This window comes from Spea bombifrons, chromosome 3 (assembly GCF_027358695.1).
Source record: "Spea bombifrons isolate aSpeBom1 chromosome 3, aSpeBom1.2.pri, whole genome shotgun sequence".
Taxonomy (NCBI): domain Eukaryota; kingdom Metazoa; phylum Chordata; class Amphibia; order Anura; family Pelobatidae; genus Spea; species Spea bombifrons.
The window spans coordinates 9908599-10052777 of NC_071089.1; the positions used below are offsets into that span (position 1 = coordinate 9908599).

General features: G+C 40.0%; 3 protein-coding genes across 3 annotated transcripts; 2 read left to right on the top strand and 1 right to left on the bottom strand.

Moving 5' to 3' along the window:
* Nucleotides 1-44096: 44096 nt before the first annotated feature.
* Nucleotides 44097-62794, top strand: SMYD2 (SET and MYND domain containing 2). The gene is made up of 12 exons (XM_053460814.1): nt 44097-44415; nt 51253-51316; nt 53345-53455; nt 54690-54750; nt 55327-55451; nt 56665-56732; nt 57737-57839; nt 60667-60777; nt 61219-61339; nt 61770-61944; nt 62187-62295; nt 62529-62794. Exons 1-12 carry the CDS (start codon nt 44249-44251, stop codon nt 62604-62606), a joined length of 1293 nt encoding a protein of 430 aa, XP_053316789.1. The 5' UTR covers nt 44097-44248; the 3' UTR covers nt 62607-62794.
* A 5607-nt stretch (nt 62795-68401) lies between these two features.
* On the bottom strand, nt 68402-111460 carry PTPN14 (protein tyrosine phosphatase non-receptor type 14). Its single transcript, XM_053460813.1, has 19 exons — nt 111068-111460; nt 94697-95018; nt 91645-91814; nt 86414-86511; nt 85720-85784; nt 84075-84145; nt 83427-83514; nt 82986-83074; nt 81973-82060; nt 80397-80479; nt 79835-79892; nt 79374-79437; nt 77665-79154; nt 76673-76816; nt 73708-73926; nt 71052-71180; nt 69701-69935; nt 69446-69609; nt 68402-68893 (listed from the first exon to the last, which is right to left on the bottom strand). Exons 2-19 carry the CDS (start codon nt 94868-94870, stop codon nt 68765-68767), a joined length of 3558 nt encoding a protein of 1185 aa, XP_053316788.1. The 5' UTR covers nt 94871-95018; nt 111068-111460; the 3' UTR covers nt 68402-68764.
* A 17121-nt stretch (nt 111461-128581) lies between these two features.
* On the top strand, nt 128582-134974 carry NEK2 (NIMA related kinase 2). Its single transcript, XM_053459081.1, has 9 exons — nt 128582-128842; nt 129719-129936; nt 130522-130762; nt 130942-131024; nt 131135-131261; nt 132812-133031; nt 133542-133596; nt 133769-133845; nt 134563-134974. Exons 1-9 carry the CDS (start codon nt 128747-128749, stop codon nt 134775-134777), a joined length of 1332 nt encoding a protein of 443 aa, XP_053315056.1. The 5' UTR covers nt 128582-128746; the 3' UTR covers nt 134778-134974.
* The last annotated feature ends 9205 nt before the right edge of the window (nt 134975-144179 follow it).

Consider the following 144179-nt stretch of genomic DNA (forward strand, 5'->3'; position numbering starts at 1 on the left):
TGAAGTAACAACACATATCACTGGAAGAATTACTGTCAGAAAATGCTACCCCTCAACATGCCCCTTGGGCTTCCATACTGTCATCATTATCATATTAATTACAGCGACGTGTGATTTTCTTACAAGGCAGGTATTTCTTACCACCAGCTACGATTCTATGGGAGAGACGCCATTTACTATATAAAGATAAATTGCAACTTTATTTATTCCGCTGTGCTACGATGCAATACATCTCTCTGTCTACACCTAAGACTCAAGCTTTTCACGTCAATAGTGGCTACACAATGTTTGCCTAAATTAAAATGAGCTGTGAGACCTTTTTTGGAAGAAAGAATAAATACATTATGGTTAAGATGTTGATGCAGGATGTAGAACCATTCGCAGTCTCCTTTTAGGGACAGTTTAATGTCCCAGACACCCCTACTATAGAAGAATGCATATTAAAGTACTCTGTGAGTGACCCTAATCCTCCGTCAGCGGTTAATAGGCATTCTTCCAGAACTAAATAAGTGAAACACTTAATCGACAATATCTCCTTTCTCCATGATCTGAAACTTCTTGCCACTGATTGGCTGCTTAAGTTGTCAATCAGCGGCAGTAAAGTACTTTCAATGAAATCAATGGGGATATGTTCCTGTCACTGATTGGCAGCTTAGGCAGTCAGTCTGTGGCAGGAAAATGCTCCCGATGAGCTAGCACCCCAACTGACTGGGGTACATCATGAGCAAGGAGATGTATTTGGCCGCCAACAACTTACGCAGCACTTCTTGCAGCACATATATTCAAAAGGTACGACAAAATGTTGACATATTAAGGCGAGCCGATGCATTAGGTAAAGAGGTGCCTGCTCGGTAGCTTACAAATCCCCATCGTCCAAAATATCATTATCCCCGAAGACCTTTCAAATGGAATGCCTTTAACATAACTCTTCTTCAAGAGGCACGCAACATCTCAGCTAAAGCAAGGGATCTGGAGCTCTATGTGATGAAACCAAAACACCCCACAGGTGAAAAAGTAAGGTCTTCAGTATAGATCCTCCAGGGGAAAACCAAGGCTAGATATATATATATATATATATATATGATACATGAATATAAGGATATGGATATAAGAAGTTAATCGGTAGGAAAAAACATAAGCAAAAGGAAATTAATCCAGGAAAGGAAACCACAGATGGATCCTCGGCGCTTCATCAAAGTTTAGGAGCACCTAGGCTTTTTGTTGCATAAATCCTGCTAACAATGATTCTATATTTATTATTAGGTGTTTATTTGTTTCTCAATATAACCAGAAAAATATGGTTACGTTTGCACAAAACCATGTTTCGATCTAAGCAGCCATTTAGATCAGAACGAGATACATAAATGGAAGGGGGCCCTCGACGCTGCTTGTACCAACATTTTAGTTTGTGCCTATTAAAACTATAATCACAGCATACCACGGTGTATTTATTAACGCTCACAGATACATTTGAAAGAGGTCGATAACTACCCACAAAAAAAAAAAATGTTTATCACAAAATAAAATAAAAAATGTCTCACCCCGGTTCATGCCACGACTTACAAACCAAATAGGATTAAATAAAATGGAACACGTTAACCGTGTAAAATGATCAGCGTAAAATAGGATATTTAAAACAAATTAGGGAAGGATATGTAGTCATAAAAATATGGAATCAGTCCCTAATAAATATTAATCTGTATTGGTGTATAACGCCATGATAATGCACACCGTAGCGTGATTAAACAAAACGCCGACGCGGCCAAGACACTAGAAAATGCCTTTTACCACTAAAATCTCCCTGAAATTTAGGAACAGCTGGGGATTTTGTTTATGATTCATTAAATATCCATCATTCCAAAGAAATCTTCCTGCTGGTTTATCTCTGCTGGTACAGTGGTGTCTCTAGAAGTGCTGTTTCCTGATTACTGTGAGCCGAGACACACATGCTTTTGGCTTCGGATTCCCTTTCATTATACGGATATTCATAAGAATTAAACCAGAGATATTGTTTCTCATTTTTTATCAATAATACTGGGTTTTCCCAGCAAGGTTCCCTCAACATTCTAAGGATGTCTTCGAGAATTGCATCGAGAATACTCATTTATTCCGTACGTTTGGTACAGAAATGTAGTTTCTCTTGTGGCATTAATTAACAAAATGCAAAATGAAGGGGGGAAAAAAGCAAGGAAATTAAAAATGTGTCCGATCTCAGATCTTATTATTTATTAAAGAAAAAGGTGCGGAGACTTGAATTATGTGAAAACATATGAATAAGTGAGCCAAAACAATTTCTAATTTAGGAAAATTACCAAAATGTCTAAAAAAAAATAACAGTATCCACCTAATAGAGCTAGAAAATATAATTGGCTATTTATACTGTATTGGAATAAAACAAAGAACAGAATGCTAGTTAAAATACCTATTTCAGGCATAAATATTGGGGATTCCGTCACACTATGTGGCCGTATATAAATTAGCCCCCCACTATGTTAAAGTACCCTAATGTTTTGGCAAATTCTACCTAATGGTAACGTAATGGTATTACCCAGATCCTGCCAATCCCACGCATTCCCCAACCCTTCAAAGTCTAACTGGAGCAATCACTGCCTTCTCCCCACAGCTAGCCCCGCCCCCTTGTCATTGCCACACCCCTTTCCTGCCTCATATAAGAGGAGGTGAGGAAGAGCTCCGAGGGTGCATCCCTTGGCAGTTCCAAGGTATGGATGTAATGTTAGCAGTGGCGGAACTACCGGGGTCGCAGGGGTCGCGACTGCGACCGGGCCCTGGAGTTCTGCCAGTCAGGGGGGCCCAAGGGGTGCCGAGCGGTTGCTGAAAACGACCGCTCAGGAACTCTTGGGCCCCCCTGACTGACAGAAATCTAGGATGCCTCCGCTCCCCGCCGCTGCTGCTGCCGCCTCAGCACTGCCCAGAGTGCAGTGAGAAGGGGGGGTAGGGAGGGAGTGGGTAGATCGTGAGAAGGGGGGTAGGGAGGGAGTGGGTAGATCGTGAGAAGGGGGGGTAGGGAGGGAGTGGGTAGATCGTGAGAAGGGGGGGTAGGGAGGGAGAGGGTAGATCGTGAGAAGGGGGGGTGGGGAGGGAGAGGATAGATCATGAGAAGGGGGGTGGGGAGGGAGAGGGTAGATCGTGAGAAGGGGGGTAGGGAGGGAGTGGGTAGATCGTGAGAAGGGGGGTAGGGAGGGAGTGGGTAGATCGTGAGAAGGGGGGGTAGGGAGGGAGTGGGTAAATCGTGAGAAGGGGGGGTAGGGAGGGAGAGGGTAGATCGTGAGAAGGGGGGGTGGGGAGGGAGAGGATAGATCGTGAGAAGGGGGGTGGGGAGGGAGAGGGTAGATCGTGAGAAGGGGGGTAGGAAGGGAGAGGATAGATCGTGAGAAAGGGATAGATGGCACCGGGGCCCTGAGGTTTCTAGTTACGCCCCTGAATGTTAGCTTCACTTATAATCGTCGATACCCGCCTTTCCTCTTGCGCGTTGGCATTATGTTTCGGTTAGAGCTTAGTGAGATATTGGGCAATATTTCTACGAGAGTTAATGATAAAATTAAGGCTATTTTGTCTGCTTTACAAGCAGTTTCTGGGGAAAGCGTTAATGAGCACAAAAGCCACCCACTGATGGGACGCATTATGAGCAATCACATGACGTACACATCGGAAGAAGCTCGTCACTACTTTCTACTTAGTAACGTGAATCAGGTCCATGCTGAACGTCAGAGGCAAAATATTTAAAGTTGGTTAAAGAAATATGTGAGGAAAATCAGGATTTTAGCTTTGAGTCATGTGAAGAAGATACGCCTGCCAGGAGCATTCGGTATAAATATATACATTTTTATTTATTTCTCACACGGTTATTTGTTGTTTTGTTAACAACAAATATATGTTCTCTTTGGACAGTATTTGGTTTTGCTAGCCTTATTTATTTTATCAGGAGACTGCGGCATTCGAGGAAATATTGGTTAATAACTTTCTTCATCAACTAATGCAGTATTAATCGGAGTATTCAGAAGATAAATGCAGAATTACGTGTACGGGATAAGGAATGGTGCCAATTTTTCTGCGCGCTTTTTAGCCGTGGAATTACATGGCATTTATTTTGTTCCAGATGACCACTTTCTGTATTCTGATTACGGACACAATGGATATTAACGTAAAGTGGGTCCTCACCCAGGGGTGGGCAGCAACATTCTTTGTGAAGGACATTTGATGAAATGCCCAATAAGAAACAATGACTTCCACGAGCCTTATCACAGACACTGGTGCCCAGGTACAGAAACTTTGCCGGCTAGACCTATGCATTTGGATTTATATGAATTTTAATTTTAACAAAATTTGCCAATTTTGTTAATTTGTCCAAAAGTCTCATAATAAGGCGGGCCCACAATGAAACAAGCGTAACCGAAGCAGAGAGCTCAGAATTTTTGCATTTTGCTGTTTTTTCACTCTTAGTCTCTCTTACTCACGCTAACTCTCACTTTCTTAAGCTCTCTCGCACTCTCTCTCACTCTCTCTATCATGCTTTCTCTTAATGTCCTTTGGCATGGGTGGTTTTCTGCATGGTTGCATGAGCATGCGCAGTGCTGCCTGACAGAAGACTGTCAGCGACCAACACTAATGAGCAGCTTTTTGGGAGAAACACCAATGAATAGCAACAAACAAAATTAATCCAGATGCATGGAAGGAACAAACAATGTTTCGCTGAACCTGGGTGGGGGTGTGTGCACATTATTGCCCCTTTACCCCTTGGTTTCTATGGCAACAACTCTTTGGTGTTCCAGAATAAATCAAGCCAGTGATTTCACACCACCTCCTCTTTGATCTTTTTTATTTGCATCTTTATTGTCACAAACCATTTACTCATATGAAACATAGAATATTACGGCATATAAAACCCACTCGGCCCATCTAGTCTGCCCATTTTTTTCCTGATGTAAAGACTTAGTCCTTTGTCTTGTCTTGGATCCAGGAGCCATATGACTCGCGCATGTTAAAATTCCCTTACTGTATAACATATAAAAATAATAAACAGAAAGAAACCCATCTCAGCCAAGCCATTAAAGGTCAGGAAAACTAAAAGACCAGATTATAGTTCTCGAAAGTCATGGTTTTCTAATAAAACTAATTGAGCCCACTTTGCCGCAGTCCCTATTTGGACCCCCACCATTGTCACAACCTGGAGCATCTGTACCAACAGCATGTTCTAAATCACTAAGCCTTAAAAAACCTCTGTACGCCCACTGCCAAACCAGCCAAACACTTCTAGCAATAACTAGTATTTCCTACATACTGTATTTGATATGTAATCGAGTTTATACATTTAAAAAAAAAGATATAATTTATGTATTACTTTTCTCTTAAACACAGAATAAATAATAATAACAATAATAATAATAATAATAATATAATAATAAATAGTATAAATCCACATCATGATGACACCACAAAAAGTGAATTGAAACTAATTTTCTTTTCAACCCCCCCCCCAAAAAAAGTCCCCTTAGCCTCCCTGAAAATTGAAGAAAGTGTACATGATATTCCTTGGCCATGGTTTCAATCTATTTGATGGTTCTTCAAGTGGAGTTGGCCTTAAGGAGAACCCAATAGGTTGCTCTCCGAGGGTTGTAGAACTTCCTTGAGGTTCCGCTAGCCGTAGGCACACGCAATATTCCCGAGGATGCTGATGCAGCACTATGGAAGTTGTTGGCTATCCATAACTGTCACTGGTTAGCCAACTTATAGCTGCTGTCGGCCCTTTTCATGAGACCCTAATAAGCCATACTCATTAATTACACATGTTAAATATCTTTACATGACATCTCACCTTATGGAAAACCCCAGGTCTTTTTGTGGGGTGTTACCCACATCTGTATATGGAGGTAATTATCCCTATAACGAGGCTTCTCCCATACAATAGATGTTTTTAAGCTAGCGATACTTTCCCTTTAAATACATAAACCCTATTTAAACCTCTTTTATAAAGTGTTTTCCTCCTGCAGCATATCTATTTTTTTTCACGGTTGACTAAACTGATCCATTTACCATAACAAGCAGTTAGAAAATATAATACTGTGCGCTATGTGTATAAATTCACAAATTATATTTTCTTTCTTGCAGACCAAGTTAAGTCGTAAAGGTTTAACTGTAATTGTCAGTTGAAGAATGATTTGATTATTCCTAATATCCTCCTCAATTATCCCAATTCCAATTCCATTTGCGAAAGAAAATACCAAGGATTACATCTTAAGTACCTCCATAAAATTATAAGATCTATTTCTTCCCAAAATACAAATCCTTAACTTCATATAAAAAAAAAATAAAATAAACTGTATTCCTAAAAGAAATTTCAGCTTGTTCTAATCACAGGAGATGAATTCTGGATGGAACAGACCTTGGTCTACTGTTAAGTCTTTAAGTCATCCATCTACAGCATCTAAAAAATTAATTCTTTCTCAGAAATGTTCCTGCGTTCTATTAAAGGCAAAAAAAAAAAACCTTTCTGCTGTACATTGACAGGATTATAAAGTCACCGCTTAGGTTAGTAGAAGACTTTTCTTTTCTCATCAAGGAAATCAATTTTTTAAGTCCAAGTCTCTTAAAATAATATATTCTTGCAACATGTGAGCTATTGTTTTTTTTGTTTTTTTAATATATTTATTTTTTGTTCATATCATCTATGAGGAAAAGAATAAGAGGCAAAGAGGATCAGAGGTTGTGATGGGATATGATAATCTTGCACACTCACACATCAGCCTTTCACTAAGTAATTCCAGATAAATGGGGGATTTACATATTTAAGATTAAAAGAGGAAAAATACTGAGGTCTAAACAGTGCAATAAAATCATATTTTATAATGCAGTGCCGCTATCTACGTGCATCTTTCTTTATTTCCAGAATATGAACTTTATTCTTTCATTTTAGTTGTATTTTAAACAAATGCAATCCTTTTTAAAGCAAAACTTGTACAAATTCTTAACGATATTGTAATAGCAGTAAAGGATAATATTTTATCACCATTTATTACGAGTCGTGGCAAACAGTTTCTGTACATATACAAGGTACCTCTTGGTGTATTTACCCCAATTACAGGGTTTAGGGGAAATAGGTGGACTTTCAGGAAGGCACAGTCCAGAGCTGAGTCCTTCATAGAGTACAACGAGACACCTCGCCTTTCTGGAGGCCGTCGTTTTACCAGCATGTCGGAGCCGAAATCACTATCAAAGATATTTGAGGAATATTTAAACTAAATTATTGTTGTTATACAGCCAGGAACAGTCTTTCCACATGTTGCCACTGACCTGGTAGATGGCATCACCATTAGGTTGCTTCCTATAAGTAACTAAATGCATGGAGGCTGGGCAGAGATATAGAAGCCAGCTTGGTAGAAACCATAAGGTTGGTCATGAAGACAGTAATTAGAACCAGAGATCAGATTAGATCAGAGATATAAGGATATAATTCATGGAATCAGATAAAGTAATATAGTTTGAAAAAGACACAAGTCTATCAAGTTAATACAGAAGAAGGCAAAATGAAAGCAATATCCAATCGTGCCACAAAACTTCAAAATGGCCTCTGATTTCTCTGTAGATCAACAAGCTAATAACTGATTCTGTCCTTATAACAAGTTCTACACCTAAAAAAAAACCCTTATATTTAATGGCATCAATTGTTAGACAGTAAATTCCATATCTTTATTGCCCTTACTGTAAAGAACCCTTTTCTTTCTTTAGAGAGCAGTTTTAATCTTGTGGTCCACAAGATGCCAACACCAGGACAGCAGACCTTCCCCAGAAGTGTCAGCCATTGGGACAAGAATGTAGACCTGACCACAACAGAAAATGCTCAGTCTAACGTGACTGCAATATGTATAGAGAATGAAGTTATAACGGCAGCAAAGCAACATTTACAGGATGACAGATACAGAATGAAAGCAGATGGAAAACAGGAGGAAACCAGCTGGAAGTATGTTTTCCCTTCAAACTGTTTTAACAGCCTGCACACAAAAGCAGCTTCAGCATAGCAGAGATAAAAATAAAACATAAATATTTAAAAGGTTACTTGTGAAAGAGGGAAACACCAACTGAAGGAGCACCTTGAGGTTGCCCAGGTTAAGTGTAAATCCTAAAAGAACTCAACTGATTATTCTCAATTTATCTATACATACTGTGCTGGTCAAACGGCAAGTAATGTAAAATCTTTAGAGTTAGATTAAAACATATAATACCTCTTTTTTCCCCCACTTTTACCCTGGTGCAACGCTGGTGCTGCAAGGAGGGTCTCTTTGTGTCTGTGTGCATTAGTCTTATCTTTGCCTATGGATCTGGCAGTCTTACACTATTCCGATCCAGTCTCTACACTTGTGGTGCAGGTGTTGAGGTCCAATCATGGTGGGACTAGTGCTTTCTCTATAAATAATGGCCAAGAAGGATAAACTGGGTCTAGAAGACACACGTGAACAACATGTCCTCAGTCTTCATGGGGTCTCATTAACAGATTTCTTTTCAGGTGTTTGGTAATTATAGAACTGCTGTGGGAGTCAGCGCCATGAGGTTGCTCCACCTAATTCAATGGTCAACTAGTGGAGCTAGCCGGCACTTGGTTGGATGACGATATAGTGATTTACCTGCCCACATTGCTGAAATCAGGCTGCCAACAGAGCTTCTTGAGTGGAAAGTTGCTAACTCATTCTTCCTTGATCCTCCTTTGTCCCTGGTCTTCTGCCATTCTTCTTCCATTCTTCTGTGATGTCCATTAGAAGTCCAGCTATCTCCTATTTGATGCACACACTTGGACCTCCACAGCGCAGGTGGTTCTTGTACCATAAGAAAAAGAGACCGATTGGGTTCTCATTTTTAGAACAAGCAATACAAGATAATTTACCAAGCAGCACGTTATTTATCATTACATATTTGTTTTAAAGAAAAAAAATGTAAAGCCGTGCTAGAACTTTATGAGAAGCATACGTCACATTTAGAACATTTGCACCCAGTGTTTCGGGTTAATCAGAGTGGACTGATAAAGCAAACAGACCACAAGGCCACTCGTGACTGCCTACCCAGAGGAAAACCAAGGTTATGGCAGACAAATGAGGTCAGCTGTAAGTGCAGACACTTTCTAAACAGAGTGTGATTACAGATTATTTAAATCTATATGACCCCTTGCCATTTCCTGTATAAATCAGTTTGCCTATATCATTCATTTAGTTGAAGGCATACAATATCAGTTTCACACTTAAGTGGTTTGACATAAGAGCTAATCCAACTTCAAAGGGTTATCTAAAATCTGTAAGCCATTTTGTCCGTTTAGCAATGGAAAAGCTGATAGGAAACAAGGGTTAAGCCAGAGAACAATAAATATCTAAAGGCGCAAGAATAAAGGAAATTGTCTTTTTTTTCTGCATTGCAAACAGTCAAATTAATTCAGCAATTTTCTTTCCAAACTTAGTATCAGCTTACACTGTATGAAAACAAAAGACACCAAATTTGGGTTAATCACATTATATTAACATTATCACAGATATGGCTGAAAGGAAATTGACAATTGTGGTTCAGTGACTCATAAATATATATCACGGAGTATAGAATAAACTTATCTTCCCCATAGCCGGATAATAGTAGTTAATAATATTCTTGAAGGAGAAAATTGCATATTGTATATTGTGAGAAGTAATATCACTGAAGGAAATGCAATCATAATAATTATTACTTATAAAGTGGTCTCTGTGCCATGAATAGAGCTGGTAAACTAGGCCTCGTGGTCCTTACACATTCAAGCTATGGACTTGGATGTCTAAGTCAGGAAAAGAGGTAGCTATGCATTATACTTGTGCATTCAGATTCGTACCAGTTCCAAATGTAACAACATTTGCATATCTCATCAATTCGTACGACCCTCGAGACGAGGGCCCTGTGAAGCGAACGAAAACGAAGGAAAAAGCTTCGAATTTACTCTATCTGCTTTCTTAAAGTCTGAGCACCTTCTCCATTGATCGCGTCCACTTCCGTGTCTCACAGCTCTGCCTTTTCCCTAGCATATTCTTACTATTCATCTGCTTGTTCTTCTCCCATCTTCTGTCTTTTTTCTACATCGGCATCTCGCCAGAGGATATTTTCGGGTAAAATAGTGGAGCTTCCTTGAGTCTCCAATTGGAGGAGAAGATGTCACCAAAGGCTCCACCATTTTGCAGAAGATCACTGGAGGTTATCTTCACTCAAAATGGCGGAAAACACTGTCTCCCTCGATTCTCCAATTTGGGGGAGAGGACGTCACCGGAAGCTCCATCATTTTGCACAACTTCATGGGAGGGTATCTTTGAGCAAAATGGTGCCCCTCCAATCGGGGGGGAGGACGGCCCTGGGAGCTCCACCATTTTTGCGGAGATGCAGCGGGAGGTACAAGATGTGGAAAAGAAAGAAGAACAAGACGAAAGGCCAAAAGGAAGAAGGACAAGTAAAAGAAGATGCTAGAGAAGAAGTGGAGCTGCAAGACATGGAAGTGCTCAGAGAAGGTAGTGAGGCATTCAGAGAGGATGAGATAGAGAGTAAAGGAGAGTGTAAAAAGTGCATTATAGAGAGAGTGAATGATAGTGAATGTGGGCCCCAGAAACAAATTGTTCCCAAATTTAAAAAGACCCCCGTTCATCTGAAGCTAATGGGCAGGAAATAGAATTCGTGGCCTGAAAACTAATGGGCCAAAAATTAATTTGAAAGATGCTGTAGAAAATTTTATGAATAATGTTAAAAAATGAATCAAAATGATTTAATTGATCTTATATTGCATTTGTTTCAAGAAAAAAAAATTGCAACCAACTATTTTGTGTTTTTTAAAAGAAAATGTTCGGGTAGCTTTGTCCAAGATATTTATTTTACCATTAATTTTAGAAATAGTGTACCTTCAAAAACAAACATAACTCCTTGATTGATTTGTGCCCAATCACATGCTGCTTCAAAGAGTTAGTGCTGAAAAACAACAACAAAAAATTATAACCTAAAAATATGACTTTGAAATAATGTGCCAAATGTAGACATTTGGTTTGAAAAACTTACTGGGAATAAAACGCATGCATTAGAGTAAGTGCAGCCTTAAGTCTGATAATGGGACCGCATCTGGTCTGTATCCTTAACACAAACCCCCGGTATTAATTATACTGATGCATAAAGCTGCAAAGTGAGTTGAATATTATTTATAGTGATCTTTCCTAAGTAAATCATTTCAAAAATGGCTTTCTAAAATGTAACATTTCCCCCGTTTTTTTCAAGAAGCCGCCCCTGCAGAATTAAAGAGGCTTTACAATGGAACATGAAACATATTGCCGTGCAGGCCAGAAGCTCGCTTGATTAATACATGCGATTATCAGCGATGCAAATCACTTTCACTTATTAAGTCTTGTTTAATATCCTAATGAAGGCTTCCTGAGCAGATTTGGTAATTTCAGAGAAAGTGACTGTGAACTAATGCCCTTTTCTGCATGTTCACAATGAGCAGTAACTATAAAGAAAACCGCATTTCGTACAATAACAATTCCCATTAAACATTTCTTTTTGCTTTCTCGGATTCTGCCGCCCAGCAGGGAGACAATTAACCTTTTCAGATCCCCGAGTGATCCCTCATACATTCCAGCTGGGATAGCCAATGGGCCGTGCATAAATGACGATTACCTCCATCTTATTCTTCTAAACAAGCATTAGACGCACGTTAAATCTGTAATGAATACTATAGCTTACGCGGTGTACTATATAATTCTAGGGCATTATCGTTGCATTTTATAGCCTTTTTCTTTTTTTTTCTTCTGGAAGGATTTTTAATAATAAAAAAAAAAAAAAAAGTCACGCTTGTGTTTTAGTGACTAATTCTTTAATGGATTGGATGTAATTGCCAGGGTTGGCCTTAGAAATTCAAGTTGAACTAAATATGTAAAAAAAAATAAAAAATTCTCCCTCTCCTGTCAGCCCATTAATTTGCCTAATTTTCGCTTGTAGCTCTCAGGGGAGATTTAAAGGGACAATTAATGGCTGCCTCACTAAAGAAGAATGGATATTAAAGTACTTTGTGAGTGTACACTATGGGTGCATTATTAAAAAAAGAATAAAATAATAATAAAAAAAAATATTCAGTTTAGGCAGAAGATGCAGCGCTGGAGCTGCAGCTACTCGTCTCTTGTGTCTGGCAATTCTCACCATTGATTGGCTGCTTTGTAGCATCCTGGCGTCATTAATAAATAGCTTTAACTAGAACGGCCCTCCTCGCCACTTCATAACGGGTGAGTTTTTTGCTAAAAGTTAGGAAAAGCAAGGTATTTTAAGAGACATTGAGTTCACCATGTAAAACTATATTAACCCCTTAAGGACAATGGGCGGTCCCTAAACCCATTGAAAACAATGCATTTTGAGCCCATACATGTACAGGCTTTGTCATTAAGGGGTTAAGAAACGTCAATGCTTGTCTTAGAGGGAAAGCCCTTGTAATTTTGCCCGACAGGAGCTGTACTTAAAGACGACAATGATCTCTGATGAGAAATTGTGTTTCCTTATCTTACTTATCCGCAGATTGCTTACGTAAAACAAGATCTGCTTCGGGATTTGTTTTGAAGCAGGTAATCCTAAGGGGAAAGAATACCTGCGAAAGAAGAGACAGTAGTTAGGAACGAGATAAAAGAGTCCTCACCTCGTTTTTCTTCTGCAGAAGAAAAAAAACGTGTGCTTCTGTAGAGACCTCCTCACGCTATTTTAATTGGGACCATCTCTACATGACACGGGAATGCTATGAAAAGAGTACATAATGTTATTCTCTTGCATATACCGGGCAGAAAAGATGAAACAGATCACGTGCAGCAGACACAAGACAATCGAATGTATTGAAGTATTGATCTATGTTACATTTCAGAGTCGCTCTACAAAACTCTGCTGCGCGTCGGTGATCGCTAAATAATTGCGGTGAGGATTGTCATTTCTGAATTTGAATGTATCATCTAATTTCTTGCATGGTCAAGACGACAATGCCATGAGATTAACCCTTTGCATTTACAATGTCTATGCGACCCACTAAAATGCATCAGTTAACCCATTCGGTACCTAAAGGTTCATATCAATCCAAAGAGATAGCATTGATGGAAATTGAAATACAAGAACACAATCGTACAAATTTGGTGGTGTTAAATTATACCAGAAACATATCAAAATCAATGCACCCTTGATGCAAAGAATACCAAGGTTCCACCATAGCTCACTCTCTCGCGCTCTCTCTCACTCTCTATTTATTTCTTTTACTGCATTGCCCAAACTTTGGGCAAGATGAATACAATAGGGCGGAAGTGTTTTAGCCAGCTTGGCTCTGGCAAACACTCGTGACCTCTTCATGAGCCATCTAAACCAAGATGTTGGGCTCAACCCAACTCAAGCTTTCCCAGCTAAAGATGAAAAGCAGATAGGGATTCCTGGGAACTTCCCGGAGTAGACACTGGATGGACAGACCCTGGCTGGGGAGTGGGCTTAATGATTGAAAAAAATAATCTGGACCCAGGAGAAACCTGGCCTGGTCCCAGATATGCAAGTACACTGACAGAAATGTGTGACGTATAGTCACAAATCAGCTGACGCAATCTTTGAGCAACACACACTTGTCCGGTATGGGCTATCCGTTCCCTGAGCATCTCAAGGAACCTTAACCAAGTGCTACATATTGTAACATAAAGAGATATAGAAGCAATCCCATGATGGCAAAGGTGACTTAAAAATCATAAATTTGCATAAAGATTACAACAATTGAAGCTCAAACGGATTCAGTAAACGCACTTCCTAATACAATATGATCCTTCCCCTACTCAAATAATATATTATTATTATCCTTTGTTTATATGACCTGAGTTCTCTATGATTTCCCAGGCCAAGTTTCCCCTTTGTGAATGAAAGCCTAACCTTTAAACCAGTTTTATTTTAAATTAAATCTGCTCTACATCTGATGTTTAGTGCTACATTGCCTGGATGTTTAAAAACCTCCATTGTTTAACAAACTACACATGTAAAGATGTACAAGGTCAACTGATATACTATCAATAAATACTCAATGAGAGAACCAGATGATAGAACACAATTTAGCCACCAGCTGGGTGATTTATCACTAACAGAATGCACTAAAGTGATATGCACAAGAGCTTTGAATGTGCCCATGATTCCGGCACTAATTGTTAATAGGGTCATCCTGAGTGTTGAAGGACATCAGAGTCTATCCCTGCAGACTATTCATATATCGTCCTGTATTATGACCCGGGTACATACGTTGTGTGCTGTATAGCATGCATGTGTCTTTAATGCCCACGGGGATTCTGTTTAAGAGTGTGGAACCTAAGCCTACAGCAGTGCTGAAGGTCCAACAGAACCGGCACTTTTGGCTTTAGAAAAGCAGCCCTGCATGAGTCCAGACCGAACTCTTACTGGGTCTTATAAAAAGCTGTTCCTCTCATCTGGGCAGCATGGAAGCACCAAAACGTTCCGGTTAGTTGACAACGTGCCTGTGGTTTCCCCGTTGTAGCCACAGACAGAACTGTAGGTTAGCCAAGCCATATGACTTGGTTTTATACACGATGGGTCGGATTCCACTTAGCGAGCAATTTGTAACATATTATATATTATAAGGAAAGATAAAACTACATGGATTCCTGAAAATGTGATGGCAACATTTCCCCTTTAAGTAGAGTAGTAGTTTGGCCAAGGGTTAGCGCCAAGTGCGAAACTACAAAGAAGATAGATTGCCAGATACATAATGACGATATTGTTCAGTTTGCAAAAACATCACTGAATTAATTTGTAAGAAAAGTATAAAAAAGTTTTTTTAATAGCATTGTTGGCACCATTTGAAATATACTGCTTTAATATATTTGTATTCTGTTCAATAGGAATATGATCCTTAAAACATGTGCTTCTTTATATACTAAAGGACACTTGAAAAATAATTTACCATTCATAAATACTGGTTTAACATATTGAGTTGCTTTACTTTTTTTACTTCGCCCAAAGATTTTAAAAATACATATATTTTTTTTTCCTTTTCAAATTTTGTTCTGAATATATTTTCTATTTATGTAAACTGAATTAAATATATTTAAATAAAAAAAAGGTCGAGGGAACATTTAAGACGGATGCATGTTATAGAAGGAAAACATTGTGGTCAATGTGTAAAACAATAATTGTGTTATTTACACATTTTTTAAAAGATTAAATAGCTAAAAATGCCATTGACTCAGTTTTGATACAATTGGTTCATTCTTTCATTGGTTTTGCCCGGTCCATTAGGAAACCTTATACCAGCTACATAATAATTTATCTAAAAAAAAAAATAATGACCAAAAAGGACCAAAAAGCTATTAGAGTACAATAACATCATAAACAATTTCCCCAATCAAGTGATTCGGTAATTGAATTTCAGCTCAAAAATGCTTTCAGGATAAAAGGTGAAAGATAGATTAAAAAAAACAATATTATAAAAGGACAATGAACTCTGGGGAACACATTATTACCCTCAAATTGAACATTGATTCCTTGCTTCCCATCACATCTAAGAAATGGGATTGTGTGACTCCAATGCCCTGTTGTGCTTTAGTATTTTTATGGCATTACACAATAGGGACCATTATCAATTATAAGGACACGCAGTGCTTCACATATAGCGGTACGCCCCCATAAGGTCACTTTCTTCAAGCTACGCGGCGGTGTAAGATATAAGGGCATTCTTAAAGAGTGTTGCTGCAGAGTGCCTTATTGCTTTCATGTGACGGCTTTCTGAAACAAATGTTAACGTAAGATGAAGGGATCGCGTGTTTTTTTTTTTTTTTTTTTCCTATGTGTACTGAAAAAAAAAAAGGGACGTTTAAAGTTAAACAGTGGGTCAGTTCCACCGTTGGGTATGTTTGGAAAGGAGCAGTGACTTTGTGTTCTAGGCGGCTTTGAATTTTTACATGGGGCCGGGAGGTATGGGTTGCGTCGTTCGTTTTATTTAGGAGGCAATCAAAGCTTTTACTTTAATTGGTGCACCTGTTGGACAGTAAGTGCTTCCAAGGGTCTGAAAGAACAGGCGATGGTCAATCTTTTTCCAGAGATGTTATAATATCAGACGTCTCCACATGGCTCACGCTTTACATTATCTTTTGGAACCTGGCCTTTTAACCTAGTCAAACACACGCAAAAAAAACACACACACAAAGGACAAGGAACGTATTTTGAAGTATACCACATTTGATCTGCTCGGGGGTCTGTAAATTATACGTTGACAATTTATCCACATTAACAAATTAACCGAAACAAGGAAACCAAGCATATATTCATACTAAGTTTTGTCAGCTTGTCTGCCGTGAAATGTAAGAGTTTACAATCTGTGCTACGAGTAAATATAAGCTTTTTTTTGGTATACGCAGCACTCAGTAATTGCTGTCTCCAGAATCTAAGGCCTATCTGGCTCTCTGCACGCCATTACTTTGACCAAACACTCTATGGCTCCAGTAAAATGGAGCCACTGTCCTTGGCAGGACATAGTATGGTATCTGTCATCTGGATATCTGGGGCTCTGATCCCAATTACTGAGACAGCAAGGAATAATATATATTTTTTTGTACAGCATATTCAAAAGAAAAACATAATAGAGGAATATGTGTGCTTAACGGGCCATAACTTCTGCGGGCAAGAGGGGCAGCTACCCTTGGTACCACCAGGTGCAATTAAGCTGTCCAGCAGTACTTCCCATGTGCTTCCTTCCAAAACTAGATGTCCACCCAGGGCCCACGACCCTGACCCAAGCCCTGGGAGTTCTAGCGTCTACATCAAACCACATTTTCCTGGTGGAAACATTGAAGTTTTGGTTTAATTATATATCCACAGCTTGGTTAGCCCACCATCATGTCTAAGCCTAAAGCATAACATTTTTGGTTCCTAAAACAGGACACCTTCTTTGGGAGATGGCGTTAGAAGCGGGGCTGTTCGCACGGTTAGAGGAAGTACTAGGGGCAGGAGGATCAACCTACTTTCCATCTGCGATTGGATGTCATATCCCGGTGTTCCATTTTAGTAGGTTTCAAGATGGCTAATGTGGGATTCTACAGCTCAACGGGACAGTCTAGGAGTTGCTCTGATCTCCCTAACTGACACATGATCACCGTTGCCCACAAAATCAGGGAGCGGAGCAGTTTGGTGGGACAATGAGCTAGATCCCAAAACGCAGGGCCACCCTCCTTAAAACTGAACATTTGGGAGGTACGTAAAGGTACTCCAATTCAGGTTGGACCTTCATAATGTAAAGTCAAGGAGTTGAAACCACAACTATCCTATGAACTGCCCCGTCAACTTTCCCTTTAGTGAGTAGACCCCCAATAAGTGTAATGTTCTAGAAGTGGTCTTGTGACCATCATGGCAACTAATGCGACAATTTTTAGAGTCAGTTTTTATACATAACCTCGTATGTTTGCTGAGAAAAAATATTGGGCATGAGTGCCTTTTGTAAAAATAGAAAATCATAACAGTGTTTATTTAATTCAGTTTACATAATGTGATCCATCAGTTATAATGTACTCTTTGAATGCGCTCAGGCGTGCTTTGTGTGGTGCCTTTCAGGATCTCAAAGATTCTTATAAATGGTTACTGCAGGATTCTGACAGCGCTACATTTAAAATTCAGACAGGTTGTTATGCAGTAATTCACATCTGTTTCTCACTCACATTTCAAGCCGTTCTTTTAAAGCTTGGCAGAAAAGACTTATGAAAATGAATAAGTGTGACAAATTTCACCTGACATGGGAATATGTGTAACCACCCATAATAAAAAAAATCACATATTTCTTGTGAACCTTTAAGATTTTGCATCTGATGAAGTCAGGATTTTACCCCCCCCCAAAAAAAATATATAGAATATTCACATTTAAATTTTAAAAACAACATTATAGGAAATCTACAACCATTTTTTTATTGTATTATGATTATTATTTTTTTTAATAAAAAACACAGTTGATTCCATAGTTTAGTAAAAAATTAACTACTTACATTACATTTCATTTACTGGGGGCCAGCAGATTCCGTAAGCGCTTTTACAATGGAGGAAAATTAAAAATTGAAATTCAATGTAGGAGAGCAAAAGGTCAGAAGAGAAAAGGTAAATTAGTGTTATTAGTTTTTCAAGAGAGGAGGGGTAGATAAAGGAGAAAAGAAACCCCCGGAAACTGAGCCCCGAGACACAACAACAGAGAATGGTAGGGGAGAGGAGCAACTGCCGGAGAAGAAGACATTAAGGGTATGGTCGGCGAGGTAGGATGTGAGACAAGAGTGAGCTGGGTCGTGGATACCATAAAATGGGTCAATAGTAGTGACCTTTTAGTTTTAGGGAAGAGAATGTCTGTAACTTTGGTGACAGCTGTCTCAGTAGAGTGTTGTGGACGGAAACCGTATGGGAAAGAGCCATGCAGAGAGTGGGTTAGGAGCTTAAATGTTCCAGTAGTTGGGAGGCCAGAATGAGAAGGGAGACAGGGTGGTAGTTAGATGGGGATGTAGGATTTCTTTTAATTTGGAGAGATGAGAATATGTTGGAAGGAAGGTGGGAACATGCCAGTGGGAGGTAGAAAGGGGGCAAAATGTAACCCCTTCATGACAAAGCCTGTACATGTACGGGCTCACAATACATTGTCCTTAATGGGTTTAAGGACAACTCATTGTAATTAAGGGGATAATAATTGTACAATACATTCATATATATGGGATATTTAAATAGCCTTGCACAGAGAGTGGATACTGATCCCCCTAAGCTGCTTTGATTTAAAGATTTTGGGTCACCACATGAAGATTTCGGTCTTTTTTTAGGGATCAAGCTTATCATAAGCCCTAGCAAGCAGCCATTTTTCCCCAATTATTGAAGAAAATACATTAAAAATGTGTTACAACCGATATTCAATTCCGAATTGATCTCCAATTAATGAATTGGCTCCATTACACGAAAATAATAAATTAATGAACATTAAAATAAGAATATATTAACTGGATACAATATTAAGCGGAAAAAATACTGAATTAGAAAACAATAACAAAAACAAACACCTTATTGTTTCTACCTTATTGTGAACCAATGATTAATATTACTTGTTAAGTACATGAAAATTGAAAGGGAAATAATAAAGCTATAATACATTCACGCCTTTTTATTTTAACCGATTAAGTAAAAATGTTTTTTTCTAGGGCTATATTGGATATAGGAGCCCAGACCTGAATCCATTTTTAACATCATGTTGTTAGAATTTGCATTATTCCTTCCCGTTATGTTGTGACTTCCCTATTGTTAATCTTGAGTTTCTGTGAGGCATAACAATACCTTTCCTTTTAAACCGAATATATCTAAATGATTACACGGATTGATAAACAAAGGACTCCAGCTAGCTGTGATCATTCCACTTAAAGTAGCAATTCATTAAGAAGGACCTATTATGATTATGGGGTTTTTTTGTTGCCTCAATAGCTTTGTTTATAGCAATAAAGTAGGACAAAATATGGTTTAAAAGACATTTCATTGACAATGATTCAGGGAAGGAATGGGTTAAGGTTGCTTTGAAAGGGTTGCATGAATTGTTCCATAAGTTACAAGAACAAATCCTGGAACTATTGGCAAATGTCTCAGAAGCAGAAAATAGATGATATGTGGTTTGTACAATAAGGCTGAGTATCCCACTCGGATAATTGGATATCTTGTCCGGAAAGTATTTGGTAATTAGGCAAGGAAAGATATAACCTCCATCTGGACTCCAGAGACAGCCAAACTAGCAAAAGGAGAGAAAATGCATATTTTATAGTAAAGGAGATGAAATAAGCTAGAATTTGGAGTATTATCCCATGCACCTCATCCCAGAATCATTGTAATGAGATGGGTCAGCCAGGCTTGAAACACAGAACTGTCACCATGCTGATCCTCCAGCATTTCCAACACCAAGCTATTATTTTGCACACTTGTTTATTTTTGATCAATGATTTTAGATAGTAAAGTTATAATTTAATGATTCCCTGTGCATTAGGAGTTTGGGAGTTTTTTATTTTAGGGATGTGTTGATGAGACCACCCAATTGTCCTCTTTAGGAGGAACAGTCCAGTCCTTGGGACCCAAATCCCTCTACTCATCGACCTCTCCTTTTATACCCTCTAGGGCTCAGAATATTTGGTGATTTTGAGTGTATCATCATGTTCCACAACTATAAAAATAGAAAATATTCTTAGAAATGTAATAATGTAAATGAAATACATTATCCTGTTTATAAATACCTTGGTCAGTTAAACATCTATCAATAGGTTATGAAGCCACACTAAAAACTTTCGCTATAGCCCTGTTCCTAGCCTTGCCTCGAACCCCCTAAGAGCAATAATGTCCCAATTTGGCCATTTGAACTGTTGGGAGGTGTAGATAAAAATAAAATTATTTAGCAGAAGTTATTTAAAACTTTAATATCTTTTTAATTCTAGTTTCTGACAGGAGTATATACAAATATCTGAATATTACACTGGCATTTTTTGTGCATCAGATAATAATAATAATAATAATAATAATATGGTGATAATAATAATAATAGCTATATTTTGGTGTAGCCCAATCTCAGAAATGTTTTGTAAGCTCATAAGTTCATAGGTCTATAAAGAGATAATGACCCCTTAAACCTTATTTTAAGGCACTTCTATGAGCTTTCTTTACGCATAAGACTTGGAAACGCCTCTGCAGTGGGAAGGCTAAATGGAAGACGCTCCACAGGCGCTCGCTACAATCGGCTCAGATTTCCGGAAAACTCCAGGCAAAATCCAGAGATTCCCAGATCTAAAAATTCTGGTGTTATTTTCAAGGAACTTTTCTTTTTTTTTTAGATGCAGCAATCAGAACACAGAACATACATTAATGCTGTTAATACTGGCAAAAATTAGGGTTGGTGCTAGAAATGAGCAACCATATTTGTGTACATTTGTGTCAGGTTTCTGTGTCTATTTTTTTAATGTGGATTTCACGCGGGGCACCTGATGTCGTAAGGCTGGACCTGACACTGACTACTAACCGGCGTCCTGCTTATAGCGCATCCGACCAGCGCAGAAAACACCTTAACAAAACTAATTGACCCATTTCACCAAATGCTATATTGTTAGCATAATCATCATCCATAAAGAGGACATCATTTTTTTTCTATATTTTGCTTTTAATTTAAAAAAGGCGTTAGTATCAATTTTGCTATAACTTAATAAATTAAAAACAATATATATATATATATAATAAATTAGAAAATAATAATTTTTGCATTTATACTGGAAAATCAAGAATACATTCAGAGTCCAGAAATGCTTAGTTTTCAAAAGAAGATAACAAGATTCCCTAGATGTAAAGCACCATGTATTATTAATTACAGTAATCATGTGTAATGCAAGATACTTTGTAGCAGATAACTATCTGGTTGGGTTAGCAATATTCCTTACCATTTTCTTTTTTTTTTTTCTTTTTTTTTTCTTTTTTTTTTTTTTGCTAAATAAAGTTTTCTGACCTTTGGAGAAAGCACTTGCTTCTAGCTATGTATAAAAAAAAAAATTCCTTCTTTCTCCGCTGCGTTAAGAATCTTTTCTTCTTATAAAGGAGACACCACAGTGGTTTATAACTATCATAAAAGCTTACAAATTCTTTTGAGGTTGAGCCACTCAGCTATTCAACTCTTTCGACAGAAACTTTGAAATTCAAAAAGAAAAAAAAAAATAATGTAAGTTTTTGAAGGACATGTGTTGCTGTAGGTGATCCTGTTAATTAAAAATGATTACCCGCTAGGAAATGATACTTTAAAAAAAAAAAGTTTCATGAATTCATTGGAACCCTGAAGCTAGCTTTATATGCACAAGCATTTTACATGCTACTTATGCATTTTTTTCTTTGTTTCAGATCTGCGTTAACCCGCAATCCCAGAACAGTGGACGGCACTGTTAGTGCTTGTGTGTTTTTAGCTAATTGAGTTATGCGAGTACACATACTAATGAAGTGAACATAACAACTGGCCAGTCATCTGGCAATTCCATGATTGCATTTTCATGAAACATATTGCTGCAAATGACCAAGCTAGTTCTGGTACAGATCTGAAGAACATATACTGTATGTATATATAGATAAAAAATTAGATATATATACAGTGAAAGTCATTTGGCTTCCAGGAATTACCTTTCCTATAATTATAATTTCCTATAATATAAAAACGATATAAATAAATTAATAATAAATAAATAAATAATATAAATATAAAAACTATAATAAAAAATTAGATATATGCAGCGAAAGTAATTTGGCTTCCAGGAATTACCTTTCCTATAATTACTAAGACTAAGATCTGCACATTAACCCGCTAAGCAAGCTAAGTAGGAACTTTTCCCTTCTACCACCCCTTACTACAAAGGAGCCACATAAAGTGTTCATCCAAATACAGAATATACCCGAAGGTCTGGCGTTTCATGAACAGGTGGCATCTCCAGCCAATATGGGAAAAGAACGGAAGCACCTGATGCTTTCTTTGTAGTTAATAGAGGGACTCGGGGACCTCATTTTTACAATCGTATTTACTGTTATTCATTATGTTACCAGGAGAGAGTTGTGTGGTTCTTCTAAGTCACAAAAATGCCTTTAGAGAAACTTAGGCTTGCCCGTTAAATCAGCCAAGCGGTAATGATATAATTAGGTCTTTCTTCTAGTTGACGGTGAGCTGGCTCAGAATGTTCCTTTCCAAAGTTGCCTGTCAACTAGAATAAAAACTGCCTTTTTGAATAAACCCTATCCATGAGTTATCAAACATTCCAATGCAAACGTGTTCCTTACTCCCTAGAAAATATATACGCTACAGTATTGAAAAGTCCTTACGGCCCTATAAGCCCAGGAGGCTACTGGATGCTCTCTCGATTTAAAAATACTGTCAACTGGACGCTCCCTGCTGTTTAGACAGATTGTATCTGTGTGTCACTGTCCACAAAGCTGTTCCATGCTGTTATGCCAAACCCAAGTAAAATGCTCGAAGAGCAGAAATACCGCTTCCTCCAAAATTCAGCTTTTAGAAGAGCCCCAGATAAGGGCTGCCTATCCCTTACCCTAGGAACCTGACATAATAAAGCCCCCTCTGGGTAAGTTACACCAAAGTATAATAGAAATCAATCTGTTTTTTTATGATGACATATCTAAAGGCTATTTCATGTACTCTTGTCTTTGAAGGATATTGGGCATGTTAGTCTTCCTCCTACTCCTCTGTCATTCCTCACGTAACATTGAAACCCTCACGAGAACGATCTCCACCAAATAAACATTGCCCAACTTTGGTCTGTTTGTAATGGATGATGCCCTGTGCTGGTAGCCATTTCTGGTAGCCATTCCTCCGACTCAACTGTATCTACTGTGAGATTTCCAAAAAGCAGGAGTTATGTTTCTCGCATGACATTTATCATCTGCTGCTGCTCTTCTTGAAGCTCTCCACTTGCTTCCAATTTGATTCAATCCTATTGAAAATCTTGATCTTAACAAACATAAGTCCTGCTAAATTCTGCTCCTCCATACATTGCACAACAAATGATTTATATTTTAGGTAAGGAATTGGATACTGGTATTACCTCCCTAATGACAGCCTTGTTGGAACTCACTTCTTCTTGACCTCCAGTTCTTTACCTTTTAGCATTTAATAAAACATCAAAAGCACCCTTTCAAAGAAGCCTACAGTCTACTCAACTGAAATTCATGCTACCATGCAGTGATGCCATCTGCCTAGCTGGCACCATGTTTCCCATCGTCACTTAACCCCACAGCTCTTCTATACTTGTATACTTCTGCCCCCCACTCTTGTAGAGTAATCAGAATCATCTTTACCATATTTATCAATTTCTCTGTTCCTCTATCAATCAATGGAACACTTGTTACTCTCAAAATGGTAATATTATCATCAATACATATATAAGGCTGTGTCTTGGCTGCATATTCTGCAATATGTTTCGAATAGTCACCTCTGGGGGGGGGACGCTGCTTTAATTAAAGTCCAGAAATAAAATGATAATAATAAACTACAACGATCTTTTATACACATCTCTGTCATATTATATTGTCATTTTCCATGCCACAAGAGCTGTAATTAACCCAAATGCAGTTTGTTCCGTCTTCATCATTCTCTTCTACGATAATGATGGGTATGATATTATATTTCACCTGGTTGGTAATTAATTACAGATGGGGTAATTTAATGTGATGTGTAAGGGTACGTCTTGTTGCAGTGAATTAACAATCAAAAAGCTACTCTACCCTGTATTCAATTTTGGTGAAAAGGATTTTTTTAATAATATATGGCATGCTGGTTCCTGTATAATTGAGCTCCTCTTACATCATTCTTAGTAAGGTCAAGAATGATAAGCTATGGCAGTCACATCCTAAAATATTAAAGAGGTTGAAAAAAATGATGTTTAAAAAAACAGTTGAAATTGAGAAATTACAAACAAAATAATGCTGAGAATAAAAAAAGTGAGAAAACGCGATGATTTTAGTAGCTAATCAAGATAATGAGCCTGAAGAAGGGGCTACTACCTTCTGGACGTCTGCTCAATGCTAGTAGATAATAGAATAACTCTGTACATGTACATCTCCGGCTGCCCTTCTTCACAAAAATGTTTTATTGTTTCAAATGTTGTTCTTTACGGTACAAGGCACTGTAAAGCAAAGTCTTGCAGGTGCGGAGTGGCCAAAAAATGTAACATGCACCTGCGCATATCCAGCTGTCGGCAGCCATCGACCTTAAAGTGCCAGGGCCTCCTCATCGTTGCAAGTCTGGCCCTGGAGTTTTGTGTCACAACTTTAGGACGAACTGTCTGAGTTTTAATTATCCATGAATGTTCCTTAGCCCCTTAGGATCAATTAGTGCTGGACTGGGCAATGCCAAATAATGTGCATTTTGAGCTGTCGGAAGCATGTTACCTTTTTTATATTTTTGCAAAGTGTGCATATCGAGCCAGTGGCTGCGTTCGTGTCATTTGGTGGCCACTTGCCTTAAAGTGCCACTGGAGCAGCAGTATCTGTAAGTAAACGGTGCTATCGGCCACCAGCCAACCAACCATCTGTGCCAGAGAACAAGTCCAGGCCTGGGATCCATGCTCACAATGGAACTTGTGGCAAGTGCAGACATCTCAAACATAGAAGACCACTAAGGAGAATGCAATAAAGTGTGAAGTGACTACGTTTTGGTGCGTCTTCTGTTTTCTTTGCTGATTCACTCTAAGATTTGATGTGTGCACTAGTCTTGTGAGAGCAGTGGGCGTCAATTTGTATGGGAACTGCCTCTATTACCCCATGAGAAAACTGCCTTAAATCATATACAGAGCTGACCGGAAAACCTTTGCTCCTAAACATGACAGTATAGAGAAAAAGATCTCACGCAAGGAACCAGTTCTTCAAAATCTTGGATGTTCCCGCACACATTTCTCATTATTAGCCATGGAATGGAATTTTGCAACTTCCTCTGTACAACAATGTTCTTGAACCCATTCTCATACAGGTATCATCCTAGCATTAGCAAAACAGCCAAGCGCTTGAATATTATTCCTTTCCAGATGAAAATACCGCCCCCCCCCAAATCTGATATACTTTATACTTGACACAAACTTGGCAGAAACCTCAAGCAGCACAGCAGGTGTTGTAGAAAACCAGAGCGATAAAATACATTTCCATTTTTTTTTTAACACAAAACTAAAAGTAACAGTGCCATAATTTGAGAATTTGAAGTAATAATATGATATGAGTAATACTTGCTGACTTAACACAGTTTATTGGTTTTCATTTTCTGAAAATCTTTTTTTTTCCTTTTAGGGCTAAAAACCTTTACAAAATGAAATTATTTTTAAAATGTTGGTTCTAAAACTTATAGCCAGCGATCTTGAATTGTTTGAATTAATTAATTTAGGTATACCTGAAGTCTTAACGATAATACAATTTTTATTATGATTATGTTAGGAGAGTGCACATCATTAAGTAATCACCCATTCTTCACTTTTTTTCTTCAAACTCTGAATAACACATGAATAATACACAAATAGGGTGTTATACTAGAGATTGTATCATACATATGTATCTATTACGCATTTTTTATGTAAAATACTTGTGCATCATTTACATTAACATTTCAGCATATTCTGCAACAAAAAAAGCTTCTAATGTTTTATCATGCGTCATCTTCTTTAACTTAAACCTAATCAATAACTCTGGCAGAAAGCTTAGATTATTTGGGTTAAGGACAGCAAGGGGAGCATGAGGTTAATCGTCCTCTGGGCTGATATGATTAAAGATCTTATCCCACTCTAGAGCTTGTTGGTGGGTTTCCACTTCCACAAAAAACCTTTCTGTGACAATTTAAAGGGTTTTCTGGTAAAGACTGGATTTTATAGATCGCGTTGTCTACTATATGCGCCTTCTGAGACTCTTTGCTGAATGTTAACAATTCTCTCCTGGTTTAGGTTATGGAGAAAAACAAAAGTGGACAGAAGTAATTTTGTAATTCTTGTGTTGTCACTCAGTGTAGTGTAGGCTTAGGTTGTGTTACGAGGAAAGGCCCCGATGTTCCTCATCTGTGAAAACATAAACCAGGAAGAAGGTTCAGTAGTTTGGAACTTTTAAATGTAAAACAATGAAATGGTCAGTTGCTTAGAACTACGGTATCAATGAAAGAGTTCTGATTCCAGATGCAAATTATGCTCTCTCATGGTGGGCAGGTGAATCTCTATAATTCTGTCCAGTAATGGGTACGCTGTGCTGGCTGACTTTAAATGTGCAAGGTCTATGTGTAAAAGCATCTTCACGACGCCTTGAGTTCCACAACAGCTCTTTAAAGATCTCATCGCCATCTTCAAGGACTCTTTAAATCCTGAGGTAGATCCTTTATTAAGCATTGTTGTGTGTATTCTATATTTGTGCTGTCTAACATAGCTAGCTAATCTTTTATTAGACAATTGTCTACTTATTGATACCACAGCTGGTACCCAAAGCTCCTGCTCCTTTCTGGAGATTGCATCGGTTAGGTGGCGTTAGTCTTGCATGAGTCAAGGCACAGGCCCTGTGGACTTGGAGCGGGTAGACCCTGGGAGAGGAGTGAGTGGATCCACCAGGTAAAACCTGGGGAGACCCCATGTATATATACAAATAGCTCTAGTTACCATAATGCCCTTTCCAGTAGACTAGTCTTAGGACGGCTGTTGATTCCATTGGGCAGATTGTGTTGGCTTCATCAGTCAGGCTCAATACAAGAGGCTGTTTTACCTTGTGCTGCTAACGCTTGAATGGTATTCATCTGCATATCCTGAGCTCCGCAGGATGACAAGAGTACCTTTATTCTAACCATCAACGCTGTCTTCCTCTATAACAAACATTTAAGAAGAAACTTCTCCTTATTCTGCTTTTTTTTTGGCCAGCATGTGCCGGCTTTTGTTAAGTATCTCAACAGTCTACACAGATTTCTTCTCTACATGGCATTTGTCACAACACGATTCACGTAGCCCTCCCTGTACAGTGATCTGCGATACGCGCTATCTTCATAACAACATTTGCTGTGTAGGACTCCTTTTTTTTTTTCTCTCTTTACCCTTCTTCCAAGCTGGCATGAGCTATTTGGACGCAGACTTATTCTCCAGGCATGTCTTCAAGCTTCTCAGATGAGTACAGAATTACTCAGTTTTGGCAGCAACGCGCATTGCAATTTGAAACTCATGAAGACTAAATTGGTTTTAAAACCTTCCAATAACAATTCTCAAAAGAGTATTTATCGAATTAACTTTGGAGGTCTTAAATGCTCTAGTTCCCCCATTATCGAGTTATTAATTAATCGCTGCAAAGGGCCTTCAATGAATCCTTTCATTGGCTAGATGTAGATAACCTCTACAAAAAAATCACATTACGTAGATAAGTACCCTTTAATATTTCCCAATTTCACAGAAGCGTGTGCTTCCAAAACTCCTATCCGTTTTTTCTTCAGATCTGCTTAAAAATAAACTTGCCAGTGATTTGATAAGCTAATAAAATTCACATAAACTAAGAAAATTAGTTCCTACGCCGATATAATGAGGTCAAAGGAAAATCTTCCGTTGCCAAAATGTAATGGAATCGTCGTTATCGGTAAGCGTGTACACATTTAATAATAAATAATCAGAAGCAATAATCACCAAAACAGCAGTTAAGAAAATTAAGATAACACGATGATTTTTGTCCAGTTTAAAAAATAGGAATTATAACTTTTGCATTCACCATTATTAATATTAAAAGTTAAATTGATCCGGGTTTCATATAGAAAGGACATTAAATAAATGTTTTTATTTTTATGAGTACAAATTATTTACAAGAAGACGATCAATAAGGTGCATTCAATTAATAACAATTAAAATGGTGGGTTGATCAAGTACAATATTTTGGTATATTGTAGAAAAAACTATGAAAAATATGAGCAAATCAGACAGGAGATACGGTTAAATGGGATCTCCATTTTTTTATTACTAGTATCAGATTAAAAAGTGGGGGGTTTTTACGAAAAATACATAATATAATGTTTTCAGGCAACTGTAAATTAGCCATCTGTATGTGTTCTAGTTGTGTTATCTTAGTGTTGCCATAAATAATCAACCGAGCAGACTTGCTGCTAACCTTCTCTTTTACACCCTTATTTACCAAATTCGGTATCTCTGAAAACAGACTCAAGCAGGCACCCCTCACTCGCACTCTCATTGCCATGAGTCTCAAAGCAATCTTACACCAATGGATGGAGCCTTCAGACCCTTCAATGTTTCTCTTCAAGTGAAAGCTGTTTTTTTCGGTTTCGTATGACGTGGCTCTCTGTTATAGGGTCCAAACCAGAAGGTACAGAAACATTTTTCAAAACCTGGCAACTATGTATAAATACTTTGCCTCTTACCACCAGGCTTCAAGTGACATTCCAGAATTCCTCCTGGTACAACTTTTACATGGACAGGACCCAACTAACTCATCTGCACCTTGATCTTTTGGATCTATTGCCCTCTCCTTCATTTGGCCATTGACTATTTCACCTGACAGGGGTATGGTGGACAGATATTCTCATAGATAGGCTGATCGACCGAGTATCAGTCTCTGACATACTCGACCGACGTTGGACTATTAGCATAAAGATGGGCATTGTTTTTACGGGTTTTTCTTTCGATTTCTTTCGTTATGTTTTTTTCCTAAAATGACAGCATTTTGATCATAAATAAGAAAGAATTAATCTTAAAAAAAAAGTAACAGCAGGTGATTGAGCAGGAAAATCACCCAAAATATCACATGATTGGCAGGAATGGCGGCCAATGGCTCTGCAGATAATGGGATAAAAACAGGTTTGTGTCAATGCCAATTCATATAACAATATACAGCGCTGGGGTTTACACTCAGGAGATATTTTTCCATGAAGCTTCCCCTTTAATATTATGAAAACATGGTGCCATCATTGTTCAAGTCTTAAATCTTAAAAGCATTAATGATGTGCCATTATCACTATAGTTATAATAACTGTATAACTATAAATGTGTGTTATTATTTTAGAAAAGAAAACGTTTCTTTATTTCGTTCCGATGTATTATAATAATCTTCCTGGATGCATATGCTCAGCTGTGTTGCTATTTCCTTTCTATAATAGAACTGAACACCAGAGTCGAGGAAATAACCTTTATTGGGTTTTTTTTGGAGAGCTACTTCCCGGTCAGGAGGTCTCTGCCAATCATTATATTTTTAATTAGCGGTACGAGCTGAGCAGTGAGAGACACTTCCTTTGGACAGTAAATACCTAGTTATTCATGAATGCCTTTTGTTCTTTTAACTTTGGAGAAGACATCTCTGTTATCACCTTTACGTGGGATTGAATGGGTCATAAATTTCTCCTTTCTCATGACACCACCAGGTTCTCTCCTTTCTCTGTCCTGTTTGTTGTTTTTACGATGATGGCGGGGGTTAGAAGATGTGCGTCAGACCCAAAGTGCTCGCTAATCTGTCAGTGCTGATTGTGAAGATCTTCCTACCGATGCGTGTGTATTTCAGTAAAGGGAAGGAGGATTAGTAATAGGTCAATCTGAGAGCAGAAAACACACTGCAAGAAAAGTTAGGCACACTTGGCTATGAAAACAGAATTGCGAAAGTTTGCGATGGGTGGTTTAAAGTTATATTTTTTTACAAATAAAATGCCAAGAAATAATCAGAATAATCCATTTTCTTAGTTTTCCATACAATAGTACTTAAACATAGTATGCTGAAAAGGTGAAAAACATGATGGCGCTTGTATTGTTCAAAGGCAAAGGAAGCAAACAGCAGAGGAGTCCTAGCTAAAAGGGGCAGGGGCAATTTCCCTTCTGGGCTACTTTGAATTAGAAATGTTGGGTCCGTAGGAGCCTTTTTCATGTTTTCATTGACCGCTGAGCATTTGCCAGGTGTGCCAGATGGCCATTTTGTGCCTGCCTTTTGGTGAATGTATTCTACATAGAGTGGAGTCAATTGGCGGGGAATGTCTCCGAATGTGCCTAGGGCTGCTTTACTAATGGACCCCTTGGCTGAGTTTTTCACCCCATGAGCTCAATGTTAACAGCCTTCCCCTGAGAAACTTTATCGTGTTTCTTGTTCCATATACACTCCCTGACAATATAATGTAACTTTTGTTACTTTTGTTACTATCCAATACTTCAATAATTTGACATCTTCCCAAGAAAATGTCAATGAATCTCCATAGAGTTAAAACACAAGGCGAAGGCTCTGATTTTCCCTGTTTTTTTGATTGTTTTTTTTTGTCTCTGATGCGAGAAGATCTGAGAAGATAGGATTAAGGAAATTATTTCATCGACAGGAAGTTCATGATTCTTTGACAAGTGTGACAGTTGAGTTCGAGGAGAATGTATGCAGCATGTGACTAATTCAGATTATTATTGTCTAATTTAGAGGATTTATATATATATATTCCTGAACATGTGAATCATACGGAGTTCATGCGTGGGAAGCCAGAAGAAAAATGTCCAGTTTGGAAGAACCACACCTACAGAGACAGCTGATTCACAAACGAGTCCAATGACTTCAGCTCATCCTACCGAACCACATGATATGCAAAAATGTCATGTTTATTTTTTCTTGATATAAGACAATCTCGTTATTTTCTAATGCATGTTCATATTTTATTCCATTAATAGCTATAAATGAGTCACCGTTTGTTATAATTAAAATAAAGCAATACAAAAAAAAAAAAATCATAATTCCAATGTGTGTAGAATGCTACTATTGGCACAATGGAAATTGTAAAATGTTTGGTTACTGTGAAGAGCGAATTCTTGCGAAGGGACAAATTTCCAGGTCTTTAACCCTTTAAGTATTTAAGACATACTGACTCAGATCTCCAGTACTCAAAGAGTTAAATAATAATAATAATAATAATAATTTTAAAAAAAATAATATATATATATATATAATATTTATATATATATATATATATATAATATTTATATATATATAAAATCACTGACCGAATACGCCATCCTGTTTTGTTTTTTTTTGTTAACATTATGGATGTGCGAAATATGTTCCATAATCCATTCTGTGCTATTCATTCTGTCATCTTTCTCTGGTGGGGTTATATGCAGTTGAGGTTTTCAGAAATGCAATTTGAAAGCAGAAAGCATCTACTGGCAATGATATGTGGGCTAGAGATGGGCAAGTAATACAACTTAGAGGTACTGCCAAGCCATAGCCAAGCCAAGGAGCTTACTTGTCTTTTTTGAGCCAAGAAGTAGATGAGCCAGATCAAACATTCAGCGATTGCAGATCAGTTTAGTAAAAATACTGCATTGCACCAGCACCCACTGCAGTTTTCAAAGAGAATGGACTTTTAATTCTCCATAATAGATTGTCCATGTGTATCGTCATAACCAAAATTATTAGCCAATCATGTATAAAGTGAGCGACAATAAATATTTGGTGCAGGCTAATCACAGCATTTAAGCAGGTAGATATATATATATATATATATATATATATATATATATATAGATAATTTGATCACTAAACGTAACATTCTAATTGTTTTTCTGCAGCCATGATGATTTTGTCTGTAATTCCAATTTAGTTGAACAACTGGAGAATTTGATTTATACTCCGTACTTTTTGTTTTGCTTTCTGCACAACATGAAAAATATACCATATTTTCCCCAATATAGGACATACCTCCAAGACACCACATATTTTAAAAAGTTAAGTTTACTCCATTTGAAACAGAAGAACCAGTTTTTTGGGAAGCGTTTCTCACTAAAAAGGAGTCTTTTTTATTTTACAGAAAACAGTTTGTAGAATTTTTGAAAGAAAAACCCAATTCTAGGTACCAAGAAGGACTATATTCACAGCGGTCGCTGATACTCGCACATCAGCGACCACTGTCACTTACACTAACACAGACACACACAAACATACAGACAGTGCGCTCCGCAAATATTGGCACACCTTGTTAAATATCAGAAAAGAAGGCTGTCAAAAAATTGTCTTTATTGTTTAACCTTTTGATCTTTTCTTTGAACAAAACACGAAAACACTCTGTTCTCATGGATATCAAACAATTGCAAATACAGTACAGGTTTATCGAAACAAAAATAAAAATTGTTAAATTCATGTGTTGCCACAATTATTGCCAATGTTTTAGTCAATACTTTGTGCTACCTTCCTTTGCCAAGATAACAGGTCTGAGTCTTCTCTCATAATGCTTGATGGGGTTAGAGAATACAGGGCAAGGGATCTGACATCATACAGAATCTCTGAACATCCTTTGGATTTTGAGGTTGATGCTGGTGGACTCTCCTCTTCAGTTGACCCCACAGGTTTTCTATGGGGTTCAAGTCAAGGGACTGGGCTGGCCATGGTAGGACCTTGATTTAGTGGTCAGTAAACGGTTTTTGTGCTGATTTTGATGAATGTTTTGGATCACTGTCCTGCTGGAAGATCCACCCACAGCCCTTTTGAAGCTTTCTGGAAGAGTCAGTCAGGTATTCATTTAACATCTGTTGAAATTTGATAGAGCCCATGATGCCTTAGACTCATTTCCATATGGCAACCTTCATTTGTGTGCCAAACCCACCTTTGGTGTTTATTTCCAAAAAAGCTCTATTTTGGTTTCACACCAACACAAAGGTTTATGTTGACTGGGTTTTTGTTCATTAATCTTTAGATCCTATATGTGTAGAATTTAATTTAGCCATTCTAAAGCCACCCTACTGGGGCAGATTCTCTCAAATTAGCGCATCTCAATGTAATGAACTGAGTGGCACTGATTGTTCAACATAGAGCATGCATCAATTTAAGCAGCTTATATTATGATTTCCTTTAGTGAGGCACTTGGGTAGTGACCTTCAACACAACTAGGTCATTTCAGTGGTGGGCAAAAAAGAGATATCACGTTAAACCTATCCAGTGCCATTCTTTTTCCACCTCTCTGAACTTACTCACCCTACATCATCCTTTTTCGTGCAAAGCACTACTCTGGCAGGTGATCTAGATTTCCAATGTCTCCACTCTACCCATTCAGAGTCCTAGATATCATTTTCAATAATTAGTTGAACATTAAAAAAAATAAATCTTATCAACCTCTACATACCAACAGAGTAATATTAGATAATGGAAATGAACACAGGCAGGAAACCCAAATGTTTCAGTAGCCCGCTGCTACAGCTACATGTTCATTTAGTTTATGGTTGGTAACTCATGATGTGGTTCCATTGGGGCATTCATAGGAGAGCAATCACATGGAATGGGACCTCACATTTGGAAAAGTTTGGCCCACCTGTGGCTGATGCCTCCTTAGTATTCTCAAACGGGTCTGTCCACATGAAATCTCCTGGTGGTCTATTTGTTCTCTCAATCTATGATTGACTTAATTTCTTTATACACTGGTTATAGCTCAACACTGTGCAACCTTACTCCCGAATATCTGGGGTTTGCTACTGTAGCATGATTTATTGCAGATGTAAGATTTCTGCCTGCATACACCCTTTTGCTTAATGACATGATTCCTTTAGTCTTCCACTGTAATCTTTCTCTGGGTAGTAAGTGAAAGATTACAATTACAACAGTTACAATAAGAAGTTAGTAACAATTGATTATGTTATGCTCGTGGCAACAGTAAGACACTTCTTAATCTGTGAAGTTATTGATGTTTTTTTCTTGCTTTGTTGCCCTGCCTATCGTACCTTTCAGACAGTATAAGATTTGTCTGTTTCCACACCAGAAAGATCTACTTTTGGCGCTTGCTTTGGCACCCACTTACAGAAATATTTAACGTTTAACACTGTCACTTATCATGAAAACACGTCGCATATTTTTGGTGTAAACAAGCATATTTGCTTGAAATCACAGTTATAACTTTTATTATTTATTATTGAATTTTATTTAAACAGTGCCAGCAGATTGTAATAACCTTTAAAGTGCCTTTTAAGGATCCCTAGCCGGCATAAAGTATTCTACAGAGAGAAATGTCATATATCGTACATGGAACTTTGTTTATTGATAGAAGCTGAGGAAACATTCTAAAGGTTCTACCAACAAGTCCACTGGGAAGACAGGACAGCGGTTTACCTTCATTGGCCTCTGCTGAGCAATTCATGCTGCAATCTTTATCACCACCAACCGTGACCTTTGCCTGATGGAAAGTACTGAAAACTTCTCTGACATTGATTTACAAAGTCACTTGGGCCCTTGATAACTCCATCAGAACCCAGAGCCCTGTTTTCCAGGTCCATCAACAACATCTAGAAATCCTGCTGGTTTACAATCATCTTTTGATAAAGATGATCAAACTCATGGCGGGATTTTTTTTGTAGGTTTTCCAGGCAGAATTCAGAATTACCGAATGGGTAGCATTTTTTGGAACTGACTGTTGGGTTATCGATGGTTGTTGAGACCGAAATCCCAGCATTTTCTATGGTTGGGATATCTTCGGTGCGGTTTGTAATACAGAATTCATCGTGAAGCCAGTAGGTGTCAGTAAGGGATAAGTAAACAGCCCCGTACCATTTCAGACGCTCGCTTTATGACAGATGTTCTGTGCTAAATAACTTGATATGAAATATTTTATTCTCGGGGATTTTCACCGCATTAAGCATATTACATCTCTAGGGGCAGGGTTGGTGTAGTATACCAATCCAGACTGGAGCGATGATGTTAAAAGGATTTTTTTTCCTTGCTCAGCCACCAGACATTAAATTATTCCGTGGAGCATTTTTTTTCAAGACTACTTATAAGAATCCCTGGCAGGGACATCAATTTCTGAGTACCTAGAGTATCCCTGGGTGACCTAGGATTAACTATATAAATATATAGCCTCAGACATATAAGGCGCATACAACGATCCTAACATATGTATTTACAAAAGCTTTTGCCACCATTCACTTTTATTTATATGGTGCTCGGAGATTTTACGGTGCTGTACAGTAGATAAAGGGCCCAGATGAATTTAAAACCAATTGTTTTGCGTACATATACATATGTGTAGGTAGTAATAACCTGGTTTTTATGCTGGACGCTTAACTTAAGGATATGCTGCTTTTTTCACTATTTCGATATGAATTTATACACGTTTTTCCCCAAGGGGTTCGTATAATTAATTTTTCAGTTTTCACGGTGGTGTTTGTCACTTTGCAGCGCTGTACACTTTTTCTTTATTGTTCTTTTTTTCACCGTGGTCTGGACAGCCGCTGCAAACAGCATTCACTCAACAAATAAATGAACACAGCAAAAATTGATTTTAAATTAACCCTTGATGTTAATGCTATTTAATATTTTGTTCTTTATTACTCCCCTTTTGTTTCTGATCCAATGCCCTTTAATTACATCTTATCCCAGCACTCAGACTTAGCTTGCTGGGACTGAGGGAACACCGAAGGGCTTTGCTGGCGGCCGTGCTCACCGCTGTGCTCTGTCCGTAGAGTGTTAGTTTTAAATTTAACAATATGTTAATTGGGTATAGCTAACGGATTTCTAGAAAATCTGGTCAACATGTATCAACTTCACATGTTCTATTTTTCCCCTCATTAAATGGCTTAAGTAAATAGTTTTCCCACTGTGGCATTGTTAGAGTTAATTGTCTAGATTCTACACCTTAGAATTTGATTTTAGACACTTCTGTAGAGTGGGTGTTAACATTTTTTAATTCTCAGCAAGAATGACAATAGTGAGGGTGATAGGAGTCATAGCCCGCAAAAGCAGGTGCGCCGGAGATTACACTTGTCGATGTGTGTATTTTCTACCTATATTTAGTTTTTTTAGGATAATTGGAATTTAACCTTTTGTTAAACTGTCATATTGATTGGCTCCGTGTGCAAACTACACCTACATGATACATTTACTAAGGGGTGTAAAGGAAATTATTTAGTAATTGTCCCTTTTATCATTTGTTCTGGGATTTATTGGGAAATATTGGAGGAAAAATGTTTTTTTTTAACCATTATACTGTGGAGGATTGTGTGGTTCACCCTAAACTTGGTATCCATGAATATATTAACTCACAATAAAAATGCATAGGTTTCCCTAGGTAAAGTATAAAGGGTTAATAAGATTGCCACCTAACAATAACTATATTAAAACCATACAAATTGGCCCCGCCTCCAAAGGGGAATGACCCCCAGTACCCCAATGGGTTAAATTTATGGTTTTATTACATTTTAGGCTTTTAGTTTTGCAATGGAAAACATAATAATAATAATAATAATAAAATAATAATAATAAACTCCTTCACTTTGCATAACCTATTGTACTATAACTGCAAAAGGCTACAACTAAAAATGAAATAATGATTCATACAGAAAACTGCTGTATCAAGATATTATTAAAAGAATAATCATATCATTTTTTGATAAGAGAGTTTTAGCAGATTAAAGCACTTTTTTCCAAATAATATATTTTACAGTTCACTACAATAAGTAAGAGTATAAACCTATGTAATGGTGCAGTATTTCTTCAATGCCCTCGCCCCCATTACTGAAACACGTGCACATATTAACATGCACACTCACTCTAGCACCCACTCACTCTAAAGCCATACACCAACACTATATAGGTGAAATAATGTGGACACCAGACCATCACACCTATTTGAGCTTGTTGGACATCCCATTCCAAAACCATGGACATTAATATGAAGTTGGCCCTCATTTTTTATCCATGGTCTCCCCTCTTTCCACAAGAATGTGGAGAGTTTCTGTGGGAATTTTTGCACATTTTGCCAAAAGAGCATTTGTCAGGGCAGAACCGATGTTGGACGAGTAGGCATGACTCGCAACCCCTGTTCCAGTTTATCTCAAATGTGTTTGATGGGGTTGAGGCTCTGTGCGCCCGGTCAAGTTCTCCTACACGAAACTCATCCAACCGTGTCTTTATGGAACTTGCTTTGTGCGCCAAGGCACAGACATGCTGGAATAGAAAAGGGTCTTCCACAAACTGTTCCCAAAAAGTTGGAAGCGTAGCATTAACATTACACTTCACTTGGCCTAAAGTGTCCAAACAGCCCAATACCATTATCATTCCTCCACCAAACTTTACAGTAGGCACTATGCAGGTAGCGTTCTCCTGGACAGGGAACAGATCTTGCAGGGAAGAAATTTCATGAACAGATTTTTGCCAAAGGTGGCCTATGACAGTGTCACGTTTAAAGTCAATTGTATGGTACTACCCATTCTACCACCAATGTTTGTCTATGGAGACGCCTGCCTATGTGCTTGGTTTTGGTGGTTGAAACACCTTAACTCATTAATTAGGAGGGATGTCCACAAAATGTGGTCATATAGCATGAATACACACACTACCTCCCTCGTACCACTAACCCTAGGCCCACCCCTGACACTCTAATGCCATAGACTAACACCCCCCACACACTTATGTTGACACTATACACTAACAGACACACTATACACTAACATACACATTCTAATACCATACAGTAAACCACATGATCACATAAACACACTTTACCATCATGTAGTAACACACACTCCCTACACCATACATGTATACATATACACCAACTCACAATAACACCATACACTTACAGACACTCTCTATAACTATACACATTAAACGGTAGCGTAGGTACACACACATTCTCCCATTATGCTTGCTCCCTCTTACCTTGACCAGAGCCCTGCCTTCACAACAGCTCGCACTGCTGCCGACTTACTAATGCATAGTCATGTAACACATTACTAACGCATACCAATTTTAGGCAGCCTTTGTAAGAGTGGGTGAGGAGAAAGGAAAACTTAAGGACAGGTAATTGATCAGATAATGGTTGGCAAAAAAAGGAGATGCTAAAGGTAGTTTAATCAAATTTACATACTGTAATGGTGACAGTTGCCCTTTAAAGATTAAAACTGTCTAGTCCTCCGTGAAGCAGTCTAATGTGCCAATGGCATGGAGATATCCCAGCAAGGCTCAATCCTGTACTGCATTGAATCATTAAACATTGAACATTTCAACTCCCTGACTTGACTATGAAGGGCAAACCCCATTAGGCCGTTGACCTGTCCTAAGAACTGCGTTACATTAGTGGCATGACTCAAAAATGTTCCCCCAACATTGGGATTGCCCGTGATAATTTATCATGAAATTGGTGAGATTAAATATTTAACTTTCTTGCAAACTATTGGTTTACTGCAGGGCGCAAGGGCTGCAAACAGGTCACAATACCCCAGCCTGAGCAAAAGCATCTCAATTAAAAAAAAAAATCATTAAACTACTTGTTTTCAGGCAAGGATACACAGAAGTTCCCTTTGGTTTGGGAAACACACCTCCCTCTGTCAGGACTATCGTAAACAAGCTAGGACACTTGGCATCTATTCAAGTAGAATTTATTTTGTATGGAAATATATGAAGCATGATTCTGGCTCGGGGAACCCTAAACGTGGAGATTCATAAAAATATCATTGAAGGACTTCAAAAATAGCCTAATTAAGAAAAAAGCTGCTGTTTACTAAAGATTGATAACTTTTTGCCAACGCCAGCCCTGCAGGAATCCTGGATTGTGCCTGTAACTTGCGCTCATCTCTGCTGAGATGTAACAGTTGTTCTCCTGGAAGTCATGGACAATTAAGTGTTCAGTTCTTGTAGAAATAATTCTCAGCAGCTGAAGACAACAGTCACAATCTGGTGTGGTGCTGTCCCTATTAAAACCCCACACATGCTATTAAATGTGACATTCCTATTTAACCCCCTTTCCGTATGAGTGATTCACATTTGGTCAGAGCAATAAGCAAATATTTAAAGTGACAAAGCTGCCAAATGTGACAACTCGCTGTTTAGTGAATGAATCCCACTCTAATTCCACTATAATCTGAATCCCGATTTATACGTTTAACATATTGCGTACATATTGCATTCTAAAAGAGGTCTGTTCGCTAAAAGGACAGTTGTCAGGAGAGTTGCTCTGAACTCTCACTTCTAGTCATTATGAAGGCCATCACTTGCAGATTTCAAGACTTTGAAGACTTATTAACTATACATTATCCAGGGCCAGCCAAGCTCCTGCCACAGCAGAAGCTCACCAGCAGTGGAATACTATATTTAAGAATATTTGTAAGCATAGGGGGGAGGTATATATGTTGTTCAACAAAAATATAAATATAACTGGACACAACCTGAAAAGATATGTATTAGTCCAATGGGTCCCCTCCTTTTGTTTTAATTACCCACTATTCCTTTAGATTGTAAGCTCACGAGCAGGGCCCTCATAAGCCCACCATTCCTGCCAGGAACTTTGTTTAAAAGTACCATAGGGCTAGGGCAGCTCAAGGGCAGGGTTCTCAACTCCTCATGTATCTGTATGTAATAATGTATATGTGTTATATGTGTTAACTGCCCAAATTAAATTTACAGCGCTGAGTAATTTGTTGGCGCTTAATAAATAAAAGGCAATAATAATAATGATGATAACTGGGCAATATATCACTCAATCCTGCTCTAAATTGTAAACTGAAATTAGGCAGACCCTCTTCTCCTTCTGTCCCGCTGCAATCTAATTTTAAATTTTGCCTTGTCTTGGATTAGGTTCCGCCATCAATATATCAAATGACCTTTACGTCAACCTCCAGCCTCGCTACAGGCCTGCATACCTACAGAAAATGTTTTCTGTCACGGCACCTTCCTGTTTCTGAGAGTGGGAAGTGATGACCGTAGCCAAGTCACTCAACAAGATGGCCGAATGTCAAATGTGCCAGGCTACACTTTTTATAGGTTACCACGAAAAAACATCTCCCCTCCTTCCTTCCCATGATTCAGTCATCTTGCTGGAACAAGATTATTTATCCCTTTGTCTCAGCTTTCAGCTGCTTTCATATTATTACATTTGACAAAAAAAACGATTGTCTTTGTCTTCTTCATCCGCTTCGCTGTCTCATTTTCCTTAAATACCTGGCATCAAGTTTTCCATAACATTGTTCCTTTTGTTTCAGGAAAACATCATTTCAGGAGACAGGAGAAATATATTTCCAGAGGCCACGGGGTGGTTTCCTCGCTCACCTGAACTTTATCCAAGGCTGCAGTTTATGGCTTTCTTTTTTCCCTTTTTTTCTCAAGCACCCTGTACCTCCCTTCCGCTCTTACAGGAAGGAGGATTTTTATTTCTCTTACGAAATACTTCCAAATAGTCCTCTGTTCTTCAGATATCATGAGACCTTTCGGTTGACCTGCTGTTTTTCTAATAGCCATTGTCTTTTTAACCCTAATATATGGTGACCTGTTAATTAAAAAAACACTCCGGCGTCCCATGCTGCCCCACCAACAAAAAATGTATGTTTAAGTACTCTGTAAAGTACTTTAAAGGGACCCACCGCCATCATACGCACTCACTATATTTGTTATACTCACTATCATCCAACTCCAGTGCTGCCTCACACAACAGTTCCATTCAGTCTAATGAACTCCTATGCCCATTATATTATGTATTATTTATATAGCACCATTATAATCCACAGCTCTGTACAATGGGTAAACAGGACACAACAAGTAGTGCATAACATAACAATTTAACTTAAAGAAACAAGAGGTAACGAGCTTACAATTCCATTGCGCAGCAAACATTCTTATTGACTTCAATAAGAATAATTGAGTCGGCACCTGACTTGCCAACAGCAGGCAAGCCGGACACACAACAGCGATGTGTATCCATTTTATGGAATAGGTATAAGAGCACCAACACATATGTGGGGATGTTGGGGATTCTTGGTAGGCGCAGACCTCTAGCAAAGGTTTAGAAAGTCATTGGGGAGGAGAGAAAGGTATAGACATTAAATCGAACTGGGAAGAGGTGGTCAAATATTTGCCACAGAAGGGCACTGCTACAGAAGTCCAGCAATAAGTTGTGAAAGATAAGTCACAGGGGCAAAATTCCAGTTTATGTCTGTATTCCTTTGCTCATAGAAATAAATTTAAATGGTGGCGTTTTAGAAGCCCCCCCTAAAAGCAATGTACAATAAGACAAATAAGGTATTATGGTGCTAAAAATGGTTAAACGTAGAAATGTAGCTAAACTGCGTGCAGGAGGGAACGTCAATATAATTTGTTGCCTTTGTGTTTTGTTGTGACATTACAGCTGTGTATGAGATTTGCAAATGTCAGTTCTTTACAGTTCGAGTAAAATTTCCGATGGCATCAAGCTGCAGCTACATGGGAAGGGTACGGCAGTTGTCTGGCTGCTTAACAAATACATTGTTTCCCTAAATAGCAGATTTTAATGCCTGCATCGTCTACTGACTTCCATAAGCGTTGTTACAGCCGAACAGTGCATTCTACAAATACACAAAGGTTATTAGCCATTTGGAACCCATAATTAAACATAAGACTAGGCCGTATACCCAACACATCTACAGTACTTAGCTTGCATGTTGGCATCCAGTATTCTATCACACTATTCATAGTTGTTTAGTCACTACAATATGATCTGCCGCTAACTCAAGATGATGTATTTCTTCACTTCTACTCAACTATTTGTCATGAAAGGGAACCCCAGAGACTTGTTACTAAGGCTATGTTGGTCCTTTCAATGCACAGTAACATCTGGGAAATCTGACCAATATAACTGCATCCTTGATTGACCTGCTTAAGTGAGATAGGATAGCCGGCCGTGGTTAATTCAGTACCAAGCCTGGCTCCCCAAGCCAGAGTATCCTTGTAAAAATGTCCGCCATGAACCATGCCTGTGCCTATCCCTGGATAAAATGAGTGTGTGTGTCAGTATATATGTGTGTAGGTTCCAGTGTTCCGAAAATGCGTCATGATTCGTCACCACGCCATTACAAGCTGTATTGGCGCTCGTTGATGAGGTAACTTGGAAGGGACTGTGTGTGGGAGGGTACATATCAATGACTGATAGGTAGAAATAGACATTAAAACAGTGGGTGGTCTCATTGATGGTAATGTCTGTGATTGGTGGGTCCAAAAGCCTGTGGGAGTTTACCTTTCTTTTTTCACTCTGGCCAATCAGAATTTACAAGGGGAGGGACAAGCATTAGATATATAAGTGTGCCAACGCCATTTTATCTTGTCGGTAGCAGCAGTTACAGACTGATGGGAGTTGTAGTGTGACACAGTGACAGCTTAGCAGAGGCTGAGATTGATGCTCGTTGCTCACCTACCATACAAAGCCTGTACGTGTACGGGCTCACAGTGCATTGTTTTTAACCCATTGTCCTTAAGGGGTTAATTAATAGTTTATTTTAGTGCAGAAAATGTACTGTTATGGGGTGGGTTGGAGAAGCTGTAGCGACTGCTGTAGTGTATTTGATTAAGACTGCTGGCCATTAATGCAGCCAGTCAAACCTGTTCTTTTAGAACAAGATTTTTTTTTTATTATCGATCATATTATTCCTAATTAATAAATATATATTGGTGACAAAACCTGTCACTATAATATGTATAATATATAATATTGGGGAAATCCAGTCCTGCTCCACGGGGCTGCCAGTGTCTGCCTGCCCAGTGTTCTACTACTACTGCTGCTGCTGTGCCTCTTTGACCGTCCTTACTCTGGGGGAATTTTTTTTTACATACCTGTAATGAAAGGTTACATACCACAAGGCGTCAGGGGTCTCCTCTCCCCTGATTGTCGTTCCGAATCAAAAAAGGGCCCCTTGAATTTTGTTTGAGCTGAACGGTCGGGAAACGAAATTTGTTGTCCGAAAACTAAGCCAGCAGAAACAAAAAGTGTACAGTGTTAGTGTCAATGTATGGTGTTAGATTGAGTGAGTGTGTGAGTATGGACAGGAATGTGTTGTGCAGTGTGACATGCAGTGTACTGAAGAAGCTGTACAGAGTAGGGGGCAGGGCAATTATTTCCTGTGTCTGTGTGTGATGTACCCTGTCCACCCGACTCAACTGCCCCTGCATAAGAATCAATTGCTCTGCGGCCTACTCTGAACAGATTCTTCACCACTCTGTCCTGCTAGGCCTTAAGAAATATTGCCATCTATGTAAAAGAATGGGGGGGGGTTAAGAAAATATTCTTGCCCATGGTGCGACATGGTCCAGGACCGGCCCTCGCATGCTAACGGTATGATGTTACAACCCATGTATATCCTTCATTCCTACACCCCCCATAGGTGTGGAATTGAGTATTCTATACCAACACTCAGTTGGGTTTATTCGCCAATAGGAGAGCTGTGTTTCAGCTCTTCAACTTCACTATACATTCTGAGGGGCCAACCCCAGTGAGCTTCTGTTGCAGGAAGAGCTTGGCTGGCCCCCTATAATGCATACAATGCTTCAGTTATTTACTTACACATTATACAGGGCCATCTCAGCCCTTCTTGCTGGAGAAATTTGCTAGTGCATTCATAACGTATAGCGAAGTGAGGGAGATGACACCACAACTCTCCCTTCACTGAAGAAGCCACAGGTGCAGCCATTAGCTTGTTCTATGCAGTTCTATGAAAAGATAGTGAGTGTACACTCAAACGGCAGCGCCAGCGGTGTGCGTGCTGCAGCCGGTGCGGCTGATACACCCAGACAGCCCTGCAGTGCGTGCACTCTTCACACTGCGCACTGCCTTGTACCCAAACACTGTCTGTCGTGGGAGGGAGGCGGTAGGACCGTGCGGCTGCCGCGACCGGCGCAGCTGTCTCACCCTGTCTGTGTCCCGGGGTGACATTAATAGACGCTCGCAGGCGCTGCGGCCTCTCTCTGCCCTCACACACACTCTCACACCCGCAGCATGGGCCTCTCCGAAGACATCGAAAGGTTCGTCAGCCCCGGGAAGGGCAGAGGCCTGAGGGCTCTGCGGCCCTTCAGACTGGGGGAGCTCATATTCTCCTGCCCGGCCCACACCTACGTGCTGACCGTGAACGAGAGGGGCAATCACTGCGACTACTGCTTTACCAGGTAAAGGACCGCCTGACCCGCACCCACGGACCGTATCCACGCGGCTGGGGTCATTGATTAACCAGGCCCTACGAGACCCGTGTCTAATTGCCCGTATATTACACGAATTACGGCCTTTCTGTCTGCACGTGGGACTACGGGCTCCCACAAGGTCCTAAAGCCTTCAGAGGCTGTATGCGGAACGCAGCTGCCTTTGGAAGGGCTTTAATGTGTGTATCCTGGGCACTGCAAAAGCAGTCTCTGGATTGTAATGGCGTCTAATGAACCAGATTGCATGTGCGATCAGCTGTCAGATCTTCAGAGGACTGTCCCCGATGGAGGTCTCTGCCGCTAGTTCATTTGTAGCCCCTGAATTCTTTATTAACCACACAAATACTGTATGGGCCTTTATTTCCTATAATCCGCATCTCGTTAAAAATGCTCGCCAGCCATTTTATGTTTAATTGAATATCACCCTCATATGATTTATCAGTGATACAGACTGAAGGCGGAGAGTGAGGTAACCGTACCCAACCCCTGTCCCATCCCAGGGTTCAGACAGAGAGACAGTCCCATCCCAGGGTGCCGACAGCGAGACAGTCCCATCCCAGGGTGCCGACAGAGAGACGGTCCCATCCCAGGGTGCCGACAGAGAGACAGTCCCTTCCCAGGGTGCCGACAGAGAGACAGTCCCTTCCCAGGGTGCCGACAGAGAGACGGTCCCATCCCAGGGTGCCGACAGAGAGACAGTCCCTTCCCAGGGTGCCGACAGAGAGACGGTCCCATCCCAGGGTGCAGACAGCGAGACAGTCCCATCCCAGGGTGCCGACAGAGAGACGGTCCCATCCCAGGGTGCCGACAGAGAGACGGTCCCATCCCAGGGTGCCGACAGAGAGACAGTCCCTTCCCAGGGTGCCGACAGAGAGACGGTCCCATCCCAGGGTGCCGACAGAGAGACAGTCCCTTCCCAGGGTGCCGACAGAGAGACGGTCCCATCCCAGGGTGCAGACAGAGAGACGGTCCCATCCCAGGGTGCAGACAGAGAGACGGTCCCATCCCAGGGTGCAGACAGAGAGACGGTCCCATCCCAGGGTGCCGACAGAGAGACAGTCCCTTCCCAGGGTGCCGACAGAGAGACGGTCCCATCCCAGGGTGCCGACAGAGAGACAGTCCCTTCCCAGGGTGCCGACAGAGAGACGGTCCCATCCCAGGGTGCAGACAGAGAGACGGTCCCATCCCAGGGTGCAGACAGAGAGACGGTCCCATCCCAGAGTGCAGACAGAGAGACGGTCCCATCCCAGGGTGCCGACAGAGAGACAGTCCCATCCCAGGGTGCCGACAGAGAGACGGCCCCTTCCCAGGGTGCAGACAGAGAGACGGTCCCATCCCAGGGTGCCGACAGAGAGACGGTCCCATCCCAGGGTGCAGACAGAGAGACGGTCCCATCCCAGGGTGCAGACAGAGAGACGGTCCCATCCCAGGGTGCAGACAGAGAGACGGTCCCGTCTCGGTGTCCAGGATAGCTAACTGTGTTAAGTATATAAATTGCCTAAAAATATTTGTTAAATAAAACCGCTTAGTTTATGTGTAAAGCATTAACATGCCTTTCCCAGAGATAAATATATAAACTCCATTCCCGCCCATTGCAGGTATTTCTGTAGCGTTACGAACCATCGGGAAGAGGAAAAATGAATAGAGAATTTTATAACAAGCCATGTGACGTAACCTTTATTCATTTATTTATAATTCAAGCTTTTTTTGTTTACTTATTTATTTTTACTCGGTGACAGCACTGCCCCACCACCATGGCTTTAATTACGCGGGAACCCCAATCATGCTGTTTGTCTGCTAATTTGCTTCTTCCTGCGCAGAGCTGCCCATGGTCATGAACAATACCGTTTAACATGCTGGATTCATGAACTTTTGGTTTGAATGAATATAAAGCTCTGCCAGCTGGACACTCATTCATGCATTTTAACAGAATTATGGGAAGGTATCAATGAAATATCGCATGTAGGTAGGGTTTCTTCTAGCGAATAACACAGCTCTACGTGCATTCAAAGTTAAAATAGCTGTGTAGGGCCATGTTTTGGCCCTCCACGGCTGTTTTATCTGTTCTCGCTCTAATTCATTGATCTTAATGGCATAGTTATGAAATTCCCAGTATTTTCTTGTCTGGGGGACTACTTCTAAGGACTTGGGAGTATGGTCAGCTTCTCAAAGTAGTGAGTGGGTAAAGCCTAATTACCCCCCAGACCCAGCTTTTCACTATCATACCTTAACTGTGGGGCAGACCCAGAGAGTCACCAGTTATGGCGAATGAATGAGGTCTATGGCGTAGGTCGTGAAAAAAATTTCGTTCTGTCTTCGAAAAAAAAAAAAATTAAACATATTTAATAATCTGGGTGGTCTTTTAGAGTCAAGAAAGATCCCCCCCCCGCCAAATGACAAGATTATAATTGGCGGGTTTTTTTGCCTTCTTTTGGATCGAATGGTCCTTTAGTTTCCTAGAAGACCACGCGTGGAGCTTAGGAAGGAATCGGTGATCAGGTCCATTTAAAAGGTTTCACAGCAGTGAAAACTATTTTTAGGTTTTTCATCCCAGAAACACATGTCCTATTCATGGCTGTCACCTGTTGTCCCTTTGGTGGGGTAGTTTAATGATGTGGATTTTCACAAAGGTTACAAATCAATCCCTGGTTATCCCATTCATTGCACGTTGACTGCCGCGTTCTGTTGTTATCAGTCCCCTCTTTATACTGTCATCATGGCGTTTGTATCACGTGTACCCAGGTGAGGAATTCCACAGATTTTATTTGATGGCAAACCCTGGCTAGATAATTAAATCCGCACCCAATAGATGTCTTAATTCACTTAAAATAGATGATATAGAAAATGGACCACAAATCCCAAATGGTTAAAAAATAAAATAAAATAGAGGATTCTCTAGATTTAATAAATTCGGTAATTAAGCTCATGTTCTCTGGGCTGTGGTGATATCGCACTGAAAGGAATCAAATATACAAAACAATGGAGCTAACGTTACTCAATGTCACAATATATTTATATAAAAATACATTTTATTTAATAGATTTATAATAAATCAAGATCAATAAACATAACGGAAATATATACCAGAAATAAATACAATGCATCAACGCTAGTAGGATATTGTTGCTGCATAAGCGCCAATATACATATATGACGGAGCTTCGTATATAAAATCATATAAAAATAGAAAAATCACCACAATATTCTATATGATATAAAATACAGTATATACAAACACAAATCGGAGAAAAAAATAATAAATATAAAAAAAATCGATAAGAATAATAATTCTTTGATGTTGTCCGCCTGTCAGGATAAGCGTGGCAAACTATGGCTGGATACTTAATCCGACCCAATACCCGCCGTATCTCGTAAAGTATTTTATTTCCATTAAATTCTAGCCTTTTTATTTTGCAGAGAATGAAAGTGTCTATTAACATGAAACCATATGAAAGTAAATGTCACTCGTTATCTGGGAACTTTGTAAATAAGTTGACCCTGAGACTCGTGAAATGTTAACCCTTTAATAGCACGTTGTGAAGATTCTCCGCCTACTGACTCAAATACCGGTCCTCCTGGACACCTTGTCTTGTTGTTATTTTAAGATACACTTAAATGACCCACCTGCATTTAAGCATCGACTGGGAGTCTTTTATATATGATCACCACAGTGTAGAAAAGGAAAGAACTGACGTATGCATACCCACCATATGCTCGATTATAAGACGAGGTTTTTTCCAGAGCAAATGCTCTGAAAAATACCCCTCGTCTTATAATCGGGGTCGTCTTCTCAGACCCCCCAAAAAATGTCTGCTGGGTTCATGCTGCTTACCGATCGCGAGCAGCGTCTCTTCTGTTAGAAGCAGGGCAGGAAGCTTGCAGCGTCCTCACAGAGCTCTATCTCCCCCTCCCTCCTCTGGGGGCGGGGCCAGAGAAGTTGCTCTACAGCCGGTCCCCTGCAGAAGTCTTCGAGTGAGAGATCTGCAGTTCAGGTAAGGGGGTGGGGGAGGGTTTTTGGGTAAGTATGTGTGTTTAATGTGTGAAGTATGTGTGATTAATGGAATGAATGAGTATTTAAATGTGTTTGTGTGTGATAGCATGGATGTGTAAGGGGGGTGGGGGTTGTAGCATGGCATAGGGAGGCTGTAATCCCACTACTATCATCCCCAGGTTCCAGCATGTACTGGCTGCCTTGGCTTGATAGGAGTGTGATTGCTGTTAGCAGTTTGATATATATATATATATATATATATATATATATATATATCAAACTGCTAACAGCAATCACACTCCTATCAAGCCAAGGCAGCCAGTACATGCTGGGTTAAAAGGCATATCATGGGGCTGAGTGGCATATAGGGGGTTAAAATGCATTTCTGGACCTCCAGAAATGCATTTTAACCCCCTATATGCCACTCAGCCCCATGATATGCCTATATACCTCCAGAAATGCATTTTAACCCCCTATATGCCACTCAGCCCCATGATATGCCTTTTAACCCCCTATATGCCAGAGTGGCATATAGGGGTATAAGGCATATCATGGGGCAGAGTGGCAAATAGGGGGGTATAAAGCATTTCTGGGGGCAGAGTGGCATAACTGGGGGGGGGCAGGTTGGCAAATAAAAGGAAATTTAAAAAATATATTTTTCTCAATCATAGCTTTTATTAAACATGAAAAAATAATTTACATGAATTAATATTTACTGGTAAAACTTTTTTCCTATAGGGTCGTCTTATATTCAGGCTTTTTGTTTTTTTCCTAAATTAATATTTTGATTTTGGGGGGTCGTCTTATAATCGGGGTCGTCTTATAATCGAGCAAATACGGTAATTCCAGCACCTAGCAAAGAGGGACATCAGGAGAAGAACGAGGGATTTGGGTCCAACGTTGTGATTACTTTCTAAGGAGGGGTATTTGGGAGGTGTGTAAGTCACGCAGTCACGCTAATTCCCTGCATGGGTGTAGTAATGCTGCTACTATGTGAGTTGCAGAAGGTTGCATGTCGATGGATGCTATTTAAAGCCATCGCAGCTAAAAATGAAACACAGAAGATGGCAACTAATGACTGCTGAACCACACTTGTTGACCAAAGTGTTGCCTGTTGTGGTCACTGGTAGACGGCAGTATAAATAACTTTTAAATACCCACAGCGAATCTGCTATCCTGTTCACTTGACAATGTCGTTCAGTTAGATGTTTTCATGGAAATTAAGGAATTTTTAGCTGTAACATAATTGCAAAAGGCTTTTCTGACGATCAATTAGCCTTTTAAACTTAAACTTGGATCAGCGAACACAACGTGCCATTGGAACGCAGGAGTGATGGGAGTGATAAAGGGCCATTGGAACACAGGAGTGATGGGAGTGATAAAGGGCCATTGGAACACAGGAGTGATGGGAGTGATAAAGGGCCATTGGAACACAGGAGTGATGGGAGTGGTAAAGGGCCATTGGAACATGGGAGTGATAAAGGGCCTCTGTGCGTCTATGAAGATAGTCATTTAAATTATTAACGTTTCTGATCTATTTCATATTATTTTAATGTACAAAATTAGCTTTTCTTTCCAAAACAAGGACATTTCTAAGTGACCCCAAACGTTAGAACGTGTGTGTATGAGTATATATACATATATATTTCAGGTTTTGTGTTTTAACAGATATGCTGGGTTAGGTTGATTTTTCAAGGGCCTGCATTAGAAAGCCCATTTTCCTAAAACCTGCCTTTAATATTAAACTTTATTATACAATCCCTTACTCTTCCTGATCTAAAATCTATACAATATTGAGTTTCCGAAAATACAGAAAATGCTGGTAAGGAAATATCAGAATTTGTAAATGTCTTTTTTTTTTTTTATGGTCGATGTTATAGAAAGGGTTAACCGTGGGGGGGGGGGTTAAGATATCCTGGTATGTTTGATGTAAGAATAGACTTTCCTTTTATTCCCTTATGTGGTCCTTCAGAAGAACTCAGGAGATAGCAAGTGTTTTCCTGCGAGACGCTGGAATTCTCTCTTCCCTCCTGACATGTTCCAGAGCGCTTTATCGATATGTCAGTGCTGAGCCTTGGACGTCGTACAATTGTTTACTGATAACTACGTTCAGATACGGCAGATTCGCTGCTTTTATGGTTTGCCTCCGTCACCATGAGATAAAAAAAAAATCAGATTAAAAAAAACCCCATTATTTTCCATTTATTCTAGGTCCATAAGAGTCCTGCTTATCGGCCGTGTTTGTTTTTGTGTGTATAATGTCAGCTCTCTGATGGCTTTGAAAATAAGAGCCAAAACTGGAGGCGCTGGTCCTCCATCATTCCTCGCTCGGTCTTTGCTTCCTGTGGCCGTAACCGTCTGGTGCTTTACTTGGCCGGAGGCATAATGCGTAGTTAAATTAATAATACGTCTTGAATTTCACCGGATTGATTCAGCTGCGAGTTATACGGGGTCGACTCTGCTGTTCCTAATACACAGTGAAGTTGGTGGGATGAACGGCTTAGTCTTACACCAACTCACCGCTTAGTGAATACGTTCATGCGTTCTCCATGTTTACTCTAGTGACTTGTCGTTAAGCATCACAGCTGTGACCATGGAATTTTAAATAATCTCTGATAAAGTTTCTTCCGTCCAGGTATTCCAAACGCTGTATAGGAGAATTTGCGGATCGTATACTAATGGCCTGGGGAACACTTTTTCGGGTATTTAGGGCCATGCATTTTATTAATCCGCTATTATAAATCTGTTATTTCAGGGTAAACTGATGGCCAAATACATTCCTATACCTTTTGTCTTTCTTGTCTTCCCGTCTATAGGAAAGAAGGATTATCAAAGTGTGGCAAATGCAAACAAGCCTTCTACTGCAACGTAGAATGCCAGGTATGACTTTCCGCTGCAACCAACTTCAGTGATCTGTGTACATATGGTAAACGTATGATAAATAGTTTTTCTATTTTTTGAATGTTTCCGCGTTCTGTCCATTTCAGATTCCGTTTCTCCTCATTCTTTTTGGTGTCATTTTTATGCTACTAAAACACAGCTGAATTTTTTTGTATGGTTTTCTCCCAATATTATTCCCAACAGACCGAATATTTGAGTCTTCCTTTACATATTGTGTTTCGGGTCTGTACGTCACTCATTCTTTCCCCTGGATTGTGTTAGCACTAATTGTGCCCATTAACTGGCATCATTTATTTAATTGATTATATCATGTTGAAGAAGCCATAATGTCTGCATTTCTTCCCATTAATATTTTTATTGAAATGAAACAAATTCTGAATGGCAAAACTGCTCGAATTCGGCAACTGCCCGGTGTATCTAGGGGCATGGCTGATTAACTGCACAGCAAAATATGCCAAGATTAACCCTGGCCTACCCCCCCAGACTCGTTTTAGTGATTTATAAGTGCATGCGGGCCATATGTGCTATTTACACCAAGAACCACATAAAGTCTACAAAAAATCCAATCCACAGCCAATGGAAATTTTTGTTTTATCAGCAGGTTTGACATTTTTCACACCTGTAAAGACAGTGAGTGACCTGTGTTTCTATTGGTTGTGAAGTCAATATGATGTCATGCAGGGCTGCCCCGCATCAGGATGTACAGAAGCTCCACAGATTTAACCCCTTAACCTATATGCTGATTCCTGTTGAGTTGGGGAACAATCAATTTGAAGAACACATTAATAATGGCCAGGCTCAAATATCTTTCTCTTTCCCAATAGAATATATAATTCATCTACACATTTTTGGTTTCTCATAACCTTCTCGGCTAATATAAGCTCTTAATCATATCGAATTTGAAATGCTGGTCACTTTTCTTCAACTCTATGCGATCCTGCCTGAGGATACGTTTTAATTAGCAATACCTACAGGGGGAAATCTCATTCAATTTAGGTTTTTAACAAAAACTTTCTCCAGAATATTTTTGTTTTTCTCAACATTGACCTCATTTCGACATTAACATTTAGTGGAATAATGATAAAAATGCAAATTATGTGTCAAATATTTGACCGACTTTCCTTATGGAGGGCTTCCTGTAGATTTGTGTAGAATTTTTAGCTAGTCCATTAAGGTTCCCTTGCTTTCTTAACAGTCTAGAGACTAGAGAGTAGAGCCCTGCGCGGGACTACTTTTTTAATCCCGCTCCCGCGGTTTTTAATCCCGCTCCCGCAATGTGGGTGTTCCGCTCCCGCCACTTTTGTGGCCAATCCCGCCCACTCCCGCCACATTTGTGGCCAATCATGCCCGCCTCCTTACCTGATTTCCCGCGCAGTCCCGCGCGGCTGCCCTCGAGTTGTTCCCTCACGGCGTCTCTTCTCTTGCTCCGCCCAGGAACAAGGCGGAGTCACAGGAAGTGACGTCACATCACATGACTCCGTTTTGTTCCTGGGCGGAGCAAGCTAGGAGACACTGTAAGGGAGCAGCAAGAAGGCAGCCTTGCGGGACTGCGCGGGATTACCGGGACCCGCAGGTACAGTGCCTGACCGCCCGCTCCCGTCCGCAGCCCCAGCAAGACCGCCCGCGCCCGCAGTCCTCTACTAGAGAGCCCCAGTTGGTCTACGTCTAGGGACTGATCATTTCAAAATGTCTTCTAACCTATGAATATCCATTTGTTTCAATGGTACAGCTACATATACTTAGTTGAACCTCTGTTACTACTTGCTTATCTAGGGACCGGTTTTGGCAAAAAGTGCCTTCAGGATGTATTTTTTGCCCCTTTTGACTCTGACTCTTCTTTTGAAAGAAGTGAAGATTCCATCATCTCATTTGCAGGTTTTGTTCAGTGTCTTTGTGTCATCCAATATTTGTAAAGGAAACATGTTTCGCTTGACCTTTGTCCGTAGAGAAGACAACTGCATCCTTTTTTTCGTAAATTGTTGTACTTTGTTTTTGTAACCAACGTAGAAAGGAGACTGGCCGATGCACAAGTTGGAATGCTCCGCGATGTGCACTTACGGGGACAACTGGAGTCCCTCGGAAACTGTAAGGCTTACCGCAAGAATTCTGGCCAAGCAGGTGAGACCAGATAGTCGCGCTTCGTCCTCTTCTAAAGAAACAAAGATTTATGTTTTACACGGTGTTTATCTGTGTCTTTGCATTGAAGTTCCGAGTTATTATTACATTTTATAAAAAAAATCTAAATGGACAGGTGTTGGTGGTACCTTGATAGACAAAACAATCCAGATGGCTCGTGCCTGGGTTAAATCATGAACACTCGTACTCCATTAAGAAGCTGCTTTCTATAAGCTATAACTTTATGATTACTTTTATTTTAAAGTTCGTATATCCCTCTCGGTGTTTAAATAAAAATGCAGATCTGTCATTTCCCTGAAACATGCCTGATTCAGTACCGCTTGAAGTGTGTCTTAGAAGCGTCAGCCCATCCCAAGCCTCCTCTGAATTTGGTCGCGTTCTTCTTCTGCTTTACGAAGTTACTCTGAATGATTTCATGTTCTAAAATTACGTTTTAAATGGAAGCTTAATGCTTGAATAAAAACAAGCGCCGCTCTGCCATTACGTTCAAGGTCACAATTAAAGTGAAAGTTAAGAACTTTGTATGCTATCGAGTAGCTGTATTAACCTCCGAAGACGGGTAATTTGATTTCCGAAGCACTGTTGGAGCCTTGAGATCTTATATTTATTATTATTTATTTAATTTTATATCTTTCAACAACAACAAAAAAAACCCCGATATGGCAAGAGTTTAGTTCAGCAGCCTACAGCTCCTCCGTGATATCGCTGAAGTTAAAAAGTGGTCTACTGATCCACAAATGAATCCTGTCGTTTCGTACGCTAGACGATACTGGCAAGAGTGTATAATAGCTAGCTGTTAGAATAAATCAATATTCTGTACGAAAGCTAAGCATGCTAAGTACGACCTCCCGCAAACACGCGTTTAATGGCCAAACCTACAAAGAAGGGGCCCGAGGCCAACAGCTGAACCCTACATCTAAACTCTATCAACAGTAGATGGCTTCACCTGCCTCAAAGTACAACTCGCAAAGTCTGACTTATTTAGATGCATCGGAAACAAAGGGAAATATAATTACAGATTTAAATAAATCCTGCCTTTTTTATCCCGCCGCATACAGATGGAGAACGGCCTGAACATTGCTTGTGGCGGTGCAATTTGTTTCTTTTTCTCTCCAGATGCTTTGAAAGTCCATATGAATAACAAATTTAGTTAGAAATGAATGTTTCTTCCAAACTATACATTTAGCAATTAAAATTTGGCTTCTTTGCATCATAGAGAACCCAGACAGAAAGAACGCAGTCGGAACGTTTCCTGTCCGTTAAGGAATTTGAATCTCGTAAGCATGATCTATTTATCCCAAATGTGGTGTTTATTAAACGCATGTGGCTTGGGGTGTTTTGCCTAATTCTTGGGTTTATTGAATGTTTTCCTGAGCCATCTTTAGGGATTTGGAAGTCAATCATGCAGTTAAACTACCAGAGTTGAGTTTATAGTAAAAGAAAAGCAAGAGTCTATTAGTTTATTATTTCCAATTTATCGATAGACGTGGAGTTCTGAATGAGAACTTGAGCGTTAACGGAAAAGGTTTACATGAAGTTAATGAATGATGGGGCAATGGATCAATGAGATCTCAAACGCAGGTAGCCCATAGGTCCTGAAATGCTACTGTTGGCACCCAACGATTTGTGGAATTCCATTATGAATTAGTTGGGGTTTATTTACTAAACGTGAAATTGGCAGGAGAGTAATGCTATGAGCTATCTTCTGCAAGAATATCTTGGGTGGCCCTGTATAGAGATGCTGTGTTCCAGTTCTCTGACACGGGGCAGCAGCTTGCATTTTCAGCAAATTGTGTGACGTTTCAGCAAAACGTATATATTTTTATTCTTTTCCATGTATTTTTCCTTTGCAGATCTTGATAAGCTTGACAATGAAAAGAAAGAGCTGATCCAGAATGATATAGCAGCCTTGCACCATTTTTACTCCAAGAGTTTGCACTATTCAGATAATGCTGCTCTCGAAGTTCTGTTTGCACAGGTAAGATGCACCTGTTTTTTTTAACTAAAGTGCCAATAAATCTATCTCAGTGTATATATATATATACATAATGGGAGGGCTTTTTCTGCCACTGATTGGCTGCCATTCAGTGGTGAGAATATCAGACAGTGGAGGATGAGAGGAGCTGTAGCTTTTTATTTTTTTGATTCTTGGGATGTTTTATGTCGTTATATTTCTCCATTTTGTGGCGGTGCGCGTTGCATTTCCTCCTCCCCAAGACGAGATGAGGCGGTTTGGTGAACTCATCTCATTCTGCCCCAATATAAAATGGGCGTTTAAACGAACTCCGTTTCTAAAAATCCTTGTATTGAGAATCCCAATTGTAGCAACATAACATGAAATGCTGTATCTGCGTGGTATCATTTATTACCCTGACAACACCTTTTCCGCAGCTGTTGTCAGCTGAACCTGTCACAGCCAGTGAATCACAATAAACCTCATCTCGGTTATATTTAAACTGTCAGCTATTGCCTCCGAAAAAAAGGAAATCTTTGTGAATACCCCCTCTTGCAGGCACTTGGGTGGACATTAGAGCCCTGCGCGGGACTACTTTTTTAATCCCGCTCCCGCAATGTGGGTGTTCCGCTCCCGCCACATTTGTGGGCAATCCCGTCCGCTCCCGCGACATTTGTGGCCAATCATGCCCGCCTCCTTACCTGAGTTCCCGCGCAGTCCCGCGCGGCTGCCCTCGAGTTGTTCCCTCACGGCGTCTCTTCTCTTGCTCCGCCCAGGAACAAGGCGGAGTCACAGGAAGTGACGTCACATCACGTGACTCCGTTTTGTTCCTGGGCGGAGCAAGCTAGGAGACACTGTAAGGGAGCAGCAAGAAGGCAGCCTTGCGGGACTGCGTGGGATTACCGGGACCCGCAGGTACAGTGCCTGACCGCCCGCGCCCGCAAGTTTTTTGGTGGGACCCGCCTCCCAGTGCAGTCCTCTAGTGGACATGACATCTTGTTGGCTCTTATGTCTCTACATCCGATTAAAAGGCATTTTCAGTCTAGTTTATTTATTTATGGAGCGATGCAGACCTTATTTCTGAAATATGGAGTATGGCAACCCCCATGCTCCAAAACCACGTGTGTTTTAATAATAATAAGATCAAGAGTTATTAAAAAGTAAGTAATATGTAGTATTGAAATAGCGGAAGGGATTATGACATTCCGTGATCTCTCTTAATCTTTTATTCCCCTAGGTTAACTGTAATGGCTTTACTATTGAAGACGAGGAGCTCTCTCACGTTGGATCAGCGATATTTCCAGAGTATGTTTATTTACTATTATTATGATGCATTTTGTGTTATTTATGTGCTGTCGTGGGGTGTTTTTCCCCCCCGTACGTGACAGATGGACACGACAAGTTAAAGTCAGATGCACCCTGATTTCTAACACTTTTTAAAACCTTTTGCTAGCTTCTCAGCTTAAAGTGGTTGTAATGAGATTTATTTTTAGATGCGAAGATTTTGTCTGTGTAACTGCCTTTCACTTTGTCTGATAATCCCTAAAGCATGATACGGCTCCAAAAGTTGAATGCCTGGATTCATCAATCTATAATCCATCTGTAGCTTCCATTAACCTTAATGGGAGTTACTGTGCGGTCTGATCGTGTATAATGAAGAATGTGTTCGGAGCGAGGACGTGTGACACGCGGTCTTGGAAATGCAGCCGTATTTATAGCAGAGATCCTCCTGGAAGTAGAAATTGCTGAATTGGCAGACTATGCCCGTTGTACAGCGCTGGGCAATATGATGGCGCTATATAAATCAATAATAATAATCTGACGTTACATAGGGTAATAGCGTCTGGGTGACATCCTCAGCTTTAAGTTAGGGTGATTGCATCATGGATGTGCAGCCGACAAATCTGCAGCAACTCTGTGATGCCATCGTGTCCATATGGACCAAAATCTCAGAGGAATGTTTCCAGCACCTTGTAGAACGTATGTCACGAAGAATGAAGGCAAAAGGGGGTCCAACCCGGTACTAGCAAGGTGTACCTAATAAAGAGACCAGTGAGTGTATACTATTCTCGGAGAGGTTCTTTTTCATATATTATGATTATCTGTTTTTTTGGAAGGACCCAACGTCACACTCATTGTCCGTACATAAATCTCATCGGTTGACCGTAGTCTGAATCTGTCTGCTGTGATGAAGCTGAGATGTGTGACATACAAATGAGAGAATTCGTGGTTTTTTCGTTGGTTACAGATAATGTGCACGATGCGGAATTTCAAAATAATCCATGAAACCTTTTTTCTCCCCCCGATAGTGTTGCTCTGATGAATCACAGCTGCTGCCCAAACGTGATTGTCACGTATAAGGGTACAGTCGCGGAGGTTCGAGCCGTGCAAGAGATCAATGCCGGAGACGAGGTAAAATGCCGGATCGCCGTATTAAATGTCTATTGATAATGCGTTAACCAGAGTGCACCCGGTTTTCTTCCAGTGGCAACTCGCCTACAAATTGTTTAATGCGGGTCATTAAAAATATACTTAAGACATCCTTTAAAATCTGTGCCGATTGTCTTACCTGGGAAGACAGAGAGAGATATTATCTGATTTTTTAATGCTTATATTTAAACACCTCCTGAGTTGTAGTTCAGACATTTTTAAGTCAATATAGATATACATTTTCCTAATCAGCAAGTTCTAAAGATATTAAGTGAAGTTTAGGTATATTAACTGAAAAATGCCATTTCATTCCATCCGAGTAAACAATCAAGAATCCGAACCCACATAAACCTATGAAAGTCTGTACCCTAAAGCAAGGGGTAACATTAAACTTGACAAGGGAACTGCATGAAAGCCATATAGGATATAAACGAATTGAACACCTCCAGAGCTAAAATCCTTCCTTACGCTTCAATATATATAAGTAAACTTGAAGATTTTCATCGAAATTATTTGAATCCATTGCCCTTACAGAAAACAGAATCCTTAACTTCTACACCCAACACGTTTCACTTCAACAGAGGCTTCGCCAGGGTTACCCCTATCTATTATCCATGCCGCGGGGGCAGTTTTGGTTGACATTTTATTTTATGCAGAACCATAAAAAAGGGATTTATCTGTTCATTTTAGCAAATACATTTTGGTTGCTTAGATAGCAGGCAATGAAATAAATATCCCAGTACACAGTATGGGTGGCTAACTATACAATTAGTTAGCAGCTTATGCGAGCAGACAGCAGCAGTGGGAATTGGCTGCAAGGAACACATTTTTTGGCACTCGCTTTTCCCCTTAATCCTGTCTTGAGTGAGTCTGGTCACTGTTTGGAATCTTGACGAGAGCCTCAGGGGGACTTCAAACACTAAACAGATATCCCTCTTAAATAAACGCGGATATGCCACGGGATCCGGAAAGCCATTCGGTAATGAATGCTCTCGAGCTGCCGCGCCGTTCTCTTACCCTGTCCTGCGTTTCCACCTTTTGGCTCTGAGTGGTTATTACAACCAGCAATGAAATCTCGGTTTTTCCCCCCCAGATCAGATACCACTCACTCCTGTGAACAGATATTCAGCAATTCAATTAGATGCACTGACCCGAGTTTTAGAATATCCGAGATAATAACTGATAGAAGAATAAAGCTTAATAATGTGCATCGTAGATAAGATCAGAACAGAGTTGGTTGTGAAACATGATCTGATATGGGTTGGAAGAAGGATGCCGTGAAGCACATGTTTGACAAGAGTCAAGACTTTAAGATATAAAAGACAGCTTTCGTTTTACCTCCCGTGGCTTCGGATATGGCCATAGTAGTGTTTAATTAGATCTATAGAGGGCTTTGTGTGATTTCCGCATATCTATGGAATCCGTTTAACTCTAAATGACAAATGTGACTTATTTTACTAAGTGGAAGTAAACACAGGGCTAGGTGTGAAAAAAAGCCGATAATTCCAGCCACATCAGTTTTGCAATTCGACATGAAAAAAATCCATCAGTCAGTCGTTTCTAGCGCACTTGTTTAGTATGCATACAGTTTAAAGGACAAAGCTAAGCGGTGTACTAGCAAAACCATTAACGGAGGTATTTAGCCAGTCACAGGAGTAGTTCCAGGAGATTAGCGAATGTTGTGCCCGTTCACATGAAAGGCAGTAGAGAAGAGTCCGACAACTACAGGCCCGTGAGTCTTACATCAGTAGAGGGAAAATTAATGGGAACCAAGGTGGTGCAGTAGACGTTGCGTATCTAGATTTCATTGACGCTTCTTACTGTGTCTCACAAAGACGTATCAATAAACTGCAATCTGTGAGTTTAGATCCCACTGTTGTTGAAAGGATTAGGCAGCGGCTGAGTGACAGACAACAGAGGGTTGTACTCAACAGAGTATATACGGAGTGAGGCCTTGATACCAGTGGGATACCTCAGGGATCTGTACTTGGACCCATTCTCTTTAATATTTTTATTAGTGATATTGCAGAAGGTCTTGATGGAAGGTTATGTCTATTTGCTGACGACACAAACATTTGCAACAGGGTTGATGTTCCTGGAGGAAAAAGCCAAATGGCAAATGATTTAGGTAAACTGGAAAAAAGGTCAGAGCTGTGGCAACTGACATTTAATGTAGATAAATGCAAAGTAATGCACCTGGGCAGAGTATAGAATATTTGATAGTGTCCTAACCTCAACGTGCGAGGAAAGGGATTTAGGGGTAATTATTTCTGAGGATTTAAAGATAGATAGACAATGCAGTAGAGCAGCAGGTAATGCCAGCAGAATGCTTGATTGTATAGCGAGAGGTATTAGCAGTAGAGAGAAGGAAGTGCTCATGCCGTTGTACAGATCACTGGTGAGACCTCACTTGGAGTATTGCCAGTGAAGGTTAAAGGATCTTTTAGCTTGAATAAAGACGATACGGGGGAGGGATATAATAGAAACATTTAAATGCATAAAATAAATCAACATCGCAAAGGAGGAGAAAGAAGAAAAGACGATAAACTACCACAACAAGAGGAAATAGTCTTAAATTAGAGGGGCAACGGTTCAAAAGTAATATCAGACAGGAGGAGACATCAGAGGTGATGGGATTTCAGGAGCATTGGCATGTGAGCTGGCACTTCATGCATGTGAAAAGACGTGTATCACGCACACAGCCCACAGGGTCCACTGATTTGGGCTCGATATTTTGATGTTTTTAATTCACAGATTCCTTTTTAACAAGCGATACAGTATTTTACATAAATCTCCATTCTGCTTTCAGATTTTCACCAGTTACATTGATCTGCTATACCCCACAGAAGACCGGAACGACCGCCTCAAAGATGCTTATTTCTTCAGCTGTGAATGCAAAGAGTGCGCGACAAAGCAGAAGGTAATATATATAAATATTAATATATATAAATATATATATCCCTGGGTGTATCAGTGTTTCTGAACACATGATATGAAATGTATATTAGAGGGACAGTTTAATGTCTCTGACAGCCTCACTATAGTAGAATGCATATTAAAGCACTCTGTGAGAACTTTATAGGAAACTTTTTAATTTTTTTAACTAATCTTCTAAAATATATCATTCATTTCTTAATAGTTCACAGCAGCGCAATGCAACACGTAAAAAGGAGAGTAAAACTATCACTTGGTGTTGAAGTAATTGCGGGGATCGTTGTAGCTTTTTAGTAACGTGTCTCGGGGGGGTTGTGGAGATATTAAAGGGTGTGTATCTGGCAATCGTTATACATACACGAAGAAACACGCACATATGATCAATAAAACATCATTTTGTATTAAAACCCATGCCGTATTTCCACAGGATGGAGCAAAATTGGAAATCCGAAAGCTAAGTGATCCCCCCAGCTCAAAGACCATAAAAGACATGATTAAGTACGCGAGGAACGTGGTTGAAGAGTTCCGAAGAGCCAAGCACTACAAAAATATCCTTTTTATTAACATTTTAATTATAATTTACAAAATCGGGTATTTTGGGATGCAGCAGATACAATTTACTTATTTATTTACTATAAAATACTGTATTGTCCCGATCATAGGCCGCACTTTTTTCCAATCATTTAAATGAGGGGTGCAGCCTATAATCGGGGGTTTAGCTATTTAGGACCGAGCACAGTGCGATGAAAGGGAGCACTTCCGGTAGCGCGGTCCGTCTGTAATGCGATTTCCCCCGGCAACGCGAGCTGCTAAAATTAGTTCCACCCCGTTCTGCTCATTCTTAGTTAGAGGGTGCATCATAAATTAAGGGGGGACTCTAAAAAGGCTATTGTATTGCAGTATCCTACTTTATAGCCTTTTAAGGTCCCTTTCCCAGATCCCGCAGACCCGTATGTAATGTTTCCTTCACTGTCATACCGCCCAGCGAGCTGCTGGAAATGTGTGAGCTCAGCATGGAGAAGATGGGATCCGTGTTTGAGGATACCAATGTCTACATGTTACATATGATGTACCAAGCCATGGGTGTTTGCCTCTACATGCAAGACTGGGAAGGTGCCCTGAAGTATGGGCAAAAAATTATCAAACCATACAGGTAAATATAAGGGTTCCGGTGTTTGTCTTGTTCGTTTATTTAATTTAGTTCCTGTTTTTAGAATTGGAAAAGTTCAAAATGATCTGCAGGAAATCATTTTAGCATTAAAGGAAATGACCGTAATTCAGGTTAGATTTAGCCAATCTGTGCACTGTACAATAATGCATTATAAAGCAAAATTGCATCCAGTCTCACTTATGTTTTGGGGTTAATTCTCTAATAAAAGCTATTTTGTTTTTCAGTAAGCACTATCCTGCCTATTCTTTGAATGTTGCCTCCATGTGGCTAAAACTCGGCAGACTTTACATGGGGCTAGAGAACACAGCGGCAGGGACAAAAGCCCTGAAGAAGGTATGTGTCCGCTCACAGGGCCGTTATTTGAACGCACAGTTATACTTTTCCTACGTTTTTAAAAGCTATTTTATTTGAATACTTTGCAAAACAGCCATTTCGATGCCCGGGACAGGGGCAGAGTAGAGTATCTTTCTCAATTTGTGTTAAATACTAATAAACTAATGCAAATTACATAACATGTTTGATCAATAGAACTTTTTTTTTTTAATATTTTGCTCTTTTCATCTTAGGCCATTGCGATAATGGAAATCGCTCACGGTCCCGATCATCATTATATAACCGAAATAAAGAAGGAGCTGGAACATTAAAGTACGAACCCTGTGCGCTTCTATGTAAACACGTGTTCGGAATGCTGAATGTATGTTATGGAACCGCTAGTAAATCTGCCTTATCGTATGGAGCCTAACGAGTAGTATGTTAACCGGCAGCTGTCCTGCAAAGACGGCAACGTGTGCGGTAACAATCCTCCAATAAAAAAATAAAACATATCTGTAAATTATAGCTAGCAAAATATATGTATTATTTATGTCCTATAGAGCATTTGCTGTTATCTGTAGGCTATTGGCTAACTTAACAGCAACAAATAAAAACGTGGAACTTTTTATCTAACGATTTGCTAGGAATTTTACCCGTCCGCGTCGGTAGACCCTCCCTGACGCGGAAGTCTTCATCTACAGGTTTACTTAAGAAGCCTGTCTTTAAATTATTACAACGTGACACTTTATGTCAGTTTCACCCATATATTGTCACATTTCTAGCTAATGTATCGTTAAAAAGCTATTCTGTGCTTTTAGATGTTAACCCTTTCCCAGGGGGTTCTGAAGGCATAGATGATAAAAATGACTGCCAAGTGGGCATTGTGTTTGTTTTTTTTTTATTTATTATTATTATAATTATTATAAAGATCAGAGAGCAGCATGGTTGTGAGCGGAAATAGACAACAAATAATAACTATACCGATACCGATAAGCTTTCATAGTTTACCTGTGGCGAACCCCGGCGTCCTTCTGGTTTGTTAGCGGCTCCACCGTAACACTTCTGCTCCTAGAAGACCGTCGATTTATTATAAGGAAGGCGCTTGATGAACATTTTTGCTTTGCCTGAAGCTTATTCTGTATAACTTGTCAAATCAGACAAGCAGAATGAGAATATTGCTCTAGTGTGATCAACCGTTTCAAAAACGTCTAAATTCTGATTTTTTTTTTGATTTTTTTTTTTAATTTTCATTCAGTGTTCATACCCAAGGTTGAGTCAGATCGTAATATCGCATCATATTCATTTCACTTGTTAGTTAACTTTTTTTTTTTTTATTAACAAATATCTACAAATAAAAATGTAACATATCTGAACATGCTATAACTGTAATCAAACTAAATTATTTACATTTTTTCTGGGTCATCATTGCAGTTTATAGAATTAATTTTTTTTAAAGCAAAATGCAGTGTTTATACACCTGTAGAAAAATAAAAAGAGCTACTGCTACAAAGACAGATTTTTAAATATGCTAGCTGGGAAAGTAAATGATAAAATGCTTATTTCTTTCTTTTATTGAATGTGGCTTCTAATTTTTTTTTATATTGAGAAATTCACAAGCACGGTGAATAGAATGTGCAGTTTTTTGGGGGGATGACACTTGCATCCTCCGTATGGATCGCCGCCTTTACTTGATCCGTCTGAATTTCACACAGATTTGCAGACTGTCACTCGCACGACTTATTTTGACGTTTGTTTTCAGTTTGAATGATTTTTTTTGCGATTGCCGCTTTGTTTTTTTTCTCTTTAAATATGGTAATGTGTGTTTTGCAAGACACCAATGTTTGCCTGCCCTTTTTATTACCAAAACTCTGTAACATTGCGATGTAATAAAAAAAGAGAAAACTAAATGTTTTGACTTTGATTTTTTTTTTTTTAATCAGTGATTTTCTTTTTTTTAGTAAAACGTTTTTTTTTCCACTAAAGGAAGAGAGTTTAAGCTCCTTGACGTTACTAAATTGTAAAGGTCCAACCCCAGTGAGCTTCTGCTGGAGGAGGAGCTTGCCTGGCCCTGTAGAATGTATAATTAAATCAGTGAGGATTTCATCAACTTACACATTAAGTTATACATTATGCAAGACAGCTCAGTTCTTTACCCTGGAAAAATCTTGGTAGTCACAATGGATGGTGAAGGGAGAGAGTTAAAACTGCAACTCTCCTGCTTACTATCCCTTTGATGAAGGACACGTTACTGAAATGTCAGTCCCAAAAGTCTGTTGCCCCCCCCGGTGATTTCTATATGTGTTAATAAGTATGTATATTAGCTATATATATATATATATATATATATATATATATATATATATCTATATATATATCTAATAAGGCCTAAAAGGAAGCTCTTTTCAAGCACAAAATATGTTTATAACAATCTGTTGGCATAATGTAGGAGATTAAATTCCTTCGTCCCGCTAGGCATACAATAAAGCTAAGTACAAGAGCTGCAAAAATTTTATTCTTTAAAAAAAAATAAAAAAAACAAACATGATGCACAGCTGAACCTTCTATAACATGTGAGTTAATAAAATATTTTTTAAAAAACACGATTTAAGGAAATACAATGCATACATAAAAAGCAGCTTTTGTGTTATACATGTCTATTTTCTCACACATACATTTTATGCGAGGCCTTGGTGCAAAAATAAGAATTCAAAAACTATAAAAGCAAAACTTGGCCAATTCCATACTCAAAGACAAAACATTGCAGAAGTTTCTTCAAAAGAAACTCCCACAGCTGGTCATACATCACACTCTGGGGTTTATTCACTAAATGGAGTGTTGGCGGGAGAGTTGTGGTTTCAACCCCTTAACCTCACGATTCATTATTGAGACAACCTAAGTGGCCCACAATAATGTAGACAAACCAGCGTCATCTCTCCACTTACACTTTGCATTACGAAGGGCCAATCTCAGCGAGTTCCTGCTGTAAGAAGCACTGGGCTGGCCCTGCACAATGTATAGTTGAATCAGTGAGATTTCTTCAGTCGCCTCACCTATTGAATTATGCGTTATACAGGACCTGCTCATCCATTCGTACTGGAGAAACCCACCAGAGTTGCCCCTTCATAATGAACATGAAGTGAATAAACCCCAGCGTTGCCTCATTCACTGAACTATGCATTATGCAGGGTTGACTCAGCTGTTTTTGCTGGAGAAACGTGCTTGTGTTGGTCCTTCATAATAAATACAGAGGGAGTTGAAATCCCAACCCAACTTTTAGTGAATTAACTCCTCCCGATGGGTCATACGATCTAATGGGGTCCGTACGTTGATGCCTTACTACAAGTGAGCAGAGGCAGCGTCTGAAGACACCACGGGTTCATGTATGAGGTTATTCTGGGGCACACTTTAAAATATGGTTTTATCACTGCAAGGAACATTTCACTGGTTGCTATAGTGATAAGACCACTTTTTAAACTCAGCACCACTTTTTATTCCTCACCGGCACAAAGTGTATTGACCAATCACGAGTTCGCAGCCCCCCTAGCTTCTCGCAAGAATAGCTGTGCTACCCCCCTGAATAACGCATAATGTTATGCACGTTACACTATGTTAATTTAACCCAGCTTAGTGAATAAGCCTTTTAAAAAAACATGTTGGGGCTGGCTGATGCAGAGACCGGCCCTGCATCGCTTCCCTCCAGACTGGCAGTTAGAAAATATATAAGTCTAATTAAAATATATGCACAATTAATATATGCAAAAGGCTTCCACAAACAGAAACAAAGACGCGCAAGTCCAAAAATACTGTTCGTATCCTCACATTCTTATAAACCTGAAGCATGACAATATTTATATTAACAATATTATATTACAGTATAAAAATAATGCATAGTATCAAACAAGTACAGAAAGCTATAAAAAAGGAGGTACGTTTACAGGGAAATCTGCATTTCCCTTTTTTACCGTTTTTTTTATCGTTCGCATCCCGCCACTCAATGTTATCTTACGTCTAGCTCATTAAGCTCTGATAGAAGCCAAAAGGGTTAATGTACTTGGGCCTGGGATCTTGATAAAGCCAACAAATGATGCTGCAAGAACGATCAATCTTACGTCCCTCGCTTCTCCTAATCTAATTGTTTTAAAAAAACAGTCGCTTGCAACGCAAGCGGTGAGACAGTCTGCTTGCAGACATGGTTCTGATCACGGACATTGTTACTTATTGTGTAAAAGCAGCCTGTAACTTCTAAAGTACAAGCTGCTTTCTCAAGTCCATTGAAAAATAACATTAGCTTCGTCACAAGAAGCCAAAAGTTATCTTAAAAGTGTTTTTTTTTTTGCAATTTAACCTGTGAAAGGCTGGACTTTATGCCCCTTTTATCTCCTGGCAAATGTTTATTTACACTTTTTTCACCCCAAATACACTACCGTGACCTTTTTTGTTTAAATAGGATTACTTTGTTTACATTATATACTTTTCTAGTACCATATATGAATATGTTTACATAAGGAATACCATATGAAGTCCCTTCAGACTAAGGTTTGTTAATTTAATTTATGCTTTTGCATCATAAGCTGGCGTGTATTAATAGCACGTGGGAAAGTCGGAGCTTCAGGAATGAACGCTTTTCATCATTTTTATACAGATACAAATATTAAAACAAAAGGAAATAATAAAAAAAAAACTAAAGTAAGTAAAACTGCTTCCAACACACCAGAACATAAATACAAATATTATAGCATACAAAGCGACTTTCATCGCGCGATCTTCTTATATATATGTACATGTATACACGCGAATATATACAAATAAAGTCATCACAAAATATTAAAAAAAATACATCTTACAATTATAAACTTAGCAAATTCAGGGTGAACTCACAAAAGGCCAGATGGAGATCATTAAGAAACATTATCTGGCTCATTTTCGATCTCACTCGGTATAACCGAGTATATAAATGGATAAGGCACTTGATTTGATCGGCGACATGAGCTTACTGGTACTGCATGGGGTACTGGTTATTTTTAATCAGATTTTTTATTTTTTTTCCGTAGAAGCCAAAGCTTCCCATCTCAGATCTCGCTCCTAGCCAAAGGAAATTAATACAGAACGTGATATTAAAGGGGCTTTTTCCCACATACGTGGCTGGGTTATTCGGCAAACTGGCTGGTAGAGCGGCACAAGCCGATCCCAGATTGCATCTGTACAGATACCCACAAGGACCAAAACTGCTGGGGAGGAGTTTACATATACATTTTGATCTATGCACAGTGCTAGTAAATTCATCAGCACATGTATAGATCAAAAGACTTTACCTTAAAGGAACAGCCTGATCCCCAAAATTGCATTTTTTTTTTGTATTTACCGTGTAAGTTACAGTGCATTTTTCTACACGTAAATCAGCGTATATATTCTTTGGTTACTAGAGTTATAATATGAGACTTCTATCTCATTTAACTCCTCCATGGCCACCTCTACTGAAAGCAGGAGAGTCCCGCTGAGTCAATAGCAGCTCGGCCGGAATAGCAGCAGCCAATCGTATGCAAACAAGTAAGATGGCGTTCAGGTAGCATACATGTGATTGGCTGCTGATATGATTTGCATTCTGCATTCTTTCTTTTTTTCATCTCTTAATATAAGAAGGTGATTTGAGTTTAGGGGGTCACACAGAAGGTGGTCCATAGGGAAACAGGTTTGTTTTTGGTGGGCTTATCGGATGGACGAGTAATATTCATTACAATTGCAAGAAAAAAAAAAAAAGTTTAAGAGGAAATAATTAATGCCAGAAACCATAAAAAATAAAATGAACAAAAACCTTGAAGCAAAAGCACTAATAAGATATATATTGCCTGTATAAACTGTAACAATCCTTTACAGAAAGAGGTACAACATACATTGTGATTGTGTCATCTCACTAATTAATCTGCTTTATGCAGGGACGATCTATGGTGTACAGTGAAGTTAGAAGAAATGCATGGCTTAGTGAATATGCCCCGCCATATCTTACAACCTTGCAGTTACGGCACGGAGATAAAAGGCTCATGACGAGAAGAAATTACTAAATTGGCTGTAATTCAGGTCAATTCGTAACCTACTAGCAAACGTTAACAAGAGCATGTACGGTATAAGGTGCACATCGGAAGCAGACACGTCAACAGAAAAGAAAAGAAGAGGGTTAACATTTCAATGATTAATCCTATAAAAAGCAGCAAAATACACAGCACGTTTATTTTTTAGGGTGTTTTTGTTTGCTTTAAGCTAAAAAAAAAGTAAAATAGAAAAAAAATATCTGATAAACATACATCAAATAACAATGCAATATACATATTTTACATAAAAATGCGGTTCACTGTAAGACGCTTGATTTGTTAGATAAATAACTTCAGGGGGGAAAAAAATAAATTAAGGTCTCTGGAAAGATTTTGGGGCCAGGCGTGACATCATCAGGCTTAATTTCCCGGGTACCTCGCGACACTTCAGGGTATAGAACGCCTCAGACAAGTCGGGTGCTTTCGATGAATTGGATAAGCACCTGATAGACAAATTTGTACTGTGCAATAGTCTGAACCATGAACATCCTTTGGTCTCTGAGATGCTTTAACATGGCGGGAATTTCTACATTCTGCAACAAAAAAAATATATATTATAGAAATTGAAGTGCAATTTTGTGTTGTTTTTTTTTTTAATAAAGATTTCTATTATCTTTTGTTTTGGGGGGCTTTTTACACATTGTATTTAGGTATTGGACTATATTTTTAATGACTATTTTATATATATCAAGTATACCATGTATAAAGTGCATGTAGAGGCAAAGGTGATCGTTGTTGATCTTATTTGGATGCGCCTACCCAGAATCCCTTGTGGTTGTGGTAACACCATGAGATTTCTGAGGTAAAAACAATCCTTCTGGCTGGTCTGGTGTCTGTAGATGAGTGTTTAATAATGCTTCTACTACACATATTTATACACATATACATATACATATACACACACACACACACACACACACACACACATATATATATACACACACACCCTTACGAAAAAATTACTTAGATCTTACTTAGATCTAAGTACTTATCTTGTTCTAACTTTCTCCCCCTTTGAAATATTGAAATAAAAGGCTTTAACAACATACAGGAGGGAAGTTTAAGTATTTAAACGTTTCACATACTTCATTGATTTCCCAACAGCGACTCATGAGATCTGTCAATATAAGGACACCAGTTCTCCCAACCCCCGCACTGCAATGGACTACGACGGGTGGATTACGTGGGCCGCTTGTATCCTGCGTATTCTTGGCGTGAGAATACACCACGTTTATCTCCTCCAAATAAGCTGCGTAGAGAAAGCAAAGAACCCAATTACAACGAAAATCTACGTAATGCTGAAAAGAGGAGAAATGTTCAGATATCGATAAAAGCCGTACATAGAAATCCTTGGGCCTCTTCTGGACATCCATGATCCGGCCAGTCTGTAAACTGTAGGTGCCATACTGTCCTCTCTTGCCCGGATAAGAGGTGATTCAGCTTCAGCCCTGTGATTGCATGGGGACCGGCGTCCGTACGAAAGTTGGTGGTCACTTTAAACTTTCCGTAGGTGGCCGAGTTTTGCCTCGATGCCAGCTTAGGCCAGTAGCGATGACTCTGGTCTCTTCCTTCTTCCTGTAAAACACACAAATCTAGAAAATGAAAACAATCTAGAAAGGCTTTGTAGTGAGAACCCCCCCAAAAAAACATGGAAATATCACACCGCAGAGCTTTTTTATCTTCCAACACCTTCCTATTATATTATTTTAAATATGGCGCAGTTCAAATACTTGTTTGCTTCACAAAGAATCATAGCTTAAAATTCCGTAAGTTTGTAGAAAGCGTCCACCATCATTTCCATCCCTAAACCCATTTTTCCATCCCTTTCAGCATGGGAATAAATCGCGTGAACAACACCAGACACAAAATATACATTCAAAAGATCTAGGTCATATGGTTAGACTGCGAGTGACTTATACCGTACTCCGCTATTACATGCATAGAGATCCCAGGACACTGTGGAAACAATTCACTGTTTCATGTGGCAAAAGATAAAGGGTATTATCGGGAAAGGACAGCTCTGAAAGGATAGTGCTTTCTGCTGCCATTACAACTGATAACATTGATGGAATGCGAAGCTGGCAGCGAGCGGCCGGACAATAAGAGACGTTCAACCGTGAGAACAAAGCAGAAAGCCTTACGGCTCGAACGGAAACGCCGTCACTGTATTCGGAGAACACACTGATCGACTGACTGAAGCCTCCTATATCTGCGAGGTGAAAGGATTCATCTATTACCCAGAAGGCAAGAAGTTCAAGACATAGAGGGAAATAAAATGGAAATGTGTGTGTGGGAACCTGGCAAACATTAGTGGCTGGTCACAGTGACTGTGAGAACAAAGCATAACTGAAACCAGCACTAAAAACCATTATTGTTTGTTTTTATATACGGGTAGCTGCTTGAATGCTTTCACACCCTCTTTTCCAGATAGCCGTCTTGGGTTTCATTCCGCTACCTGAAGGTCAACATTTCGAAGACTGCCCTTTGGGTTATTCCTCTCTCTTCATTATCCGTAATTTCTGATAACTCTACCCAACAGAGCAGCTTTGCAGGCTTAGGATCGCACTTGACCCTGACCTTGTATCCAGTCGCTCACCAAATCCTACCTCCACCTGACAAATATCACTTGAATTCATTCTTCCCTCCATTGAAACACCAATCCATTCCCTTGTTAACAATCCAGGAACATACCTCTTCTGTGGACATCATGGCTATCACATTCACTCCCTGCTCCCACACCATCTGCCAGAACTCATGAAACGTGTGAGGCAAAGGGCTCTGGGTGGCGATATAATGCAGATCTTCTTTACCTACAGTAACCTGCGTGACAAACAGACATAGCAAGAATTAGAAATCCACAAAAATCCTAATGTTAAAGTAGCTTTGAATAAAGAGTTGTGTTGTTTCAGTAAGCGCAGTAAAGATATGGAATCCACAACGCCAAATGAAAGTGTGCCGACAGATTCCATCAGTCCTAGTCCTATGCAAAAGTCTAATGTGTATTATTAGGTGAAACATGAGTGGCATTAGGAAAGGACACTGTTTTGGTTTTGTTTGCTAGATTAAGGTAACTGGAGGGGCTTTTTCACATCCTTAGGTTTTTGTGAGTGGGGAGATGTCCTCATTGCTTCATGGCAGATCAGGTTAATTATAGCCTAGACTCTTCCTGTTCAGAAGAAGCTCGTAGTGCTGGCTTTGGGATGACAGTTTTTTGTGTAATAGCGCAGTTGCCTGTACATCATATGATCAGACACTCCTTTTTGGTGGGGTCAATACTGAGGAGAGAAGTGGAGACCCAGTGGCGTCCATTGTCCCTGATGGGAGCTCTGGTGGCCCCTGCTGGCTGATCACAGTACAGTCAGCTACAGGGGAGCTTACAGTCAAAACGTAAAAAAATAGCATAACAACATATTACACCATGACATCATCAGGGATTTGTCTGATTACAGGAGGGATCCCTGAGGTCTCTAAGAACCCTAACGAGGATTCCTGGATGAACAGCTTAAAAAATAAATTATAAAAGTGAAAAAAGAAAATGTAAAAAACTAAAAAAAAAAATGCTCAAAACATCCTGGTGACTCCCCACTAGGGGAAAATAAAAAAAATATTTAATGCACCCCAAAGCAAATAAATGTATAGAATGTAAGCAGAACGTCTGCCCCCCCCCCAAAACATAAAATGCCTATGTATGTGGGGTATTATTGTACTCTGGGGATCTTATACGTATTTTATGCACTTTTTACATTTAATATGCAAATATCTTAAAATGGTTTTCAAAGACTTAGATTTTCATTATTTTCTCAGGACGAGTTGATTCGAAACACGGCAAAGATCTGTGAAACCACTGACATTTCTAATTTACATTTCATTATGCAACAAAGACCGAGATATGTCTGTTGTGGTGAAGGGCATGTTCCAACGGGGTCCAGAACACGCGGGCCATGCAGGTTTTCTTCATGTTCTTCTTAAACCGAAGACAAAGTGCTGCATTGTTTGATTTTATTTTGTACATTTAAGGCAAACTTTATCCCTCTCCTGAACGCCATGCACTGTAAGAGGTTTTATCATTTAAATAATGCATCTTTAAACTCATAGTAATTCTCTGATTTTATAATATTTATCCAAAACAACTATCAGGTCTTCAGTATATGATTATGATTGGTTATACCAAATCTCTCTTTTATAAACGACCAGAGGCCATCTTTACTGCGGGACACTGCGGTCATCACCTGCACTTTAATGTATATGATTGAGTGCCGCTCTAAAATGACTTTCTTCCCCCATCCGCCACCTCCCTGTCATACATTTGCCTCTTTCCCAGCCAAAGACATCCTCTATGTGCCCACCTGTCCTACCCATCACCTGCCAGCTTCAGCCTTAGCTTGCGTGACCGTCCCAGGCGGTGTACTGAAACCCTCCGAGCACTCCCATTGATTTCCACGCCAATGTGTGGCTGCTTCAAGAAGCTAGAAGAAGTGGTGTGAAGCCTGAACCATGGAGTGTGGCTCCCCATTGCTTTAACAGAAGCAATGGGGTGTCAAAGTAAATGCCAATATTCCGGAGCTCCCATGCGCTCGCTTGTTCTATACGGATGAGAGGGACAGGATATATATACAGGTGCCCCTTTGTTCATGTTGGCTTTCACCTAAAGGAGCTACCGTGGGAGTTACCAAAAAATCCACCTAGTGGAGCTTTTGTAATAAAATAGTTTGTTAACAGGATACCTTCATAAACACGCTGTTTCATACTTTACTGGCATTTTTACTCATAAAACAAATAAGATCAGGTATATTATCGCATTAAGCGTTTCATTTTCGTAGAGGAATTCAAGGAAATGCTATAACCAATAAAAAAAAAATTCAAAGCTTCATAATGCTTCCATGTCAGACGAGGTAATTTCAAAATTCCATCAGGTTCATCCAGAAATGAATAAGCATGGGAAGTTTGCACAAAAAAATATATATATTTATATATTTTTTCATCTGCTCAATTTGAATTTTGTTAAATGATAAAAAGAAACTGTTAACTGTCTTTATTTTTCAAAGCGTTCTTACTTTACAGCATTTTTTTCTCGCCTGCCTAAATCTTGTCCAAAATGTTGAATTTTTCTCTACAGGTCTATGACTGAAACCATGAGGATACCCAAGAAACATACGTGATCAAGCAGCATATGTAAAGGTTAGCTTTAATGTAAAGCATTTCCTATTTAAAAGCTGGTTTAATGAATGGGTCGGTTACCTGGATTGTATATCCAATGGGTAATTAGTCTTATATTACTAGTTCATTAATAGCATTTAAAATGTTCCGTTTCGCCTAAGGCAAGAAAAGGAAACAATCGCGATATTACCTTTATATGGGAAGCGTTGATGTAACCAGTAAGATTTTCTTTGGTTGGAACAAGCTCTACCCGGTTCTCTTCATAAGGAATAACTTCGCGGATCCGATTCCGCTCTTGGTTTTCTGGCAGCAGCGCGGTGGTGAAAACCCCATCTGGCTTCCTTTTAGGAAGATTCTCGTATTCTGTAAATACCATTCCCTCCTCCAGTTTTCTTCTCAACGCCCTGTACTGAAAATATATATAAAAAAAATTAAAATTCAGATATTAATATACATTTAAAATTATCTTCTAAAACAAAGGTTAAAGAATTGGGTCTGTACTGTAATATCACGACAAGTAGGTTACCAAAAAAAGAGCGCAAGCTTACATGGCCAAGCAAGGATCAAGAAAATGAGGTCTATGGTAAATGTAACCTATGGAGCAAAGTTCCACTTTATCTTATTGGGCATCAGGATATGGAATCTTCACGAACCGACGACAACTTTCATCAAACAAATACATAGTCAAAGGATTTGCAAGTAATAAGTTATTTTATTAACTGGAAATCCAAGGGAAAGTTTAAAGAAACTAGATTTCATCATTAATCTGGAACACTTACAAAAAGATGTCAATACATTTTCCTTAAGCGCCCCAAATATGAGCTCCCGATTCAGGTCTCCATTTATGTATCGATGGAGAATTCTACATAAAGGTAGAATTCTAAAAAGGTAAAGAAAATTTCACTTCCGCTTCTGGGTCAACAAATAGAAAGCCCCCAAAGCAGTCACGAAAACCAAAACAGAACCAGAACCAGAAGTATTTGAATTAAAAGTATTTACTGAAAGTTAGACATCCGTGATACACAAATGGAATACATCGGACACTGACCACACGATAAAGCAAAGAGATTTTTAGATTAATTGTAAAATATAGCAATATACATGAAAATAGGATTCTTGAAGGTTCTTTGGACACAAGTCTCTTGAATAGAACTATAAAAAGTGCATCCAGAAACACATTTTGGTATACATTTAATGTGTAAGCATTTCTAAAACAAAATGTCTGTGAAATCATGGCGACGTATCCTCGGAGTAATGAAGTGGCGGCTGGTGATTTTATTAAGCACAGTCTGGATGGTCCTTTCTCCGTAGACCCAGCTTGAACCTCCATGTATTGCGAAGAGGTCATCAGGATAAGAATTACTTTAAATTGTGCATCCCCAATGTTCTCAACATGTAAGGAACCGACTCCTTGTTCGTCTCCTTATGTAATTCATCAGCATTTGGTGCCACAGAATATAAAAGTTGTCCCGTCACAGCTTTCAGTATCATTGAATGTTTTTATCTTACTCCCTAGAACTTTTTTTGTTGTTTTGTTGTTTAGTGTATTGTTTTAGAGATATTCTGTAACACCTGGGAGGTTAGTGTACAAAAAAAGGAGGTCCAGACCAGACCTTTGTCCATGTGTTGGTCCTTTATACTACTCGACAAGAGCAGAAGCGTCTTTCGTTCTAAGCCAGCATTCCTTAACGTGTGTTAATGTTATTGCTTAACTAATCTCGTTACGGAATCTGCTGGCACCATTAACAACATTATTGTCCAATGAGGTGTGGCATTCAAGGGTTAATGTAGAGCCCCATCCTGCTTGGTCAGCCAATTGGTGGATGTTGTATTATTGCCTTATCCAGCTTAAGCTCCTGAATGGTACGTAGATCTACACAGAAACAAAAGTTCAACAAAACTGACCTAAAGGTTGCTTCTTTATTAAGATATTTATAGCCATAAATATGAAACAACAGCAGTCCCACCTGACAAGGTAGAGCTCGCCCCACTACATCCTACCCACCACGATCCCATCCCTAATCACACTTAATTAGCACACTTAATTCCGCAGCGGAAATACACAATTTGTTAAAACTTGATAAACAAGAAATCTCAGTCTCGGTACCGTATTTGCTCAATTGTAAGACATTTTTTTAATCATCTAAAAAAAAATGACCTCATATTATAATTGAGGTTGCCTTTTATTCTGACCTTAGATCTGTGACACCACCGCCTAGGGGCTTGTCAGTCACCTACTCTCATTCCCCGCTCACACTCTCTATTTGTTTCCCTACCGGCTCTGCCGACTGACTCTTGTTCTTCTGTCTTCTTTCTTTGTCCGCTTCTGCCAAATATCAGCTCCTTTATTTAGGTACCTCGTAAAAGGACAAATGGAGGAACGGCAGAGAGGCTGACGCCGTGGTGTGCTCCAAGAGTCCGGAATATTGCAGACATACTTGCGGAGAAACTTTTTCTCAGCGAATCCATTTGCAATATTCTGGTCGGAGACACGGAGCAAACCACTGTTCCTCCCTTTTGCGGAAGTACCTGGATAGCGGAGCCAATACCTGAGAGAAGCGGACAAAGAAGAAGGAAGAATAAGTGAAAAAGCGGAGCTGCGGAAAAGGAGATAGGGACACTGCTGAGTGAGACTGCTAGAGGGAGTGAGTGAGACTGCAAGAGAGAGTGAGTGAGACTGCAAGAGGGAGTGAGTGAGACTGCAAGAGAGTGTGAAAGCAGCATAAGCGGTTTTGACCCCCCCCCCTCCAGTAGGGTCATCTTATATTTTGGTCTTTTAGTTTCTCCTTTTACCAACATCCAAAGTTTGGGGGGTATATAGCTTGGAGAGTGCTATGTCACTTGTTGTCCCATTATGCTATTATAGGCTTCACAGCAATAAAACACGGCTGCTGTAATCCGCTGTAAATAAAAAAAATAAATACAACCCCCCCAAAAAAAATCCATCAGCAAAACAGAGTAATAATCGTGGATGTTAATGCATCGTGTAATAATTAACACATTTTTCCCTGCCACGCACTTACTGCCAAACCATTACTGAGGCTCGCAGCAGCCACTTAACCCTTTGTAGCTGCAGACGAGTGGATTGTTTGATAATAGACCGCAAACAGTTAACTAAAACGATATAAAACGTGCCGAGAGCACACTAATCTTACCCGCTCATCCATTGGCATCTTCGTGGTTTCAGCCTGCTTGTCCTCCGGCACTGGAAATCTGGAAGCAGAGAGTCCATTCAAAGCTGCCAACATCAGGGGTCTCTTCTGGGCCTCCAGACTTGCCACCTTACTCCTCTCTAAATTCTTTTGGCAAGAAAGCACATGTTTTCATCTCAGTTAGCTATGCCAGCGAATACTGGAACGGTTTCAATCTTAAGATCAACAATAACGAAGCCAAGGAATGCAGATGATGGCGGTTAATAATAATAAAAAGCTCAGACTTGTACACAGAGCATTCCACTGTTGAATCTGAACAAGCTTTTCACAGACAGTATCTATTTTTGGTTAAAAGGGACTGTCGTTCCCCTGTTCCTTTGTTAAACAAACAGATTTTCACGTAGGAACACTGCTCGCTTATTTCCCAGATGAGCCAGCGGTGCGGATGGCTGCTTGTCGACTACCAAGAGCAATGCCACTAGGCCTCCCGCGCATGTACAGACATGTATTAAGGCGCAGGATAGCATGCCCCCAATGCATTGTACCCAAAGCGCAGGACTAAACCCTACAGTGACCCGTCCATGCCTTTGGTTAAGGTGCCATCAAAGTGCTTAGGTGACCTGGAGGGTGCTTCATTCTGAAGTCTCCGAGACTTTACAAATTTCCTTCAAAAAAGTAAATTGCACTGAAATACATGAAAAAATGTTGATCACATTTGTCTGCAAACAGCGCTGGCATGAAACAGGACCTAAGCGTGGAAATGTGAACTGATTTAACGTGATGAGTAGAAGTCTGGAACTTTTGGAGGCAACATGGCACCATACATTGAGGGCAAAAAAATATTTAGAAGATAAGAAGCACACATATTGAAACATTTCTTTCATAAGAAGTTTATACAGCGAGATTATTATTGTTATATGCTGATAATGAACATAATCATCTTAATAATGCTAAAATTTTACGATATATATATTTTTCATTTCCTACATACTTACTCTCAACATTATTTCTTTTTCAACAATGGTGTCCTCAATTGAAAACATTTCAGAGACGGGCCTTTCCTTGACTGGCTCTTTCTTGACTCTCTCCTTCACACTGGTAAGATCTGGTTCTGATAAGGAAGGTCCGAGAGAAGTCCCATTCAGGGTTGCCTGCTCATTTCTAGAAATATGGACTGCCTGTTGTACCCTCGGGCTCATGGCCTTGGTCCTTGCAATGGCTGCAGATATACACGAAGGATCATGTCTCAAAGCTCCGTTGCTAATGCTTTTCCTTGGACCCGGATATTCTGGAGGGGGTTTGTTTGGCATCCGCGCCAACGCAGCTTGTAACTGATAGCTGTAAGTAATTCTGTTTGCCGAACAAGCATGGGGTACAGATGTGTGGGCTTCTTCCTCGTCCTCCTCGCTATCACTGCTATGTATTAACATCGTAGCATCGGAAATGTTCTTTTTGTGATGGTACATCGGAAGATGATGAACTTCGTGATCCTTCTGGGTGGCTTCTTCTGTGTGCACCAACTCGCGCAACGTATTTCTACGGGGCAGCGGGGCGTTCAAAGAATGAATAGCCATGGCTTCCATTCCACACACCATGTTGTTAACGACTTCCAAACTGTGGCGTTTCTTTACAGTCGGACGATGTGTAGGCCTCATTAGAAGTTCACTGGTCTCTTGAAAGGACTGTCGAGCTACAGGCGCGCTGTCTTCCTGAAATGTTTTCACCGACTGTTGTACTTTTCTGGTCACCAAGTCGGGGCTGCTGCTGCTAACGTACTTGTGTCTATGGCTCGCCAGGTCTGGAGTGCTGCTTGCTGGACGCGGTTGCGGGTACTGAGGCGGTGGCAGAGATGACCGGTTCCTCAACTTACGAGCGGAATTAAAGCATTGGGTAGGGTGCCGCAGTACATTAGCCAGCTCGGGTGTGCTGACTGTGTGTGAAATAGATTCAATATGTTCGTGAGATGGAGCGACACCGATGTGCGCCATGTGTTCCGATGGATTCATGGGTTTATTATTGTAGGAACCATGGGATCCATACTGTACCACATACTGAAGTCTTTCTGGAACCTCAGCCTGACCGTATACCAGACTGTCACGATGCCTGTACGCATGCGCGTTTCCCATATTGAGATTTCTTAAAGGCTGACTTTGGTTATCATGAGGGAGAATGCCCCTGTTTTTCTGCCTCATCACAGTGTCGTATTCAGGCGTGGGCCGATAGGACGGCACGATAGTTGCGCTGTGCCGGCACTTGGCCCGGAAGTCTAAAGCCATGATGTCACTCGCTGTGATGCTAAGGTTGGATGACCTCGGTGAAGCCTGCGTGAGGTTTTGTAAGTGGTTGAGGGAATTGATGCTGTGCGAGCTGGACACGCTCCCGTTCGGCACCGTCCCATTTATGAAATTCATTTCTGGGTATCCATCTAAACTTGTCTGAGAAATCGGTCTGTAACTAACAGGCTCCTCATTCATATGAAAAATGTCTGAAAAACATAATCAGAATTACCTAGAACGCGCTGTCAGGTAAAGAATGCACATTATACGTTTTAAAGTACTTTCACGTGTATTTGTTGACAAAGAAAGTGTTTCTTACAGGGCCTACCAGACTATAAAACAAAACCATAATAGGCATCCTACAATAATATATCATATATAAATATATAAATTGTATATTTTCCGAAAAATAACCATCTATGCGTTACCTTCAGAGATGTATATCTCATTATTCTGGATGTGCCTTTGGGGATGTATGGATTGCTGCCTTGACTATAAAAAAATAAAGAAATGGTGTTAATTCCTACATTTAAAACACATCTGTAATTTTCCCAAATCCCAGATTAAGTTTAAAAGGCGAATTGATCGTTCGAAGTCCCTTTTGCAATTATGTTACAGCCAGAAATGTTCTTATTTTCCATGAAAACAGCCTAGTGACCCCAAACTTTTGAAAGGAAGTAAATATATATATATATCTTAACCCCTTGTGCTAACTTACTTGGAGGTGGCAGGTTGGGGTGTGGAGATGAGAGGGGGTTTATTATCCTACTTTTGCCGCAGATCTAACATTTGCTAACTGAAAATAGTTTAAAAGCTGCGAATGTTCCCATTCATGAACCTTATTTTTTTTCACCATGCGCACGGATATCCCATATCCCTCTCTACATACCATAGAGGTCCTCTTCCAGGTGGGCCGACGTCTTACAACCGGAGGAGTGGTTGTTTGTCTGTTAAATAAAAGTGAAGACTGTTAAGGTATCTGAAAAAGGATAAAATCCCAATTACCTAAAAACTAAGGCTATTTAATAGAGTAACGACGAACCCCGCGCTCGTTAATAAAGACACAACTCGCAGGCTTACTATTGGTTATAAAATCACATTTCTATTAATATAGCCTTGCGTTGTTTCTTGAACACTTTTTTCACATTGCGGGGAGAATAAAATTGGTAGTAGAGTACTTGTTAAAGGTGCTGTTCCACCTACTCTGCTAAACATAACACTTTTATACCTAAATTTAGTTATTCTTAGTCCTAGTTAAATGCCAAACGCTTACCCAGAAAAAATCCCTATTCATTTTTTAGGGAACGCTTAATTGCCAGCCGGCTCCAGGGCTATTTCAAATATTAACTCATTAAAACCCCAAAAGCTGCCTTAGATATACATTTTAAAGGGACAAATGACAAATACAATCAGCTGCCATAAATAATGAAACGAATGAGAATCCCACTTACTCCGTGTATATTTTGTTGTCTTTGTAAAACTTAAGTCTTGTAGCAAACAACCGTGACATATATTTACTGTTTTCTATGTCATCCTATAGAAATGTAAAAAAAAAAGTCAAGGAAACAGAAAGAGTTATAAATTTATAGTTAAAAAAAATACTGGTAAGAAAATAGTATGATTAAATAATGAAATAACATGTATCCTATTCACCAAAATTACATGAAATACCCTCAAACCATGTTTAATTAAAAAGACTTTAAAGAAACTTTAAATCAGGGGTGCCCTACTCAATTTTTGGATATCCCAGCTTTCATTGCGTATCTCAACTGAAAAAAAAAAATCAAACTAATAGTTTTCGGGGAAGGGGACACAGAATTCCTGGTCTGTTTTCATCCATGGTTTACATTTGCGTTGCTAAAATAGTGAAGCGATTTAGCCAGACATAAGGTTTTATAAGCTTGCGATGGCACCCCAATAATAGTGCCCGTGAGCTGTGGGCACATGAATGCCTCCTCTCAGTACCGGCAAGCATTACAGTCAAGAGGCAGCTGCTGGTGACGCCGCAGGGCAAACGTATTCACTAAAAACGCGGCTTGGATTACAAAAAATTATATTTGGATATTTAAAACCCCACAGCCTCCATCCTGCATGTTTTCTTACAATTTAAAAGAGTAACTTTTAATAACTCTAAGCCAATTAATAAAATCTCAAAGCGTCTGTAATAAATAATCAACATTTTGCAAGTGTGCACGAGACACCCAAAGCACTAGGTGGTGGACTAAGACCAGCAAGTTCACATGGCGTTGACATGAAGACACCGTAGCCAACATACTGGTAGTGACCGATATACTCGTGCATCTCCTGGCATCACACAACCGGCACCCTTCCTAATACAAAAGTGCGCTTTGGTCACTAATAAAGTATAATTCATACACTGGTACTTGAACGTATGGGTGGCCATCTTTAAATGGCTCATCTGGTAACCATTTTTCCTTTTATCCCTCTCATTTTAGGTCACTTCCAGTGTCCCCTCTAAGCTGTGCGCTTGTGCGCGTGCACATAGCTTTTTTAGAGAGCGCACATGTCCAAAAATTGTGCGCACAACAGTTTTTCCCAAAAAAAAGAAAAAAAATTATAATTTTTTTTGAAACTTTATGCGGCGCGGATATTGTGCGCACAAAATGTTTGCTCTGTAAAACTTTTTGCACAACAGAAATTTTCTGCGCACGCCAACTAAGAAAAATTAGATGGAACATTGGTCACTTCCATATTTTTCCCAAACCCAGAGCTAATGGCAAATCTCTGTAGCCAACAAGAATTCTAAAACCATTAATCTTGTCCTTATCTTCCTGACACCAGCTTCCATCTTTTATTGGACGCTTGTGAGCAGCATATTCATCACTTTGTGTAGAACCATCTCAAGCACTGATTTCATGCATCTAAAACTGTATTTTATTTGATAATGCTGCACAAATTAGACATAAAAAAAAAATTCTGGGCCAAAATATTGTAAGTTAATGAAACATTTTTGAAACGTGGTGGGCTTGCCGCGCAGGAGACGGAAAATGCAGATTATGGGCCTACCGTGTGAAAGGGGACAGTTTCTTCTTTTCTGTTCAGCTCCAGTACAATCGTAGACTTGTTGTGCGTGATATTCCCGATGTCATTCCACCTGCAGATAACATCCTACGTTAGGTCTGCCAAGAATCACATTCTAACATTCCGCAAGCAAGCCCGGGATGTCTCTGCAAGCGTTTTCACCCCGATTTGGCAAATCTCTAAATCATTGTTAAATACCCCATCGGACCAACGTCAAAAGATACCATAAATTACCCTGATCATAGACTAAACTAAATGAATCCGTAAGCATGCAGGTGTTGGTAATGTTGCCCGCTATGACGCACTATTTTACTTGGCGACTGCACGGAATGAACAATTAAACGGCAACTGTAACGTAACCTACACTTTCATTACAAACAGAACTAAAAACGGGTCAAGGTTTATGTTAACACATGGCTGATTTTAGCGGCAGGCAAACAAAATCACCTAGGGGGCTTTACTAGGGGCAGAATGCCTTACTGGGGGCTGAAATCCATGTGCACCTCTTTCCTCAACTGATGTTTTGAGTAAGCATACAATAATTGTTAAAAAAAATAAATTATTATTATTAATGATAATAATACTGTTTAAAACAACAACACAAAATTGGGGAAGAGATTAAAAGGACTTTATATATAGAAAATGTTCACTTTGTATGTAAAGCTTTAAGGTCATCTACAGACACCAGACAAGCCAGAAGGTTTGTTTTTCCCTCAGAAATCTCATGGTGCTGCCACAACCACAAGGGATTCTGGGTAGGCGCATGCAAATAAGGTCAACACCAAGGCTCAGTTAAGTTATGTATTGTAGTTTTATCTAAAGTTGCCATTTAATAGTTGTTACAGTCACGTTCCTCCAAAACCTTCTCCCATCTCTCTCTTATCCCCTGAAATATCAGTTGCATTTTGTCCGGCATTAATATTGTACCCCCCAGCCAGCTGGTATCATATGGGGGTACCAAGACAGGTCTTACACATGTAGTGTAAAGGAAACTTCACCTGTAGATGGCTGTCGGCTGTCCACTGCTGTCTTCTACAAATATTCCCAAGAAAAATGTACAAAGGTTCACGTTGTTCCCATGACTATCCTATAAATTGAGAATCAAGAATAAAACACAGTGAGAAAAGGTTGGCACGGGATGTAATTATTTTAAAACATTTACTATGGATATAAGAAGTGTGCGGAAACTCCTGTTTTATCCTTTACGCACTCTAACTAAGGAAAATGTATAGAGTGGAAGGAATCTTTAGTGAAAGGGCCAACATAAATTGAGACACATTGGGTCCCTTTCTCTTAAATTCCTTGGCTCAGCCTGCCCCACTTTCCTCTACTTATTCTGTACCAGAATGCCTCGAGTGTTCTCCGTTTTACGGTTACTCGCAGGTGAGTTGTTAAGAGTGCAGTAGGGTTGTACATTTTGGATGAGACTATACTCATACCTTTACGTGGAAACATTCCTGACTATAGCCATCCATATATTCAACTTCTTTTATGTAGAGCATTTCGGCCTCTTCTGCTGAAATCCCACTACAATAGGGGAGAAAAAAAACATATTCCGGTAAACCCTACAAGGCAATGTCATACGCAGAAGCATCGACTTGGGACACAGTAGGATGATCTGCCAGTTATTCAATGGATTCCATATTCAAACAGCTGGCTCTAGAGTCAAATTAAGGCTAGACCCCTTGGATTTGGGGTGAAAATACAGATATTCAACGTTCCTGTGAGATCCAAACATGTACAGATTTCTCTCCATGTACAGTTGATATTGTGGACTGTCATTTTATAGACAGAGGATCAGGAAAGGAACATACGGTTCCTTTAAATGCTAAACATCTATTCTTTAACAACGGCACTGGGGCAGGAGACACAATTAGGACTGACATCTATTGAGCAACGGGTCTAGGTATTGGTTTCACCCTGAAAGACATTTTTTTTTAGTGTAGAAGGCAGGACTCAATAGACTTCTTCATCAAATTCGACCCTGCAACATCTGCATTCTTAAACTTGTGATTTGGGGTATTTGCTTTGATGAAACCGGTAACAACGTAACTTATACAGAAAGCCTACAAATCCTGCCCGCTCACCTAAGAGCTTTATGTTTCATTTCTAGCTTGTTATAGAGTTCCTCCTGGATGTCCTTGTCTTTGGTCCATGCCTAGTAAGAGAGAAGATAAAAAATAATCACTTATTCTTCGCAAATTGGTTTCCACCGGTAGCATCACAGATTCCAGCATCTTGATGTTATAACAATTATTGTGATATAGTAACAACCCACATTGTTACATCAATTTGTCTCGTTTTTTTCACTGATACACTGATACACCACTACACCACCAGCTGGACCAGGTCTTCAGGGAGCTTGGTAACTTCTGGCCTTCTGAGATTCTGAGGGTCATATTCTAACAGTTCAGGTGTTACGATTGGGACTACCCCACAAAAACTGGGACACTTGGGAGGTTTGCATTTAGGAGATAACACATTTGAGGAGCGATATGACATTCATGCCAATTAAACACCAAAATAATATCTGTGTCCTCCACTCAATGCCTGTGAGAAGGGACTTTGCTTTGTTAGGAGCTGTGAAGCAGTCTAACCTGGCTTATCTTGTTTCTAATTACACAGTGCGTCTTAGACACCGTGTCAGCTTAACCCCATCTTCAATCATACTTCAAGGAGGAATTTTAGAAAAGGTGCAGATAGCGCCTGCTTCCTCGGGGGCATTTTGTTGCCTTCGGGTTCAACGGGTTTCGAATAAATCTCCAAAGAGTAGCCGAGTGTTGCTGACAGAATGAGAAATGAAACCTACAGAAAACTGTTAACATGACAAATCCATTATGTGACAGAAGCTGAAGGTTTAAGAAAAACAAGCCCCCGAGCTGTGTTTACTGTGTGCCGCGTATCGTTACCAGCCCTTCCCTGGGGCTCTCCGTACTCCATTTATTTCTGTCAAACAGGTATGTGCTATCTCAGATAAGCAAGGCTGATACGTGTCTGTACAACTAATCGGCAGTAACGCGATAAACGCTGCTGTAACCCACGCGGACCGATCAAAATACAGCTCATTCATTCACGCAAAGGAAATCAGCTTTAACGTCGCTGAGGACACCTGTGCGCAGGCAGGAAAGCCCTTTAAACACGACCTGCTATGGCTTAGAACGTCTTCTTTGCCTGTGATAATATTAGCTATGAGAACATGTACAAACAGCTACACGTACCTGCAGCGTGCTAGGAGTAAATCACGGGATAGATTTGAATACAGTGATGTATGTGTAGATGACATGAAGTCAGTAGGTCACATGATCCCCCCCACATTACTGTAAGGAAGGATCAGTAGGTCACATGATCCCCCCATCTTTACTGTAAGAATTTTTTTTTTCATTTTTTTTTATTTTTTTTTTAACATGGATGACCCCTCTTACTGATTATACTTATCCAATGACTCCAATGTTGCGCTCTGTAGATATGATGGCGTTACACAAATCAATCATATCGTGGGACTAGAATACGGTTTGTTATGTGAGGTTTTCACAACCCATTATATGGGCCAGACGGTTGACCTGCCATCCAATGTAAAGCTTCAATTGTTATCCGCAATCGTGAGACGTTCTCTCTATATGTTGTTGATTGTCCTGATTATAGGTACTCGGGGCAATGTTTCGGGGTCACAGCACTTCAAGGGCACTCGATGTGGGAGCATATCGGAATATTTCAAAAAAATTCACTACTTACCACGGGAAAAACTTTCTCTAAGAAAGAATCTTGGGCTTCAGCTCTATTGTCATGTTTAGAATCCACTACAAAAGAAAAAGAATACAATAAATACAAACATGATAATCAATCATTCTAATTATTTAAAATATCTCAAATACTTTAACAAGCACTGTGGTTTGTTTTTTTTTATTTTTTTTAAAGTTGCCTATGGTGAAAAACCTTGAAGGATTTGCACAGAACGTTCTCTAGTTTATTTTCAAACCAGCGAGAGACATTTAATCTCCGAGCTGCTCAACGTAGAACAAGACTAAAGACTATATCAAGCACAGTAACCCGATGGCGGCACGAGTTATTTTTTATATAATATGTTTCACACATTCTTTGATGAATAAGGAGAGTTTTCTGTTAATGCAGTTAAAGAAATACAATTGTCCAATTTGCTGACCCTGGCCATTGAGTAATACCTTTCCAAGTATATAATTCCCCCTGGAGTAGGGGGTATTTTGGCACAAAGAGGGACTTATCCCAAAGCGTTGTAAGAAAAATAGGGGGTGGCTGGCAGAGGATTTAAAGATGTGTGTGTGTGTTGACCGCGTGAATATTTCTCACATATGCCTTGGACCTCTGTATAACTGGGTCAATCGGCCAACCTTGCCATAATGCCTGAAAGTTGCCCCTCTACCCGTGGAGATGTTGGAGGTTAGGGCATTACCCAGAATAGCTAGCGCAGCTAGGAAGATATACTGTTCAACAGTACATTGGAAACGTTCCTCCAGCACATCCTTCTTCAACTGAAGATAATACTGGTACCTGAAAAACAACAATGTCACGAGGGGTTAAAGTTTTAATGGCAGCAAAACACATGATGCATTATATAGGTCAACGGAAGTGTTCCGGTTCATAGATCTCAATTAATATGGCTTGTGAAGCTGTAATCGCATAGCGAAGCTAGGTGTCAGTACTTGTATATCGCACGGTACAGCTTGGTAAGAACTTCTACTCTGTGTAGCAGCTGGAGAGGAGATTATTTGCTTCACTGAGAAGATACATTTACCTACTTTATTAACCCTCCGCATATCACAGAGCAGAGCGTCATATCAATTCCTACTTGAAACACATCTTTCTTTTTTTTTTTGCTTATATGTAATCAAACTCGATCCCTTTAAATAGATTCATGAAATTATGAGACATTAAGCTTTTAATTTTAACCCTGCGGTTGAACCATACAAGCAGTAAGCCTCTGTTGGCTGGACTGGGCATCTGGCACCGGTGGTGCCCCATACTCACCCGATCTGCTTCTACAGCTCAGCGAGGTCTTAATAACTCGGACCCCGACACGCTGTCTAATGAAAGTCTATCTAGGGACAGATTTAACAGGATAAAGAAGACTCCATTAGCATTGCCATAAAGCATCAGCTCAGTGTGGTGTTTGAGCAGGGAAAGTCAACCAAAATAACACATGACCGACAACAATGGCGGCCTCCACGTCTGCAGATAAAGTTAGCTAACTGCTGCAAAATGGGATAAAATCAAGTTTTATTTAATGCTTACCTACATTGCACTATATCACACTTGATTTAATGCTCAAGAAGGATTTTTTTCCCCTTTTTTTAATGGATGTGTGCAGATAGCTGTTTAGGCAATTTACAAGATTAATAGCAAATTAATTAGTCATAGTTAAGATGCCTGCTGTACCTGTGGGAGACAACACTACTAGTGCTGGAAGCATGTGAGGAATCCACTGTAGATTAGAACATATTCGTGGGAGCGACCAGGAATGCCGGTATCAATGGAACCAAACAAGCCAATCTACAACATTCCTTTTTACAGCTCAAAACCCCTCTATTGCAGAAAATGGCTTCTGAAAAGATACGTACACAGTTAAGTAACCGTCCTGGTCATTTGTTGGTCTGTTTTAGCCTCTCTAATCTCTGTTACTCGGCTGCTTCTTCTTGTCTAGAAGTCTGATGGACGGATATGGATAAAACTCTACCCACTGGAACGCATAGTGCCTACTGTAAGGTTTGGTGGAGGAGGGATAATGGTCTGGGGCAGTTTTTCAGGGTTTGACCCCTTAGTTCCAGTAAAGGGAAATGTTAATGCTACAGAACACAAAGACATTTTGGACAATGGTACACTTTCAAATTTGCGGCCCCCGTTTGGGGAAGAAACTTTTCTATTCCACCATGACTGTGCACCAGAGCACAAAACAAGCTCCATAAAGACATGGTTGGATGAGTTTGGTGCGGAAGAACTCGAGTAGCCAAACAGAGCCCAGACCTCAACCCCATCGAACACCTTTGGGATGAATAGGAATGATGATCGTGAGCCAGACCTTCTCGCCCCACATCAGTGCCGGACCTCAATGATGCTCTTTTGAATGAATGGGCACAAATTCCCACAAAAAACACTAGGGGAAATCCTTCCCAGAAGAGAGGGCCAACACCATATTAAATGTCCATAGTTTTGGAATGAGATGTCCAACAAGCTCATATAGGTGTGGTGGTCAGATGTCCACATACTTTTGGTCATACAGTGTATGTACATATAAAAAACCAGCGGTTGGAATAAGTTGAGAGTTCCATGCACAGATCCACGCTTACAGGCAGAGGCCAAATCTTTCATTTTTGTTGTAAATGAAGCTGCCTTCTCCTCTGGATTGTCAAAGCCACATTTGAAATAAAGTTCAAGGCTTCCAAAAATCAGAGGGGTCAAGATTACCACCAAATACGAGGTGCAAGTTTAGCCTTTTAGGACCAATTTGCCATCCACGTGGACGAACACTTATCCCTCAATTTAATTAAAACGCATGTTGAAATCTATTTTGCATGGGTTTCAGTGGAATTTAAGGCATGCAAATAATGGTATACATTCCTATGGTATAGCCATTTGAACTAATAAATGGAGACATCATTCTCAGTCTTCTTCTCCGTAGCTGACAACACATTTAATGTATGCTGCCCGTGCATATGATGTCGTCTATGTCATAACAGCTCGCACATAACTTTCAAGCTGATCAACAGTAATCCATATAGTAAACCACGGATACACTCCCCATCAAAGAAATATTCTTCCAGATAAATGACTGACCTGGACAGGTGGAATCTTTCCTAAGCAACAAAGTTGTTGACGTACCTTCTGGTACATTTGAAATTAATCTTATTGTTGAATAATTATTACTTTATCTCTAGGTATACAGCTCCTTATCCAAAGTAGTCCCGTAAAAATTGGACACGGTTTGTAGCTAACAAATCTTGATACAAATGTATTTTTTGTTGTGTAGACTTTAAGGTCTTCTGCCTCCTCCAAACCATCTTTAAGGCATAATAGCCATGACCATGCTTATACATAGGTGGCAACACTCTGTCCTGGCCAGTCCCGATGTGTGTCATCATGACATCACGCAATTCCTACCTGTCCCCTTACACATTCACTTTAAACTCGCTAGGGACATTTACTGATTTTGTTACTTCATGCCACTCACAGACATAACTTGATAAGCTTGATTTAAGATTTCACCCTTCAAGCAAAGTAAGAAATCTTAAGTCAAGTTTATCACTAGGCTCTTTAGCTGTGCAATGGTCACCTGTAGTCATTTATCTCCCCCACAAATATATATATATATATATATATATAGTTGGTCACAAATACCAATTTAATAAAACAATATTTTTTTACATAAAAATTATAATTGTTTCAATTTGCCTTTAAGTAATAAATATAAAGCGCCAGAATTTAGGTATTTTTTTTAAAGAAATTCTAAATTTTTAGATTTAAAATGGACCCTTTATACACTGTTTAAATTAACCAACTGTACATCATCAGCTGACATCGGAAGCTCTTTACGAAAATAGAACATTTTTCTAGGCGCGACGGATCTTCATTGTGAATGAGAGGGCTTCATGAGTTTTCATGAGAATAAACAACTGTTCTTCACAGTGTGATGTCATAGGACGGGTGGGATAGAGGCTTAAACTCAGAATATCTCGTATTTATGTTTGATGGTTAGCGAAACTCTAGTATAGGGGTGAGTATTTAGGAAAGTGGCCTTTTTCCAAAATGCCATTTATTCTGCCAATGACATATATCCACAAACAGAGCAGGTTGCAAAACAGCCCGATCAGCTCATCCTAGGGAGGCAGGCAGGCAGGCAGGGAGGCATTCACTCGTACCTGGGTCCTGCCAAGACATGCAGGGAATTTTCTTTGTAAAACACTTGTTCTAAAAGCCACAGCATTTTACGAAGCTGTTGTACTCCAGAATAAACAACATATTTCTTCAACCTTCAACTTGGAATCTTAGTGTTTGCCTTTGCAGGGAAGGAACACGGTGTTTTTTTGTCCCTAAAAGGCTATTATGCCTTAAAAATAAACTTTGCATGTGAAGTACGCAACAAAGAGGCCAGAGGAAACACGCCGAAGACGGCAAGCGGAGACCTGCACCTTACTTTATGCCCTTGAACTTTACATGCATTATCACAAATTACAGGGAAAATAAATACAGTTTACCCGTAAAATGCATTCCTTAATAATGACCTATAATTTAATCAGAGCTAATCCAAAATACCAGAAGTATCAGCCCATGCAAAGCACCGAGCCCTATAAAAAAAGGGTTTGGGAAGAAGTTACGTTTTGGAGTCTATTAGACACAAATGGATGCGGATAAGTTCGGTTTGCATTTATAAGGAAACGCAGCTAATAGCCAATTTATACATCCCAAGAGTCCCTTTTTAGGAAGGACAGTCCCTCTTTGGCACTCAAAGCCCGGTGTCTTTCTGTCTTTGCTGATGTCCCTGCTTTCTATTAGCTCAGAGTGTTTACTGGGAATGAGTGGCAGTCCCATTAACGGCTATAAAACAGCAGAAAAATGTGTTTTTAGATCAAATTGTGGAACTAAAACTATGCATGTGACCACATAAAAAACAGTCTATTTTTGGCCAACTGCATTGCTTGAAGGCACGCTAATTTGCTTCTGAGCTTCTGATTTGAAGAATGAAAGTGCCTTAATTAAAATTCCCATACTTTATATATACAGATAGACACACATTCAAACATTCAGATGCCTGCAGCATTAGAAAAAAACACTTGCAGAAACACACGCAGAAACACACACAGAACCTGCATGATTCAATATTAAGGAACACATGCAGAACCTGCAAGGTTCCATAAAAAGAAACACAACCTACAAGATTTCATAATAAGAAGATCACCCAGAACTGGCAAGCATGGAGAGAGAAACAGACACAACCTGCATACCGCCAGATGAATTCTGTAAAGCGAGATACACTCACAGCCGGCAAGACTCCATAATGAGAAACACACGTACAACCAGCTGGAATGGATAATGAGAAACACACGCACAACCTGCAAGATTCTAGAATGAGAAGCACAAAGAACCTGCAAAGACTCTGTAACAAGAAACATATGCACCAAATGCAAGCACCCAGGCCTCCAAAAGGAGTCAGGAAACATGTACAGCATTCTATCCCCAATATCCCCCACAATCAGCAGCATTCTATCCTCAAAATTAGCAGCATTCTATTCCCAGAATGCCACAATCAGCAGCATTCTATCCCCAGAATGCCACAATCAGCAACATTCTATCCCCAGAATGCCACAATCAGCAGCATTCTATCACCAGAATCCCACAATCAGCAGCATTCTATCCTAAGAATCCCACAATCAGCAGCATTCTATCCCAGGAATAACCAAGAAGTACTCTTTCTTATATCAGGAAGATGTTCCAAATTTTCTGATGCACATTTAACAATTCTAGACAGAGGCACGAGAAGTTTTTTGACCATCCATGACCAATCAGTATTATTACAAATTATGTAGCTAGTACCAAAGTATTCTTTAGCACTTAACAATGGGAAAGCATGCTGCGCAAAAACATGGGTTTTCATGAATATAATAGCTGTATACAATATAAAAGTGTACATACCTGACGTTACCTTCCTTTGGGTGGTACACGCTTGGGACATAAAACATTACCCCAAAATAAAGTACGTGCTCACTGGCATATTTCTCCAATTGCTTCTTCAGCGATTTTTCAAGGTCCACCCATCTGCTATGATGATCCTTTGCGAAGTACCAGAGTCCAAAATAACTCGACTAGGTGAAATAAAAATGATTGTTAGCAAAGAATAATGAGCTATAATCGTACAATACTAATGATATATATATATATATATATACACACACACAAAAAAAACATACATATACATACACACACCCTATATGGACAAAAGTACTGGGACTGTATAGAGTAGAGTGTGTGTATACAGTATATACATACATGTATGTATGTGTGATGTGGCATATTCACCTGTATGAAACCACCGAATGACTGTTATAAAAGCAGAGCTAGCACTTAAAACAACATCACATTTTAAACAAACTATATTTTGTCTTAAATATTACATTTTAACAGCCTCACAGTTCTAAGATACAGGGATATAAACTTCATACCATCAGCCACAGAGCTCATTATGTTCAACAAACAGATGGCAAATATGCTAATTAACGTTCCTGTTCTCATCATCTCTACGGAGTATCGCAGCAATTAAATAAAACGTAAAGGACTTTAAAGAAAAAATGAAACTAATTAGCAGAACGTGCTGGTAAGCACTGTAGGCCGAGGTCATAGAGTTTACCATCCTGGATGTATGCTGCAAACGGTACATGCAAAAGAAGGATGTCTACATTCCGGGTAGACCAGTTCATTTGATTTCTCCAGACCTCTCGGCACACGTGCACCCAAGGCTCACAGATATCCTAGCCCTGGATTATCTCTTTCCAGACCTTCTGACCAAAGCCAAGAAAACTCAAAAAAAACTTGCAACTAAGATCACCTTGGCAGCTTTGCAAGAAGTCCACAATGTACAACAGAACTGCCCAAATTAAATCCAGAATGATCTCAGCTACCATCAGATGGCCTGATGAAGACTCCTATATACATGTTACTAAGTTATTATCTCTTGCTTACTGTATATTGGGCCACCAGTTTCCACAGCACTTCTTACAGTCCATGCATACGACGAGCTGATACTTTAGGTAAAGAGGAGCCCGCTCGCAATCTAGAGTCCATTAAAGTTTACAATTCAACAACATGTAGAAGGCCCCATTTATTGATGATCTCCTTTCTCTTAAAAAAATAACAGTGTAACCTGTAATATTCAACAAAATGAAAACAGACGAGCAGCAAGGGCCAAACAAAGTAAGTTTCTCATGCAAGAAGGGCTGAGCTGATCCTGAATATTGAGTTCAATCTGTAAAGTGCTCCTCAAGAAATCTCTGAAGATTAGGTTGTTGTTCTGTTTTTTTATGGCGTTCCAATCAGAGACATTTCCGCAGCATTCAGAATACTAGGAATATTATGGCAACATCCAAATATTGGGGTTATTCACGTCGACCAACAGCTAGTCTAGGAAAGCACAAAATGTCAAATATCTCGCGTTTTATGATGATTAGTTCTTGTTTTACTTGAATGAACTTGTTCTAATTTAACGCGTAATGATTGATGAGCTGGTATTTAAAACAATTCTGTATAACTTAATAACTGAATGCACATCGTAAAGGAGTCTGGTTACTCCATCCCAAAAAGTAACGCAATGGGAAAGTAAGATTTACACTAATTTCAACCCTTGAATTTCAACCCTTGAATAACACGACTGGCTGGAGTATTGAAGTCTACTGTTAGGACCTGGTTGGGTGTCCAGAAGTCCAGGGCAGGAGTGGTCGAACAGGTTAAAGGTGAGACCCTTCCAAGAAAAGTCTCGGGGATCAGTCGCAGGACCTGCTCCCGACATATGCAAATATATCAAGGATTTGACCCCTAGTGTTAGGTTTTTGCAGGGTAGATGGCAGATTCTCAGGATCTCATAATCTGGAGCTTCATATTCTACTCTGTCTTAATGATATCATAATGATATTCCAACTGGTGCTTTTTTTTCACTGGTATATGACAGTCGAAGTCCCTGCTTGAATACAGGTGATTCATTTCAGAATATCGACCTCCTGACAGCTGATAAGTTATCCTTATCGAGCCTTTGCTGTTGGTATTAAATGGTTACGTTGCAAGGGTTTTGATTTTAAGGCAATTCAATTATAAGAGAGCAGCCATTCCTGCCGAAAATGTCATAATCTATAGCTAAAAGGCGTTCAATGTAAAGGGGTCGCTTTAGAATGACTTTGCAATGGTTAATCTGTATACAAAGCACAGCGTGAACTGCATATACAAAGCCACTTACACACACATCGCAAAAGCAGGACAGATGAGTGGGTAGAATTCTTTTATTAAAAAGCGACATTTTTTTGCAGCGTGGGCAACGGGACCGCTGCACATTTAAAAACATGAACCGCGGTTCTAAGGTCAGAAATGTTTGGGTTTTTTTTATTTTATTTTTTTATTATATTAATGTACTTTTGTGTTTTATTGCTTTCTTTTATTTTTCTCGTCTTTGTCTTTCAAAATTTGTCACATGTGAAAATATACTAGAAAATAGCAAGTACGTTATCTGAGACAGATGAAACATTTTGATTGTACAGGAATTCATATTTCATTCTTTTAGATTTCTATTTAAATGGGAACAATTCAGCTTGGTCAACGATTTCATTTTCAGTCAATATCTTGGTTTTTATTAAAAAAATACTATTCTTCAAATTTCACATAATATGACACCATATTTAAAAGCAATATGTGCATTCTCATTGATGGTATCTGATTCTTTATATTTATACATGATTGGGGGTGCTTCAACTTTGTCATTGATCTTATTGTATGCCAATATATTTTGATGGTTTAAAACAGAAATAATAAATATTATTGGAGACAAGAATATGACCTAGAGAAAAACCAATAACGATAGTCTAGTTGAGAGAGAGAAAACAGATAATAGGGTTCAGTTGGCACGTTTTTGTTATTTTTTCAGCAGAAAGATTGAAAATACAAACATTTTTACACTTACATAAAAATACATAAAAAATTCTCTTACCTCCTCTAATCCCAAACGCTGAGCAGTAGCTTCCAGGCAGTGTAAGCCGGTGTTATCCATACTCTGGGTCAACTCAATCTTGACGTTGTCCAACAGATAGATTGTTACCACAAAGCAATTCTTGCTCAGAACGTTGTACCGTTTGGTCCTCCGTAACTTCAGCCCAAACGGCATGGTTGGTAGCTTTGTGCAGGTGTCCCTTCTTCTGTAATATCTCAATTCTTGATCTTCGCTTTGAATCTCACCGCACAAACTAGTGTCGTGTTCCAGCGGTCAGGAGGGGAGTCCATACCCAGCGCGGTGTACCCGGTGTTTCCGTAACCTACGAACAAAACACGAAAGTGGTTAAAATGATGGACATTAACGGAAAAATATCCGAATTCATACTAAAATCAGAGAAAATGTGGACGTTCTCTATGGACATTGGCAAAGTCCAAGCAAAATTAGCATTATTATTAAATGAACCCGTGTTTAGAGGAGTGTGGACGCCTTCAGCCTTGAATTTCTGGATGATGTCAAATGAATGAAAAGATGTATTATTAATTATCTCAGCCGAGACAAGAGAAGCCTCAGTAACTGGGCACGAATCAGTTTGAAATCCGTCTGCCATGTTGCTATGGCGATGAGGAGAAAACGATGGTAATATTAGTACAATGATCAGGAGCAATAGACACTTTAGTTAGTCTGTTCCTATGAGAGACTAGTTATTTTTAGCAATGCCTATCCCAGAATAACATTTCCACCTATTAAAAGTAATGGTGGTTACGTATATAAAAAGGAGGCTATTTCTACGTCAACTTAATATATGTTTTACTTGTTGCAGGAATGGTCGTATAAAACTCTCTGCATTAGGTTATACATTGTTTTAACTTTAACAGAAACGGACAGATTGGCTGAGAATGGCTATGTTTTAAATCATCCGGCTGGACATTCTGACTAATGGACTTCATTGGCATTGCCATAAAGAATCAGCTCAGTGTGGGGATCGTGCGGTGGAAGCCACCTAAAATATCACGTGACTGACAGCAATGGCCGCCTCCAGGTCTGCAGATAAAGGAAGTTGATTGGAACAAAATGAGATAAAACCATTCTTTGGTTACTGTTGCAGCACTATATTTTTCCATGGGACTTCCCATTTAAGAGTTCACCTCATGGAAGCCGATATCCGAAGGCTTCACAAAGTATTCCACACACAAAAAAAAATAATAAGTGGCGATCCCCCACAGGAGGTCACCCTACGGGAGCCAGATGAGTAGAATCCAGAAAAACAAGAGCAGGGCCTCCATGTGAACATTAGTTTTGCAACATGAACTAAGTATTCTGTATTATAATTACAGTTGTATTAAATATGAATAATTCTAAAAAGAAGAAAACAAAAAGGAAGAATTGTTCATGGTGATGCTGAAATTCTACTAGTTCACATGTACAAAAACAGCTGGATATAATAATAATAATAATAATAATAATAAAAGTGTTTTGTCATCTTTAGCACAAATGCTGCTAATATACCAGGAAAGCCGACTGTTAGTAAAAGCTAAGCAAATTGCGGTCCAAATCTGGACTTCTTTATTCCATTGCAAGCGCACCACGTCCACAACGGAGGCAGAGTGACCTGCCGCGTCCGAACTCTGGGGTCAGTGGTAAGCGGGGTCATAACCCCACGCTAGATGCACAGATAATGGGTTTTAATGGGACAAGGCATGCATAGGTAAGTAGGTAGGTGTGTGTGTTTGTGTGTGTGTGTGTGTGTGTCTGAGTGGTCAGCGTGTTTGAGTGTACGTCAGTGGGCCATTATAACGAAATGGTCCCTCTTCAATAAAAAAAAAAAAAAATTACCCCCACTTGGGAATCTGGAAGGAATTCTCCAATGTAAAGAATATAAAATTTCACGCCCTGGTTTACACTTCTTTATCATACAAAAAGTGTGACAAGTACATTTTTTGTAAAAAATTCAAAATGAATGTCAACATTTCGTCCTCCAATAAGATAAGCAGGAATATTCACACATTGCTATACCAACAGCCTGCAAACACATTATGTTCCAATGCTATATAAATATTGAAGTGAAAATGCTATTTTAATATTTTAGCGTATGTTTTCGAAGAGGTAAATAAGAAGACTAACGTGTATTGTTGAAAACGTTAATAATACGTATCTCCTTTATTACCTCCTGGAAAAACAATCCGTCAAAATGCTTACGGAAACACTTTTTAATAAGTGCAGCTCAGAACATGAAAGGTTTTAGGGAGGCAGTTTCATAAAAGTAAAAAAAAAAAAAAAAAAATGTAGCACAGACATTAATTACACGGGATGAGCGAGCGAAGAAAGTGGATGAACTTCCAGACCTGTTTAGCAAAAAACCCTATTCCATACCGACTCAAATACCAGAGGTTTGCTGCATCAACCTGTCCCAAACGCCATAAATGGATTAACAGCACTTTTTCCTCCGAGCTTTTAGGTATCATTGTTGGGGCTGGCGCCAGAAGCACGGCAGACGGCTGAGAAAATGCACTGAATATACACCATTTTTTATCATACGCTACAGATGATTTTGCTTATGGAGAGAGGCAATGCAGAATACGACCCATACAAAGAAAGTACCTATGTTTGGGTATATGATGTATAAATCAATGTGCAAAAATGCATCTGTGGGCATTATATAACCTGTCCCAGTATTACACCAATCCAATGATTCTATTTATAATGAAAAAAGGGAAATCACTTTGGAGAAAATTAACTTTGAAGAGGAGGAGGATGCTGTGGACAATCTCATCCCGGTCCGCTCTTGACCTGCTGCTTGTACCCCTGCACTCCTTCCATACATGCCCCAAAGGAAATAAACCCATCTAGGGGTGCAATAATTGGTGGTCCTGATACAGGACGCGAGATGTCTCTTCTACAGCTCTCTCACACGGCCCTGGCTCTTGGGACAGCCAGAATAGGTTACCATAAAACAACATCTGGCCTTTAAGCTATATACGGATTTTGTATGGGGCATCATACACCGTTTGCTGCCTCCATATTTCAGCGATGACATCACATGTTATATGGCATGCGACATCATCACTGCAGTGCTTCGACCTCCAGGAGGCTTCCCGGTCCCAAGTACGAAGGTTGATCACTGGGTTGGCTCATGTTTTAAATAAAGAAGGATTTAAGATAAAGCATTAAACATGTATTTGTTACATATGTAAAATACCGTATTTGCTCTATTATAAGCAAATGCTCTGAAAAATACCCCTCGTCTTATAATCGGGGTCGTCTTATAATCAGACCTCAAATAGGTCTGACTATGAGACTACGATCCAGATCCCCCGCAGCGCATCAGGGGACCTGGATCCTCCTGTCTTTTTTCCTATAGGGTCGTCTTATATTCAGGCTTTTCCTTTTTTTCCCCTAAATTAATATTCAGACTTGGGGGGGGGTTTGTCTTATAATCAGCGTCGTCTTATAATTGAGCAAATACGGTATTAGGCAGACTGGTGGGAGATCCTCTTCAATACAAATATTTGAATCTATTTCTCGTTTAGATCTATCAATCAGGTAGATTGCAAGAACATGAAGCTTCAGGGAAAACAAGACACTTTCTTTCTTCTAGACAGAATCAAGGATGAGATCTTATTCAAAATGAAATGAAGTCTTGGATTCCGTTTCAAAGCAGAAGCACTCCCTTACAGAAATAGTTCACATGCATGGGACTTCTGGTTCACTGTAGCTACTTTAGACAAACACATACTTGTACTACCCACAGCGTGGGCTGGAAAAGGAGACTTGGCTGGTTTCTCCTAATACTTAGAAGTAAGATTTATTATACTGTTGAGAGGAGAGCGCCTTTGAAGTGACTCAACCATCTCTGATTGCCCCTGAAGAACAAGAGAGCATAAAAAGACTTGCTTTGATTTTTTTTGGGGGAAAAAGTGTGTTTTTCTTGTGCCTTTAGATTTAAAAAACATTGATGAGTAACAAAAGAAAAAAAAAGAAGAAAATAGCTACAATTATAAATAGTTTTTTTTCTCTGTTTAGATCAGATCCTACTGTAAACTGCAAACGTGTGGACAAAGAAGATGAAATAAAATTAAATTTTTCTTTTTCTTTTACAAATTTGTATTCCAAAAGGAAAATTTTTAATGCTGATGTGCCACAAGCTGTGCTGAACAAAATATATTAAATACAGTACTGGGAAGGAATCTTTTTTTTTTTTTCTGGATGTCCAAAACCTATCCGTAAAACCCTTTTTGCCCTATCCATATTTTACTTTCCCTAATTAAAAGTTATCTGTAGTCATATGACACAAAAAGAGGGCATTGGAGAGCTGAAGTACGTAATTTCCAAAGTTGGGTTCTTCATTATAGGTCTTCTTCTTCATATGTTTATATAGAAAAAAAAGATTTATAATAAGAAGAGAATGTCCATGATTTTGGTATTTTCCCTTTTTTTTGTAAAGCCTGCCTTCAGAATGATCACACTCTTCCGTCCTTATCTGCTCCTTACACATCTTTAACTCTCTTTTGCGAGTGATGACAGCAGCTCTCTTCTCTCATCTCAGCGTCTGACATCATGGCAGGAATTGGGCAGATGTTAGGGAAATAGCCAATGCTTGGGTGGACGTAATCCAAGCTACCATTAAGCTCTACCAATGGGCTTCATAAAAGAAGACATCCCAGTGCCGTCCCTAACGTGCGTATTGGGATATCTGCTCTGCTCCTGTATGAATTATCGCCCCAGGGCTACAGAATGTTAAAGGGAACCGTCACATTCCATATTATGCCCGATACTACATCTTACACATTGCTGTCTTGGCTTAACAAAGCAGTGATAATAGCTTTACACAGGAAGCACACGGGGTAATAAGACTAAAACAATGCTTGCACATCAACGGAAGTATGTTACATCTTTCTGGGTTTGACATGAGAAGTCCAATGCAGTCGTCGTTGACCGGTCATGGGAAACATCGGAAAAAGTGCATGAAATGACTTGGCTATGTCTGATGGGGGACAAATGTGATCTCAAGGTGAAAAATAAAAATCGAGACTGAGAGATGGATTTAATTATGGTTTTATGTCATTAAGAGTCCCCTTTAAATTTCACATATCTACTATACACCAATCGAAAATGTCTTTGTGGCTACATTGATGTAGAGTGTCTAAAACTTTAAAGGAAGATGTTTCTAAAATACGGTCCATCCCTCGCTTCCCCCTGGTTCCTCAATGACCCACATTAGCCTTTTCACAGCGAGACTCACAACTACGCCGACACTTCTTGGAATTGCTCATCGCGTTCAACACACATAAAGCCATACTTTCCGAACAAAGTCATGGAAATTCCCGCACCGTTTATCATAGAGGCTATAAACCCTTAGCAAAAACATACAAAGGAGGCCCAGGTGCTGATCAACGAGCCTCCCTCCCTTCATTTCCAGTTTTAATTCAAAAAGTAATGAAGAGGTGCCTTTCTTCCGCGCGAAAAAAAAAAAGAAATTGATGTTTGCACGGTCACCCAAGCGGAAACGGAAATGCGATCTCGCGGTATTAGTGCTACAAATCAGTTCCCGGGCATCGGACGTTTAAATTTAGGTCGTCTTCAGTGATGTGTAAAATATTATTTGGAACAGCGTAGAACGCAGACACGAATCATCAAATGTTTTAAATGAATGAAATTTTATGTAAAAAGCCTAGTTTTAGATCATTTTTTAAGCTTTTGCAGGTCTATAGCTGAACATCATGTGATTTATAATCCATAAATGACATTAGGTTGCCAGGCTGAGCTCCAGAACTTTGTCTGGTTCAGGTGGACCTTTTGTTTGGTAATACGCACTTTGATGTCCGGTTCATACTGCTCCGCTTACAAAGATATCCCGGGAAAAGGAATTTATGGATACCCGTTTCTATATTTGTACTTTTAAACAAATACGCAGGAAATCCAACCGGCATTTAACCTTCTCGGCAGGTGAAACATCTGTGGCTTTGAAATGTAACCAAGGTCCTTAGAAATTGTTTTACGCTGGATTTAGATGGATTTATTTCCAAAGAATAAACTCTTTCATGTAAGAGGAGGAATCAGAGTTCACCTTTGAGTTGGTTCGAAATTATCAGAAAAAGATTACCCTTTCCAGGCATCCTGAGAAAGTCAATATTTGCCAAAGCGTCTGAAATATTTCTACAGCAGTTTGGTGAATGTTTGCACGTTTAATGGTTTGGGTCTTGGCATTTAAAAAGGAATGTCTCTTACTAAGCAGATAGGAAGGAGGGACATAAAAGACCCTTTCCTTATGTAGATCATATCCAGACGATATATTAACATATGTAACAGTACTCAATGGTTTATTATAAATATTAAATATCTTTTATATATATATTTTTTTTTTATTATTATTTTTTTTTCTTTTTTTATTTATTTTTTTTTTTTCCCCACTATCGTATGAAGTCCCTCCTGTTTCCCACCGGGTGTTAATTTGGGAAGTACCTCTAAAGACTTGACCCCATTAGCCTGTCTAGCAGGCTAACGTACCATTGGCACAGATCAGCCATATCTGGGTTCAATCCTAAAATTAGCAATTTGAGGAGAATAAATGGTACCCAGAAATATTTCTCTGATTTCACAGATTAAGCGGAATGGATTTCACTAGCCTGACGCCCAAACATTTTTAAAAGTATGGGTTACCCCAAAATTGTACACAAAGAATTATTTAAAAGTATTAGAATTCTAAATCATTAGAATACTTTTTTTTTTTTTTTAACATGACTTGACACTAAATTCAGCGCCTTTAGCTTATTCGTTAAAGTCTTTTCCAAGTGGAACGGCACCTTTAACACTGTTAAATTGGTGAACTTAAATGTTTCATCTCATGTTATCTCACATAATTTAGTGTATGAAAAAAATAAAAAATATCTGAATTAAAAAATGATTCCGTTTTCAGATTTTAATTTATTTTTTCTTTTTTATGTACAGCCCCCACCAAATAATTAAATAAATAACCAGCATGTATTGTGTACATATTGCTTAACACATATAATTGTGTAAAACATAATTAATTGAAGCTAATTGTAATCTCTGGAATCTTTATTGCATTATCATTTATAAAATCACTAATAACCAATCACTGTCTGTAAGGAGATTTTCCAAACCAGAATAAAATACGAGGGGTTTGGTGAAGAAGACCAGAAAGAATGCTGTAAGGTGCCTCAGAGAGTAATATGATCCATGCCACAGGTCAGTAGCTTGGAAAGCAGGCGGCGTGTTCAATTAAAATACAGGAAGTGCACTGCGGCAATAAATCAGGGGTTAATAGTTTCTGCCAATGGCTTATCTCCATCGTGGTGTGCTGCTGTTTACAATAAGGAGATAAGCTCCTTCCTGAAATAATTACTATTTAACCTTGGACACCCTGAGGGGTCAACACCAGATTTATTTCGGAGGGACTCCGAGGAATATTGGTGTACCTGCCACCTTCATGTTGGAAATGCTGCATAAACCTTCCAAATGACCTTCAAGAGTTGACACTCTTTCTTTAGAGCCCAAATCCCTCTTTCCATCCCCTATGTTCCACTTTCCTAGGAGTGTTTTGTGGGTATAGACCTCCAAAAGACCTAACAATTGTCCATTCTTTGGCCACTTGGCCATGTTGGGTGTAACAGAGGCTGATATTCATTAGGTCTAAGTGAGTTAGGCTGCTGAAAGAAATTTAGATATGGCTGAACTCAAGGCCATAACTTCCAAAGGGCAAGAGGGGCAGCTGGCCCAAGGATCGCAAGTTGAAGGAACGTGCTTGAGTTCCTACATTCCCTTCCTTTCCAGAAGCAGATATGCTGATAGTAGGGCTGAAACAACGAATCGATAAAATCGATAATAATCGATAACGGAAATCGTTGTCGACGATTTCCGTTATCGATTAATCGAGTGATCGATTCGTTGTTGGAGCACTCGGCTCCTTTTACTTACCTCCGCGAGCGTTCCCCGCTTCTGCTACACGCTCTGCAGTCTCCGCCTTCTAGCTACGTGACGGATGTGACGCGTTCCGGAGGTAAGTATTCTTCATGTCTATGTGCACAGATCGCACAGAGCCACTCGCACAGAGCGAATCGCTCTGTGCGAATGGAGCCACTCGCACAGAGCGGTTCGCTCTGTGCGAGTGGCTCCATTCGCACAGAGCGGTTCGCTCTGTGCGAGTGGCTCCATTCGCACAGAGCGGTTCGCTCTGTGCGAGTGGCTCCATTCGCACAGAGCGGTTCGCGGGGGTGGGGGTCCACGGTGGGGTGGGGGTGGGGTTTCAGGGGATGCAGGGTGTGAGTGTGGGTGCAGGGCAGAGTGGGGGTGGGGGTGCAGGGCAGGAGACTGGGTGCAGGGCAGAGTGGGGGTGGGGATGCAGGGTGTGAGTGTGGGTGCAGGGCAGAGTGGGAGACTGGGTGTAGGGCAGAGTGGGGGTGGGGATGCAGGGCAGGGTGTGAGTGTGGGTGCAGGGCAGAGTGGGTGCAGGGCAGAGTGGGTGCAGGGCAGAGTGTGAGTGTGGGGGCAGGGCTGGGTGCAGGGCAGAGTTGGAGACTGGGTGCAGGGGCACAGTGCAAAGTGCTGGGTGCAAAGTGCCAGTGCTGGGTACAAAGTGCCAGGGCTGGCTGCAAAGTGCCAGGGCTGGCTGCAAAGTGCCAGGGCTGGGTGCAAAGTGCAAAGTGCTGAGTGCTGTGTACAAAGTGCTTGCTGGGTGCAAAGTGCCAGGGCTGGGGCAAAGTGCTGGGGCAAAGTGCTGGGTGCAAAGTGCCAGGCCTGGGGCAAAGTGCTGGGTGCAAAGTGCCAGGCCTGGGGCAAAGTGCTGGGTGCAAAGTGCTGGGTGCAAAGTGCCAGGGCTGGGTGCAAAGTGCTGAGTGCTGGGTGCAAAGTGCTGAGTGCTGGGTGCAAAGTGCCAGGGCTGGGTGCAAAGTGCCAGGGCTGGGTGCAAAGTGCCAGGGCTGGGTGCAAAGTGCTGGGTGCAAAGTGCCAGGGCTGGGGCAAAGTTTCTTGAACAGTAATAGTCCACCTCTTTTCAGAATGTTTGGGGTTATTTTGTTTCATAAATATTGTGTTTGGGTTCTTGTACTTTGAAAATATTGTTTTTTATTACATCATAACGAAATAAGAATGTTAATGTAAATTTTAAGTTGTTTTTTAACATCCAGTTCATTAAATTATTTTAAATAAACGAAAAATTTGCATATTGTTTTTTTTTATCCGATTAATCGATTAATCGAAAAAATAATCGGCCAACTAATCGATTATTAAAATAATCGTTAGTTGCAGCCCTAGCTGATAGAGCGTAAGAGATCTCAGACTACCCGTTAGCCTTAGATGCTGCTCCTAACAATATGCAACTCAGGTTGTTTTATTAGTTTGGATCTGTCTGACAGTTTAGTTGGCATGGTTCCACTCAGCATTTCAGAGAATGCCAGTACTCAAATAAAACTTGGACAACTATGAGAAATCTTTGGGTATCGGATTCAGAAGGTGGATATACCCTCAAAAACGCTACTTGAAACCTCCTTGCGTTAACATATCCTTCTTTCCACTGATGAGTTAATGATGACAAAGACTAGCACTAAACAGTAATAAGAATGTTCCATGATGTTTTGATCATGTAATCACGTAATCATAGCGATAACGACAGGCGAGATGTTATTCAAGATTCTCTCATAAAATATTCTCCTAACATCCTTTTTATAATAAAAAATGTTTTCCTTTACATTGAAATAGAGGTTACTGCCAATGGTAGCAGAAACACAAGATTCTTATATTCACAAAGACAATGCGTGCATGATATATGGGAAATGATAAAGCCTAAGGAGGACTTATTAACCTCCAACCTCTAAAGATCAAGTTACAATCATGACAATAACTCAGCCAAAAATGTGTGGTCTACAAACCAACACATAACCCCATCACATCTGCCTGGAACACAAAGGCGACAAATGTTGTAAAACACTTGGGGAAAGAAATATATAATTTAGGAACATCGGGCTAGGCGGCTGGATCAGTGAAATCAATCCTAGACTACAGTAAACCTAGAAAGCAGGGCCAGATGGACAGGGCTGTCAACTTCAGGGACTCCACTAGTGATTTTAAAGACCCTGGATATCAGCAACTGGGAATATTACTACACCTTGTAGACCAGTTGGTGACAAACGGTGGATACAGTGTTAAAGCTGCTGTTCCACCTACTCTGCTGGACCCGTTTAAACTGAATGCCGCCTTAGAAACGTAATTTAGTACTGCTGAATGTCCTAATCCTTCACAGAAATAATGTAATCATGCATGCTTTTGTCTCATTCATACATTTTGCCAGTACCTCATAATCGTCATGTGACCCAAAAGCAAGCACTAATAGGTTGTTGCCATAGATAAAGGTTCTGTGTTTTTTGAGGGTGATTAAGCTTTTAAATGAAAGAATAAAGTGTCAGCTAAAGTTTCTTTCTATAACATACCGGAGAGTCAGTTACAAAAGTACCTTTAAGTCTGGATTTACGTACCTAAAAAACTGGTTATTTGGACAGCTGTAGGGAGAAGAAATTCCAAAACGGACTAAATGTTTGTACTCTATATTTTCTTTGTCGATATTTGGTTTAAGTTAACCCGCTGTTTGCATGAAAGAGACGTCGACATCTGCCTTTGTCGAACACCATTTGACAAGAGGAACTCGTCCGTCACACGCAGGACACAAGTTACATCTCAGGCTTTGCTAAACATAAGGGGCCAAAGCGCCTGTGATAACTTGCCTCCAAGGCATCAGCATCTGAAATTTGCCCCTGATGCTATTTGACCCATGTTACTGTTTGCCTGTTACTAAAATATAGGATTGCTTCTACTATAAAAATAAATTCTATTTATAAGAATTTCTATTATATTTATATTTTGAAGTAAAAAATATGTTATTCTATGTGTTGTGTTTCATGTAAAGGGGCAGTAAAGAGAGATGGGGGGGGTTTTGCAAAAGGAAGAATGTGATGATCTAAAGGGGACATGAAGCGAATACCTTTTCTCAGAAATAATACTTTAATGACGTAAATGTGATCTTCTGTATTGTGAAGTTGCGTAGCCTCCAGAATACGTAGCTCAACATCCAAAGCAGGAAGAGGACTTTGGGGTTTGTAAGACGCGTAACAAACAAATGCGAAAGGTCTCTGCACGCAACTTCCATTCCGTATACGTTTGTTCTTTAACACTTGGTAGATATCACAACAATGTGCTATTTCTTCCTGAGCTTAAAGAAAAAAAAGTGAGATTTTCTTAGACCCTTTGCTATTTTCACTGCATTTTAGTAAGGATTTTTTTTCTTTTATATGCTGTTTTGTAGATTTTCCTCCAGATTCCATATGACTTTCCTACAATACACCTACTGTCTCCGGGATGGATGAAGTTTAAAATTCAATGTTTTTCTTAGCTGGGGTTACATAAAAAAAGGAAGGGGTGTGAGCTTTTGGTGCCGCTGGCTTAGGAATGCAACGTCACCTCCATAACAAAGATTCTAGTTCATTGTCTTCTTTGACCCCATTCATCGCATACCATTGTTAATCGTTAACGACAAAGCGGTTGGTGCCCTATATTGTAAAACTACCATTATGGTCACCATTACACATTTAAAAAAAAAAAAAAAAAAATCCAGGGGACGCACAACTCTGTTAATGTATTTTTTGTTTTTCATTTACTAACATTACCTAGAAAAAAAAAATCTTTTATTCCAAAGAAGGGTTAAATCAGTAATGCAATTTAAATAAAATTAGAAGATTACAATTTATAAAAGTAAAATATATACATAAAAGGCATTTGGCTTAGATATTTTAAATTTTATTGTTCCATTTAACAGCACGTAGAGGGTTAAACGGTTAACGCCAATGATTTTTCCCTCTAGCTGTCTTTTGATTGAAATCACAAAGAATCTGATTAGAACTGAAATGCGTCAAACTGTTAGGCTACTCTGTTGCTATGATTTCTTTAGAATTTTTTTTTTCTCTTTAAATTATGGAGGCGGTCATTCCGAGCTTTTTAAGGATCAGTAAATCTTGCACATTTTATCATCCCGTAGACCACGATAAATAAAACACACCACAGATTCTTACATTTCAAAAAAAAAAATCCAGTAACTAGAAACAGGCAGCCACTTATTTATCATTGGCCCTGCCCTTGGTTTGACCCTGGGTACTGACCCCAGCAACCCCTCTGTGACCCCAGTGTTTACTGCTGAGAGCAGGGATATGATGTCACATTGACATTTTTTTTCACTATTAATGATGCGATGCATCAGTTGGATATTCACGGTGCTCCTGTATGCGCCTGTTGCAGAGATCAGAGATCTCCCATGTCTATTGTGCAATATCACAGCGGGGAGCTTGACCTCCAACCCACCCCACCACCTATCTTTGTAGGTAGACTTCTTATTGGAACCTATTCTGTCAAAAAGTTATCACTCAAAAGTCAGTTCCCAAGATCTCCAGCTATCAGTCTCATCTTGGAGAGGAGGATCGCCCATGAGCTACAACGGACCCCATTTCTGTTCTGTTATTTTTATTCCACAACAGATACTGAGTATCACTGTGATTCAGTGTTCCCTGGAAACAGTAGGCATTACTGCCAATTGCATGAAACTATGTCCCCGAAAGACCCCGGTCTTTACTTCACATGGTGTGCTACAGATTCACGTCCTCCCAAATTCTCTGCTAGCAGATGTGTTCTGGAGTCAGCCTAGCGTAGGGCATATGGGCCACCGACACATGAAATCACAAATTACTAACCAGCACATGTAAGGTGTGTGTGTCCTGGAATACATTGGCAACCCTAGGATTGGGGGGATACAGGCTGATGCATGCCCCACAACTGTCCTGATTTGGGCAGGACAGTCGTGATTTTGGGACTCTGTCCCGCCTATCCCTACCTCTGTCCCGCTTTGCAGGGGCAGAGGAAGGTTGAGGAGAGAGCAGTACTTTCCTTGGGCGCAGCTGCGAGGGGGCACACAGCCGCCCAATCAGCAGCTGCAGCCAACAGGACTAGTCGGGAGATCACAATCTGCCTCTATTCGGCTCAACATTAGGGAATGCAAGGTCTTTACTGCTCCCTGATCAATGCGCGCCGGCAAATAATGCCGAGCGCGGGGATATGACGTCAGGTGTGTGTATGGTCAGTGTATGTGTATATGTGTGTGTGTATAAGGGCAGTGTACATGTATATGTGTGTTTATGGGCAGGTGTGTGTAAAGGCATTGTGTAAGGGTCCTGTAGACTACTCTTCCAATGATACTCAGCCAGCATTATGGTGGACACCTGGCTGGCTGAGCATCATGGGAATTGTAATTCACAGCTTTACCTACATTTTGAAACGTTGGGAGGTATGCTGATGTGGCATTGATTTCAAAGAGGGTCTCGGAAACTGCAAATAGAGACAAAATGCAGAGGCTGAATTTATGAAAAAAATCATATCTGTTCTATTAAGTGTTATTAAGCGACAGACCTTTTAGAGCAAGAAGATTTCCAATATGAGGAAGGATTACTGAACCACAGAAAAAGACTTTTGTTCAATAAAAAAGTACTCCCTGTGCAAGTCAATTGTTTTAAAATACAAAATACATTTCATATCTGCTGCCTTTGGAGAGATTTCATCAGCGGAATTAAGAGGAATCAGAAAAGATGCCTATATCCACAAAAAAAAAAAAAAAAAATTTAACCCTAAATCGACGTAATCTTTAAGCGTTTGGTTCAGTGTTCAAAAACCTTACTTTGTCTATCAATTAAAAGCTTATTCTGGAAGCCCTGCCAGCATCGTAAAAGAAAATGAGTGATTCTTTGGCCGTTTGACATAGAATATGTTATTTTAATTATTCTTCCACTTTATTAATACATCTACTATGACTGCCTGTCACGTCTTGCCCGTCTTACGCACAATAAAACGCACTCTACTGTCTGACACCAGCTTCATACCTACGGAGCCCTGGGAATACTTCCAGCCAGCACCTGAAACCATGCGTATATGTGATGTGTCCCTCCACATACTATCCATTCCATACCATCAATGGTTAACATGATATGTGACAACGTATGGAGTAAGTGATCCGATACACGTCTATACATCACGCGTGTTCACACACTTATCACATCTCCTGTTCTCTGATGGCAATCGGATGTTCTGATCACTGCTCTGGGCATACATTAAATCTCAATAAGTCTCAATATGGAAAATGTGTCCAATCCCTTTAACGCCTAATCTTTTTCATTTCAAATTGTTTTTTTAGTCCTTTACAAAGCAATTTCCAGAAGCACCGGGTATAAAAAGAACAAAGTTTCATCCTAAGCCAACAATTTGCCATCCTTACCATAAGGCTCTATGTGGCACTTTGCCAACTATGGATGGACAACAATGCCACTTTTACAATATTTTACAGAGAAAACAGTTTCTGTCCCTGCAAGGATAATTCAAACCGTAGACTTCATCGTAAAATAAGAGTCCTGAATAGCAATCTCATAGCGCGCAGCGAAACACCCTTACATTGCCATTCTAAAATTGAATTGGCAGCCGTGCCAGCTTTAGAACGTACATCTTAAAAATTAAGCTGTGGGAGGTTAAGGGTCAGCCCCGGAACGTTTCTCCTGGCACGGAAGGCCAAATTGGCTGTGAGATTTAGTTTAGGCACCGTTTAGTAGATCAAGACCCATATTAATAACTTTACATTCCACGTGTTAACCTTGATTTATTTTTTTACAAGGTACTTCGGGGTTACAGACTGAGAAAGGCTTTTAACGAACAGGTTAAAAGAAGGACTTTTAAGACACGCATAACTAAATGCTTCGTTAAAACATTCCTAGTACTCCCGAATGCCCAAACTATCTGCAGAAATCATTCCTTAAATCATGGAAAACTTTGCTTTTATTCATATTTTTTGCCGGGAACGCTGGTCATGGGACATTGAAGCTGGCACGAATAGGTTGTTGCCACGGAAACTGAAAAAGCATTTTAAAAGTTTCGGTGTTGTTTTAATAAGATAAAGCACTCAGCGGAAAGAATACAATGACAGGCAATGCCATGGATTATTTACTTAACATGCTGGAAAGTGGAACTGCAACCTTAAGAGAAATATATATTCGTCTACAGATCGATTCCGGGGCAAAGTATCCAATGTGGAGCAATCACCATGGAAACCAAAGGAATGTTTCTACAGCTTGCTACCTAACTCGAACCGCTGATTACGAATACTTTTATTATTACATGTTCAACAAATAAATAATTTACTTAAGTGGCAAATAAAATAAGCACCCCCTGCTACCTCCCCCCACCCCACAAAAATGGTCCTATATAGAATGTATAGGTAACTCAGCAGCTTTATACAATACCACAGCCCTACATACCCCAGGGAACATTATATGGGATGAAAGCGCACAGTACTCATTATTACTCACGTGCCACAATACTTCTAATGGGTACAATGAACACACCGCTTACCCAGTACACAACCAGGGCCATATCTGCTAAACGCAAAAACATCAGGCCAGACTTTAGCAAAATGAGCCATTGTACAGCGCTCCGGAATATGATGGCGATATATAAATAATAACAATAATATTAATAATAACTGCTTGTAGGAATCTGCATGCAAGGCATGTACATAGTTCACCGGGGAGCCTGACACCCACCCCCTATACATTCTATATGGGACCCTGATACTCACTAAATTGCCCTAGCGATGGGGGGCCAGTTGGCGCAAATTAAATTAAAAGACGTTTCTGATGGCAGAGCTCGGCCAGGGGACTAACAGCGGACAATCCTCGCAGGCAGTGGGCGGAGTCACGACTGTCAATGTAAACACGCACAATGTATAGATGAACGAGAGGGGCAGACATGTCCCAGCACAGCTTCATCTCCCACAGCCAGACAGCAGCTCCCGGCTCAGCCTCTTACATGCCCCCAGGGCAAATACACAAGCCTTCGGAGTATGCAGGACTTCACACCTGCCCCCCCCCCAACAGAAAAGGTATGGAAGGGGGAAAGAAAAGCATTTGGGCGTTTTCTTCACTTTAACCCCATTATTGCCGCATGGTTCTTAAATTCTCTTGCATTCAGTTACATCTATCTATCCATATAATAGATATATAGGTAGAGATATCGCAGCTACTGAATACCTCAACATGCAAAAGAGTGATGAGAGTTGAAGTCCATTACATTGTGTAGTGTGAGCCATCGTGTTATAAAGATGGATTCATGTTGGTACATTTACCCCACACTGTGCCCCGCTGGGGTGCCCTGACTGACACACTGGAAGCAGGCAAACAAAACACCTATACCTGCTCTCAATCATCTCAGGCACTTCTCATCCAGCGCTGAAATGGTTAATGCGGGGCAAGTAAAGATACAATGTAACCAGGTGCTTACCTGCACGGGCCGGCGATGCGTCTCCCGGGGGCTATGCGCTAACGATGCGATCCATACAAACAAGGCTGCTTCGCGTACTCCCAGTTACACTCTCACATCCACAAATCCAAACACCATCTCAGAATATGATCCAGTAGATCCCCCCCCAAGACGTCAGCAAGTCAGGATCCCACAGATTCCCATCCATTTGCTGGAGGGGAGAGCACGCTTTGTTCGCCTGGGATGGAAGCTCCTTCTTTTTGCATCAGACGCTGGAAAGTTTGGCTTAAAAAAAAAACTGTTGGAGGAGAAAAAAAAAAGGAAGAAAGAGGAGGGATTTGCACAAGACCTGATCAGCACCGGTCTGGGAGGAATGAGCGAGGAGAGGAGGAGGAGTAGAGGGTGTGTGTGTGTCTGAGGGTGTGTGTGTGTGTGTCTGAGGGTGTGTGTGTGTGAGCGCTCTTGGTGTAAAGTGCATTAGACTGATCGCTGCTGCCCCTTCCTCCTGACATCACAGCGCTGGAATCCCTGGAATGTGGAGCCAGTGGGGATGTAACTTGTTTTGGTCAGTAGGGAGGGGGGGGGGCATCCCTTTGCCCTTTTGAATGAGAGGTGGGACAATAAAAACATTGTTAGTTACCCCCCAGAGAGAGACAGGTTAACAGCAGAGTGAGATGTGGAACTTCCTGAAAGGGTTATAAGGTGTATTAGGTAGACCCCATTTCATTTTTTGTTCCTTTCTGATTTACCTACACAGGTATGTCCTGCTCCTAAGCTTTGGAGAAGCGATCACCTTTCTGCACATTATATATATATATATATATGCTAGAATTTTTTCTTTCTTTTTTTTTTTTTAACCACATTTCTCGGAGTTTGTGCACGGGATCCAGGACTGCGCCTGCACATGTAATATGCGTGTTTTCAGAAGATGACCTAGAAAAAAAAAAAGCTTGACCTAAAAATGAAATGTTACACCCATGAAAGGGTATTACTCCATACTTCATACTCGTTTTTCGCATGTGTCCATAGAACCAAAAATATTCAGTCAACCACTTGTCTTTGTTTCTCCTTTTTGCCTGATGTGCTCCCCCATTCCATCTGTGCCTTTATCCAGCTTCCTTCATTTGGGGGGGGGTTCTCAAGAGATTACGTGTTAATGGCTTTTTGCTTCCACCGTTCTTCTGAAAAGGAATACGAGCAATTTAATGTTAGAAGGCAGTGTGTCGTTACTCTAGTATCTTGATTATGAATCCTTCTGAATAGTGACACCTGCTGTGAGCACAAATATCTACAGTGGATCCTTGCAGACCACCAGTCCTCCCTTTGGGGAATATCCAGGACAGTTCACCTGTTTCTGGAAGGATGTGCCTACTGATGAACATGATTGAAATTCATGGTCGTATCCACTACAAGGCACTGGGTTATTGGGTCTAGTTTTAAAGCATTAGGAGGCCTAAGGTGTCCTTTACCACCACTAAAGGCGACCAACATTTTATAATAGTAGAAGCTGGATAAATGCACTTCAACAGAAATATATTTGGGTTTTCTTTTTCTGTTATGATCTTCTCCATAGAAGTAATGGATGAAGCTAAGATTGTAGTAAAAGGGGTATGGAATCAAGAGACAGCAATAATCTCCAGCCTGGAAGAAATGCAGTTACCGTGTTGAAGATACAATGTAAGTCATTATTGTGGATGGCTTTGGTGACAACCAAACATTCTTTCTTTATGATTGTAGCCCATGATGTTCGACGTGATACCAGAAGTCATGTGGTCAACCAAGTACAGACATGACATTAGTGACACCTACGGACCTCTGTCAAAGTGATTTCATATCTTTGATACCATATCAGTCTTACTGCTGGCTCTTCTGTAGGAATGTAAGGAAACCAACTATTACAAAGGATTGAGGAGCAGAAGCTCAATTTGTAATTATGAAAACGAAAACATAGACTACCCTGTAAACGGAGGATGCGAAACATTCCGAACATGTTCTTAAAAAACCAATGGATTTTCTCAGTTCTCCCAAATGAAGCAAATGTTTTAGTGAGGACCAGTGAGTCGTTCATTTTGTTGAAGGAACATATCACAAGACAACCAATTTGTGTTGGTTTACACAGCACAAAGAATAGTAGACCGTAATCTATACATCTGTACATTTTTGAGTCATTAAAAGATGTGAAGTCAAAATCTCAGTCTCCAAAAAGCGTCTGTCGTGTCTGGGATCTTTTTTTTTTAAAAAAAAATTATTATTCAAGTTTTTATATGTAGGATTTTTTTTATATGTAGGATTTTCTTTGACAAAAGATAAGTTTAGATGCTAAAGAACCTAATGATTCTTAAAGATGAAAGTTCCTAGATTGCGGATTGAAAGAAAGGTGAAGAACACATTTAAATGTACTTTAAAAACCAACCTCGCTGGCCCCAAAACACACTTGTACCCTCTGGCTTACATGATCATCTGTTGTCAAGTATCATTCCTCCCAAATGTCTGTCTTTGGCAGGGCCCATGTCCTTCTGTGGCCTGAACCCCTCTGCACCTATTTCCTCCTCTGATGTCCTTAATTCTAGGAGGCTTTGGTGTAGGGTGACCACATCAGCCATGTTTTCCAGGACATCATTTTTACATATTGCTGACCAGCCCATATAAAATGCTGCCCTGTAGTATGGAGGATGTATAACTGACTAATTTGTGCCCTTCTATAGTCTATACATCCCACATACTGCAGGGCAGCACAACACCTGTGCCGGTCATCAATATGGAAAACGTATACATGTCTTGGAAAACATGGCCGATGTGGTCACCCTAGTTTGCTGAATGAGTGTATTGCAGTGATCTACAGCCCTAAAGGTCGCAATAATATTAATACACGACAAATAAACAGCAGGGAATATGATTATAATTTAAAATGTTGGGAGGAATTCAGTACCATTCATTCTTTCTACTCCATGTAATCACATTTATGGGGATGATGAAACTTAGAAGGTAATAACAATACCTGGATACTTGCTAGAAAGCATAAAAGGGCCAGCCAATCTAACAAATGTCATCAGATATAGAGAGGAACTCTACACCATAACCCCTTACCCTTATACAGCAAGTTCTAGGAGGTTTTTAGCATGTTTAGATAAATTTAAAAATCATCAATAACGGTAACAATGAAAGCGTGGCAGTATTTGGCAACTCCTCGTCCGATAAGGGATTGCCCTAGTCTGTGTCTGTAGTAATGCCAGTGGTATACCCAAATGCATGAACTAAAGAAGTAAAAATATTTATATATATATTAAATATATTTATATTCAGAATTAGAATGTGCTGTTTCTCCTATAAAATATGCAAAGATATGGATTCTACTCCAGTAGGTGGTACGGTCAGGATCTTTCACATCTATTACAGCTGCTCTACGGGGATAGCATTGGACAAATATACATTATGAATATACTTTATGATCATAGTGTTACTAAAGTGATAGAGATGAAGTTGAACTTTTACATGAGTGACGTTTCTGGATGAAGGCCGTACCGTGTTCTCCTCCCACTATGGGCCACTATGTAATATGCTTATCCTGGATGGAAGGGGGAATAGCAGGTAATAGGTATGGATAAGCATCACAAACACCATGAAGGTGCATCAATAACAGGGACCCAAGGCATGGGAGAGATGAGAGTTCACATGGGAAGCTAGCACAGAATTGAAATGAAGGAGATGATCCAAGTAGATCACAAAGTTACAACCAAAAGTTTTATATTTGCCACGCATTAAAGATTGCAGTCAATAGAATTCAGCAGAGATCACATATCACAAGCGTAATCAGAGATTCTAATCCCTGCTTCCAAGCTTCCGTAGACAACAGCCACCACAGTGCATAGTCAGCCACAGGTTGTAGCCGATGACATGTAGAATAGTTGGTTTTCCTAACTCCAGTAGACGTACGCCAGGTAACCGTGTGATTTATTCCACCCATTGAGTCATTTTGTGGATTGCAGTCGATGAAAGGAATTTTATTACACAACTTCAATAAACAAACAAGTTGAAATATGCAAGAGCGAGCATGTTTAAACTCAGTTGTAGCCCAGGGTTAAAAAGGCATCACCCATGCCTTCAATGCCACTGAATACCATAAGGAAGCTTTTTGAAAGTCCTAGTGTTTCTCTGCTGGTTCATGCCGCCCTACTCTATGGCTCGCTGTTGTCTCATCCTGGCAATGAAATGTATATAGCCATATTGGCCGAAGAAAAGATGGGGTCTACGGTCAAAATGTATGCTTCTAATTAGGCCAAGGCCTCAAAAAGAGACCTCTGGAGTCCAGAAGTTTATGTCACGCCACATGTTTTTCAGTGCTGGTCCAATAGAAGATATCAACTTTTACTATAGAATTGCTCCAGCTTGTAAATATAATCATATATCTTACTAATAAATTAAGTGAAGCCAGAACATAATGTCCATGGTAAAATGTGCCCATGAACACCAAAACATTCATTTTTAGCAACTTTGTGAATTCCAGTAAACAGTTAAAATCTTTCTTTGTCTACTTTCTTGCACACAATTCCAAATTTATTTTCAGAAGTTTGATTTGTACCTGCGCTCTCTATATATATTTAGAAATGATTGACGAATTCTTCTTACAAAGTCAGTTTTGGAAGATCACATTCATTACCCAACCCATGTAGCAGGAACTAACATGTTACATTCCTTTATGGCTGGTGGTGGGAAGGCACCCAGTGCCACACATTTGTGCAATTATTGGAAAACAGGAATTAAATACATATTTCCTCGGACACGAAAAAAAACATGCAAAGAAGTTAAAAGGGTATCTATAGTGATCGTTATTACTAACTGTCAATAGGAAGGCATATGGTGGTTGTACTGGGTCCCAATATGAAAAATGGTCCCAGCCACTCAACACACCCTGGAAGAAGATGGTTTATCTGCATATATGCTCCTTCCTTGCTCCTCATCCCTAAATACATTGTTAGTAGTGGAGGATCTGGGGCTTTAGGGCACCTATGCCAAAAGATTTACCAGCCCCCACATTTATCACAAGTCAAAAAGAATAACAATGCATTACCTGGAGCTCGGTATGTATGACTTTATAACATACAGGTTCTCAGCAGCAGGAACAAGGGACTCCAGTCTGCTATAAATCAACAGAGGCGAGGGGACACTGGGCAATTACTCCAAGGGCCAGTCCAACTTCAAACAAGTAGCATGGGCCGAACTGCTCTGAGGACAAGCTCAGACTCCATGTAAGAGTGGGCATGTAAGTGAGTGTGTATCTAAATGTGTCTAAGTGTGTTAGTGTGTGTCCGATACAGTAATGGGATAGAGGGGTGGGGGATACTTGGCTTTATGTGTGCCCTGGCCCCTGGGCCATAAGGTGACCTCTCTCCCCTGACTACAGGTAATTTCAATAAAGTTGGCATGAAGTAAGGAAACTACGAGGTGCCTTCCTTAAAATCAGTGACATTGACAATGGGTCATAGGCAACAAATTAGGGTCCTTCACTGTTAATTTACAATAAAGGTGGCCGTAGCGAGCATGTAGGTCTTATCCAGCGTGGTATGTCATGTGACCAGGGGCGCTAATCATTAGGTTTAGTTCCCTTGTGGCTAATACACATTCAGGCAAAATATTATTAATAATTGTATTATAATGATTGGTATATGGATTATTTGAAACCAACACCTTTTTTTAAATTTCAAATACAAATCTGCTTAAGTTTAGCTACAAAGAGAGGCAAGGCTTTCCCATGAAGCTATCGAAATTATTCTTAAATATCTTTTTTAAGGCTTCACAATGTATGTTTCTCAAACTGGGAATGTTCAGAAACCACTTAGAAGGTTTAATGTTTCCAACCTTGAAAAAAAAATGCATGCCGTTGGAAATTTTTGCAAGATTAGACAGAATTCATGAGTTTGAATCCTCTCGAGTAGGTGGGGTCTTGTGGTTTAGACCTCAATCAGGGAAGAATGGGTTCCATTCAGGACGCTATGAATTGAAATCCTGACCTTGTTTTATTTCTTAACCCAATTTAATTAATCCAAATTTCAGTTTCCCCTCTAATGCATATTATTTTCCTTCAAAGAAAAAAATGTCATGAAAGCGAGGGCGAAAAGAACAGTAAACCATTTATGTGAATTTATTAACAACATGCTATGGGGCTTATGCAGACACACATGAGTTTGTGAAACCATTTCAATTAACCCTTTGTTACCTGATAGAACCAAGTAACTTGATGCGTGTTGATAAAATGAGTGTTGCACTTTCCCAGTGGGCATTAAGATTTCTATTTTTGTGATGGTGTGTAAATGCAAGATAATTAGAAATTTGCTTACAGGAAAAGGTCAGAGGGTCAGAAGCTTAGATGTAATGTAAAAAAAACCTCTTTATATTTCTGAGAGGGTAGTAGATAAGTGAAATAGTCTCCCAGCAGATATGGTAGAGGGCAATCTAAATGGGGTAATTCAAACATACATGGGATCAATATTTGGATTAAGGTTTTCTTATAGCACAAATAATGGGCAGACTAGATGGGCCGAATAGGTCTTTTCTACCATCGAATTCTGTGTTTCTATATTTCTAGATACAATGCAGATATACCCTGCGGGGCCTTCTCCTCCATAATTTCATTTATTTATGTGTTATTATGTATTGATCTATATATATAGCACCATCATATTCCACAGCACTGTACAATGGGTAAACAGGACATAACAAGTTACTCCAAATCTCCCTCTAACCTTGGCAGATGGTTTACTAAGACACCAAATAAGACATCTGTGCCTCTGAAATGTAGTACACCCAGTCCCTGTGGGGGCAGTAAATGCATGATGTAGACAAAGAGGCAAAGATCTAGGCTATCAAGCAGTTACTAAAATCAGTAAGATGCTTCTCCAAGAAGGACTTCCATGAAGTTCAGAGTGGTAGACCATTGGGTATAAGGGTCATATCAAAGCTGGCTTTCAAAGAGATTACCGTACATGAAATGTAGGACAAATTTCCTAGTCTGCTGAGAGTCAACAGATCTCATTTCGAAATACACAAAGGCTCCTGATACCTGTAGCTACTACACATTGGCCACTAGATGGCCGCTCTGAATGTTTGGTGCGTAGGTTCGTAACACAGGTCACCAGGTATAAAACTAACATTAATAAATGATTAAACTGGTGGAGAATCTATTTAGTAATAACATTGTTTGAAATAGTAATTTATTCTTGTTCTACATAATTTCCCTAGATCCACAATTAACTCATGAAGACACCTTAGGATCATCAGGTAGTTGATGCCATTTAGCTGCATCAACTAGTATCTGACCTAGCACAAGGGCATCAGGTTCTCAGGGCAGCAGCACACTAAAATCGTCACATTGGGGGATTGGGCTACCAGGTGTACTGCTGCTCAACGGGCAGATCACTAGGGAGATCTTTTACCTTTTAGCCTGTCTATTTACACTATAAGACACCATAGCACGTTGTCCATAAAAACTGAGTCCTGGGATATGATGTCATATCCTGGAGCTCAGCAGTTATGATACAGGAGGCAGCTGAAAGCATTGATCTGGGTAAATACAACACATGTGAAAGGTCTATAACTGATTCACTGAGAATTTTGGTCCCCAGTTGAGGTCCCCAGGCCTGCCTTAGATGGATTAGCTCTAGTTGGGTTGGGGGGAGCTGGCAAAGGGAATTTTAGGACAACAGAAGTAGAGTAATAAGCACAGTAGGCCGCATTTACACCCTAAACAGATCCCTTTCCCTGAGTCCCTTGTGGTCAGTGTTTGACAGATAGGACAGGATAATATGCATGCAATCTCAATTTCCTCCTTGGATTCCTCCCTTTCCCCAATAATTTGGGACAACCCCCACCCTTATGTCCCTGGACCTTTATCAAGTCCACATCCACCTCTCAAATATTGAGCAGAAGAGGGAGAGTTTTGGGGTAAGGGTTGGTCTTAGAAGCTCACAGTAATGACAATGAGAATGTTACCTGCAAAATATTTTTGGGTAATATATGAAAGGGCAATTTTACCAGTCTCGCTCTATAGTAAAGTTGGAGATCCACCTTCAAAAAAAACTGTATGCAAAGGGTTGGAGAGGACACCTGGCAAGAACGGCATCAGACAAAAAACAACAAAGAAAAGAAAGAATCTGCTGTATCCACTACTAGGCTTTGAAAAATGTATTTATTTTTGACTTACCGGATAACACGCATGATTTAAGAATGTTTTCTGTTTTGGTTGGAATGTTGGGGAATAAACACATCTCAAATCATGTTAATCATGCCCCGTAGACACACTGTGAATACACACGTTCACGTGTCTGTATTTAGAATCTCGGAATACACTGTAGGCAAAGATGATAAAGATCTAGTGGAAGCAAGTCCTATCATGTATGCCGCTTTTTAACAGAATTGCAAAAGCCCATTCAATGTGTGTTGTGCCTGCTTATAAAAGAATGTCTACAAAAAAGCCTGGCCCATAAGCATGGGAGTAGAATACAGAGGTGTGCTTGGTGTTTTTCCCCAGGCCAACATGCTATGATTAAACAAAGAAAAAAGATTAAACGATAAGCAAAGTATCTGACATACCTAGAGTACGTTTTTGAAGAAAAAAGGGAACGAAACTCTGAAACTGGGTGGTTGTTAAGGTAAATATGGTTGTTGTGAAGGTCATACCACCCACATGGGCCTAAAATGCAAGAGACCGGTTTCACACATTTAAGTCTACATTCCGGAATATCTTTATTGTAATGTTACGACTGTGGTCTCATCTTATAGAACTTGATTTGCTTTGGTTGCACCAAGACCTGCTTGAGTTCCAAACTTCAATAACATAACATGTTTCCATGTGGCTGCAAGCAGGCAGATTTAGGGGGAGGTAGAAAGGGGACTAATATGTCTGCCTTTCACTTTGTTGATTCCTGTAGTAACATGTTAGTGGCTGAACTGCTAAAGTGTGTAACTTGGGAATGGAGGTGGGAGTTAGCTGGCACAGGGCCAAGTCTTGGAAAGAACTTTATCTTCTGGTAATGGCCATGGTGACCAAGTCTTCCCCTTGGCTGTCACCCTAAAACAGGATCCTGATCCTGGGTGGATATTTTAACCTGCTCGTGACCTAAGAGTACACTTCATCTGGAATTTCATGAGATGTATAGAGTTACTTTTCATGGATTATTTAACCTTAGGCCTTATTCAAGATTGCCAATGATTCTAAAGATATGCTTTTCCGATCCACCCAAACCTCATGAAGGCTTGGCAAAGTCTGAAGCTCTTTTATGTGAAAACAAGGTAATATATAAACACAGAATCATAGAATTCGACAGCAGATTAGAACCATATTCCCGATTTTAAGACTCTGGCCTTAATCAGTTCTTGGTCTTGTCTTAGATTCAGGACAGATTTATGCCTATCCAATGCATGTTTAAATTTCTTCACTGTATCAGCCTCTACTACATCTGATGAGAGGGTGTTTCAATTAGCTACCACCCTCTTAGTAAAGTAAAACTTCCTTACATTAGATCTAAAATTTAGACCCTATAGTTTTAGATTATAACATCTTGTTCTAACATTTCTCCTTCTGAAATAATCTTACCTCGTGTAGTTTCTTAACACCCTTCAAGTATTTAGATGTTTCCATCACATCCTCCTATCTCTTCTTTCCTCCGAGCTCCATTAGTGTTTCCTGAAAATCTTTATCCTGTCAACCATTTACCATCGCCAACTCATTCCAAAATGTCGATATCCTTCTGGAGATGAGGTCTCTAGACCTGTACTCTATTTGAGGCCTGACCAGAGATCTATAAAGTAGCAGAACCACCTCTCTCTTTCTGCTACTAATGCCTCTCGCTATACAAGCCAGCACCCTACCTGTTGATGCCAATGCTTTATTGCATTGCCTGCATACGTTTAATGCTTGCAAAATAATTCCTCCTAAGTTGATCTCTTCCGTTGTTACTGACAAAACAGGCTATCTGCCTTGGCATTTCTACCAGTATCCCCTTGTACCTTTTTTGTGTAGTGGTACTACAATTGCTAACTTTCAATCTTCTGATACTACTCCTAAGTCTGCTAATCGTTTTGCCGGAACGCTCCAAAGCTCTTTTAATAGCTTTAGGTATATCCAACCGGGTCCCATGGATTTGTCTGTTTTGAGTTTAGAGAGTTCAAGTTGAACTCTTCCTTTGTAAACAAATGTTTCCCTGCTTCTCCTTACTAACTGAGGTTTCCTCCTTTTACCTTCCCCTGTAACACCTAAACAGAAGTATTTATTTAGGCAGTTGGCTAGATCTTTATCCTCATTTATATAACTTGCTTCATTCATCTTTCATCTACTTATTCCTTGTTTATGGGCAGTCAAGTGTAAGGGCAGTAAATGCGTATATGCGTGTTAATGGGCAGGTGTGTGTAAAGGCAGCGTGTATGTGTGTTTATGGACAGGTGCAGTGTAAATAAAATAACCTCTGTAAAAAATAATTTTCTACCCTGTACAATTACTTTACATTATGTTTTCTTATAGAATAACAATTAACAATACTATTAAAATTAAAAATATACAAAATTAGCAATGATTTTAAAGCCCCACCTCCACACACTGCTAGCCCACTCATGCAAGCCACTCCTTCTTAAGAAACTTCTTATTGTTTTTGCATGCCCCACTGTAATGACAACTGCACCCTTAAGGGCAAAGAGAAACATTGTAATAGCCATTGTTCTAGCAATGTGAACCCAGCAGTGTATTGGTGTGAGTTTGGAGGAACTTTTTCATTATATCTGTTAAAATCTTACTTTTAAACACATTGGACTTTGATATTGCTGCTGGTTTGCATGATAAGATATTGGTGTAGCATTACAAGATAGGATATTGATTATAGCATCTCCCATTATGTAGGTTGTGGTGACATCTATGAGACTGTTAATAGTAAGTGCGGTACCAGTGTCTGTTTAAAGCAAGTAAAATATATGAGCATGCAAGGGAACAACACAACTAAACATGTCCCAATCATTACATATATAGTTAAATAGTTAATTAAGTTGAAGAAATACATATAGTCCATCAGGTTCAAAAATTCCACAAACCCATATTAGTTGATCCAACTAACCCCACAGAGACAGTAATGTTACGTCAAAGGGAAAATAATCCTTCTTGACTCCAAGGCAGTTGGACTCACCCTGGATCAACATTACTTTATCTACCTTTACTCTGATAACCCTATTTTATGGCATGTACCATTTAACCAGTTGCTTGCCTGTGAATTGGTTTGTGATACCTTCTAGTAGGTCACCAAATTCATGGAACGACACGTAGAACTTAGTCCTTCAAATCCAAAGGAGAGACTCAGAGCTTGTGTCTGAGTATGTTGGTTAATGAAGTGTATTACAGGCTGCGATGTTCACTGTGTGGTTAGGCTAGTGATACATAAAACTTAAAACTCAAGTGCATTCTGGAGATTTCCCACTAGGTGTCTCATTCATTACAGTTTTAGGATTAGAAATCATAGAAAACCGATCTGTAATTTTGTATTTCAGTAAAGAGATATAACATAACGTAAATTAGTATACTGATAGCCCTTCCTGTCATCCGCCATATGTATCGATTTATTAAGCCTTCCCCAGGTGGTTATACAACCCTCATTGTACTGTTTTGGTTAAATGATCAGGCAGTCCCAGATTTCTTTTCAGGTAGTAGTGGCAAAAACTGTTTTAGCATCACTTATTCCTGTTTGTTTTTTTGAAGTCCAAAAAATAAGAAAAAAAATAAAATGTTTCATTTTATGAGCAAGTCCTAAAATTGGCACTGTATCCTGGCATAGAAAGTGTTAAAATGCCAGCATTTTCAATACCCTGGGGTGTCTAGTTTAAAAAAAAAAACATGGTTTAATGAGGGAAATAGAATTGGCCAGCTTCAAAGATGTCCCAAATGGGACACGGCTCACAGGGCCAAACTGGGAATGAAAAACAGGAAATATTTGGACTCATATATTTTAATGCGTGGTCAAGCTCATGTGCCCACACGGCACTCTAGGGGCATAGCTAGAAATCAGGGCATTGTTTGTTTGGTTTAATTTCATTTTGGTGTTGTGCTGCTGCTTGTTGTATAATTATTAACAAAAAGTTGTGTCTGTGGTTATGCTTTGTTATTCTTTACAGTTATTACTGTAATGATTATTGACTGCCACCTAGTGGTAGCCAGAGACATTTTATTTTGGGACTATTGATATTTAGAGTAATATAGGTGGATCATCCCTATTTTCTTTGGGATGATATTGATATACAGTTTGCTATTCAAGGCAGCACCTTCTGCGAGGGTAGACTGGACTATATGTCCCACACATTGCAAACAGCACATCCTGGAGTACAATTATGTTATATCCTACTTGTTATGTCCTGTCTACCCATTGTACAGCGCTATATAATAATATAAAACAATAAATAATAATAATAATAATATCCACAGTAAGAATTTCCTTACATCAGGTGCGACTGTGTTTATTAAATGCAGTCACTAGGCTATATGTATTTACTAACATGCATCAGGATCATTTAGCAACCCTAGTTCACTTTCACCATATGTGATCTCAAATACATCCAGATGTTTTTTTTTAACCAGCATATTTGAACGTATCCTACTTTCTTGTGGATGAACACCTCTGTATCATTGTATCTCGTGCAGTTATGTATCATTTGCTAGCAGGCAACCATTTGTGTTTTCTGGCTTTGGTCTTAGTTTAGATAACTCTACCAACATCAAATTAAATTTGTGTAAAGAGCAATATACAGCCCTGCCTCATTCTTGCTCTAGATCCCATCAAGTATCTCCCTGGGTCAGCCCCAATACATTGCTCAGCCTGGATAAGGACAGCATTGGATTGTCACCTTATGTGTTTATGGGTCAGGTCTTATGTTGGACCACTCAAATGTTTAACCCTTCATTTACACCTCCACAGCGCAAGTCTACACTCCACTCCCACCATACTGCTACAATGTTTCTCCAGGTCTGTTTTTGATGCGTCAAAGCACATTTCATATGCTTGGTCTGGAAATGTCATTGTTAATCTCCTGTTAGTGTAAAAGCCTGACTGTTATGGTCAGTATTGTATGTGATTTGCCCTACACTGTGTTACAATACTTAATGTATGTCTGATTCTAAAAATGTTTTGTATTGGTGATGATTTTGCTCTGCCCTGTGTTGCATTACATATTGCGATTTTATTGATAGTGTTATGATACTGTAATAAATAATAAAATAACATGAAGTATTTTTAGGGAGAGGGGGAGGCAAAAGCATGCTTTGCGAGTAAGACGGAACAAGAAAACTAGTCCAAGAAAGCTTTGCCTACCCCTTTAAAATATTTGACACCAATTTTGGGGGGTTCCAGAACCTAACCAAGCCAAGTTTAGTTGGTGCTAAATTACAGATAAAAGAGAGGGGGTAATAGGAATTAAATGGAGTCTGATGATCATATTACAAAGCTTAGCCAGCCACCGTGTCAAAGTACCCCAAATTTGTCGAGTCCTATATAATCTTAGTGGCGAGGCAAGCAATATATGGCCCCAATATTAATGCTTCAGATCGGTGCTTTAAATAGTATTTGCGAGGTGCGTGCTGCTTCCTTGACTTGTTGTATGTTTATGTTGGCCAATTTGAATAGATATGCTTTTTATGGTGTGCTTTCTTTTTTTTTTATTTTTTTTTTGTGTATTTGGTGTGATCATATGGGACTTCCAACAAAGCTCAACTTCCGGTTAGTCAAGATGTTCTAGCCCCGTGTGTGAATTGGTGCTGTGCATCTTCTCATCATGTACAACCAGTGTTATCTAAAACGCGGATCTTGTTTACACTTTGTTTGCATATGAAAACAACCAGTAAATGGAGACTCCTACCAAGTCAGACCCAAAACATCTGGCTGAGAGGAAAAACCCATGGTATGCGGTACTGGTAACAATGAGCTCATCATCACACACACTTTAACTGGCTAAGTTTGCTTCCTGAACGCTTAGATTTCCATCTTGGAAACCTTTTAGGTTAAAATCCAGGCATTTTAAAGCCAGGCCCGTATTTCCTGCTGTACTCGTGTTGTCTTTAGCTAAGCTTCTTGTAGGAACAAGCTCTGACATGCGGTTCTCCTCATGGAGTCTGACAAGTACCGTAATAAAGCAAAATGTATTACATCAGTTGCAATGCATTCTGGCTAAACAACCATAACTTATATTCAATTATAGCAAGTAGTAATATTAAAACAAGACAAAAACATACAGGCGATCACACTGTCATCAGCCCAGAGACACTTGTCAGCTTATTTTCATTTATTTGTGCCGAAATTATGATTGCTAAAAAAATATTTTTTTATCGTAGCGGTGCACCTTTTCTGTTTACGGTTTTGCTGCCTTAGGCAAGAGGGCAGAGGCAAATGCTGCCACCATCCAGAGATCAAAGGCTGCCCCAGTGAGTCAGTAATCAGCTGTTAGTCCTAAGACTTCTGAGCCTTTGTGGTGAACAGTTTGACCTCTTTGAACAGCGAACCTGAAAAACTGTCTGTGAAAAGGGTGAATAGGAACATGAAAGTAAGTGCCTTTTAAATCAAGAACTCTCATGAAATCTCCTCTTTTTAAAATATTTGCTACCGATGAGAGCGACTCCATCCGGAATTATTTTTTTTACCACCCTGTTTACCTATGGCAAGTTGATAGGCCAAAAACTTCTGTTTGGCTTTTTTGGACCACAAATTGTCTGGAATAGGTGCCCAACTCTCGTTCTTCTACTGGGACTAGTTCTGTTACCCTCATCTCCTCTAATATTAGAACTTCAGACATGGAAGCGGACTGGTAGACACGTAAAACACAGGTTTGGAAGCTGGCAAAAATCTACCACATAATATCAAGTCTACCCATCTTTCCTGCTGTAAGAGATTCAAACTCCTATCATTCATTGGTCTGGTCCTATAGTGAGGCTAGCTTTATGTCTAATCCATGCATTAAATTCCCTCACTGTATTAGCCTCTACTACTTCTGCTGGGAGGCTGTTTCATTTATCTATAACTCTCTCAGTAAAGTAGAATTTCCTTACATTACATGTAAACATCTGACCCTCTAGATTTATACTCTTACCTCTTGTTCTAGCATCACTCCTCCTTTCAAATAAGCTTTGTTAAATTAATTTAAGTATTTAAATCTTTCTATCACATCTCCTCTCTCTCTTCTTTCCTCCAAGTCGTACATATTAGGATTCCATAGTCTGTTTATACTGCAAACCATTCACCATTTTTGTAGCCCCAAATCTCTCCAGTGTGTCAATATCCTTCTGGAGATAGGGTCTCCAGAACTGTACAAAATCCTCTTGGTGAGGTCTAACCCGACATCTGTAAAGTGGCAGGACCACCTCCCTCCTATTGCTACTGATTCTCTCAATATACAACACAGCACCCTGCTTGCTTTTCCTGATGCTATATTGCAGTGTTTCCTTACCTTTAAGTCAGCATGGCTGCTAAGTTCCTCTCTTCCATTGTTACTGACAGAACAGTGTCTAATGCCTTACTAAAATATCTACAGCTCCTCTCTGGTTTATTATTTTAAAAATAAAGTCAGTTTATAACTGTTGTAATAAACATGTATTGTTTCTGATCATGAAAACTTTTTACTTCCAGATATTTAACAATCCTATCCTTTAACATGGTTTGTATGAATTTGCCAACTATAGGTCGGCTTAGTTGGCTGAGTCTTCCCTGCTATCATTTTTGTGAAGTGGTACTACAGTTGCCAATTTCCAGTGTTCTGGAACAATTCCTGCCAATGATGACATAGAAAGTGACAGATAAGTATCCCTTCTAGTCTGACCAACAAACTGGTTCATTAAGTCCGCCAGTGGTGTTACAAGGATACTTTGATGCTCTTTTAATAACTCTGGGTGTATCCCATCTGGTCCCATGTATTTAGAAACCAGGACCTTTCACACCTTCTAATTGTTTCAATATGTCATTTTGGGGGGCAATATTCTTGAGTGAAATGTAGCAAGCCTGCTATGATTGTCAACAAATGTCTACACTAATGAATTTATAGTAACCTGATATTTTAGGTGGTATTCCTCAGATGCATATAAAAAAGAGAAAAGGCAAAAATCATAGTATACACTGTGCTAGAAATCAGCCTTAAACTACATAATAATTGCACTCACAAATTACTGTATTGGCCGCACTTTTCCCCGCCCGGGACATGCAGTTCCGGGTGCTGGGCAGGTTTTTTTTTTCTCCATATAGCCCTGCTGCAGGCAAGCATCAGGGTAAGGATCCAGATCCCCCGCAATGCTGCAGGGGACCTGGATCCTCCTCTCTGGAAGCCACTGGCCATCTGCACAATGCAGACAACCCCTGCTGCGGTCGGCACTTCCCGGGAGCACTGCCACTATAACGGAGCACCAGTGTTCCAAATTTCTGTAACTGTATAATATATGCTGACTAACTGCATAATAGATACCAAAAATGTTAAAATACATATGTATTCCTGTTTATTAGATAAAGTACTGTTAACTGTTTTACTATTCCACTCATGCGTATTTTTTCTTTAAAAGAGCTAAGGGTGCGGCCTATAATCGAGCCAATACGGTAACAATCAAAAAATAATGTTATCACACTCCTTAGATCCCCATCGTTTCGAATATACGATCAGCTTATTTATCTCATGGTGCAGGAGAGAAATAAAAAATCGTTGTGTACACTGTATGTTATGATATGTTTATAGTATATTTGACATTGCACTCACAATAAAACAAGTGTAAATGAATTAATCTGAATCAAACCACCAGTATTTAGTAGCGTTTTTATCATCAGCACAGTCCTCTCACAGGTAGCCAGTCCGCGTATGTCCGTTTTTCCACCAAATGAGACAAATTGTTTTTGCTAAACTTTCACCAAGCACAGGTGGACAATTGTATATTTGTATTTATTTGTATTTTGTGAAATATTCACTGGGATTTTGGGTTCTCACCATACTTTTTCATATCTCTACACTACTTCCTTTCATTATTTCTGTAATTAAAATGGACCGGGAACATAGAGTTATTTGTGACATAATTGTAACACTAATTTGGGATAGGTGCAATACCTGCCTGCAGTTCCACCCCTTAAAACTACCACTTATTAATTTTAAAACTACAGTAGCCTTAGATAACTACACAAAAATAAAAAGGTAAGCAAAACTCCATCTGCGAACAGAGGAAAAGCTGTCCATCTTATAATACCTCACACGGCTGCCTCACAGCCTCACCCTGTCAGAGCAGAGGGCGGTTGTGTTGCCCCCATCCTGCACATAAAGGAAGTCAGTTTGTAATGCGCGCGCTTCCTTGGCGCGGCGTCTGTTGCTAGGATGCCAGACGAGCTCGTGCTTCTGTGCGTGACGTAGGCATTAGGCAGTTGAGCGGTAACGTGGGGAAACGTGCAGTGTTTTTTTCTAGGGACCAATGAGGAAGCGAGAGTCCGTTTTTTTTTAAGCCAATGAACGAGCGAGTAGCTGTGAGGCCTCAGCCAATCAGTACGCAGAGTACCTGTAATTCTCGGCGTTTAAACCGCTGGTGCTCCGTTTGTGTGTCGCTGGCGTGAGGGCGACGGGCTTGTTGGTGTTTATGGTGTGAATGACTGCCCAGCTTAGCGGCGAAGGTGGAATAAGAGCGGAAGACGAGAGCAGGTGCGGATCTCTTGTGGTGGGTTTTCTAGAATGCCGTCTCGCGTAGAGGATTACGAGGTTCTCTATACCATCGGTTCCGGTTCGTACGGGAAGTGCCAAAAGATCCGTCGGAAGTCGGACGGGAAGGTGAGCAGTGTTTTTTTTATTATTATTTATTTATTTTTATTTTTTTTTAAAAGGGGGGGTTCTTCCGTAACCGCAACAACTCGTGTGCCGTGGCACTCGTGGTTTCAGACTGTTTGCTGTGTGTCCCCGGTGGTGGCCTCATAGTGCGGCCTTCCCTGCTGTGTGCAGCCATCACCTGGACAGCTCTAGCCAGTATGTGGGGCGAGGGGGCTGCAGCCAGTATGTGGGTGCCGTGGGGTGAGGGGGCTGTAGCTAGTATGTGGGTCTCCACGAGTGTATTAAGATGCACCAGGGTGGGCATTAACACTCTGACCTCCCAGCTGCATTGGATTACAGATCTCTAGCACGAATCCAGTGGCATACAGCTGTTACAACCAGCAGCCACCATCATGTCATTTACTGTCTGCGGTGTAGAACAGGCTGGTTACCTGAAATGGCTTATCCAATGAACCAGGGACCAGCAGTGTAGTGTTTAGAAGTGTCTGTATAATACTGCTGTCCACTGGGATCCAGGCTTGGCTTTTACAAGTCAAGTGGGAAATCCTTATTTTAGATGTCAGAAGAGAGTCGATGTGTTTGCAGATTCTGTCTGAGTGTCTCCTTGTAACCGGTGGAAGGTCGCATTGGCTGATGCTGACAGACTACATGCTGTGACCAGCTTGCTTTACAGCCTCACATTTTGTTTATTCTAAACAGGGTATGTGGTTTAGGCACTGAAAAGATACATGTCTAGATGTATAACTTGTCCAAAATATTAATTTCTGGTTGTTTTGGCTAGAAGCAGCTAATCGGTGGAGGAAAGGGCTTCCATTGGGATTGGTGGGAGCACCCTCTGCATGTGCATGGACTCATTGGAATTCTTTTTATTTTCTTCAGGTACTGGTATGGAAGGAGTTGGACTATGGCACGATGACGGAGGCTGAAAAGCAAATGCTGGTCTCTGAGGTTAACCTATTGCGGGAACTGAAACATCCAAACATCGTCCGCTACTATGACCGTATCATTGACCGAACAAACACCACTCTTTATATAGTGATGGAGTACTGTGAAGGTGGGGACTTGGCAAGCCTTATTGCAAAATGCACAAAAGACAGGTATGCAGACTTTTAACTTGACCCGTCTATAGTTTAAAGACGTGATGGTTTATTGTTTCATGTGTTGTACGGCTGAAAATGCTCCAGCAGCATAAGTAGTGCAAATTTACCCTCTGATGAAATGGCTGTTTCTGCTAGGAAGGTAAAGAATCACATAATCCGGTGGAAGATAAGAGCCATTCAGCCCATCTCCTCTGCTGATTTTTCTAGGTTTCCTGGTGGTCTCGGACCTTAATCAGTCCTTGGTCTTGTCTTGGATTCAGGATAGCTTTAGGCCATCCCATGCATGTGTGGAGAACTTCTAGGCTTCTGCATTTTTCTGTTTGGTGATGAATCTTTCGCATCCTTGGCAGCTTTGAGAATCTTGGTATTGATGACTTGTCTGTATCTTCTGGTATTGCCCACCTTGTTGATGCTGGTGGGTAGCAGTTGCATGGACTACAGTTTTCAGTCATCCTTAATCCTAATGTCTTCAAATATGTCTTCAAAAAATTAGTTGCGTTCTTTGAGTATTGGGCTTAAGCCTTGAGTCTCCATCTTTGTTTTGTTTTTCCTTTCAAGTCTTGGTGTCTCATTCTTTTGCAGGCAATACTTAGAAGAAGAATTTATTTTGCGTGTCTTTGGCCAACTTGCCCTAGCTCTAAAGGATTGCCACAGAAGAGGTGATGGTGGTCACACTGTCCTTCATCGTGATCTCAAACCTGCCAACATCTTTCTAGATGCTAAAAAGAATGTAAAAGTTGGAGATTTTGGATTGGCTAGAATACTTCACCATGACACGAGCTTTGCAAAAACATTTGTTGGAACTCCTTATTACATGTCTCCTGTAAGTGCTGTTACTGTTGAGGGAATTGTGCTTGGTGAATGGCTTGTGTTTTTGTGATTTAACTTGGTCAAGCCTGCTTTGATTACGTATATATGAATAGTATCTAACCCAAACTTGTGTCTGACATATACCCTAAAGATTCCTAGCTAATCTAAATTTCCTTATTTATGAATTTCCAGGAGCAGATGAATAGGATGTCCTATAATGAAAAGTCTGATATCTGGTCATTAGGATGCCTTATGTATGAGCTTTGCGCCCTCTCGTAAGTAAACCACTTTTTACATTGCCTTTTATATTCATTTTTTTTTTTTTTTGTATGATTTTGAGATTACTGCCTGTACGATACATGACATGTCCTGCCTTTTATTTAAGGCCACCGTTTACTGCTTATAATCAGAAGGAACTAGCAGAAAAAATAAGAGAAGGTAAATTTAGACGGATCCCATATCGCTATTCAGAAGAATTGAATAGAATAATTACGACCATGTTAAATCTGAAGGTAAGCCCTGTTATGAATAGACCAGTTTAACAAAACCCATGTACAGTGTATGCAAGTAGCAGAGCACTGTAAAGAATACATGTGGTGGATTATCTTCAAAAATCTCTGAAATGCAGTGTAAAACACTTTTGTTGTATACACAAACCATGATTAAGAAAAATGCGTCTTTTGTTGTATATGCCACTCTGCCCAAGATATGCCTTATACCCAGGGCCGGCCGAAGACTTAACGCCGCCTGGGGCGAAGTTTAAAACGCCGCCCCCCCGCCGACGCCGGGGGGGGGCGTCATTTTAAACTTCGCCGACGCCATTATCTACCCCCGCCCCCCCTCCGGTACTTGGTTTTAAACAGTCCTGCGGCGAGTCTCCCTGCTCTGCCACGGTGCCGCTTGTAATGCGGAGCGCCGGAAATTGACGTCACTTCCGGCGCTCTGCATTACAAGCCGGCACCGGGACCGAACACGGAGACTCGCCGCAGAGGAGAGAGAGAGAGAGAGGCGCCGCGCGGGTAAGCGAAAACCACTCGGTGCCCCTCTCTCTCTCCTCCGCTTCAAAAAAACAAAAACAAAAAAAAAGCCCTTGGGGCGGCAAAGTGCCGCCCCTTCTAAAGTGCCGCCTGGGGCAATTGCCCCAGTCTGCCCCATTATAGGGCCGGCCCTGCTTATACCCCCCATATGCCACTCTGCCTCCCAGATATGCCTTTAGATTCCCCGTGCTCCAGATTCCTTGGTGTCTAGCGGGGCAGGCGGTGGAGGACCTGAAATGCTGCTGCCAGCACTTCCGCCAGAGCTTTTATGAATGTGCACGGGAAGGTTGTGTGATGTTATAGAAGGAGGAGCTGGGTCCCCTGCATCGCTGCATCTTAGTCTTGTAGTCGGACCTCTATTCTGATTAGAAGACTACATCGAATATAAGACGATGGTTATTTTTCAGAGCATTTGCTCTGGTTAAAAAACGCCTTGTCTTGTAATCTAGCAAATATGGTGATTCTGCAGTTAATCAACAACAAATAAAAGAAAAACCCATCCCTTTTACAAAAGTGTTCTGTTAAGAAGCCATCAGGTAGCAGCCAGTCCCAACCTGGAGACTTCTCACACTGACTTCTCCCTCAGAAAACATCAGCACTTTGTAAACCCAAGTGATTAACCTCCATGATCCACCCGTGCCACCCTGCCTGTGCAATGCAGTTAGAATATTGAATGTCTTAGTTCCTTGCTTATAGGAAGGGTTTAAACTCCATCACATGGTGTGCTTAATTGTCATGTCTGCTTCTGTGTCATGATATTTATTGGGTGACCTCTGTACTCTGCCTGTGGCCACACTGCCTGCTGGTGCAGAGCACTACAATGAAGTCCTATTCCAGCAGCAGGTGGCACACAGAGGGTGGTGTTGTAGCGGAGCGATCTGTTGGGAGGTGCAGCACACTGTTACAATTGAGCTGGGGGTGCCTTGGAGCAGCCTGCCCTTGTCTCATTGAGTAATAAACTGGACCTGTGAAAGCTTTATTTCATTGTTTTTTAAAATATGTAATTACTTTTCTATGTATCTTAGGACTACTTGAGGCCCTCAATAGAAGAGATTTTGCAACATCCCCTATTAGTTGAATATGTTCTAGAAGAGCAAAGTAAAATGTCTGAAAAGAAGGTCAGGAGGTCGGCAGAACCAGAGCGTATTCACCAATCTGACCCTGTGTCTTCAGAACTTCGGCTTAAAGAGCAACAGTTGCAAGCCAGAGAGAATGCTTTACGGGACCGGGAAGAGCTCCTAGAACGTGAGTTGCTAAAGCCATGCAGCACTGGGTGGGTGAGGGGAGGAACTGGCTTCATAATTTTACATATTACATACATAAAAACCTAGTAAGTCAATTGTTTGTCAATGGTGATCTTTGGTACTTAAAATTGCAGAGATGCATCTTTTGTACTTCTTGTGAAGATGTAGCAATTATGTCCAAGCCCCTCCATTTCTCAGGCCTTGTAGGATTCATGGATTTAATATTTTTGTACAGAAAAAACTGTAAATTGGGCCCCAAAACAATGTTAGTCCAAAATGTAATTATACTTAATAGTAGAGGAAGCCATTGCAGGCAGTTAAAACCAATTTTGCGTTTATTTTGGGTATGTAGGGTACTGCTTGCACAAACTAAGCTTACAGTGTGCTTCATAGCAAAATGTATGTGTTGTAAAGGAGGTTATAGCACTGTTGGCTGAGATATTAACCTTAGTCACACCAAGTGGGTTCTCTCTACGTTTATATCGGTGCTTAAATATGAGCATTTCCACAGAGAGGGAGCGAGAGCTATGTGTGCGTGAAAGACTGGCAGAAGATAAACTTACAAGGTAAGGCTTTCTTTAACTCTTCTGTCTTCCCCTATCCCCAAATGCTACTGATTTGCTTAAAATTCTGATTTCTTTGTCAATTTGGATGGAAACTGCTTTATAAATTGTGTGTGTGTGTGTGTGTGTCCTTTGGTATGGTAGTAAAATGAGTTTCTTCCTATTTGACTCTTAGGGCAGAAAGCTTGATGAAGAACTTCAACTTAATGAAGGAGCAACGTTTGTTTGGAGCTGCTTTTGACAATGGCCTAGGTATGAGACCGAGGAGGAAACCCTTAGAAGCATTAAATGCCTGGCACAACCACTGAGAAAATGACCAGATATTCTTAATAGATTTTTATACTTTAATGCAGTTTTTTAATCTGTCATGCACTTTGACTGTATTGTCTTGTATATTGAATAAATATTTTGTTTATAAAAGGTTCTGATTTACTTCCATGGCCATAGTTAGGACACTCAGTATCTCCTGTATTCAGAAACAGACAACCACTTTATATCAAAGTTAAAACATCCCATATCCAAGCAGGATTGGGCCTACCTGAGTAGTGTGAGGTGTGTGCTTTTTCAATGGTTCCTGTACAATTGCTTACTCCCTTTTTAAATGAGCACTAGCCTGTCTAAACTACTCAGAGTTCATGGGGTGAATGTCTAACTCATAATATGGAAATCCCACCTACATATAGACAACACAATACTGGAGAATAACTGATGGTGATTTTTGACATAGCCCTGAACCGAGCGGAGCAACCATTCAATAATACCCACAAGGGAGCAATGACAAAGCCTGTGATAGATGGAAGCATCTGCACTAGCAAAGCAGTTTTCTGACGAATTAAACTGTGTCCTAGTCCTGTAAATTTCAAAAACTTAATAAACTAAAAAATAAAAACATTTGGGTTTTATGGTGCAAAATAAAAATGTTCTGTTGGTTAACTGAAAAATCTAAAGTTTATTTAATGCATTCTGCAGGTGGATGTCTGAATGCATCTGTAACACGGAATAAGAAGGTCCACTTTGGTCATGAAAGCAAAGAGAACAGGAGCCAGGACAAGTATGCATTGCCGCAGGAGAAGTGCGCGGAGGTGAAGAAACGGCTCCACGCAGCTGATGTGCGTGCCAAGGCCTTATTTGAAATGGAGAAAAACTATCAGCTGAAAAGCCGGCAGATCCTGGGCATGCGTTAATTTTCTGGATTGACTAATGAGTTGTACATAGTATTTAAACTGTTTTTATAAAATGACCATTCCTTTTAAAACCACTTGGTTAGGTAGGCGTGTTTACCTATTCCACAATTTAAGATTTACCAAACAGGGTAATATTCATGAAACTTTCTCCTCAGTCTTTTAAAAGGCATTGTTTTAATTAAACAAAAAAAGAAAAAGTAATATCTTGTAAGATTAGAATTAGGTGTGTTTGCTGTTTTGTGCGTGGCTGGGGTTGGTTTGGATGTAGGAGCCAACCAAGTTATTTATTCCTTCTATGCATCAGAAAACCAACTAGCTGGGGGACCATTTGAAAATTTAAAGAGACCACTCTTTGCTCTAAGATTTACCGACACGTAGAAAATGAATAAAAATGCCAGTGTCTTTATCTACTATTTGAAGATGACTGCCCCTTGTTCTGTAAAACCCTGGGGGCCAGGAAGTGGCTCTTGGTTGCCATGATGGGCCTGGTTTGTTGAACCCTGCCTTAAACCCAGCTGCATGTCCTCAAACACTTTCCTTTCATGATGTCATAGGAAAAGTCGTTAAAGAGATACTGGACTGTTGGTGTTCTATGGTTTTACATATAGATAATTTTACTTATACCTTTTGGTTAAGCAGAAAGCCCTCATTGTCGGAAGGAAGTCTGGAACTGAACCAATTTGAGTCTTCATTAAAGGGTCATCTGCTGACTTGACAATACTTTAACCAACATCTCCTACCTATGCAGCCAGAAGAATGCCTGATTATTCAATGTTACATAGATGTGTCCATGCAGACTGTCATTCTTCTGATGAAGCACCTTTAGCCATGTAGTGGATCTGATATCAGAATATAGTAGTCCTGGTTGCTGATGTTTGGAAGGGGTCAATAGAAGAGGTGTGCATTATGAGTGAACACCTCTCTTCCGGATGGAGTGGTGAATGAAAGGGGTTTGGGTAAGCATTTGTTAAGGATAATGCAGTTTAGATTGGGAGGCTGGGATATGAAAAGGCTCCTTTGTAGCCAACGGTAAAAAAAAAAGTGAAAGAGAAACAGGTGACGGGTGTGGAATTTGCAAATATGTGGTGACCTACATAAAATGAGGGAGGGAAGGAAAATAGGGAGAAGAAAAACTGGAAAACATAATTATAAAACATTGATGGTAGCAATAACAGCTCCAGGATATGCAGATTACAGTCATTGTGCAATGAGTATAAATCATTTGGTACCCTAACCTGAGTAAAGGTTAGTTTGTAACCCCCATTCATAGGTGTCATGTACATCCAAGGATTAGAACCATTCAGAATGGCCTCAGAGCCCAGGAACTCAACCCACTGGAGTCATTTTGCCTTGCTGGAACATTTTCCCTGGCTGACATTACCATTGACTGTTCATGGATGAGCCTGTTAAATGGGGTCAGTCGCTGTTTTTAATTATTTGAATTAACACATCCCAAAATGTTTGAATACTTGGGCGCAACCACCAGATGTGAAGGTAAGTTCCAATTTCAGTCTGACACTTCCAGCAATGGTCGGAGGCCTGGGGGAGGAAGTAATGAAGCGTCGCAGGAACCCTATACCATCTTGAAAGCGACTTATGTGGGGTTTCTTGTACTTTACTGTGCATAGGGCCTTTGTGTGTTATTAGGAGAATTTCGTCCCATTCCTGATTGGTTATAGTAATGTTTAAATCCCTCACTCAAAGATATATAAAGTAGGGTGGAGAATCCAACTGTGGATAATGATTGTGTGCATAAAACTGATTAAAGGTGTGGGGTCTATTCTGTTGCATTGCATATAGTTTCAAAAGAAGTCAGGTTTTGTGGAAGGTGGCTCTCTCTCAAGGGCTCTGGATCCAAGTGGATCCTTAAGGTCTGTGTGGGGTTTTCCATCAGGTCTGACACTGGTTTAATAGTGGAACCTTGAAGAACATAATAGAAGTGTGGGAACTGCCGTGGCCCACCTGGAGGTCCCTAGAATGAAGTCTAGATTATGTGAAGGAGGGACGCTGGGTAGGTTGCCAAGTGTCCTTTGGAAAGTTGTTTCTTCCAGACATGGAGGATTGGCATTAACAATGGGTGGTCAGTATTGGTAGAGTATCTATTACTGTCTCACAGCCATGCAACAGTTGGGGAATAAATGTGTGAATAAGTATGATCCAGCTAGAAGGAATGGACTACTCCACTATTTGTCATAAGTGGGATGCTATTAGTATGGCTCTATGTCAAGAACCCCCATCCCACCACTATTGCAAGTTCTAATTAGGTGAGTGAATGATGAGGATGTTTAGTGTTTCATACATACAGTAATGAAATATATTATTTCCCCAAAGAAAGGATAAACTCTTCTAGATTGACCAGACAAAATTCACCTCTATTCAGAATAATCAAACACCATTGAATTTACCATCTCTTGTTTCTGTGGTCCAACGGGTCCTTGTTGATATAAATCCAGGTTCAGTTGAAAAAATAAATGGAAAGAAAAATAACTTAAAACTAAACAATTGCCATAAAATCAGCCAGGAGAAGATAGTAAATACTATAAGATTATTAGGTAATCAAAGTAATTATGAATGTAAAACTATGTTCCAAAATTCTGGAAGCCCAAAATCAATTCTCCGGTACCCCTCCTTTTGTCTAAACACAAACTTTTACCATAATCTCCACCTATTGATTGTAATCCTCCAATCAGAATTATGGATTTTACTTATTATAATTAAAAAAATCATAGCATATTTGTACAGATATATTTCCATGATTTACTGCAAAGAGACGTTCCGGTCTAAGGAATGATTTTAAAATCATATAAAACGCCTGGTGTTTGTCCTTGACAACAATTCCTTCTCAGTTATAAATCGGTTTCGGTGGCCTTGCAGAGTAGCAACGTGTGAGATTCACATTCTTTGAGATAAGTAATGTCTACTCCCTAAAATTTCTCATATTATTGAAACTAAATATTTATTTAATCAGCAAATACTTGCCGAAACTATTTTCTTCAAAGCTTCTTTGTTCTCGATATAGAAACAAAAATAAATGTTAAAAAACAATGTATAATATTTTAAAGAGAGTTATGTAGGCAAGAGGTATATTGTATGCAATCCTACCAATATAAAACGGGGAAAACCCCTCTTAACCCCTTCAGGACCGGCGTTTGAGTACTGTGTCTTCCTTTGAAGACTGCAGTTTTTTTTAAAATATTGTTGTTCCATGCTCGTGATTCGCTTTAAAGCGATCACATGCACGGAATTGAGGGGGAGTGGCTGCTACGGATCGCTGGGGACACCCAGCGGTGAGTAGCAGCCGCCCCTCGCGATCCCAGCGTTCATAACGACGCTAGATCACGCATCATCGATGATGTACCTGGTACGTCCCGGTCTGGCGGTGACCTTAAGGTACTTTTGTGGTAGAATCATGAAAAAAAAAGAAAAACAAAATTTTGGAAAGCCATGAACTTAAAATTAATCCGATGAAATGAACACCATAGGTAAAAAAGTGGATCAACTTTTCAAATATGTAACTATCGTAGTTGCTCGATTATAAGAAGATCCCCCAAAATTTGAATATTAATTTAAGAAAAAAAAAAGACTGAATATAAGACTTCCCTATAGGAATTTTTTTTACTAGTAAATATTAATTCATATGTAAACTATATTTTCATATTTAATAAAAACTATTGATAAAAATGCATTTATTTGCCAACTTGCCCCCCCAGTTATGCACATCTGCCCCCAGGCTTGCCAATCTGCCCCCCAGATATGCCACTCTACCCCAAATATATGCCACTCTGCCCCCTGGGCTTACCAATGCATGTAGACAACCTCCGCTGCTGCCCGGGGCTTCTATGACAGAGCACCGGAAGGTCATGTGTCACCAGTGCTCCATCATAGAAGCCCCGGCGAAAGTGCTGGGCAGCAGCAGAGGTTGTCTGCGGGCGTCGCACAGATGTCCACCGGCTGCCAGATAGGAGGATCCAGGTCCCCTGCAGCGCTGTGGGGATCTGGATCTTAGTTTTATAGTCAGACCTCTATTTGAGGTTGGATTAAAAGACGACCTTGAATATAAGACAAGGGGTATTTTTCAGAGCATTTGCTTATATTCGAGCAAATGCTGTAATAGCACAAGCAATTTATTTTTAGAACAGGATGAGGTTTATTAGCCTCTTTCAAAATTGCTATATTAAAGCATAACACTAGGTGGTGACATTGTACTGTTCCTTTACAATACAACATATATTGTATATGTATGCACACAGGCCCAGACTGGCCATCCGGCATTCCTGGCAAATGCCAGTAGGCCACTGGCCATCAACACCCCATAATCACCTAGTCTGCCACTCCAGCAGCAGATCAGGTGCTGCAGCATGTGGGTGGCATCAACATCATCAGGCAGCCGCTGACCTTAAAGTGCCACGGCCGTCTTGTGATCTCCAATCTTGACCTGTGTACAGTGGCGTAACTACAGGGATGTTGCAACTGTGACGGGGCCTGTCCCTCTAGGGGGCCCGGATGGCTCCTGCGACCACTAGTTCCTGTCTCCTCGTGCCAGTTCAAAATTGTTCAGAAAAGGCCCTTCCGTTCTGGACATGCAGTGCATGTGTGTGTATGGGCAGGCATGTGTAAGGTTAGTGTATGTGTTAATATGTGTGCATTAGCAGGCATTTGCAAGGGAAGTGTATGTGTACAGTATACATGTGTGTATTAGCAGGTGTTTGTAAGGGCAGTGTATGTATATGTGTGTATGGGCAGGCGTGTGAAAATATGTGTGTGTATGGGCATCCACTGCCTTGCCCCTGAGACTCAAACTAGCTAGGCCTCCTCTGCTCTCCTTACATGTACACACATATGCATACTTCTGTTTCAGTTGATTAATCCTTGCCTTACATCATGTTTTTTTTGGGGGGGGGTTTAGGAATTTTGCATTGCTTTGCTGTTAAGACGGCCCAGTGTATGTGAGCATGGGTGTCTATGTATAAGTGTATGTGAGCATGAATGTTTATGTTGGCACAGACGTCTAAGTGTATGTGGAGGGGCAATGATGGCACAGACAAGCTTCTTGGGGCAAAAGTGGCACATGTTGCATGATAAAGTTGGGTGCCACGGGGCAATTTTCGCACCGGGGCCCTGTGGTTTTTAGTTACACCCCTACCCGTGTACACACTTTCTAGTTCTTACAGCTTACTAAAAAATGTATACCTGCTAAAGATGTCCTTCTTCTTGTTTGCTTAATCTGTAGAAAAGAGGACATGAACTTTTTAAATATTCCAAACTACTGGCATTTTGAATGTTCACCAGTCAGTCTGTTTTTTGGATTTAGGAGCTGACTGCAAAAAACTGTTGTGCCCCTGACAGATTGGCCTAAAGGGGACTGACAAGGGGGTAGGCTGATCTGAGTCATAGTCATCTGCAGCATGATGCATAGACAGCTGCCTACATCCAAAGCAAGAGCAGGATTGTGCTTGGAAATGGATGAAGAGTAAATAATATACAGAAGCTTTAGACGACTAAGACACCTCAAGTGTTTAAAGACTAATACCACGTGAGACACGCAGTGATGTATTCTCGCTTAGGCAAATTAATCCTAGGGTGGTACCTGGATGTCTGATTGCTCTATTGGATGATCAAGCTGCCCGGTACGGCGCTTAACCTTGGGCTGGTCATAGATCATAGATCTCCCTTGTAGCCATTCCGAATACACTATGGAGAATTGCGGATGACGTCATATCCCGGGACTCACCATTATAAACAATGACCATAGAGGTAACTGGTAGGAGCCAGCTGGGGCGCTGCTCTGGGTTAGACCTTAGGCACCCCACCAAAATACATCTCTGAAGTAACGTATCTGTTTTCAAAAGCATGCCTGTATGTAATGTGTCTAAGGATGCCAAGCGCATTCTATATTTGTTAAAAAAAAAAAAGATTCCACAACACTGTGGAATAAGATGGCTTTATGTAAAATAATAATTATAATAATAATAAAACAATGACTTGTCAGGAAGTTAACATATTCTGAATCGTTACATGCGTTTAATCAGGGATTTTAATTAGCATATACTAAAGAGAAAAAAAACAACAACATTGATACAATAAATCTATCATTAAATTAAAGGACAATATGGAGGCCGCTGCAGAATGCATGACATTGAGAAGCTGCCTATTAACCAATGATGTAAAAACTCTTCAGACTAAGGAGAAATCACTGGGGGGCCCATTTATGTTTATGGAACTACATGAGATATCTTTGTGGGCCGTGTACGTAATAGATACACTGCCGCAATCTTCTACATGCTGGACGATCCGAGTAGTTATTACAGACACAACAAACTTGTTGACAATATGAAATAAATGTTGCCAGATCTCTCAGGGGCAAGCACATTGGTTCCTTGTTTTTTTTTTGCTCCTGATATTAAAAACCATAAGGGTTTAAAACACCTCCTATGCTTCTAGACAGGGTTGTTTTCTCATTGATGGTCAGAAGATACGGAACTAACCACTAGTTAGATGGAAAGGAGCAAAAAGTAGTTGGAACCCCGAGAAAAGAGGTACATAGAAGAAAATAAATTAAAATAAGCACAGAAAGGATCCAGCCAAATGCTGCCTAAAGAAATTACTGTAAATCTAATGATTATTACATAACTAAAGCTGGGGTGCTCCAATAGTTTGGAATACATAGTGACAGCCAGAGACACAACTCAATAGGTGTAAAGTTAGATATGGATTTTATTTAATTTCTTTATTTTTTGGTTAAAAAAGGATATTGGTAGAAAACACGGAGATCAGCAGATCCTGTGGGTTTTAACGGATTTGAGCCTAAGGTTAAGTCGTGTATGGATTCAGTATTTCTTTGGCTCCCTGTTAAGGTACGTGGTCCCGCTTCCCAGAGCTAACACTCATACTAACACGCAGACCTGTTCTAAAACACACACACACGCAAGCTAACACCATACACTTACCAACACGCACTCTAACCCCCACATACTAGCACACACTAACACCATACACTAGCACACACACTCGCTCTCTCTCACTATCACCCTCTCCCATCTACTGTACAGCTTGCACAGTTCTTACTTCGCTCAGACCCCTCATCTTCATCTCTTAGTTTTGCGTAACTCATGTCTTCTCTGAGCACCCCGATTACTGGGGCACCTCTGTGCTGTACTCCCAAATAAGAATAATTATTCATGCAACTGTGTCAGGTGATCAGAAAGAATATTCCTAAGGTAACTTCTTTCCTAGTTAACATTACACTGTGTAACATACAAACACAGAAACTGCTGAGTTGTGGCTATTGTTAGAAAAACTATTGATGGATGTTTTTAGATAAAACACCGCACTCTGAGAATGTGAAGATAAGGCATATGTGTGGCTGCCTCCTCTATTTTCACATGTTCTTTTTTCCGATAAGAGTAATAATGGAATGCTTAAAAAGATATTCAACCCAAAGCATGATGAAATATCATTAACTGTTGATGAAATGATGGTGATTGTAATTTTAATCAGTATGACTTTTGAGCAGCATTACATTTGTTCTTTACAGATGCAAAGAATTTCTATAAGGTGTATTTGCTTAATATAGGTTATGAAAGGGAGTGGTTGTAAATGGAACATTTGCTGGGAAACCTTGGGTCCTGCCAATGATGTGGATGTAACTTTTGACACGTACCTCCTACCTAAGCGTTGTTGCAGACCATGTACATCCTTGGACACGGTATTCAGGACTGTGTGCGGAACGCAACAACAAGTTCATGATGTTGGCCTGGCCTCCAAATTTTCCAGATCTTAATCCAATGGAGCATCTGTAGGATGTGCTGGATAAACAAGTCCGATCCATGGAGGCCGCACCACGCAGTCCATACCTCGATGGGTCAGGGCTGTTTTGGCGGCAAAAGGAGGACCTACACAGGTTTAGGCAGGTGGAGATAATGTTATGGCTGATTGGAGTATATATATATATATATATATATATATATAATTGTTAACCTTATTTGCATGCGCCTACCCAGAATCCCTTGTGGTTGCGGCAGCACCATGAGATTTCTGAGGGAACAACAAGCCTTCTGGCTTGTCTGGTGTCTGGAGACAATTATGAATTGTATAGTTCACTCAGTTACAGATGCCGTATTTCAGTAGTTCATTGCTAAAAGGTGGATGTAGTCACTTTCCATCTCTGTACCACGTTGACCAGTCTAAGTTCATGAGACTGCTTTGCTTAATTGGTCCATGAATGGACACTCAAGGGGTTTACCTGCTATCAGAAGAGCGCATCCAAAAGCATGCAATCATTATACTGTCATTAAATGACCCCCCAAATACAAGCATATTCATGAAACATTTTCATGTTCATTTGGGTATACTTTAAAGCAATTCCAGCACCTGTCACTTCACATATACATCGAAGTCTTTTGGTGGATCACTAGGCTTACTCAGGTATTGTTCTTTGTAGCCAACAGAAGGCGTAAACTGCAATACACCAGGTAATGTCTCAGTCTCTCGAGGATTAAAAGATCCTCAGGGAAATAGACGATGCATCAATCCCTTTGACACATATGTATAAATGTCACTTGGTTTATGACATGGAGTAACTAAGTATTTTTTTAGGATTTCGCTGATTTGGACTTGGCGCACACATGTAGAAAGAAGAGCTGTTGGTGGGTGTAAAACACGTAATTTGACAATTGTGGGACATTGGCAATCCGCTTGCTGACTGCTTCAAGACATTTTAGGGGTTTATTCACAGGAGCTAGAAGGTGCGTCTGTAGGAGAGCTGCAGTTTCAACTTATGAAGAGCAAACGCCAGTGAGCTTCTCCAGCAAGAAGGGCTGAGCTGGAGCTCCTAAATGCTTGGTTGAATGGATAAATCAAAACCAAAACTCTTTCACAAAAAACAACTTTTAGTGACTAATCTGAACATGTTTGATGACTGTTCTTTCCCTTTTTGTTTTGAACCCACTTTAAGGGACTTTATTCCCTTGGTTTTCCCCTTCTACGCTATTTTTGGAAAACAGTTTATTGATCAGTTCATCATCCATTGTGTTCCAACTACCGTATTGGCTCGGATATAGGCCGCCCCCGTATATAGGCCGCACCCTAAAAGTTTGGTGCTTTTTTAAAGAAAAAGTTTTTTTCTTTAAAAAAGCACCAAAAAAACATGCTGCCACTCTGTCCCCCCCCGAGATACGCTACCACTGTCCTCCCTCCCCGAGATACGCTACCACTGTCCTCCCTCCCCGACATACGCTGCCACTGTCCTCCCTCCCCGAGATACACTGGCACTGTCCCCCCTCCCCGAGATACGCTGGCACTGTCCTCCTCTGCCCCCCCAACTTACCGGAGCAGACTCCCGGGTGTCTTGCGGGGCCGGCGGGGGACATCTACGCAATACAACTTCCGGTGCCGGCACCGGAA

What these genes read in the sequence shown, in the direction of transcription:
- SMYD2 (XM_053460814.1), top strand. Translation starts at nt 44,249, where the DNA reads ATGGGCCTCTCCGAAGACATCGAAAGGTTCGTCAGCCCCGGGAAGGGC. An exon ending in TGCGACTACTGCTTTACCAG is followed by an intron (nt 44,416 to 51,252) that starts GTAAAGGACCGC and finishes TCCCGTCTATAG; the next exon opens with GAAAGAAGGATTATCAAAGT. An exon ending in AAGAGCCAAGCACTACAAAA is followed by an intron (nt 61,340 to 61,769) that starts ATATCCTTTTTA and finishes TCACTGTCATAC; the next exon opens with CGCCCAGCGAGCTGCTGGAA.
- PTPN14 (XM_053460813.1), bottom strand. Translation starts at nt 94,870, where the DNA reads ATGCCGTTTGGGCTGAAGTTACGGAGGACCAAACGGTACAACGTTCTG. An exon ending in ATGAAACATAAAGCTCTTAG is followed by an intron (nt 83,515 to 84,074) that starts GTGAGCGGGCAG and finishes CCCCTATTGTAG; the next exon opens with TGGGATTTCAGCAGAAGAGG. An exon ending in GCTGTTGGGAAATCAATGAA is followed by an intron (nt 68,894 to 69,445) that starts GTATGTGAAACG and finishes TTTTTGTTGCAG; the next exon opens with AATGTAGAAATTCCCGCCAT.
- NEK2 (XM_053459081.1), top strand. Translation starts at nt 128,747, where the DNA reads ATGCCGTCTCGCGTAGAGGATTACGAGGTTCTCTATACCATCGGTTCC. An exon ending in GTCGGAAGTCGGACGGGAAG is followed by an intron (nt 128,843 to 129,718) that starts GTGAGCAGTGTT and finishes TATTTTCTTCAG; the next exon opens with GTACTGGTATGGAAGGAGTT. An exon ending in TGCTTTTGACAATGGCCTAG is followed by an intron (nt 133,846 to 134,562) that starts GTATGAGACCGA and finishes TGCATTCTGCAG; the next exon opens with GTGGATGTCTGAATGCATCT.